The 114,077-nt window shown below is 36.0% G+C and overlaps 5 protein-coding genes, 2 long non-coding RNA genes and 1 other non-coding gene across 8 annotated transcripts; 6 read left to right on the top strand and 2 right to left on the bottom strand.

Annotated features, from left to right (window-relative positions):
• The first annotated feature begins 13,960 nt into the window (after positions 1-13,960).
• Positions 13,961-20,796, top strand: LOC147299542 (ABC transporter G family member 15-like). The gene is made up of 10 exons (XM_086245894.1): positions 13,961-13,977; positions 14,142-14,402; positions 15,820-15,899; positions 16,692-17,153; positions 17,371-17,493; positions 18,006-18,137; positions 18,699-18,983; positions 19,127-19,399; positions 19,508-19,615; positions 20,112-20,796. The coding sequence occupies exons 2-10, from the start codon at positions 14,159-14,161 to the stop codon at positions 20,466-20,468; spliced, it is 2,064 nt and encodes a 687-aa protein (XP_086102020.1). The 5' UTR covers positions 13,961-13,977; positions 14,142-14,158; the 3' UTR covers positions 20,469-20,796.
• TRNAT-AGU (transfer RNA threonine (anticodon AGU)) lies at positions 16,175-16,248 on the bottom strand. Its single transcript has one exon. It is a non-coding gene; the product is annotated as a tRNA-Thr (tRNA).
• Positions 20,797-24,786: 3,990 nt separating the features above from the next.
• LOC147299541 (uncharacterized) lies at positions 24,787-26,713 on the bottom strand. The gene is made up of 3 exons (XR_015120091.1): positions 26,580-26,713; positions 26,375-26,473; positions 24,787-25,099 (listed from the first exon to the last, which is right to left on the bottom strand). It is a non-coding gene; the product is annotated as an uncharacterized LOC147299541 (long non-coding RNA).
• Positions 26,714-39,391: 12,678 nt separating this feature from the next.
• On the top strand, positions 39,392-46,293 carry LOC147299540 (uncharacterized). Its single transcript, XM_086250239.1, has 10 exons — positions 39,392-40,221; positions 40,838-40,968; positions 41,099-41,161; positions 41,303-41,392; positions 41,589-41,754; positions 42,074-42,263; positions 43,397-44,235; positions 44,585-45,187; positions 45,263-45,328; positions 45,885-46,293. The coding sequence occupies exons 1-10, from the start codon at positions 39,682-39,684 to the stop codon at positions 45,990-45,992; spliced, it is 2,796 nt and encodes a 931-aa protein (XP_086106365.1). The 5' UTR covers positions 39,392-39,681; the 3' UTR covers positions 45,993-46,293.
• Positions 46,294-58,495: 12,202 nt separating this feature from the next.
• On the top strand, positions 58,496-60,960 carry LOC147299539 (BRAP2 RING ZnF UBP domain-containing protein 1-like). The gene is made up of 5 exons (XM_086231081.1): positions 58,496-58,633; positions 59,893-59,988; positions 60,273-60,379; positions 60,502-60,754; positions 60,910-60,960. The coding sequence occupies exons 1-5, from the start codon at positions 58,496-58,498 to the stop codon at positions 60,958-60,960; spliced, it is 645 nt and encodes a 214-aa protein (XP_086087207.1).
• A 206-nt stretch (positions 60,961-61,166) lies between these two features.
• Positions 61,167-62,375, top strand: LOC147299538 (uncharacterized). Its single transcript, XR_015120053.1, has 3 exons — positions 61,167-61,260; positions 61,605-61,641; positions 62,101-62,375. It is a non-coding gene; the product is annotated as an uncharacterized LOC147299538 (long non-coding RNA).
• Positions 62,376-87,940: 25,565 nt separating this feature from the next.
• On the top strand, positions 87,941-88,921 carry LOC147299537 (uncharacterized). The gene is made up of 2 exons (XM_086231074.1): positions 87,941-88,136; positions 88,296-88,921. The coding sequence occupies exons 1-2, from the start codon at positions 87,941-87,943 to the stop codon at positions 88,919-88,921; spliced, it is 822 nt and encodes a 273-aa protein (XP_086087200.1).
• A 2,755-nt stretch (positions 88,922-91,676) lies between these two features.
• Positions 91,677-97,643, top strand: Y14 (RNA-binding (RRM/RBD/RNP motifs) family protein). The gene is made up of 4 exons (XM_086254371.1): positions 91,677-92,084; positions 93,971-94,107; positions 96,534-96,685; positions 97,291-97,643. The coding sequence occupies exons 1-4, from the start codon at positions 91,802-91,804 to the stop codon at positions 97,334-97,336; spliced, it is 618 nt and encodes a 205-aa protein (XP_086110497.1). The 5' UTR covers positions 91,677-91,801; the 3' UTR covers positions 97,337-97,643.
• The last annotated feature ends 16,434 nt before the right edge of the window (positions 97,644-114,077 follow it).

Below are 114,077 nucleotides of genomic sequence, written 5' to 3'. Positions count from 1 at the left end.
TCTCCTCTTATCTTTAAAATTAAAATTGTCTTTGGAAGATTTTGCAAGCACCTCTGTCCAACCTCTCAACAATGGAAAATTCTGAGGAAGATTGTTGTTGTATTCCTCTAGACTTTTCCCAGTTGTCTCCACTACGAGCCTTGGGATATGCTCGAGTGCAAAGATCTTCAAAAAAAAAAACACCAAAAATTAGTAATTCAATGTCGGGTTGTAAATTAAATAATCAATATATTAGCACATGAAATTAACGCTTTCCATAAGAGAGTATGTGTGCCCATCCACACAATCAGAATTTTCTTGTACAGCCTTTCTCAAGCAATAATGAAGGTGGGCTAATAATGCTACACCCCATGCATAATTCTTTATTTCATCTATATTTTCTAATAGAGGAAGAAACATAACAGGAACAATATTTCTTGTTTTACAAGGAACTACTACAGAACCTATCAAATACAAAATATAGGCTCTTACATAACATAAAAATATTGGACTCTCTACTCCCAAATCTTGAGGAACCGATTCAAAATGGTTCCTCAGCTGACCAAGATTTATACTAGCATTGCTTTCTATTGTAATATCAGCTCTGCCTAAAAATCTTGTACACATCTCGGCATGATTTTCATCTATACCAGTAACTGGATTGCCATCAATTGGCAATCCCGTTAGGTATAAAACATCCTCTAACCCAAAAATAAATTTGTGACCACCAAAATCAAAAACATATTCTTCTACCTTGTAACATTCTAAAATGGCAGAAAAAAGGGAAAGGTTATGTTTCACCGAATGGGTCAGCGTTAATAGCTGCTAAAATCCCGTTCCTTGAATTCTTGCTTTAACTCTCATCAACCTTCCACTTTTGCAAGTTATTTAGATGAATCTTTGTTGTTCTCTGCAATTAGCAAAACCAACAATTAGAATTAAAAAGCATGAAATAAATGTAAGAATTCCTAATGGATTAATCATTTATGCATTAGGATTCTACAAGACACTATAACTTATAGTCCAAGAAAGAGCTATACTAAGTCAATTCGGTGTTCTTGTCAAATTGTGATTATAATTTGATAAGGATTAAGGACCTGAGTAGTAGGAATATCTAAGTCCTAATTAGACATGAATTAAGAGTTCTTCTACAACTGTGAGTGTTTTGATTAGAGGCTTAAGTAGCGCCTTTATGGAAGGACTCCAATCACAACCTCACTATAAAAAGAACAAGTCCCTGCTCTCACAGACCTCCGATTAGCATAAGGTACTCTACCCCATATTGAGTTGCTGTAAGGTTGTCTGCAGAGAGGAGAAGACTTGCTTGCGATGGCTTCATGTATGTGGTTATGTTTTATGCAGATAACATGTTCAATCCTTAGTTGTGTTTCTTGATGTTTTATGCAAGTCTATTGAGGAATGATTATTTTCTGTTTTGGAGAAATTCTATGTTTCTTGAATTAATAAGTTACTTTTGCTGCACATAAGGTATCTATAAATTGAAAACTTTACCTTGATGATGTTTTTTCGATTTCTCCATGCATATAAAAGATGTCAATAGACTTCAATACTGTTATAACTTGCTGAAAAGGTTTAACCATATATTTCCAAACTGTGAGCATAAATTTTTACGTTTCTGGGAATTCTATTAGACTAGTTTAATGTTTATATGTTTGCATCATTGAATATATTCTGGTGTATGTGATTCTTGTTTATTTTTTACAGGCTTATTTGCACATTTGGCACCTGATTTTAAGGTTTTGTCTCAATTTACGCCCTTACATTTTTTTGTCTCACATAATCCTCTGAACTTTTATGACGTGCCACATTACCCTATTCCGTCAACTCCGTCTACACCACAGTTAAAAATGCTGACGTGGAAGGGTGATTTTGTCATTTCAACCGTTCAATATTTTTAAAACAATATTTAAATTAATTAAATAATAAAACTTTAAATTAAAATAATATTTTAAAAATAAAATCTTTAAAATCAATTAAATTTTAAAATAAAAAAAACCAAACACCTCCCTCCCCTGCGCATGCCAGCCCCTTCTCTTCCCACAATTCCGGCCCTTCCCCCTCCACCGTCGCAGTGTGGCACCTCCCCCCCAACCCAACCCAACCCCGTCACACTCCTCCCAACCCCCCTCCCTCCCCGCCCACCCCCCCAACACAGCCCCGTCCACCCCACCCACCTAGCCCCCTCCCTCCCCGCCTACCTATCCCCGTCCACCACCCCAACCCAGCCCCATCCACCCCACCCACCCAGCTCCCTCCCTCCCCCGCCTACCTATCCCCGTCCACCCCTTCAACCAAGCCCCGCCTCACCCCACCTCCACCCACAAACTGTCAGCCACGCCCCACCTATCATATCTCTCCTTCTCATTCCTCTCTCTCTCTCTCTCTCTCTCTCTCTCTCTCTCTCTCTCTCTCTCTCTCTCTGTGCACATGCCAGCCCCAACTCCTCCCTGCCCAGCCAAGCTTCGTATCAGCCTCACCCTTCCCGATCCTGCCCAGCCCCAGATCGGCCCACCCCCAACCAGCCCCTCCCACACCCCCTCCCCCGCCCCGCCCCTCCCCTCCCAGCCTCACCCTGGCCCGATCCGCCCCACCCCGTCCTTGCTCTGTCCCATCTGCCCCGCCCAGCCCCAGCTCGGCCCACCCCCACCTAACCCCAGCTCGACCCACCCCCACCCAGCCCCTCCCCCGCCCCACCCAAAACCCCTCCCACACCCCCTCCCCCGCCCCCAGCCCCACCTCAAACCCACCCCACACAATCCACATAATTTTTTTTTAATTATAATTTTTTATTTAATTAAAATTTCAGTGTTTATATTTTTAATTAAAAAAATGTGGGAGGGTTGCCAACATGGCATATTGGGTCCCACAAATTACCACATGGCAAAGACTGGTCCTATGTGGCTGAAAAGACGAAATTACCCTGCCACGTAGATGTCACGTCAGCATTTTTAACGGTAGTGTAGACAGAGTTGACGGAATCGGGCAATGTGGAACACGGCATAAAAGTTATGGGGTTATGTGAGACAAAAAAAAAATGTAAGGGGGTAAATTGAGATAAAACCTTAAAGTCAGGTGCCAAATGTGCAAATAAGCCCTTTTTATATCAAATCTTGATAGTTTGGATGCTGGATTACATGTATGTATATGCATGCATATCAGGGATGAAAAAATTTGCAACCCATAAATAAAATAGATAGAAATGTGAAAAAAATAAAAATAAAACCTTATTGTCAAAGAGAGGGGAAGAATTTCATTTTACCTTAAACCGGCCTGCTTTCGTTCTATTAAAAAACAAAATTATATTCCCAAGACCGTCCGTTCCAATGATGAAAAGGAGCAATGAATGCTTTTGAATCTTCATTACTTGGACAAAAATTGAGTGACGTTTCTTTTTTCTCATTTGGAAAGCCCTTTCTTCTTGTAGATAATCAGTGGCACTCTCTTCTCAAAGTCAGAATCTGAGAAAAAAACAATTCAAATGAAAACTAAAGATGAGGCCCATTAATCACAAATCTAAAAATCATCAAAGAAACCCAATTTCAGTTCAAAAATTCAAGTGGAAAGGAACGAACTATTAGAGGATAAATATAAATCTCAAAATTGATAGAAAGTAGTAATATTTATAGGTTAAATATTTTTTTTGGTCAGAATAATAGATTAAATACGAACCTTGTTCAGATCTATTGGATTGATGACACTGACACGGGTAGCAAGCATACCAAAGCCTTCGCCATTGATAAGGAGCTTAACCTCTGGTCTCCAAGGACGCCATTGATAAAATGGGCGAAGTAAAGGAAGATGAGGAAAGTCTAAGAGTCAATAGTCAGCAGTTCATACCATGCCGCATTATCAAAAAAGGATTGCAATTTCCAAAACGATAAGGAAATTGAAAGGGCTGGACATTTTTTACTACTTGGGCCGGGCGAAGACTAAAATTTCAGTTTCTTGATGATAGTTTTTGCTGAAATTTTGATTTCAACAAAATTAGATAAAATGACGAAATTTGTTATAAAAATATAAAAGTTTTGAATGAAACTTGACCGTATGTTTATTTAACATATTGTCTACTACATGTAGGGCTGTAAATTGAATTCGACTAGAGTTTGGTTCGTTTAATTTTGGCTCGTTAAAAAACAAGCTAAGTCGAGACTCACTCGTTTAAGAAACAAGTCAAGCTTGAGTTTTAGTATGTTTGTTTCGGAAAGCTTATGAGCAGCTCGTATTTTCTAATTTATATATTCTGTATCTATTTTTCCATAGCTTATATGAGGACTTGCTATTTTTATTTCTTACTTTATTTTTGTATTGTTTGGTTATAAGACTTCTATTACCTTACGTCTCTATTTTAATAAGAATTTTTGCAAGTGTTATAAGTTATGAATGTTTAGATCGAATTATTTGGTACAGTTATATTTCAAGGAAACCATATTCATCTATATAGTGTTTTAAATAAGTTTTTGGTGTCTATCTAATTTAATTAAAAATATATATTAACTCTAAGTTAAATTAAAATATTATAATGCTTTTGAGAAGACAATTTTCGATATAAATTAATATTTTTTAAAATAGTAGCTAATAAAATATCTTAGATAAAATTATATAAAAAAGCTCGATATAGCTCAAGCTCATATTGTGACGCCCCGAAACTGGGAACACCACAGCGGCACCCGTCTTAAAGATCTTGAGACTATAATACCCCTTACCCCGAGTATTATATTCCCAAGCTCTCTAAAACGAGTTAAGCCATTTTTATTGAAGAACCCGGGTTGGATCAGAGTAGTAAAAATACAACGGAAGAAATTACTGAAAATGCCTCATATTATAAATAACAGTAAAGAGTACCAACCTGTGAGGGTTATGTGTTTCAAATACACTAACCCTAATGCTACATAATAAAACAGTAGATAAACAGATATGTCAGGATAGTCCAACCCACGCCAGAGTGATTCAGTCTTCAACAAAGTGGTGCAACAAATTGGACTCATGGATAGCCATTGGGATATGCCACCTACGAGGATGAAAGAGAAACACCACCACAGATCCAAAGAAAGGATCTAAACCAGATAGCAAGACTGAAACTGACAAGCTGCAAGTGCCACACCCACGACCTTAATCTTGGTCTCCAACAACTGGATTATCTGCACTCACAAGAGTACAGTAGGGGGTAAGCGTCAAATACGTTCATCGCTTCCCCTCGAGGGAAAATCCTGGTTAGGTTTGAAGCAATACTCGAAAATATAGGATTTCAAGGAAAACAGTTTAAAAGCAATGCACACCCAAAAACAAGGTATCAATATCAATAATACTGTAACTAAGGCCAGTAATGATAAAGATAATTATGCCAATAATCAGTGAGTAAAGCCTTTGCATGCTCATACATCTTTTTCAGTGAAAAATCCTTCCTGTCACGTGACATAGTTCAAAAACATACCTGCGACCGATCACATACAGGCCAACCACCAGTATCGGAAATTCAACCACCACCTCGATACTATGGTGAGAGTATCCATTTACCTGGTAATACCACATTAGTTAGCCTCCCCAGAAGGACATTCGACTAACCAGTCCGTACTTACCCCTCCGGAGGTTTAGGGGATCGAAACCCAAGGTCACAACACGTGCCCGTTACTCTCAGGTCGTCCAAGGTATCACACAGAAAATCACACAAATATGTCATACAAAAATCATGCAGATTCTCTGTGAAAGACATTTTCATATACATATAGTACGAAAATAGGCAGGAAATCCAATAACCGGGATATGGTACCTTCCCCCTACCTGCTTTACCAAAGTGTATCCCTTGCCTGATCCCTTTCCTGTGTCTGGGTCCCACTTGTACCTGTTGGGAAACTGGAGATCCGAATCCGACGACAGCTTATTAGGAACGTACTAAACGTACTCTCGGCCTTGTCTGTTAAGACCAGGTAAAATTTAGAGGTTTGGCACTAGCGTAACTTGCTAAGCTTCTCTAAATTCTTGATCCGGCATGACCCTGCTCCCCGAGGCAGACAGTCATGTCAGACCGTGTGGTTTCTAAGTTTATTTTAATTTATTGTCGAGGAGGTTGATCAGATATGAACCTTACAACGTGACCAGGTCAGTGCATGGGGAAACTGAGGGAGCTCTGGCTCAGTACCCAACGCTTGTATGCTCATGGACTGACCTTAGTCATCACGTTATTTGGTTACCACTGATATGGCCTCAATATTTATTAAGTTCATTTAATAACAACAGTTAAACGGTGTTTCGTCTATAACCACCACTTAAACAACAGCAAAATAAATAAGCTGGGTTAAAGGTATACCTGTTGAAGACTTCCCACGAGCAGAGTCTCGGTACTACTAGACTTGCTAAATAATAAGATTAAAATAGCCTAATTAACAAGAGATTTATTTAACAAAATTTTAGCAGAAATTCGACAGGGATCAAGAAATTACCTATGGAGCTCAGAAATGATTTTTTTAAAACTTCATCAAAACATAGCCTTCACACTACTAGAATTGAAGAGCTCGTCGCCACGATCGCGTAGGCGAAATCGGATCGTCAATCGGAGCTCCAGAACTCAAGATAAACTCAAAACAAGATTGAAGAAGAGAGAGAAAGGAGGAGAGAGAAGCTCTCTCTTGGGAAGCGTGCGGCTGAAATGAATGAAGAACCAGCTGAGTTCACGCCACTATTTATAGGGAGGGTGAGTGAGTCAACTCGGTTGACTCATCCGAGTTGACTGGGTTGACTCAAGTTAACCGTCATAACTTTGACCAATGAGAAATTGACATGTGGCGAAGGCCCTGACACTTGGCTGCACATGCAGCCATCAGATCTTGCTGCCATGCATCGTTGGACACTCCAGATCGTGCCACGTGGCGCGATCTGGTGTTTTTCCTATTTTATTTTCTTTTTCCTATTTTTCTCAACTTCAAAAATTAATTAAAAAATAGCTCGGGACTCAGAAAAATACCCCGAAAAATACTACGGACTCGTATCGACTAGTACTAATTAACTATGAGGTCAAATTACCAATTTGCCCTTTAGAAAAATTTCGAAAATTTCAAGCTCCACAAACTAAGATAAAATGCTTTTAAAAATGAAATTTTGGGAAATTCATAAAATAATTTTCCAGACTCGGAATAATACGAGACTTGCTCCGTTGGGTTCGTGAGTAAAAGTACCACCTTCTAAAGGTATAACTTGGGTCAAAACTCTAGTCAAAGTTGGTCAAACAATTAAAGCTTAAGGTGAAAAATATGATTTTCCGCCCAACAATTTCTAGAAAAATTCTAGAAATTAAAGAAAAATTCCAAAATAAATTTGGAAAATTTTGGGTCTCACACATATCGGGTTTGATTTTTTTTTTTTTAACTCGTTTGAGCTCGCCTCATATAAGAAACAAGGCAAGCCAAGTTTGAGCACAATGGCATTCGGCTTGGCTCGACTCGTTTACACCCCTAACTACATAGATAAAAAAAATATTGAAAAAATTAAATTATATAGTAAGTTTCATGTGATATAAGTGAATATAATGCGCACTTGAAGCAAATATTGTTAAAAAAATATATCACTAATTAATAATTATATAAATAACACCTCAAATTTATTTATATTACAATATTAAATCATGAATTATATGAGTACCACATAGAGTTTCTACCAGGTTCAAAATTTTCGTTTGTCTTCAATATCATCATGTCCATATGTTTATTTAACATATTATCTACTACATTGTTAAAAATCATAGAATAAACCAAATTATATAGTAGGATTTATGTGATATAAAATAAATATAATGCGCGTTGGAGACAAATACTATTAAATAAAATTAGTATAATGAATAAATTAAATTATTATATTTTTTATGCTCTATAATCTGTACACTAAATCTTAATATTAAACCCTATATACCCTAATACTCTTTCTACTCTATAATCTATATATTAAACTCTATATACTTTATAATCTATACTTTATATTGTTTAGAATATGATATAGGATATTAGGGTTTAAGCCCTTTAAAGTATTTTTAATTATTTTTTTATATATAATTGTATTAGAATTTACTGGTTTAGAGTTTAAAAACAACTAAACGAAACTCCAAAACGGCCAAACCAAACGTCAAATGGAACTCCAAACCCTTTTTTTTCTTTCCAATTGTCCAAAGGCCCCAAACCTCAATCAACCCTAAATCTTTTATTTTTATCTTTTTATTTTTCTTTCCTTTTTTTTATTTGTTTTATTTTCTTCTTTTTCCCCCATGACTCTCCAGTCTTTTTTTTTCTTCTCATTTCTCTCTCTCTCTCTCTCTCTCTCTCTCTCTGCATCTCCATCTCCATCACCATCCCACCCTCACCCTCATCTCTTTCTCCCTCATCTCCCCCTGCCGCTGAAACCCACTGAAAACCCAGCCCCTACTCTCTTCCTCCTTCACTGCCTCAGCTCTTCCCAAAACCAGTCCCTCTCTTTCTCCCTCGATCTCCCAAAACTTAGCCTCCCCAAAAAACCCAGTCCTTCTCTTCCCAAAAAAATCTCACCCACAGAAAATTTTGCCATAATTTTGACGAAATCATTGAAATTTTGACGAAATCTCATTGGGTTATTGTTAAATTTCCATACCCAATTTCAGCTAAATTTCACCAAAATTTTTGAAATTTAACTCCTTGGGCCGGGCTATATCAAACATATGTACTCAAACTTTTGTTTCAATCATACATGACATATGCGTGGGCCTACCAATGAAAATTCTATTATTTTCGGTGGAATTTCTTAAATTAACATTTGTAAAGTAAATAATTACATCCTAAAGATGATTCTTAAACTACAAAGATCAAATGATCAAAATTGCAACGGATTTCATATATTACTGAAATGCTAATGTGTAAGTCAAAATCAAAAAATTTTAAAATATTGGGACGAAATTTAGTAAAAATTAGCCTAGATTACAAGAATGAAAGTGGAAATTGACTTGCAATTTAACTTTTCTTTATTTTTCTTTTTTTGTACATTGGAACATGCCTACATATGTCGTTCTAATCCTAAACTTTCTTGAACTTATGAAAAAAAAAAAAGTCGCGTTATTGCCAAAGAAGTCACTAGAGAAGGACCAGGTGAAGCAATCCTAGTGTAGCCGTGTATACTAGGGAGGAGGAGTTTTCTCCTTTGTGATTCATCACATGCAAACTATATATCCAATTAGATCGTTTGAATAATTAGATAATTCAACTAATTATCCTAAATGATGATTAAACTTATCTATATATATCATGAAGCATTCTAAAATCAATAAAATACCTAGGTTAATAAAAATGTCAAGTGCATGAAATTTTATTATAAAAGTGTGAAATGGCCATTTAGAAAGGTCTGTTAACTTTAGATATCAAATTTCAATGTTTTTTCATTTTAACTACCAACACTTTTATGTTATTTCACTTTAGATACTAAATTTTAATTTATGTACTAATTTAAAAAAATGTGGTTCTACCGAGAGCTTGACACTATTTACCATGCAAGCACTCGGCACTGTTCACCGAGCATTCAGCACTGTTCACCAAGCACTCGGGAAAACCTTTTTTTTTTTTTTTTCTTACAAACTCAACTGTGACTATAACAATCATAACTTTTTATTGATTTATTTTTTTTTTCAGTGTTTGTAAGGCAAAAGCTTTAATGTTTAATGTTTAGTCTCTAAGTTGTAGGACTTCATACCTCAAGCCTAAATCAAAAGCATTAACCCGTAAAAACTTTGACTTTTTATAAATTTCATATAGTCACAATTGTGACTGCAAGACAATCACAACTATATAGCAAACAAAAAAAAAACCAAAGGAAAACCACCGAGCACTCGACACTTTGGCCGAGCGATCAGTGTCAAAAAATTCACATTTCATACAATTTTGTGACCTAATCCAAAATGTCTTGCTCTAGGTTTGTACCTAAACAAAAAAAAAAAAATTAGTATCTTATTGCTTTACTTGGTAGGTTGTACCGAGTGCTCGGTGATAGTGTCAAGTGCTCATGCAGCTCATTAAAGTGGACCGACAAGTCACTGTGTTTTTGCAGTTGGCTGGTAGATTAGGGTATTTTTCGTTTTGGACTTTAAAACAGAAAAAACCCAAAAAGAAATAATTGAATAAATAAAAAAGAAGAAACATAAAAAAATAAAAAATAAAAAGTCCAGCAATCTGCAGCCCTCAAACCCTTCGCCTTCCCCTCCTCTGTGTTGGCTACCCATCTCTGTTACGAAGCTGTGATCTTAATTATAATCACATTTACCATTTATAGTTACATTTACTATTTTTCTGGTTTATCTTTTAATTGATTGTAAACGCCAGCTGGTAGCCTAGGCTTGAGATATAAGCCCACGACTCTTTCATTGTAAGGCAGTTATGAATTAATCAAGAGAATATCCTCTGGAGCTTTTCTGTCTCCAGCTCTTCCTTTCATCTTCTTCTTTTTCATTTCTTTTGTATATCTGGGTCAAGGTTCAAAGGGGTCTAACATTTGGTATCAGAGCCATCTATTCGATCCTTGTTCCCTTCTTGTGTATGCCCCGCTACCTAGCTCACTTGCGCCAAGAACATGGACGCTCGTCTGACCGCCGTCGAAACTTCCATCGTTGCTTTCACTACCGACCTTAAATCCTTGAAGGATTCACTTCCAGCCACTGTTGATGCCAAACTCAGTGTGTATATATTTTACACCGTGACCTTGCTCTAGGCGGCGGGGGTGGATCGGACGCCGAGGATGTAGTTGAGACCGCCGATGGTGGTTATTATCGTCGCCGTCGTCTCGATGGGAGTGGGGGAGGGGCGCAGCGTCAGCCATGGCCACATCAGATCGATTTTCCTCGTTTTTCCGATGGGGATGATCCATTAGCTTGGATCTACAGAGCAGGGCAATTTTTTTTCTCTCTACAACACGTCGGAGCATCAAAAAGTGGTCACCGTCTCTTTTCATCTCGAGAACGACGCACTGTAGTGGTTTCGTTGGATGGATTGCCTCTGTTGTCTTCGCATCATCATGTATATTTCTTATTTTCTAAAATTCATGTTTGTAATTATTATGAACATCGGTTACTTATCCTTCAGGTTGGTACTTCTTGTGGAGTATTTCTTTACTCTCGTGATGATGTTTAGTGGGGTTAATTTTGTGAACTCAAAACCCAAGGGGTTGGTCTTTCAAATTAAAAGAATGTATGTTTTCATCTATTTTTCTGTTGTTGCTAAAATTCTGATCCAATGGCTTAACTCGTCTTAGGGTGATTATAGCTCTAAATGAGTGTGAACCATAAGATGTTATAAAAGATACGTGACACTCTATAATTAAAAGATTAGAAAGGTTAGGAGATTAAAGTGCTTAGGAGAGGATCCAAATCCAATATAATAGTATCATATATCTTGATAATTATATTTCGGTTTTGAGTTTAATTAGTTTTTGTTTGTTTTTATAATATGGTGTGTACCAACTAGTTATTGGTTTAGTGATATTTTTTTTATGTGAAAAGGGAATCTTGTATTTTTGATCAAGTCTCATGAAGAAAATAAGAGCATCCAACCAAATCAATGGCAATGGGTGAAGAGGCCCAACACTTCATAAACCTCTAAGAAATGCTATATTTTTCCAAAGTGTCCGGGTTATTTCTTTCAACACACACATGTGGTGTCAGTCAAGCACACCTAACATGTGGACCGTTCATATTGGTTGACATGGGACCACATGTGGCTGTTAGACCTAACACGTATGTAACATGAGTCTGATACCATGAAGTAAATTGGAGCATCCAAACCAAAACCAATTAACAATGCATGAGTGGAGAGAAACAACACTTTATAAACCGCTAAGTAAGGCTATACGTTTTCAATGTGAAATACTAGCTTTTCTCAATAGTTTATATGGCAAGGCAGAAATGGTAATGAAAAATCTGACCCCCCCTATCCACTAACATCCTTAATTATGAGCTACAATTTTAAGCATGCTTGATTAGGAAAAAGAAGGAATATAAGTACTTTTTTTATGGGTAGCAATATAAGTATGTGATAGTTTATGAAAGTAACAAATTAATTATAGTATTAATAGAATTTATAAAAGCATTTGATTTATAGAATTTAGAGTCCATTAATTATAAGGTACTAACAAAATAAAATATTAACCAAAACCACTCAATTTATTTTTATTAACTTGCGGACACTATCTACCAGCCCAAAAAATAATATGCGGACACCTTCCAAAAGAAACGCATCACAACAAAATCAACTACACAAACAGCTCAAAACTGATCTTCTTCTTTTCTTTGCCAAATCGATCTCTTTCTTCAACTTTACCAAATCGACAATTGTTCATCTTCACTCACAAGCATCGTTCTGCAACTGCAAGCTTGCAACTCCAAAAAAACTGCAGTTTCAGTTCACAAACTGCTTTCAGTTCACTTTGCAGTTTCAGAAACTGCAGTTTCACTTGTAGTTAGTAATTGCAACTGCAAGCCTGCAGCTCCAATAAACTGCAGTTTCACTTACACTGCAACTGCAAGCTTGCAACTCAAATAAACTGCAGTTTCAGTTCATTTGCAGTTTCTGAAACTGCAGTTGCAACTCAAATAAACTGCAGTTTCTGAAACTGCAACTGCAAGTCCGCAACTCCAATAAACTGCAGTTTCAACTCTAATAAATTGCAGTTTCTGCAGTTTCAGTTCACTTACAGTTCCAGAAACTGCAGAAAACAGTTTCAGTTCACAAACTGCAGAAAGTTCACTTGTAATTTCAGAAACTGCACTTTCAGTTCACTATAAACTGCAGTTTTTTATGCAGTTCCATAAACTGCAGAAAACTGCAGTTTCAGAAATTGAACTAAACAAAAAAATCAAGAACCTAAACATAAATCGACGAAAGGGCTCGTGCAGATCTTGCACTCCTTGCCGTAATCGGTGAAGGGGCTCGTGCAGATCTTGCACTCCTTGTTGTAATCGGCGCGCGTCAAGCCGACGTAGGGGTTGTCGCCGAGGCACGACTCGCTGATCAGGAAGTCTGAGCTCTCGATCTTGCGACGTCGTCCAGATCGAGCTCTTTTCTCTCTCTCTTCGCGACTTCTCAGACTTCTCTTTCTCTCGGATTGGAAAACCAGCTAGCTTATAACCACAGCCGTATGGAAAACCAGATACCTTAAACTTTGCGCTCAATCATCTTCGTCAGAGATCGATGAAGAAGATGGATGAGTTTGGGTGTGGCTGTGGCTGTGGTTGAGTTTGGATGTGAGTGTGGGTGTGTGAATGCAAGTCTGTGTGAGCTATAGTCTGAATAGAGTGTAAATGCGGGTACAATAATGATACCAACTCAAAGTGACCTGATTGTTAATAAAATTAACCTGATTGTTATATATTAACAATAATGGTATTAGAAGTTAAAAATCATAGCAAAGATGTAGTTATGAGTAATTATTTCTAGAAATTATAACTTTGAAATTACTATCCATGAATGAATTATGGAGGATATCATAACTCATCTTAATTTTTTCGAGAGTGTAAATGTTTCCATACATTTTGTCGATTCTGATTAATTGATTGGGAAATTTAATCACCAAATGATGTGTTTGACAAAATAAATGAAATTATTATTGGAATAAAATACATTCGATCAGTGAGTACTGAGTGTAGCAATATTCAACGTTTTATATTTGCAAGTACTAAGTAGTATACATGCAATCAGTGTAACACAAATGTGTGAAATGTGAATAGGTATATATGCACAATATATATGTCTTATAATAGGTAGTTAGTTGGAGGATGAGAGGCACATTCACATAAGTGCCATGACCACTGTTGTGCTAGCTGCACACACTGTCATTATGTTACATTTATTATTTTCTTCACTCGCCACCCACCCGCATGAACTAACCTAATCTCTTCAAAGTTCAAACACACACCATATATGCATTAACTCTCTCTCACTCTCTCTCTCATCATTAATTCCTCATGCACCTCCATATGGATAGCAGGTTAGCAGCTAGCGAGCCAACCCAGCAATTATAGTTAGTTGTTTGGTGTCTGCTGAACCACATAACAGGGACGTACGGCATCATGTTAAATTTTCTTTCTTAACCTACTCGATCTCCTTTTTATTCATTCTATTTTGGGTTATCTTCTTTGTCCGGTCCTTTAGCTGCAGTGAAGACAAATATGGAGATAGAGGGGGCAAGCGGTGGCCATAGTGGCGGCGGTGGCGGTGGTTGTAGCGGTGGAAGTGGAAGGGGTGCATTCTTGGTGTGGGAGGATCTAAGCGTGGTGCTCCCAAACTTCAGTTCAAATGGGCCAACAAAGAGGTTGCTCAATGGACTCAGTGGCTATGCTGAACCTGGTAGAATCATGGCTATCATGGGCCCATCTGGCTCTGGAAAATCAACCCTCCTTGATTCTTTAGCAGGTTCTCTCTCTCTCTCTCTCTCTCTCTCTCTCTCTCTCTCTCTCTCTCTCTCACCACATAGGTATCATTCATTCCATAGGAAACAAAAATCTGTATATATTTGGTTTTACCATCTATTGTCTCTCATACCTATTAAAGGTGGGATAATGCAATCATCTGTAAATAATATATACCAATTAATAAATTTAAATGTTTTTAGTGTCGGTAAAGAGTTAGATTTAAAACATATGAGAGTTTACAAATCGTATACTAATGTGACTAGAGACCGTGATTATAATTTATAAGAAAATTTTCACTTTTGGTGTTGTTTATTAAAGGTACTTTTTGCATCCAAATGCCCCTTGAGCTAATTTTAGGAGAATACATATACCATCCATGTTTTCTAGAATGATTATGGGGTTAGGTACCCTATTAAGCGTGTTAATTAATTAACACACAAGACAAGAGTGAGTATTTTGGCCAAAATTAAGTTTATTTGTCAAATTCAAATGTGAATAACTTTTGGTAATATAATTTCCATGAATTATAAATTTTCCTATTTTTCCATTTCCCCCGTAATCATCTCTTTTGGTCTTTTATTTGGAAAAAACAATAATTGAGGTGCCCAATTTCTGAAGGAAACCTCTTTTACATACTCTTTTTTTTTTTTCTTTTTTTTTTTTGTTCAGAAATACATACACCCATAGGCCATAGCCCATTTGGGTGTTAGAGAAATTGGCAAATCAAAGCAGAAAAGTCACTTAAGAATTAAGATATATCCCATCAAGATCTACTTTTGGTATTTTACAGTTTTTACTATCCTGAGCTTGGACTTACTTTGTCCAATCCAAGGCTGAAAGTCTTGTCCCACATTTATGTTACTGCCATTAAGAGCCCACCTAGCAGTTGTGGCAAATTAGCTAGCTATTGCACTTGAATGCAAACAGTTAAGGCACAGTTTGAATGAAGAGTAAAGGAGCTAGCCTTTACCAACCACCAAACCTGTTCACAACTCACTCTTTTATTCCTTTTAATATGTAAGCAGAAAGACAGAAAAAATGACTTGTTTCATTAGTAGGGAGTAGGGACCATTACTAACTAACATGGGCTGCTTAGGCTTCTCATTCAGGATTTTATTGGGCTTAGTGGGCCTCCTTTCATTCTGGGCTTCGGCCCCAGTCAACAAAAAAATTATCTTATTCTTTTAAATGATGGTTGGTTTTGTTCTAAAAAAAAACCATATTCAAGTGATTACTTTTCCAATGCCCAAAAGAGAAGTATTTACTTTCCCTCTTTCCCTCTTCTTATATTTTTATTGAAAACAAAACAGGACAAGCTAGAAATGTGGCTATCATTGCATGAAGATAATTTACTGAGTTTTTGGGACAAGAATAATATACATATTTATAGTAAAAGTATATCCTTGTTTTTGACACAGGTAGACTCTCAAGAAATGTTGTGATGACTGGAAGTATTCTCTTTAATGGGAAGAAGAAAAGACTAGCCTATGGTGCTGTTGTAAGTGATCATTTTTCTTCTATATCACTGGTTTGCTAGCTCATTTGTTGTGAAATTTTAAAATCTCAAGATTTTCTAGTATGTCAGATTTAACCTCTGAAAACTATAATTGCTTAAATCAAATTTAAACAAAAAAATTCATGTTTCGATTTATTGTTCAATTGATGCTACGGATTTAGAGATATATATCTGGTGAAAAAAGAATATTTTGCCACTAGATTTCTTTGAGAATTATCATACAAAAGAAACGAAAGATTAAATTAAAACATTTGAATTGCTCTCGTTGAGAGTCGAACTCAAGACCTCCCGCTTACTAAACGGGTGCTCTAACCAACTGAGCTACGAGAGCTGGTTGAGACTGCCGCTGTGAAAAAGCATTGTTAACGTGAATACAGAACTGGAAAGGATAATACAAACAGCTAGAATGAAACTGGCCTATGGGTCCTGGGATTGCATCTTTGTTCAGGAATGAAGCAAAGAAGATGCGGTTGTAATTCCCATGTTGATCATATATAGAAAGGCAAAATAATTTTCATCAATTCTTTTTTTTTTTTTTTTATTATCAACAACTGGCGAGATTTGAACTTGAAACCTTCTCCCGAAAAAAGGGAGATTGGGTGCGACCAAATCGATATTGGTTTATTAAACTACTATCTCAAAATAGATAGTCAAAATGGTGTCAAACTGACAAGTAAAAAACTTGCTTAATTAAGAGAATTTTGTAGCCACTTGTTTAAGCATGTATGTTCTTATTAATTTAATTCACTATAAATTATGTACATTTTATTGCAGGCTTATGTCACACAAGAGGATGTATTGTTGGGAACACTGACAGTTAGAGAAACCATAACATATTCAGCTCACTTGAGGCTTCCAGGTAGTTTTTCCAGAGAAGAGGTTAAGAGCATTGTGGAAGGAACAATTATGGAAATGGGGCTCCTGGACTGCGCGGATCGATCAATTGGAAACTGGCACTTAAGAGGTATTAGTGGTGGTGAGAAGAAAAGAGTAAGCATTGCACTTGAAATTCTAACAAGGCCTTGCATATTGTTTCTTGATGAACCTACTAGTGGCCTTGATAGTGCCTCGGCATTCTTCGTTATTCAAACACTTCGAAGCATTGCTCGTGATGGAAGAACGGTTGTTTCATCAGTTCACCAGCCAAGTAGTGAAGTATTTGCACTCTTTGATGACCTCTTCCTACTATCTGGTGGTGAAACTGTTTATTTTGGAGAAGCAAAGACAGCTATAGAGGTATGAAGTCTTATAAGATAGGGAATCTAGCTAGCTTGATTAGACTACATTGAAATTTTATAACACAAGTTTTTTGTTTATTCTTGTGGTGACTTTAGGATATCCTTAATTTAGCTTGGCACCTTGTTTATGAGGATTTCTAGATCATCAATGTATGAATTTTCAGAGAACATCTTGTTGTACGGCAACTAATGCTAATTTTTTTTTTTTTCTGTAGTTTTTTGCTGAAGCGGGTGTCCCATGTCCTAGCAGAAGGAATCCCTCTGATCACTTCTTACGTTGTATAAATTCAGACTTCGACGTTGTGACTGCCACGCTGAAAGGATCTCAAAGAATTCGTGTGAGCACTAATTCTAACTCAATTCTTTATGTGTTATATGTTTAACACCATTTATTCCTTTTCATGTTTCAAATGAAAAATAATGCAGTACATGCTTCTTTGAACCTCATTTGTGTCAAACATACTTCAGAACCAATGTTGAACGTGTCCACAAACACTTAGCTGAATTTTACATACAAGAAACCCACAATTTGTTGCATATCAAGTTACTGCAGAATTTGTTATGTTCTCCTGAAAGTCACTTGCTCATCACATTATCAACATCTTGTAGGAGTTAGTTCCCTTCAAGTGTTTCCCCTTGGGATATTCTTGAGCACATTCTCCCAAAATCCTGAGCATTTTTCCTTTCATTGTAATTTTAGAGACCTAATGCAGTAATGTAATTATATGTAGCTAAAATCACTGTTTCCACATGGTAGCATTGCAAGCAGTTCAATTTGTGGTCATATTGCTGTTTTTTTTTTCTCATTTTCGGTTGCACTAATTATCTTTCTGTGTCTGAATTGTATTAGGATGTCCCAACATCATCAGACCCTCTCATGAATTTGGCAACAGCAGAGATCAAAGCTAGGCTTGTTGAGAAATACAGGCGTTCAAAGTACGCAAATAGGGCGAGAGCTAGGATGCAAGAACTATCAGTAATGGTAGGATTTCAAACTTCAGCTCTGTTTTCACAATCCTTTCTGTGATGTTAGAACACCATAAATATTCACTTGGTTCTGCTTTTTTTTTTTTTTTTAATAACTTTTTCCTTTTTTTCTGTTTTTTGTTACCTATAAGGTATCAAAGCATGATGCTACATTTTGAAAACATAATTTTCCAAATAAACATGTTAAACTTCTTTGATGATGTTTGAACTGTGCTTTGATGATTACTTTGAATTGTCAACCTACAGTTATTTTTACAATTAACTCTCAAATGGGAAGTTTTCTGTGTCATCATATGGAGTATAATAATCCTCCTTGCATCTGCATTTTGCAGAATACAATGTAAATATTGGTTGGTGCAATGAAAAGAAAGAAACTAAAATGATATGCACTAACCGGCTTACATGAAATAACAATTTGGCAGTTTATGGAATTACGTTTAAAATATCTTTAGTGAGATCATTGTCTTACAACAGATGTCAGAACTCAGAAGTTATAATTAAAATAAATATAAGAAGAACCACAGGAAACATATATGAACCAGTTTATGTGTTTCAGGAAGGACAAGAAATTGAGATGAAAACTGGAAGTCAAGCAAGTTGGTGGAAGCAACTTACAACGTTGTTGCGAAGATCATCTTTGAACATGTCTAGAGATGTGGGGTATTACTGGTTGAGGATAATCATCTATATAGTTGTATCTATATGCGTTGGTACTATCTATTATGATGTTGGCACCGGCTATACTGCAATCTTTGCCCGGGCAGCGTGTGGAGCATTTATAACAGGATTTATGACATTTATGTCTATTGGAGGTTTCCCGTCCTTCATAGAAGAAATGAAGGTAAACTGATGCGCGCACAGAAACTAGAATATATGTTATGTATCTTTGTGTGTGTGTGTGTGTGTGTGTACCAAAAATGAGATAGTAAGATATTGCTGTAGTAGCTTTAGGATTTTCACACTTTGTTTTCTTTTTGTAAACAGGTGTTTTATCGGGAAAGGCTCAACGGGTATTATGGAGTTTCGGTGTTCATCATTTCCAACTTCCTCTCTTCATTCCCATTCTTGGCTGCAGTTACTGTTGCTACTGGGACTATTACTTACTATTTGGTGAAATTTAGGACAGAATTCTCTCATTATGTGTACTTCTGTCTCAATATATTTACCTGCATTTCTGTGATAGAGAGCCTCATGATGGTTGTAGCTTCTCTGGTTCCCAATTTCCTTATGGGCATTATAACAGGAGCTGGAATCATGGTAAGAAGATACATACTCAAATGGTTGAAAGGCTTTCCCATTTCTCTTTCTATCATCAAGTTTATGCTTTCTGATTCATCATTTTCAACTAAATCGTCGTGTATGCAGGGCATCCTGATGATGACCTCTGGGTTCTTCCGTTTGCTGCCGGATCTTCCCAAGCCATTCTGGCGCTACCCCGTTTCATTTCTCAGTTATGGCTCATGGGCAATACAGGTAACTCTTTGTGAATCAATCATGCATGTTTTTCACTCTGCTTGTGGAATGGAAAATCCAACCAAAATCAAATAAAAAGTTGACTTGATTGCCAAAAGTTCTTTTTCCCTCAGGCTCATGCAGCCGAAGGTACTTTTGTCTTATAAATGATCATTGCAGATGCAACAAAAAAGAAAGAAGTTTTATTAATGAAAGAAAATAAAGCCCCATTGTTTTTTTTAGATGGAACTCCATCCCAACAGGTTTAGAAACAGAATCATCTTAAGGCAATTCAGGATCTCAACATTTTTTGAGACATGCAACCAATGCAGCCTAACTAACTACCATAAGCACAACTGAATATATGTGATGCATAATCTAATTTCTGAATGCAGAATTAAAAGACCCAAAAAAACAGAAAAACTACTCTATAGCATAATGCACCATACCAGGAAACATGTGGTGTATTAATTCAGCATCCTATGGTATTAAGTTGTTATTGTAATTTGATATGCAGGGTGCCTATAAGAATGATTTGCTTGGCCTTGAGTTCGATCCACTAGTACCTGGTGATCCCAAACTGACTGGCGAGTTCGTCATCTCAAACATGTTTGGTGTTCCAATAGACCATTCCAAGTGGTGGGACTTAGCTGCGATTGTTGCCATTCTTGTACTTTACCGAGTTCTCTTCTTCCTAATTCTCAAGTTCAAAGAGAGTGCATCACCATTGTTTCAGACACTATATGCAAAGAGAACACTACACCATCTTGATAAGAGGCCTTCCTTCAGGAAATTACCTTCTATCTCTTCCAAGAGGCACCAACCTCTCCACCCACTGTCTTCTCAAGAGGGCCTTAACTCCCCACTACAGTAGAAGAAGCATTGCAATGCTGAGGGGTTTATAGGCAACCACTGTTACAGCATAATCTCTGAATGTGGTTTATGTAATTAGTCACTTTTGATCAAGAAAATACCAAGTTTCTGTTGGAGTTTTATATACAGAAACTGTTTGATATTTTTTCAGATATCATAAAAGGAAAAACACAATACATGGGGCATTCGATGGTTTATAGTGATTTCTTTTTTCCTATTTTATAACGATTTAAATGTCATTTCATACTGCATAAATATGTATACATGTTTATGAGACCTATTATAAAGATGCTTTCATTTTAATAAAAGGACAACTTTGTTGGGATCCACCCCTCATTTTTAGATTTGGAAGCAATTGGTAGTGTTCTTAACGAAATTATATATTCTTAACCATCAAAGTGTAACAATTTGTTCTAGGTGACAGACACAAACATCCCCAAAGAAGCTAAGCCAAGTTTTAGATAACATCCAAAACATCACTTAGTCAAATTCTAGAGACGAACTACATCTACTATCATTAACAAAATCTGTCCTATCAGAAAAATGCGCATAGAGTAACACTCAAAAGGATGCCAGTAGCTGATCTTTGAATCCTTTGAGCAAGCTCCTTACCAACTGGAACAGTAATGAAAAACCCTAAACAAACATACAACAAACAATAAAATTAGACAAGCAATAAAAATCAAAGACTCAAAAAGGGTGGGCAACTGGGTAGAATATGAATCACTTTTACAATAGCAGCTGGGCAACCTTGGCCATGTAGAGTGTGCTCTTATGAAGATGCAGTTTAGCAGTTGGCAATTGAAAAAAATAAAAGTCAAGCACCAAGATATATAAAAGGCGCGCAATGAATTTACAAAAACAAGCACAAATCAATATAGTTGGAACACTTAACAAAGAGTTGAGACATCAATTACATATAACAATTCACTTTCTGGTATGCTAAAAAAACAACTAGTAATTCATATCAATTACAAATAGTTGCATTATAATTAACTAGAAGTTACACCCCAACAAAAAAAAAAAAAAAACCTAGGAGGTGCATATTAATATTAGCTGAGTGAATTTCTGGTGGTCAACTGATCGAACATAAATAATCAGTGCAATGCAGGTTTGATGCATGAGTACACTGATCACTTTGGAGTGATTATGTGCCTTGAGTGAAAGGAAAATTTTGTTTGGTGATATTTAAACTAATTGAAGCTATTTTCATAAATGAACATAATCGTTTGTGCCATTTTATTGCACACATTGTTTTCTCATCATTAATTGTTACTTGGCAGATACTTCAGGTATTGCAGTTCTCTTTGGAACTCATGGCAGGCAACAGGATTTGAAGAAGTCTGTGTTCAACTGCAAATTGATGGAAGAGGGATCCAAGGTCTGGCTTGACGAAACGCTAGCTTACAACTATTGACCAAATAATGAAACATTATCTTGTTTTAGTTAATGGCCAAAGCTACTATGTTGCTTCTTGTGAAGTTCTCACATCTAATTCTTTAGTTGACATTAGCATTTCAGTTCACGCAGTGCCATGTACTTTGGTAGTGGATTTTTGGTTATGAATTGTAGGGCCGTTCCTAAGATTTAAGGGGCCTTGTGCGAAATTTAAAAATGGGGCCCTTTTAACTATACAATTTTTCTTTTTCAACATATTAGATGCCTATTTGTAAGATTTAGTTACAATAAAATGCATTAGTATTAAGGTTAATGGAATGAGTCTACAACATTTACGAAGAAAACAAAGAAACTAAGCTTAGTACTAAGTTAGAAAGCAAATGCAAACTTTAAGAAGTAATAAGACATTTGTATATTTCTTTAAAAATATGACAATATCAAATAGAAAATCAATATGTTTGAAGTTAAGAATACAGAACTAAAACATAATTTTAATTTGTTAACCCTAACAATATCAAAGAAAAGCATTGAATTAACATACCAATACATGTAAATTAATAAAGAACAAAGAAACATCCTAATTCAAAATGAAAAGTAAAATTATATTTCTCAGAGCCAAATATAAAACTTAGAAAATGATTTATTTAATCCCAACATTTTTTTTTCTTCTTTATCTTCTATGGCTACTATTATTATTTTTAATTAGTTTGATATTAGATTATTAATATAAGTTGTGTCATACTATTCCTTTTTGTGGAGATTTGGTAACTTTTTAACACGCTAATTGGAGACACAGGCCATAAGACAAATGCTCAATACATTATCGGCTTATTTTAGAGTTTAGTAAACAATAAAGTCTATATAACATTGGTCCAAAATATGAGACCCAGTCGGTGGGCCTGTGTGCAGTCGCACCACTTGCACTGTGTTAGATCTGGTCTTGATTGTACATGAACAAGTAGGGTAGGTTCGGTACGGTAAACACCCATATCGAATTCCGACCGATATGGGTCGGTAACCGATCACTTCGGTATCGGACGGAGAGTGGCGGTATCGGTCAGAGAGTGGCGGTCCGACTACAACACCAAAATAAAAAAAATCACAGAGAAGGGGGAGAGATAAGACAGAGAGAGGGAGAGGGAAAATTCCACAGAATTTCCATTTTTTTGTTTCCATCATCATAATCATAGTAACTATTTTTTTGGCATTTGCATTTGCTAAAACTTGTCCAACGACCATGTCTCTCTGGGCCTTTGATCAGGAATTCTTGAATAAAGAGTCCCCAACTCTTAGATTCTACTGTAAGTGCAATTTCATGCCACTTTTAGAAGTGAGCCACGAGTGTGGAAAAAATATATGGTGCCATCTGTGTGATTTTCTGACAATCTTAGGACCATTTGATCTGTTTTCTCACAACCCTGTGGCCGACGGGTGCCGCCTCTTGGTCCAAGCCAACATGTGGGAGCTCGCGTGTGTTGCATATAGTATAGGGTTTAGGTGGACCTGGTAGTTGGGGCTGTGGTCGCACACAGAAAGAAAAAGAAGGGGAAAAGAAGAAAAGAGAAGAGAAAAGAAAAGATGAAAAGAAAAGAAGAGACACGGGTGGGAGGAGAGAGAAGAAGAAAAAGAAAAGAAAGAAAGAAGAAAAGGGGGGGGGGGGGGGCAAAGGAAAATAAAAAATAATAAAAATAAAGTTTTATTTTGTATATGAATAAATAAGGTATTTTGGGGTTTCGTTTAGGGTTTAAATTTTGGGGTTTCAAATTTCAATTGGGGTTTGGAGTTTTATATTTTTATTACATATGTTTTTTATAATTTATAGTGTATAGTCAATAACTTAATAGTTTACATGTTTTTTAATTTATATCATCTTCTAAACCTTAGGGTATATGGTATAGGTCATATACCTAATAGAACCGTTAGGCTAAATGGCTAATACTATGTACTAATAATAATATACACTACAACAATGAAGTTAATAGACAACGGTGAAAAACCGTTGTCTTTTTGCCCAAAAATTCGTCGTCTAGGCGAGTGACATCTATAGTATATTTAGACAACGGTAAAAAACTGTTGTCTTAAGGTATTAATACAACAGTTATAATTTAAAACTGTTGTCTAGTATCCACCAAAATGCATGATATTCATCTTAAACGGTTGTGTTGAAACCCAATACACAACGTTTACATATACAAAACTATTGTATTAGTAATGATTAGACAATACTTATGTGCTATAAATGTTGTCCAAAGTATTATTAAACATCCGTTTTAAGAAACACCATTGCATAATTAAGTATAAAACTAGCATGACTGTTTGTACATGAGAAACTCAACAACAGTTTTTACTAAAACATGTTATTTTAATTACTTATACATATCATTTTATATCTTAAAACCGTTGGGTAATCATATTTTCCACAACTTCTTTTAACTATATGTGATGTTAAGTTATGCGTATAACAAGTAATTTTTTTTCAAAAATGTTGTATAGATAGACGATACACATCAATTTTTTGGTTAATAAACGTTTTAACTGTTGTTAGTAGGTGTGTTATACAATGGTTATTTAACTAAAACCGTTGTCTAGGATTAATTAACATAATTTTTTTAAATTGAAAACTGTTGTTTGTTTGATTCACATTTTAGTATCCATGTTTACATCCAATTGAATCCCCATTAATTCTCTGCTTGCATATCCAATTGGAATTAAATCCCACTAAATCTCTGCTTGTTGCATCCAAAGTAATCCACAAATATTGGTAACTCAAAAAGATCCATGAATTCATTAAATTGGAATTGGAGTTTACAAAGTCGATCATGATAACAAACCCATTCACACATCCCTTGCCAATTAATGTACATCCCAAAAAATTATAAGTAACTTGATAACTACAAAAAGTACTTGTCGATTACAAAAACTATAAAGCTAGGGATGACATGGTCTAACCTAAGTAATCGTGCAAAGTCAGCCATATAAATACCAAAATATCTGACTTTGCAAGATTAGCTAGTCAATGAACTGCTCCCATCATAATATTGCATGTCTACACAGCCTAGCCAGTTAGCTATACAAAATATTTACCAAAAAATGCTTGTTAAACCCTGCCAACGGACTTAGGGAAGTGAGGAGTACGTATTGGATCTACATATAGCGCACTAGAAAGCCTGCCCATTCAGCGCGTACTTCATCAATCTGGTCCTGTGAGTAGGTGTTGTCCTTTCTCCTTTCCCACTGAAATTAACCATGGAGTAACAAAGGGATTAACATAAGGGAATACACCAATAAGAAATTCAACATTATTGTTTAATTAACTTTTTTTTTTTTTTAGTAATTGAATGAATCAATAAAAAAAAGGAGCAGGGAAACCCCTGAATCAAAGAACAAACATACAAAGCAAGAACAAACCATCAAAATAATGATCTAAGTGACTTAAAAAACAATTAACCTGCCATAACCATCAAGTTAATCATCAACCATCAAATTAATGATCTAATTGACTTAAAAAACAATTAACCTGTCATAACCATCAAGTTAATCCATTATCATCATAATTAACAAGGGTTTTTACACAATTGATCCAAACCACATTTTAAACAAAATGAAACATGTCCTAAGTGTAATGAGGTTGTAGCCAAACCATAATGTTATCATGACACCATGAAACATGCACACTGTAACACATGCAGTATACCAACATTCAACATTCAAACCTGGGCAAAGTTTAGTAGACAGCAGGAAATTGTTCAAAGGTCTATTTTGATTTGGTAAGATTGAAATAATTCTAGCATGCAAGCTTAATTAGATGAAAGAGCTTAATTCCACTTATGACGACTACACAAAAAAAGTGAACCCCAATATCTGTTTAGAAGTTACAAAAATTCAGGAAATTTGCTGGCCAATTAATCAATTTCATCAAAGTGCAAGTTACCAATCAATTGGTCAACATGACAAAACAAACAGGCTAATTAAATCTAAGCATAGGTCCAAGAAAAGAGTTGCATGACCCAAAGAAAGGTGGGATTTTCAAAAATAAACTATCAAAGGTGCACAACAACACAACAAATGATAAGCATATGTAAAATGAGTAACCTAAATACACCAAAGAAAAAAAATCAAAAATAAAAGAGAACAAGCGACTTGGAAACTAGCAGGGCATCAAGTTGCAGAAGCTCAATTAGACCCTCCAACAAAAAGTTAAAACTAAAAGTCATTGAAGAGAAAGAGAGACAACAATTACAAATAATTAACAGATAATATTCTTTTATACCTAAATTAATAACTTCTTTGTTTTCATAATGCTACTATGAACACATGCAAATGTGCGTAAGAATTAAAATCTATCCCAATTAAGTCTAGGCCAAATGCTACCTAGGACTTAAAATCTGCCCCACATGCAATTAACCTTTCAGCTTATTAAATTTCAAACTTCCCATGATATATATATCCTAGTATATATACATTCCAAATAGTATAAAATTAAGTCTAAATTTCAAGTTCAGTTTGTACCTTGGTAGCAAAGCTTAATCCTTCATCTTTAACTATCTCTTTCATAAACCGCATAACAAAATAGCCACACTCCTTGTGGGTTGGTTGTTGAGGAATGCCCTAAATAGTATAAGCAATAGAATTAGGACCGAAATTCATAATCTTAAGTATTATATCTAAATCACTATGAACTTGAGTAGAAATTAGCCAAGAGAAAAGAGCATACATTGATATACATTGATAGATGTCCAATTTCCTGTAAAGTTAAAAGAGCATACATGGCCCATCAATTTTATCATTCTTAACCTCCACTAAAGAAATTTCACACCCAGTCCTCTTAGCCTATATCTCCAGCTAGTCATAGGCAGTTGCTCGAAATGTATCCCCTACTGCCATCAGTACCTGGCACAATTCCAAATCACAAGGCAATTCAAATAACAAAAGCCACTGAGGAATACACATGCTTTTCTTGGATGTATAGATACATATGAATATATATATGGAGGTTTGACCTTTCACTTTAAATTCCAAAGGAGATATGGCTTGCTTCGGCACCTTTCCTGCAGGAAAATAACACAAGCTAGTCTTGTGATTTGCTAAAAGAAAAAAAAATAAAAAAGGGATTGCATCCATCAAGATAAAAGAGGAGTGACTCATTTTCTTTGTGCCTTAAGTCTTGATTTTGGAGTGGCTTGCAGCAAGATGAAAGAGCAGGCTTTCAACAAAGTCATGTGAAAAAAAAAAAAAAAATAGCAAAACAAAAAAGAGGCAGTCGGCACCTGGAGAAATAAATCAAGAAGATGGTCTCTTCTCTTCCCTCCCTGCCGAAACAAAAAAAAAAGCATGTATTAGAGAATGGGGAAAAAAAGACAACAAGAAAAAAAAAATGGATGGAGAAATTATGTCGATTATAAAGAAAAGGAACCTCACTCTTTGAAGTCTCACGTGGAGGACTATGGGGGTATTGAATTCCTTTTGAGTTAGTTGACACCTGCAAATTAATGAAAAGGGTCAGCTGGTATAAGACAAAGGAAAAGTATGGAAATTCAAAGTCAGCAAAAAGAGGACATGTGAAAGGGATTAACTACCAAATAAAAAATTATTTCTCTTGCTCCATGTCCCCACATAGCAATGAATGCTGCAAGTTTTCTTAGGTGCTGCAAAGTCTACACATACGCATGGCAAACAAGTTCAATTCAGCCCAAAAGTAGATACAAGATCAAGTTAACCCAAAAGAGAATAGTCTTGCAGATGAGTAAGTAAGTGGTTGCTTTCACCAAATATTTATTTGCTGAACAAAGAGATAGGAAAGAGAGATCAGAAAGATGAAAAATAGACATGCGTAAAGTGATCTTGCCTATGTGATTGCTTTGTTAGTGTTCTTTCCCTCCTGTCTAAAGGAATTGGCTTGCTTTCAAAATTAGAGGAGAGAGGTTCTTGCTGCTTCCAATTTGCAACCATGTTCTTCTTAACCTTTATTTAACCTATTATTTTATTATAATTTGTTTATCACCATCTAGCTAGTCCTCCATTTTTCAACCCCTGCTTTCAGATTTCAATCATGAAGTCTCCATTTCACCAACTCAAAGAAGTGAGACTAGACTTAATATTTCTTTGTATCATCAAAGACAATTTTTCGGGAATTTATATGCCACTGCAACAACAATTCATGCTTACTTCTTGATGTCATAGGTTATAAATTAACAAATACAAGCAGCAAACTACAATAAAAGCAAACAAACAAATTAGGAGCAGAAAAGAGATAGAGAGAGAAAAACATCTACCATGAGGAGGACAGACGAGTAAGGCCCAAGCAAAAATCATCTCTCCAACCACGACAGACTCTGGAAGTAATGATGACCATCTGATCATCCACAAGTGCAAGGATTGCAGAAGGAGCTCCATGGGAATATCCTTCCAATCAGTGATCACCCTTCCTTCCATTTTCACTTTCCCACCACCAAAACCAATACCAATTCCACCAACCATCATAAGCTTCTCAAAGCACAAGTTCAAGTCCTCAGTCTTGAGGTTTTCTTTTCCAACCATTTCAAACCCTCCTCAGTCCAAAACCCACCACCGCCTTTCACAAAAGAACAAAGAATTCCTCCTCATTTGTGTCACCAGCTAAAGAGAGAGAAATATGGATAAGTCATTGCAAATTCCAATACACCTTCTATTCAGACTAGTAAAACCACAATAAACTAGAATACCAAAGCAAAGCACATGTGTAAAAACCTTAGAAACTTGCAGAGATGTAGCAGAGCACACTCATGAACACACAGATCTCCTAATCTTACATTGCTGAAGAAAAATGCCCAGTAAACAAGCCCAATAAAATGCAATTTACACAAAGGAGAGAAAACGAGATACTCAAATGCTAAGATGGGTTATCTTCTTTGTTATCTGTTCTTCGAATACAAGGAAATCTGATAGCCCAAATGAGCATCTCTAAGCTCAAAAAAATAGATAAAAAAGATGGGCTTGATCTGAGTGCAAGTTTGAGACACAGAGACAGAGATATTCAAAACTCACCAACCAAACACCGTACATCAAAATGCAAACAAGATAGAGATATTCAAAACTCACCGATCAGCTTCCACAATAAGATTAAACACAAGCAGATTAATCAAAACCCAAAAATCGAACTTGTCTGTAGAGTTCGATTTGCCCACACGTCTCTGATCAGCACGATCTTGAACAGATAGTAGTACTCGTGGTCCACTCTATTCGCCATATAGCCTCTCCTCTCCAATTTCAGAAATAAAAAAATCACAACTTAGCCCTAAAAATGAAAATCAAAAGCCCTAGAAAACGAAAATAAAAAAACATCTAAAGAATAAAAGATGCTGAAACTCAAAAAAAAAAATAATAATAACCTAACCTTGAATCAGTAAACGAAATAGAGAGACATAGAGAGAAAGAGATGAAGGAGTATTTAACGACGCTCTTGACCTTGGTTCATCACCGGATCTAAGAGAAACCCAGAAAGAACAGAAGATCCAAGCATAGATCAAAAATGGTGGGCAAACGGACCCAGGTTATGAGACTACAAAACCCTCACTGACCATTTATCACCACAAGTGTAATCAAAGAGAAAAATCAGAATGAGAGAGATTACCTGTAACTGGAATTTGTTTTGCTTATACCCATTAAACTATAGGGCAAGGTGAGAGGCAGCTTTTGGATTTCGATGGTGAGGACGATCGAGACTGAGAAAGAAAAGAAGGCGAGGGCGAGGTCGAGGGCAAGGGTGAGGTCAGAGGGCGAGGGCGAGGGCGAGGTCGATCGAGGGAGAGTGTGAGGAGCAGATTGAGAGGGTTTGAGAGGGAGAGAGAAAGAGCATATCCAGGGGTGAGAGAGTTTGAGAGTGAGTGATAGAGAAGGACACAGATCGAGAGGATTAATTAAAATACTGTAGCACCGATTTTTTTCATTTTCTTTCGCATACACAACGGTCACGACTAATAAGTGTTGTTTAGGCAAGTTCATAAAATCTATCTCACAAAAAATCACTGTATTTCATGCATAAATACAACGGCTTTTTTAAAAACTGTTATGTTTTAAAACTACACAACAGTTTTAAAACAACCGTTGTGTAGATAGTGTCGTCTATTTATATTATTGTAGTAGTGATATTATACCATATTATACATTTATGATTGAGGTAATTACATAAATCATAAATAGTCCATAACTCCATAGTCCATATTGATATTAATATATTATACCATATTATACCATATTTTACTATATTATATCATATTATACAATATACTAAATTACTAATATTATCATATTATACTATACTATACCATATTATATTATTATACTATATACTATATACCAAACTCTAAGTTACCAACTATGAATCTATGAATTATAAGTTTATAGTATTAGACTATTAGGCCAAGGTATAGAAATTAGTAATTTAGTATGAGATATCATATACATATACTATATAGGGTTTATAATTTAGTATAATATTAGGGTTTAGGGCTAAACCTTAGGGCATATGGTATAGGTCATATATCTAATAGGGCCGTTAGGCTAAATGGCTAATACCATATACTAATAATAATATATTATACCATATTATACATTTATGATTGATGTAATTACATAAATCATAAATAGTCCATAACTTCATAGTTCATATTGATATTAATATATTATATCATATTATACCATATTTTACTATATTATATCATATTATACAATATACTAAATTACTAATATTATATATATAAATTATAGAAAATTAGAAATGTATTATATAAAATTATAAATTATATAGAAAGGTAATACTAAGTATTTTATATTTAGGGTATACCAGTATAGTATAGAAATGTATAAAATGAATTATTTTAATTATACTTTTTCAATATACGGTCGATATCGGTATACCGTCGGTACCGGGTTTTGTAAACTAATACCGTTACCGAATTCATCGGTATTTTTGATATCGGTATTTTTTGGTATAAAATCGGTACAGTATCAGTATTTTTTGGTATTTCGGTATTTTTACCCAGCCCTATGAACAAGGTTACTAAAACTATTCAAATTTTTTTATTGCACTCGAGATGATAATTACTTTTAATTTCTACTATTTTCATGTTCAATCCATTGAATGGCAATAGTTCATGTAAAGGTGGTAATGGTTCATAAGACAATAGCCCATATGAATTGAAAGTTTGTAATCATATGGTTTTTTCTAGGCCAGAATCATATGGGCTTAAATATTCACATTGAAGTGGTTGTTTGTTGCAGAATGCAGACCTTATGGACCTCTCATTTCAGGCCTTCAGCTTTGATTAGTCAAATTTGAATAGGCATTATATATTTGAAGCTGATGCGAGATATGATCAAAATTCTGGGCTTTATCTGTAACACCGTACCCTGGGTTTTAATTTGATTAATATGTTAATCTCATTTTGATAGTTTACCAGATTTTCTAATTTCTTTTATTAAGGTTCGGGTTTTCTTTTGAACAATTTATTTTATTAGATTTGTTCTCTTTCTTTAACTCGAGCCATCTAAATAGAGGCTTCGACCCAACGAACCAAATAAGTATTACCATCCAAATTAATTAAGGGCCTATCAGTAATGTTTTTGTTTTTGTTTTTTTCTTTTCAATTAAAGGTAGAGAAAAAAAATAGAAAGATAGAGACAAAGAAATGTAGGGAAAAAAACAAGAAAGAGATCCAGATATGGAAGGGAGAATATACATATGGAATAAAAAACTAAAAGCGGAAAAGTAAACATATTTTTAAGTGTCTTTTTTTCTATGAATTCTTTTTCATTTCTAATTTTTCCAGTCTTATTAGTCTATATATTTGATTAAACAAAACAGTTAAAAAAGTAAAAAGAATAGAATTGCATTTCTTTTTTCAGAGTAAATGTCGCACAAGTGAAAGGTTGAATAGATATGTATAATTTATTTTAAAAAAGCTACGGGGTTAGTTTTAGTGGTGAGAATAAATAAAATAATTAGTTAAAATTAAAATAGGTTGAGTAATCGATTCCCCAGACCAAAAAAAAAAAAAAGAGTAACCTATTCCCTATAATGTAACAAAAACAAAAAGGAGTGAAATGAACAATAAAGAAGTTACTAAAAGTCTAAAAGTGACTTAAAATTGTTAGTGTGTCAACCTCCATAATACTTAGTAATTTTGCACAAAAATTTTAGGTGTACATGTAACACCACCACATAGTATTATTGTTTTATGTGTTATAATAGGTTGGGTGACGGGTTTTGTAAATTTAAAATTTAGGGTTTAAATATTAATAATTATACACGTATTATATTTTTAATGGAGTAGTCATATTATTACATGATGTCACGATTATATAAAAAAATTTGTAATTCTAGGCTGCACATGTTGCATTGTGATTTGTTGAATTTGTTAAAGAGTCGTATGTATCCTAAAAGAAATGAAAACGAAGGCCTGCCTTCTACATTACCCTACATGATACGTACCACTTTGTCCCACTTTGTCAAACTCAAAGTGGATGTCTTTATTAAAGAATCTAGTGGTCTATAGTTCCCCTTCAGTTTTCAATCTATGTGATATTATGCATTATGCGCGCAGCAGGTGTCCCCATCACATAAACTAGGCCCCATTTGGATTCTTAAATTTGGATTTGGATATGCATTTGAAATTTATGTATATGAAATCTCTAGATTTGAAATTCTATTGTTTGGATACAAAATTTTAAAGTGAGGATTTCAATTTAAAAATTTAAACATATGATTAATAATAAAAAATAAAAAATATGAAATATTATTTTAATTTTCATATATTTAGCAATATATGATAAATATATATTGGTTGGAAAAGTTGCCGGAGGGGTGGCCGGAAAAGTCCTCGGAGATCAGCCGAAAAGTCACCGGAAGGTGTTGGAGTTAGTCGCCAACCGTGATCGCTGGCGGTGGTGGTCACTGGAGGTGAGGAAGAGAGAGAATGAGATGGTGAGATTTCAAATACCTAGTTTCATATGGTATTTGAAATTCATGTATTTAGGCCTTTCAAATCCATCTTGGATTTGGCCCAAATTCGAATCCTCTCTTTAATTTAAATCCAAACAAGTGGATTTGGATTTGAGCTTTCCAAATTCAAATCCACCCCATGAAATACATGTTTCCAAATAAACCCTAAGTGGCAAATTAGTCATTTTGATAGGGAAGAATTATACACCAAGGGATCCCCCAACCTCAAAAACCTATATTGTTTGTTGTTCTCAAAGGATAAAATTTGTTTTTAATTTTTTTAAAAAATATTTTTGGTCCTTGAAAAATGTTAGTAATATACATATTTATGAAAATACAAAGCAACTCCACTTGCGGGTGAGGGATTTTTTATAGAGATAATTAGACTTAAGTCTTTTAGAAAAATAGTTTTTAGATGTAGACCAGGGGTGTTTTAAAATTTATAAGAAAATCATTTTAATTCATAATAAAGTCCTTCCCCGATTTAAATGGTATTTCTCTCTATTTGAAGGGTATTTCCCCTCCTAGAGTGTAAAGTGGGCTTTGTAGAGGCTGCATGTTAGGTTTTAACTCCGAAATTTTGGGCGAAGCTCAAAATCTTGGAGTTAAAACCTAACATAAAACCGTCAAAAAAGAAAAAGAAAATGATTTAATTAAAAATCCTAAATCACTATCAGTTTTAGTCTAAGAAAAACTCATAAAATGGACTAAACACTAAGGGCCCGTTTGGTATCCTATTCAAATTTTTTTTTCAAAAATTAAGATTTTTTTTTTTAAATGTGAGTTTTCAAAATCAATTTTTAAAATTTGAAAACGTGTTTGGTATGAAATTTGAAAAATAATTTTTAAATTTTAAAAATGATGACATCTAAGAAAAAAGGAAGTGTAAAAAAAAATTGAGAAAAACGATGTTTTATCATTTTTAAAAAGAGGTATGTTTTTGAATTTTTTTCTAAAAATTGTTTTTAAAAATGGTTTACCAAACACGTTTTCTTGACTAAAACTTGTTTTTTTTGTTTTTAAATAGAATACTAAACAGGCCCTAAGTCTCTCTTTTTTATATTTGAAGTGATATGGCCTCTACTGTCCAACATTCGGAGATTTTTGTTTTTTTATATTTGGGAAAGAAAATTAGAAATTTAGAATTAAGAATCCATCCAACATTATAAAAAAAAATATATTAATAAACTAATAGTTAGTTTGTCAAACGATAAAAGGATTAAATTGTGAACATTTAAATAGGATATCAACTTTAAGTTCTTTTCTTGAAATATGATATCATCCGTACACAGACTTTTGTGTAGAGACAAGCTAAAGAAATGGTGATCATCGAGGTATTGTCTCACGATGAGACCTTGTTGAGCTCGACGACACTGGGATATTCTAGCTCGAGCAGTTCGTTGATAAAGCGAGTAAATACAACGATCTATTAGGTTTTGTATTTTTCTTCATTTGTTTAAGTTATAGACGTAATGACTCATTGTAAAACCCACTTATATTGAGATTAAATATTATTTAGAGTTAATTATATATTTGGTCCACTTATTTTATAGTTAATTCAATTTTAGTCCAAAATCTTTTTTAAGTTCTGTTTTGATTTACTAATTGTTTCACTTGTTCAATAAAGGTCAAGATTTGTTTTTCTAAATTTGTATCGCCTTGTACCCTATCAAATTTTAACCAAATTCAACAAACATATACTTGTTTTAAAACTATACATCTCATAGAGAGAGTGAGTGAGTGAGAACTGGGGGGGGGGGGGGGTCTGTAGGGTTAGCGACGACGAGAGGGACCCGCCGTCGGCCTCTGGTCACCGGGAAATTGGTCGGAGCTGGTACGCCAGAGAGCAGAGAGGGGAGAGAGGGCAGAGAATGAGACCGGGGAAAAAGAGAAAAAGAGAGAGTGTGGATGCGGGGAGAGAGAAATCAGAATTATTTAAAAGAACTAAATGAATTTTTCAAGAACAATCTCAAGAATGCCAAAAGACAAAAATTGTCTCTCACTTTGAACGTCCGTAAAACCCAAATCGTAACTCCAATTTACGAACCGTTCGCGTCTACACGCTCGTGTGTTTGAAACCTTTCCAACAAACCCAAACTCGAAGTCAAAAGCCCATTATATAAAAAGTCAAAATTGGATCAACTAATTTTTTTAAAAAAATTCAAGATTTAACCCAAAACTTTTTATTTCTCAAATAAATTCTAAAAAAAAAAAACTTTCAAAGTAGTTTAGAAATTTTTTTTTTCCGAGGTCACACAACAAAACTTCCTTGAAAGCCTCTCAAGACCAAGGTTAAATAAAAACTCAAATTTCTAGTAAAATTTGGGTCGGGTTATTATAATTAGTTAGTTAGCTTTATTTAGCCATGTGTCAGGTTATGGTTATTTATTGACCTTTTTGTAATTTTAAAAATTAAGAGATACTGCTAACATCATTAACGGGTAAGCAGAGTGGCAAGAAGTGTAAATACACTTATATTTTGAGTCTAATTATTACTGTCCATTATTTCTATTATTTCATTTTAGTCAATGTCTATTATTTGAAAAAAAAAAAAAAAAACATTGACCATTATGTAATTGCAAATTATTTTAGTGATTTTTATGTAATTGACCTTATACAATATCAGAGGCCAAAAAACAAATATGTGCATAAAATATGTATATATATTTTTATATTAAATTGTGTTGCAATGATTTTTTATTTTTTTTTTTTCAGCTGGGAAAAAAGATTAGAAAACAAATCCCTTATTAAATTAAGAGTCTCTTTCCATATATATTAAAAAAGAAAAAAAAAAAAAGGTAGAATCTCTAATCTAATTATCTAATGATTCTTGGTTTTATAGTGGGTGGGTGTGGTAATTATCTAATGATTCAAACCTACGTGGTCAACTTCAAGATTCCATTAGCCAACAAGAATCTGAGGCTACTACATGTCAGCTTTACGTACGCATCTTATTAATTTTTTGAAAGGATCGAATAATAAATTATGTCACTTGAATTAAAATTCATTGAATTATTAATTTCGTAAAATACACATTTAGTCCTTATAATCAAGTTGGAAAATTTCGTTCTGTGGGAAAATTTTATTCAATGCCCATAATATTTTCGGTAATATTTCGATTATTTCGCCGAAATTTTAGGTGAAATTTCGATGCCTCTCAATGTGTGTTTCTGTCATTTTTTCGAGAGAAATTAACGAAATTTCGACGAAATTTTAACGCTGCTTGCATCATCAGTCTTTCACTCTCTTTCCATTTTCAGAACACATTTCCCAGCCCCCCTTGCGACTTCACACAGTGACATTCTTCACCTTCTCTCTCTCGACTTCACCTTCCAAGGTTAATGTTTGGGGTAAGGAATAATAATGGGGTTTCAGGGATGAGGTCCATTCTCTGACTGAAGAAGAAGAAGAAGATGGAGAAGACAAAAGAAGAGAAGGGGCGGTGAGGAGGAGAGAAAAGAAGATAAATGGTTTAGTTTTCAAATAAAACAAAAGGGCAAAAAGGAATTAACAATAAAATAAAAAATTTGAAATTTCTTGGAAATCAAAATCAAGTGTGCTTCTTTATTTTGATTAGTGTGACTTATTACGCAGATGGGTTGGGCATGTTTATTGTTGGAGGGTTGGAGTTTTCTTTCTCTTTTTAGGGGGATTGAATCCTCTATTTATATTTATTGTTTTTTTGTTTTTCTATAATGGTTCACAATAAACTTCCTTCTGACTATTAACATAACAATGTGAGTGATATTGTCAATCTGTTTTTTTTTTTTTTGTTTGTAAAAGATATTGCCCTTCTTTAATTTTAAGTATAAAATAAAAACAAATAATTTGGAAAACAAATGAAAAGGAAAGAAAAAAAAAAAGTTTAGGGTTGATTGAGATTTGGGGACTTTGGGCAATTGGAAAGGAAAAAAAAAGTTTTGGATTTCGTTTGGCCGTTTGGTGTTTCGTTTAGTTGTTTTTAAACCTTAATATATTTATATATATAAAATAATTAAAAAATACCCTAAAGGGCTTAAACACTAATATTCTATATCATATCCTAAATAATATAGAGTATATAGGGTTTAGTCTATAAATTATAAAATATAAAGAGTATTAAGATATATAGAGTATATAAGGTTTAGTATTAGGATTTAGTCTATAGATTATAGAGTATAAAGAATATACTAATTTCATTTATTCATTATACAAATTTTATTTAATAATATTTGCCTAGTGCGTATTATATTTATCTTATATCACATGAAACCTACTATATAATTTGATTTCTTTAATGTTTTTTATAAATGTAATAGATAATATGTTAAATAAACATATGGTCAAATTTCATTCAAAATTTCCGTATTTTGATAGCAATTTACATCGTTTTTATCTAATTTTATCGAAATCGAAATTTTTATCGAAAATTTCCTCGAAACCGAAATTTTACTCCTTGCTTATAATTTAACTTCGTTTTCACTTTTGTTTATGCCATTTTAATTTTGATAATTTTAGTCTTCTATGATAGTAATTAAGTCCAAACTATTAACTCTATTTATTTTTTTATTTTATTTTTATAAAAGGAAACTTTCATTAAGTTAATATTGGATTACATCATCAAGGAAAAGAATCTGCAGCCATGTAGGCTCATCTTCAATCCAGACAATGAAGTCCTCACTGGCATTTTTAGCCATAGCATAAGCAACATTGTTGCTATTTCTTGGCCTCCATTGGCAGCTGGCAATGGGGAATTGCTAGAGAAGCTCACGGGGATCAGCACAAAAGCCTAAATCCCTGGCTAGTTGGAGTCCCACACATGCAGCAACAAACTCTGTTTCAGTTGGGCTAATAAAGCTCTGAACCTGTTTGCAGCAACCTGCCATGAAAGTCCCATCCTCATTTCTTATGACCACTCCCACCCCTCGAGCGCCCGTAGCCCGATGCACTGCCCCGTCGATATTCACTTTAACAAGGCCAGCCGCTGGCGCCAGCCAATGTCCGGTTGCTGGAGGAGGGGACGGTTGCATCTCCTTCTTGTGCATATCTTTGAACTCAGCTGCAAGCTTCACCATTCTTTCATACAAGTCGAGAGTAAATTCACATTATATTAAATGAAGTACTATTACATTATTTGATGAATTTGACAAACAAATTCAGGGCATGTTTACTAACATTGGCAATCATTCTCATTCTCATTTTTTTGTTTACTTAACATTTGAGAATCATTTTTATTTATATGTTTATTGACATATGAAGGAATGAGAATAAATGTGGGAACCACATGAAATTAGGAATGAGATTCATGATTTTGGAGGAATTAGATTCCTTAGGGGGTCCATAATGGGAGAGGGGGAATCAGAATGAAAATTTTATGTCCAAAATACCCTCACATATTTTTTAATAATCCAAAAATACCCTCTACAGAGGAAATCCCAAAACCCTAAGATGACACAATGCTCAATTTTTTATTTTTTTGAGATTTAGGGGGAGGGAGAATTGAACTTGGGTACAAAGAGACAAACTCTACGGCCTTTCCAACTGGACTACCCACCAACTGAAACACAATGCTCAATTTAGATGAGGTTAATATATATTTTTTGTATAATGAGGGACTTTTTCTTTTCTTATTTTATAATAAAGGCCTCTATTAATTATTATACTTTTAATTATTAACATTTTAACAGAGGTTATATCAATTTTTTATTTTTTTTATTACACCACAACAATATTTTCAAAATAGTATAACTTATAATTAAAAGCATAAAGTTAATATTTTTTTCAAAATATTGTGATAGGATTTATTTTTAGTGAAATGATATTTTTTTTCATTTAAAAAATTGTGATTATTTAATAGTTGACATAAATATTATTAATTTTGTATGAGAGCATTTTAGTGATCAAACTGATTTTGATTCCGATTCTTGTCAATTAGTAAACATGTTTATGAGAATCAGTTTTATTTTCAATTTCATTTCTAACAATTGGTAAACACGTTAATGATGTTTACTGATTCTGATTCATATTTATTCTGATTCAAACTCATTCTGATTCTTACTTATTCCAATTCTTTCTTATTATGATTTATGTTTATTCTGATTCATGCTTATTTTGATTTCAGTTTAGTAAATTTGGTGTTAGTGAGTGAGATTACTCCTCTTTCAAATAAAGGTTCAACTTTTTTTTGGCCATAAATAAAGGTTCAACTTTGAAAAAGTAATAAGAGACTTGTCCGAAAATATATTTTCCACGGTGGTGGTGTAATAACACATTAACACATCACAAACAAATAATATGGATTGACAAAAAGTCATCGGAATTAGGTTTGAAAAACGTTACAAGCTTCTGAAAAAAAGTGTAAATTAAATTAAGTCACCTACACCTAGGTAATCTCACATCACCAGCTTTGTACTACTTGTTGTTGGGCTTGACAAATGGGGAGATTCTGCTTTATAGGTAATTGTGTTCCAAGAATCTGTATCTTCCATAACTACCCTCCATATCTGCCATAACTACCCTCCTCTTCCCCCAATAAGGCAATAACTACCCCCACAAGCACAACCTTCTATTTCTCTCTCTTATGATCCTATACTCCTATGGAGTATATGGACTATGAAGGGTTGTCCTTCCAAAATTAGTAGTTAGTCATTTGTTCCAGTTTACTATAAGCCTTTTCAGATGTGGTCCATCCATGCCACCACAAAATTAAGATTCAAACCCACTAAAGCTGTCCCTGGCACCACCTATATATATCTAATATCCTAGTGTTGAAGTCTTTCTGTTTTATATATATATATATATATATATCTGCCTCTCACTCTCTTTCTATCTCCTCTTTCTAAGATTCTCAGCCACCATCATGTCCATATTCCACTTGATATTTTTCATCTGGGTCCTTTTGACAGTGAGGTATGCCTCAGCTTCATGGTGCCAACACCACTTTTTCCCACAAACCAATCGACAGTTTGAGCAGAAAACAGATAGGTTCTGGGAGTTCAGAGAGCAAACCAACAGCTGGGTTGAAGTGGAATTGCCTTATAATCTGGTCTCCTGTGTTAATGATAACTGTACTATAGTAGGTTCAATATATCCAACAAATAACAAAGAAGAGCACCAAGAAAACCAATCTGGTGTTCCAGGACACAGGGAGAATCTGAAAAAGAAAGAGAATTCTGATGTGGTTTTTTTGCCTCTGAGAAAGAGGATTTCTTTGACCAAAATGTCTGATGCAACCATCTGGGTAACTGGTGAAAGTGGGTCCATCTATGAGAGGTTTTGGAATGGGGTGCAGTGGGTGATAGCACCCCATGATTTACCAATATCTGCAGGTCATGCAATCTCTGTTTTTCTTGTCAATCAGAGAATTCTTGCTCTATCTGAAGCAGGAAATCTATATCAGGTACTATAGAACCCACCAGTTGTCACAAATTTTGTATCAGATAAACTCTTATAATATGGATTCATTTTTCTGAAATCTATATAAAAAAAAAAAAAACATGTCTAGTTATTTGTAATCTTCTTCCTGTTTCTTTTCAAATTTTACTTGGGTGGGAATCTATCATCTGACATGAACTAGTAAACCTTTATCAATTCATACCGAATCATACGTGGAAGCAGATTTTTTCCCTTCATTAGTGCCTACAATTGAAAAAGTTCTTTAAAGTCAATCACCAGAAACTATCTGATCTACTAGCTATGTTATATGAAAACTCAAAGATCATTGTCAAGCTTTCTGAGTCAGCCCGGATTTTTGATAATGTTTGTTGTACTAATATTGTAATCTTATATTTCAAACTACGTCCTTTTAAACCAGGAATTTTAAAAATTTCATCATGACAGTCTTAAATCATCTTTCTTTTATATAAACATATCAAATTCTGGCAGTCATATCAAGACCAATATAAAATCCAAGGAATGAAAAGGAATGAAAAGGGACTTAAAATCAAATTCTGGCAGTCTTTTTGTACAGGCTGATTTATCATATATCTTGATATGTTTTATTTCCCCACTTTCAGATACAACTCAGTGAGAGCTCACAGCCTCTTTGGGTAGACTTTACACCTACACTCAGTCAGAGCACAGATAAAGAAGGAGAACAAAGTTCTGTGATCTTAATAAAGTCTGGTCTTGTTTCATATGATGGAGAGTGAGTAGAATTCTACTTTTGGAGTGAAATTTACTTATGAAGAAAGCATACCCTAATTACTTTCACTGCAATAATTTAGAAATTTGAGTATCTCCTATTAACTCCTCAATTTTTCTGCATTGCCTGCCAGGAGAGTTTATTTCTGCACAAAAAATGGGACTCTGTTAGAACTTAGAGAAATTGAACCTCCAAGGTAAAAATCACATATATACAAGTGAAAGCATCACAGTCATTGCTAAGTCTTAAGTTTGAATTGCAGTCTCTATTTATACTGTAGATACAATGGGGGAGACTCTAATTTCACTTGGACGTTTGTGCTATAAACATAGAACAGATGGGTAAATCATGGACAACCCCCAGGTGCAAATGTTGCAGCAATAGCTGATGCTGCTAGTATTAGAACAGATGTAATTTATACCATAAGGTAAGTCCTCTCTCTTGCATTTGCGTGTGCCCGCATATATTCGCTTACTCAAAGTATAATTCAACTCAGTTAAGCTCAAAAAATCCTCCAAACTCACAATCTCTTGGTCATGTCCATGATTACTCAAAAAGCAAGGATCATTATCCTCAATTTAGAGATAATCGAATACAGCATAACATGTAACTGTAAAGTGCAGTTCTACAGGTGAGCTTTATGAATATGATAGGAGCTCAAAACCATCATGGAAGAAGCATATATGGAAAGAAGGAACAGCTTACGATGCTTCTCTAATACCATTGACTGGGAGTACTTTACATGGGTTGAGTGAAGATCATTCTATATCCTTGTTTCTTCTAACTAAGGTACTCAATGTTCCCATGATCATTGAAATGAAAATCATTAGGCAGATTTGAAGAACATGTGTAGTAGGAAAAAAACTAAAGAGAGTATAGTGGCCAGCATTAAATATAACATCTTGCTATAAGGAATACTTTCATAACAATCTGGGAAGAACTCAAGATGTACAAGTATAAAATTTATAATAACTATTAAATTAATATTGAACCTCTGGATGAGTTTGCAGACTTCTTGAATCTTGCAGATCCACATATTTTTGTTCATTATCAGTTATATGTACACATTAAACGATCAAAAATCTCACAAAGTATTGCATATAAGCAGGGTGGTAAACTGGTAGAGAGACGACTACACCAAAGGAAGTGGAAATGGGTGGTTTATGGAAGTCCTAAGGATCAGCACCTGACATCTATCACACCAGTTCTGCAACATGACACAAATGAAAAATTATTCTCATTGTTTTTCACTACATCTGCTGGATCTGTTTTTGAATATCAACTACCAAAGCACTCAGGTGAGTTGAGAAGGAATTATTAACAGATCAATTTTTCAAATTTTCTAAATCATACATCTTGAGGAGAACTTTTCATAATTTGAATCTTACAAGTTTTATTTTTTGGACCTAATAAAGCTAGGATTCTTCTCCATCTCAATTGTCCAATAAAATACCAATGTAATAACTGCACATGCATACTATATTGTCTATCACACACCAAAACATTGACTCCAGTTAATTATACATCATTCCAGATCACATTCACATGGAACTTTAAATAATTCCTTCCACAAAAGGTGATAAACCATTTTCAACACAAAATTATTCAATCTAATTATTGAAATCGTTATTAGCAAACCAGGTGCACTCTGTTGTTTTATAGGAGCTAAGATGGTCCATCAGGGGTTGCAACCTGCAAGGACTATAATGTTTCAAATAAGTTCCACAGCAATTGTGATTTCACATGCCATGATTTGTAGTTGCAAAATATAAAAATAATCATTTGAATAAACTGAAAACAGCCATGACCTCTCAACCCTCCACCCCCACCCCCACCCCAAACAAAATAAACACATAGACCGAAGAAGATAACAACAAAAAGAAAAACCACACAAAGAAGAAAACTAAAACTATTTGCCTATCAAAATTATGTGGCCATCACAATCATTTGATTAAAGACATTGAGAGAGGAAAGGATCTAGACCACATAAACATTATAAGCCCAAGTGATGTTCTGCAGGACCTTATAATAGAAGATAATTAGAAAGGTTAAGAAGTTGCATAGTAAAGTGATCACACAGCACCAACATCAAACTAACAGCCATTAGACTAAATGACAGTATAATTTGTTAAACCTGCACCTAGCCCTCTTATAGATTAATGAACCACTTATTCAATCAGGGATAAAGAGAAAACGAAGAAAAGAAAGCCAGCGCTCTGTGATGCAGAGAAGCCAAAGATTATGCCATTACTACTTATTGAAAAAATTTGGAGCAATGGTTGATAGTGCCTGCCTAAGAAATTGATAATCATGAGATCCATTTCTCATGCAACATGTTATAGGCATTTATGATCAACTGATAGTTTATGAAGATACAGAACTTAATTCTGAATGTACATCCAAGATGTAAGAGTTCTCCATATTAATACAGGTATTTCTCAAGAGAACCAAATTCCAGAAGCATGGATAAGCCATATGCATCCGCTACATGCAAAAGTTGCCAGAGGTATTTCTGGACTACAAATTCAAGTTGGCAGGATTCTGTTCCCACTGGATGATGGAAGACTTGCAGAACTGCATCTATCAGGCTTAGGTGGTGAAAACTCAGGTCCATCTCATCAAGTAATGTTCCGAAGAAAAGCAACAGTCAATTATGTATGGTCGATATTAGATGCCCCAGAGACAGAAGGTTGGAATGCAGAGTACTGCACTGAACAGCGTGGACCCACAAATTGCATCACAGGCATAAAAGATGAGCCAAATGATTTAGGAATTGCAAGAACAATGACAAGAAGGCGAAAAGGAAGCCAGACACAGCAACATTACTTGACTTCAGGGGCATCAGGCAGTCCCCTGATAAAATCAGGAGAAGAGTATAGTTTTCCAGACAACTGGATTAATGCAAATTTCCATTTGAGAGCGATGCATGGAGGCAGATCATTTTTCCTCATAACAGATGGTGGTTTTACTTTTGAATATCTTTATACTGAAGATGTATGGATATGGCTGAGGCATGAGCACTCAACACCTATTAAAGGTGCACTAGGAAACTACAATGGAAGCTTGTATGTCGTTGACATGTATGGGAGTTTGCTTATAAGGGAAAGGAACAGCAATGATCTAGCCTGGATAAATTGCACTGCCTTGAGAAAAGGAAAGCAAGTTGTCGGAGGCCCTCCATGGGATGGAATTCCGGGTAGAGCTATGAAAGTGACAGCAGAAGATGCACTCTTCTTTGTGAGCAGAAATGGCAGATTACTACAGTTCACTGTAAGTTCAAAACAGGGAAAAAAAAGTCAGTTTAGCTGAAGACAAGAACATAAATTGACTATGGCAGATCAGATATCTAGAGAATTAAGCATATATGACTACACAACCATTAAACTAAAGCAAGAGCTTTCACCATATTCAACGACATGACTAGCATACATTACAGTTATATCTCCATTATCATCACCATAGTTGCATTTGAAACAAAATTAATGTCATAATGGATTTAAGACCACCATTGTAGATGAGCTTTGTAACTTCGAAAGTGCAACCAAGAGTTATATTTTTTCCTTTCTCAGTTATGTTACTACAGTTGGTGACAGACTGACAACTTATATTTCTTCTGTAGGTTTCCCTGAGGAAGTTCAGATGGAAAGATTGCCGAAACCCTCCAGATACCAAAATTGCATCTATAGTAGATCAGGAACTTTTCAGGGAAAACATAGTGTTTGTGGTTGGAAGGAATGGTCGGTTATATCAGTATAATAAAGTGACTCAACTGTGGCATGAGCATTACCAGTCTCAGCATTTGATTTTATCAAGACTGCCTGGAACTGCTATGAGGCCATCATCGCTTTCACTGACAGGTTCACTTTTCATGCTTTCAGTAGATGGGGGACTAGTTGAATATCATTGGAACACATTAGATGGATGGAATTGGGTGGAGCATGGAACTCCACATAAAGTCGTTACATTGGTTGGTTCACCTGGTCCTTCTTTTGAAGGTAATCAACTGTTTCTTGTTGGCTCAAATGGACACGTTTATCTGAGGTATATGGATCAAATGACATGGAGGTGGAAAAACTGTGGCTTCCCATTTCTGGGAAATTTGGTTGTTGAAGATAAAAGCCAAGAGGAGGGAAATGGCAAGGAAGACTTTTGTACCGATGGAGATAGTTTAAAGAAGTATTCTGAAAGTGTTAAAGACCTAAGCAGTGACTGTGATCCAGAGGTTAGTAACAAGCTGCACTAATGGTTAATGTATTGCTGATGTGAAATTAATGATCATTGGTTTAATTTTATGCAGGTGGCACCAATACGACCAATTCCTTTTTCTGAAGATTTAGTAATCTTTGAGCTAAGAGATGGCAGAGTAAGAAACCACTATCATAATCCATTTGTGTTAATTATTTTTCTAACAGAGAATCAAAGCAACAGTACTGAATATAATAATTAAACAGATGACATCAAATTTTGGCACAACCATATGAATATATACTGTAGGGGAAAGAATTATACTTAGAATTGCAGAAGAATCTTCTAGATAAGGGAAATTTTGACAAATATAAACTAGGCTCTACATTAGAGGAATGCCTTTGCCCTTTCATAATTAACTTATTTTAGTCTCCAATTTCTCATATATGATCAAAACCAGTTTTAAAGATTGTCACTTTTACATATCATTTTTACGTTATCTGCATTTCTTCTAAATTTAATTGCCATCTTCGTTAAATATTTATACTCTTTATTTACTTTTGTTGTTGTCTTTAATTATTCATTGCAAGCTTCTTGTTCAAGAGTTATCAAACTACTAATACAGAAAAGCTTCCTTGGAAAATGTCAATAAAAAAAAAACAGCAAAGAACCACAATGTAAAATAATACATGAAAATTAATAAGGATTTTGCTCAGTTTGATATTTCATGGCAGTTGGCAGAAATGCAACGAATAGAAGGCAGACATTGGATATGGTCCCGTATCATAGGCACTCCAACAAGCTTATGTACGTCAAATTACTGGACTGCCTTGGCATCTTGAAATAACAACACTTTCATGTACAAATCACACATCAATGTACAAATCATACATCAATGTACAGACTACTCGTCTACACTACTGTTCTTTTAGCATGGACAAGGCACTAGCCAATGTAAAGAAATCTACACCTTACCAAGAGAACAATCCATTTGCTAAATTTCTTGTACAAAGCTAGTAAGTCAATGAACAAGTAGCAATATACTATTATATTCAATAATTCAGGCATTTCCATTGTATATAATAGGAAAGAATTTAGCAATTTGAACTTTTCCCTGTGTCCCACTTTGATCCATAAATTTCATTTTCATCAACATCGCCTCCTGAATTTCATGTTGTGTTTAAATGGTTCATGTTGTCAAAAATCTATTTCATTCTTGCATCCTCCTGAATTGAAATCTGAAGCACCCAAACGGGTTCGTCAAATCTGAAGCATCAGAAAGGGATTATTTTGGGGTTAAATATTTTTCTCATTTAGCCAATATCCTTTATCTGTTTTGAAGATTTATGTGCTGCAAATTAATGCAGCTATTGGTTCCTTGTATGGACTATTCCAGTAACATGAATATCAAGATTTGATAACTAAAGCAATTCGAATGCAAGCAAAGTTGCTTCGCAGGGTTACCACTTTAAAAATTTAGATTGATTTGAAGATAATATTCACAAATATATTGTCAAAAGATACAACCTTACATTATACAAGATTAACAAACAATCTTAAAGTAGGTGGCAAGATCATCAATCTCTTCACCTGCTGAAGGTATAATTAAGGACTTACAGGTATTACAGAGACCATAAGTTAAAAAAAAAAAAAAAAAACCTGAGACAATATTTTTGCACCTCAGAAGCTCTTAATCAAACACCTGCTCCTCTCCCACCTCTTGTCCTCTGCCTGTTCTGGAGCTCTGTATGCTCCCAGTCTCGCAATCGCGTAAACTGGGTTCAGAAACCAGCACATTGGAAGATTTCGCATTCCCATTGTTTGAGCCCAATTTTATTTTGGGCCTAAGGCCCAATTCCCAGAGTTTGAATGAAGAGAAGACCCATAGATAAATTGGACCAAAGGTGTGTGCATGCCCCAACTTATCATCAGATTCGGATGAATCCAAAGGTGAAGAGTCAATCCGAACTCATAAATTCACCCTCATTAAGACGTGATTCTTGAGAAAAGATATGACTCTTGGGTTGCAAGTAAGTAAATAGGGTTTTTACCACCATAAATAAAGGCACTCAGAATGTTCAAAGAGACCTCACCCTACAAAGAACCTCGTCTTTTTTTTTTTTTTTTTTTTGAGAAAACTTTCATAAATTAAAAAAAGTTAACATTAGAGGCTACAACATCCGCCAACCACGTAGGACACTCCCCCAACATGAAGTGGTCCGAAGATGATAGTGCAAACCTAGCTAGCAAGCGCATGCGCCGCACAGGTTATGTATATGAGGATTATAAAAGAAATTCAAAGAAACAAAATTACTAGAAACTTGCTTGATGTCTTTGATCAGCAACTCTTCCGAAGAAAAAGACACTATCTCACTCTAAACTGCCCTAATAGCTGCCTGCACATCAGAAGCCAGCAGAACATCATGAAAGTGTGCAGCTCCCTCGCCACCTACAGTCCAAGCCGGATTGCATAGAGCTTAGCCACGTGAGCCTCAAAAGTACCCGCTAATGGCTTACCGCACGCCGAAAACACTACCCCATGTTCATTCTGTAGAATAACACCCACACCACAAACACCATCCAGACGCTGCGTAGCTGCATCAACGTCAACTCACACCACCCCTGGGCTTGGCTTAGTCCTACCCTCCAACGAGGAAGCTCCCTCCCGAACCGGTTTGCACGCTGTGTTGGCCAGCCAAAACTCCTCATCAAGCTCAAAATTGCAGTTATCTTCACCAAGTACACTTCCAAGATCAAAATTTAAAATGCAAGGAGGAGCATGCTTGGAGTATCCCAAATGTGCATTAAGGATGAGTGTTAAAAAAAAGTAATACAAATTTGTGGAATTATCTACACTATTCCACACCAACTAGAAATTTCTAGAAAATTATTTTAAAGCCCATGACAAATTATGCTAGAGTAGTCTATATAATTCTACATAAAAGAAGAGTCTAGAATAAGCTTATATCAGAATGTACTAGAATATAATTAAAAGTGTAGTATACTCTAGAACCTACTAGTAGCATGTGGCTAATAGATGTTCTAGAGAAGTCAAAGTTGGTTCATGTACTCTATATATATATAGCATGTACTCATATCTAAATGTAAGGTAGAGGCAATACTAAAAGCCACTACTCCTAAATCCTATTGTTCTAGACATCTACTAAAGTCTTGTATTCCTTCTCTACTTCTAAATAAAATTGTCATATTTCTAACTAAGGTCTCCACTCCACTCTAATACTTTTCATCCAAGTTTCTCATATCAAGCATAGGTAACTAATAGAAGCTTACACAAGCCATTAGTATTAGCTATGAGTGTCCTAAACACCCTCTAAATATCTAACAGCGTCCAAACAGAGCCCCAAACAGAGCCCAAACATCATCATTTATAGACCTGAAACTTCCTACCCAGCCAGTCACTTGGTGTTTTATTGAACAGGCAAGTCGATAACCACTCCGCACAGTATACTGCTCATGCTTCTCATAATGCCACTGCAAAATATCTGGATGCCCCACAAACGGAGATATTGGGATACTGTTAGTTTTTAGGATTTTGAATTGGCTTTTCCTTGCCAAAATCAACTTTGAATGATCTCTCCAGCCTTCCTACAACTTAACCATAGGCCACGAGTTTTATGCTAATTTTTCAGGTAGAATAGCTCGAAATGGTTTCAATGTGTATGTTAGGAACTATGATGTGTATTTTCGCCTTAGTGAAATATGTAAAGTCCTTGGCTTGCAACATTTCACCAAATCCGACTATGAACGATATCTGGAGACCCCTAGAAAGTATTTCGCTGACCATTTCAAGACCCTTACTTATGTTAATCTGTCTGCCCCCTTGAAAGATGGCATCTTACTTGAGAAATCTGAGTTCAAACCTTTTTATAGGTTTTTGTGGGATTTTGTGCGTCACAACGTTCTTCTCACCTCCCACAACTCTCATCCCTTTGAGGAGCAAATCCAGGTCATGACGTCCATACTGAATCAAGAACTCGTCCCCTTAGGTTTTCTCATTTATGAACACATTCAGACTAAGACCATTGGTCGGGGTCACGACCACAAATGTGCACTTATTTTTCCTCTCCTCATCCACCTTCTATATGCCCGCAATGGTGTCCCATTTGTGCAAGGTTTGAATATATTTGAACAGCCCATGACTGATTATACCAAAACTGTGATGAAAGTAAGTGAGATCTTTACCTACAAAAAGAAGGGAAATCAGGCTCCTTCCTTGGAGAAAGAAAATGCAGCTCTTATAGCCAAGGTTCAGGGTCAATAAGCCATTATTCAAGGTCTCTTGGCACAATTGGCAGTGCACACTACTTATTTTGCTGTTACTGCATTTGTTCCCCATTTTGATGGGTTGCAGACTGAGGATGGCGATCCCAATCCCACTAATGAAGTCACAGATCATGCAGATGAGGAACCCGAGATGGTCAACAATGTTGCTTCTTCTGTGGCAGCAAGTGCAAGTGGTGTTCAGTCTGCTGATGATTTTGAACTAGCCATGCAAACCCGATATTGCAATGATGCCGCTGCTATGTATTATCTTTTTTAGGGGGAGTCGGTGTTTAAGGGGGAGTTATAGCATTTACTTTAGGTTGTTTTTGAACATGTTGCCATTGACTTTCTTTTCTTATTTTTTGCACATTTTCCAACTCTATGTACTATTGAACTCCACTCTTATTTCTTTTGTGCCCTTTTGTCTTTCCATGAAAAAAAGGGGGAGAATTTGTTGTGGTTGAAACTGCATTGGCTGATGTGCTGTCCCTTTTTGTGTTGTGCTAGTACTTCTTTTTGCATGTATTCTTTTTGGAAGCTTAGACCGAAGTGTTGAGAGTCTTGTGAGGTGAATGTGTAGTTTTATCAAGGAAAGCCAAATTGGGAGATTGTTAGTTTTTAGGATTTTGAATTGGCTTTTCCTTGCCAAAATCAATGTATTTATTTTTAATTATTCACTCATAAACTCTAGGCTAAAATTAAGGTTAAGAACACTTGGGATGAAAAAATCAAGATTGAAGTTGCAATGCAAAAGACTTTAAGGTATAATACATTTCATGCATTTCACGAAATCAGTTTTGTGTTTGTTTACTAGAACACAAAAGGTCTTTTATAGCACTCAAAAAATGCTATAAAAGCCCTTTTATAGCGTTATTAAAAACGCTATGACAGCCGACGTTATAATAGACCCAAGGTTTATTATAGCGTTTTTGGAACGCTATAAAAAAATTTCTTTCTATAGCATTTCTAAAACGCTATAAAAAATCTATATAGTAGCGTTTTGGAAATGCTATAAAAAGATATATATTAGCATTTTAAAAATGCTATTATTGTGGCGTTTAATAGCGTTTTAAAAATACTTCAATATGTAATGTTTTTTCATAACATTTTAAAGAAGCTATAATAATTATTACTATAGCATTTTAAAATGTTATCATTAATTTTTACAAACATATAATAGTTATTGATTACATATTTTGGTGTCTTTTTTAGGCTTTTTAGATTGCTACTGTCTAGAAACTTTTTATGTATAGTATTTCGTATGAAAATTATGTGCTATCAAGTATATATATAAATTAAAAGAAACAATCGGAACTAAAAGAGATCATTAAATATATTGGTCTTGAAATACAATATATAGAAGTTACATCAAATACCAATGTTAAGACTGCATAAGCATAATAGTTTCATAAGTGTCAATAGTTTCAAATTGGCCTTTAAAAAATACTAATATGTAGGTCCTATAGTAACAAAAAAAAAGCCTAACTTGTTAACTCTCTTCAAAATAAAACATCCAATAGCCAAGAGACTCCAAACTGTCAAAACGCAAACATCCAATTATATCCCAAGTGCCTCCAAACTGCCAAAAAGAATAGTCAACAATAGGTTTCATTAGTACCCTCAATCTACTAAAGGTTGTAGTACTAACAAGGGATGACTACCTCTATAATGTACCAAATAAAACCATGCATATATGTGACCCTCTTAAATACACGAATTTGTGAGGTATCAAATGGTATAAGAAAAGAAGAAAACTGAAAACAAATCATATCCGTGCCAATAAATGTCCAATCACTCAGAAGTTTATATATTCACATTAATATACTACTACCATGAAAATACAGCAATCAAAAAGTTTAGATTAATATTAATTAACCAAAGTTAGGTACATTAGTATACTAATAAGAATCATGAACCAAATAAGAAATGAGATCGAGGCACACCCACTTATTTGAATGTATAGTAACTGTCTGCTAGCTACTTGGCTGCTGCAGCTTATGTCCATCCAAAGGCAGAAATAACTAGCTAACTAGCTAATTGAAGTTTTCAAATTTCTTCAAAGGCAGGTAAAGGCACCAAAAAGTAGAGAAGGACAATCACAACAATTAAATGGTGTCATTCTTTATAGTTAGTACTCACCTTATTTATAATTGAGCACCTTGGATCTTCAATGATCTCCTTCATGTACCTCATCACATATAACCACATTCCACACCTCCATCTTGACAAGGGCACTGCACCAAAGAAACTTGACAAGGGCACTGCACTACAGCAAATTTTTTATTTGTGTTACTTTTTTTTTATTTGTTCACCTTTAATTTATCTTTATGGCAATGCAAAATTTTCAAACGGACTCCAGTAGTCCATTATGAAAGCCAAAGTCAGTGTCACAAGATAAGTTGCTAAAAGACTAAAAAATAAGAAAAATTGCAGTGCCACAATATGAGCAAGGTAGATTGAATTGATATGCAAGAATGAAAGGAACTCACCAAAAGTCATGAGTGTGCCTGCACTTATTTCCACCTTTTGTGTACACACAAATAAATAGAAAATCAAATATTGCATCCCGCCAAAATAATTGATATTACTAATTATCCCCAAGCCATTCATACTACCTTCCATGTTGCCTTTTTCAAGGGCTAGTTCAATGAAAAGAAAGCATGTTCCAAACGGTAGCTAGCTCAATAACAAGATAGCAATGCTACAACAAAAAGTTTGGAACTCCCACTACCTAAAACATTCTGTAAATGATAATGAAAATCCACCATTATAAAACATCAGAATGTAGGTGAATCCCTCTAAAATTTGGGACAAAATAAATTTCAGCATAACAGATGATGACCAATGCATTACATACTCTTAGCTAGTAAAAAGCAAGCTTTATTCAAATCCAAATCTTGGCAGTTCATTTGATCTTCTGCACTCAAATTCGAGGAATTGCAAACTGCACCACTTACAGGTCAGAAATATTGCACCAACCATGATCATGATCGATGATCATGTTGATCACCACTCAACTATCATATATGGCTTCTAATTATCATAGCAGTCCAAAGTACAATTAAATGGTATAATTTAAGTGACTCATAATAAAACAATAATGTACCACAAACAAAACTACCATAAAAATTGAAGACATAAGCAATTCTGGTATCATTGACAGTATAAATTCAATGAATCAGCATTCACAAGAGCTATTACACAGAGAACACATAAGACATATTAAATTGAAAAACTATTACGTACATTCAGAGAAGGGGTTTTCTAGTAAATGCAACTGCTGCCACAGACAATGTTATAACCACCCTTTTGATAAATGAAACCTTAGCACACAATCTAAGTATATTAAGTGTTCCCTTTAAAGCATGGTCAATTAATTATGCCTGACAGAGCAAAACAAATAATTTAATTATTAATTACAGAAAAGTATCTACTAGAAGACCTCTTTTTTAAATTTACTCAAAGTGATACCAAACAAAGACTTGCAAATTTATTTGGAAAAAATTTGTAAGTAGCAACAAGAAATTAGTAAGCATCATGTGAACATTGTTGAGCATAACAAAATGAATTTTAAAGGTGATAATTTTGTTCATCTTGCAGATAAAAAAGAATCGAAATATTAACTCTATAAAAGTGTCTAACAGAAAACCATTGCAATTGAATCGAAATATTAACTCTATAAAACTAAAAAGGAATGCACATGTGGATCACTGACACAGGGATTAAATGGATATGCTGTATGAAAAATACCTTCACATCCATCAATTACGAAATCAAAAGACCCTTCTTCCAGTAGATCTACTGTGAACAATTGGAGCATTTCCTTAGTTCCATCTAGTACAAGTAAGTGTTCTGTTTTCTTCTTATCATCTGTGGCATATACAATAAGAAAAAAAAAATGTCTCATCTCCATCAATAATACAAATATTTGATATAACTTGCAATAACAGTAGCAAAAGAATTTAGCAATAAACACAATCACACAGAAGTATAGAGCCAAAAGAAAAAAGAAAAGGGAATATTGACCTCTTGGGTCTCATATTACCTGCTTCTGTGAGACTGGAAAGAACACTCACCATGGTCATGACATCAACCTCAGCTCCCTCCAATCTCATTTTTTCAAAAAAAAAAAAAAAAGAATGCACTCAAAAGCCTACCTAGCTAGATTGTTTAATTTTAAGTGTTCAATTAGATTGTAAGGTAATTGTTACCTGTTAAGATGCACACATTCTTTATCTATCATCTTAAATTCACATAAGATCTACATAAACAGTTCTAAGTTATCAGAGAACCGATTCCATATCAATCACTCAATTGCCCAAAACTAAAATTAACAAATTTAAATACATTATAAGCTATAAAGAACTGATTCCATATCATCAGGGCAAGTATCTTACTAGAGCTTAAAGCTTTATTCTAGGCTCTCGGTGTTTTGACAAACTAAAAGAATGCAGATTCAATGCAAGCATAGGTGCAAGTCACAAAGTAGAACTTAAATAGAGGGAAATATCAATGTTCTGAAATTCCAATAACACTGGTTTAAATTAGACAGAGGGTCAATTAAAGGCAGCGGCCAGCTTCTCCAATTTTGGTTTCAAATATATACACTTTCTGCACCAGCTTGCTAACCTACAGATACATGCACCCCCACCTCAGTAACCCATTTCAATACAAATTTCATGTTAAAAGAAGGGAAATATTCTATCAATTCCTAATAGTCGTTTATCCTTTCCAAACCTTGATCATGATAAGTTTGCCCCATATAGTTTATCATATATAAACCTAGAACAATAATATTAACTAGCTTTGTAGCAAAGACCAGCCCCCTCTAGACTCCATGTATTATATTCCAATGATCATCACAAGACATAGATTTCACAGACCACATTCATTGGTTGGTCTCCAATAAAAACTTAAGAATAATATCATACGACAAAGATTAAAGTTGGATTGTATGGACACGTGAAGCTAGCATATGATTATTAGAGGATACTTGCTATATCTACATATCTATGACACAATAGAGATAAGAGTAGACGAAGCAAAGTCAAGCTTTGCAGACTGCCAAACTTATTTTAATATTTTAACAAGGAAAAGATACTAATTGAATGAATGGAAGCTTGTAGAAAACTTAAATTATGACTTACAACATAGCTAAACTAGAATTGATATTAAGTCTGAGAAGAGCCAAGCATAGCTAACACTAAGAATTGAAATGACTGAATACAAAGAAAATAGAATACTTCTAGAACTACTACTTGATGAATAACAAGAATTGTAACTCAAATATGCATATATAGCAGCAATATGTCACTATTCAGTGACTAAACCTTGAGAAAAATTAGGTAATTTTAGTCCTATGTATCAAAATGCTTAACTTGGCAAACCAACCAACCAAAATAATGTGAGTTTTAAAGTATAAGAAGGAAAAATCAGAATAATGAATATATACCAAATAATGTTTGTCACTAATTAACTGCTATATATCAAAATGCTTAACTTGGCAAAATAATGTGGGTTTTTATGTATAAGCTAGAAGGAAAAATCAGAATACCAATCGACCAAAATAAGTAGGAGCCTTATTTTTTTCCACAAAGATTCGACCCAAAACTCAACTTTCCCAAAGAACCCAACCTAGCTGAAGCAGGAGAATAGGCACATGAAAATTTTCTAAAGAAAAAAAATTATGAATAAAGAGAATCAATTTTCCCCAAAACCCACTAACCCTAAAATCATATAGGTAGATAATCAAGAGAATAGGTTTAATTACCAGGCACTGGATCGAACCACAGAGAGAGAGCTGGATAGAGAGAGCGTTAGTCCAACCAAGTACTGGATTGGTCGCTCTCGGCGGCAGATTGGTCGGCGGTGGAAGGAGAGAGACAGAGACAGAGACAAAAACAGAGAGAAAGAGGGAGGGGGGAGGGAGGGAGGGAGGGAGGAAGAATGAGCGTTCTCTCTTGGAGAATGCGCGTTCTATGGAAGGACAATAACTCGAGTAAGGAAATTTTGGGTTTACCTCGATCTCGCGCGTAAGGACCTCGTGGGCCAGATAAAGGTTTATAGCGTTTCTCTTTTAATGGGCTATAATTAAACTACTTTTAATAGCAGTTCAAAAAAAATGCTATAAGTAAATGCTATAATAGGGGTTATTTCTACTAGTGTAATTAATTAATTTGACTAGCCACTCACTGATCATAATGACAGTTTTCTTTACATATACACTGCATATGCATTTTCATCACTTAAATGACTGTTGATACTTCAAAGCCCATTTCGTGAATTGGCTTTTAAAGCCCATTTCATGCTTTCAAACAAGCACGTGCATGACACATGAACTGGACTTTCATTAATTCATTTTTTAAAGAACATGTGCTGTTAGGTCTTTAGCCTTCAGCTTGTTTTCACGCGCACACACACAGCACCAGTGCACTATTCATCATCACTCTCACTCCACATCTCACACGTATAGGTGGCTGTGTATTTTTCTTGGCTGAAATTTCTTCTTACTCATTTCTCAATTCTTAGACACATCATCATTCTTATCTCTTCTTGGCAATATTTTTGGATATGCCTTTTTGTTATTTTTGTCCTCTTGCTCAAACGATTGAGAAGCCTCCAAGTGTCTAAATTAGATGAGAATGATTTTGAAAAAATGTAGGGTACAACTCACACTTCTCTTCACCTCTTTCATTTATGAATTTACGCCTTGGGCATTTTTAGAGAGAGTGTGTTTTTGTTATACCAGTGAGGAAAATTGTTTATGAAAATTGTTTTCTAAATCTTGGTTTTAGTTTCTAAAATCTGAGTGGGTCTTGAGTATTCTTTATCTTCATCAAATACTCATATAAATTTTAGATATGGATTCTCCATCGACTTCTTTAAGTTTTGTAACTTAAGGAAGCTGATTTCTATAGAATCCAAATCTGCATTTCATGTTCATACATTGAAGAATCCGTTGTACTTGGTGTGAATTGGTGCTATGGGTTGATGAGCTTGGAAATTGAGCTACCTACTTCATGATTGACTGATTGCCTAGCTTATGAAAGTTGCACAAAGGAGTAAGAAGCTGCTACTTAGTTTCAGACTTAGTGATTGAGCTTGTGTGTTGTATGCTGCCTTTGTATTGAACCTCCTACATAGTGGATTGTCCGGTCAGCTGAAAAAACCCCCAGTTTTTACCCTTTGTGGTTTTTTTAGGTAAACATCTTGTGTGCTTTCTTCTTCATTCTGTGTCATGATGTTTATTGACATACTTAACATTTAAACACGAATCTGCCTTGAACATTTATGCTTAATGTTGTTATATGTCATATTGAACTATCTAGTTAATCACACACCACTATAGTTGTGGATGACACTGGGATGCCTACTGTGATGGGTCCTTTGAGTATATAGGTTGTCACTTAATCCTTGGGTGTGTTTGATTTCTGTTGGCTACAAAATTTGTATTTTGTTTTTCAAGTGTCAATCTGTAGCTCTAAATTTAAGTTTGTTTGATTAGTCTACGATTACTGACTGTGGTTTTAATCAAATTGATTAGGTAGTTAAATCACCTAATACCAACTTTCAATTAATATCAGAGTGCTACTCTAAAAGCAAATAGAGAGATCCTATGGTGTCGTTTGGTTTTAGGTGAGTCTAGATGGAAAGAGATCGAGTTGCAGGGTCTTGTAACTCCCATCTCTTCTTTGATGACATCAACTATATTGCTTGGAGAGAGAAATTTGAAATTTTTTTAGATGCATATGATGAATTGGCTTATGATTATCTCACTGTTGAGTGGATTCCTGTCACTCGAACTATTGATGAGATTAAAACACTTAAGCCTAAGTCTGAATGGTCTGTAGCCGAAGTCACGGCCTCTAGCTCCAACAAGAAGGCTAGAAATGCTATGTCATTGCACAATTATCCTCACAATTTGCTCACATACAACATTGTGTCACGGCTAGACAAGCTTGGAATAAGCTTAAGATTGTTCATGAAGGGAACAAACAAGTTAGGTAGTGATTAAGCTTTAAATGGTTTATGCCAAATTTGAAGAAATTAGGATGAAAGAGTCCGAGTTTTTTTCCGAGTTCTATAAGAGGTTGGAAGTCCTTACAAATGAAGCTATGTCCTTAGAAAAACCCTATGAGAAGTCTACCATTGTCCAAAAGGTCCTTAGATCTCTACCTATAAGGTTCCAATCTAAGAAACATGCAATTCAAGAAGTCCAAAACTTGGATGAACTTAAAATTGGTAAATTGGTAAGAAAGCTTAAAACTTTTGAGATAAAACTTGAAATGGATGAAAGGGACATCAAGAAATCAAAGAATATTGCTTTGCGAAGTGTCAAAGAAGTGAGCGAAAGCTTGAGTGAAAAATCTTCAATGTCCGATGATGAGGTTGCCCTTTTTGTTAGAACGGAAGGAAGCCTAACTTTAGACAAGAAAGGAAGCCTATCTTTAGAGAAGGTAGAACTTCCAAGAGAGATGTGCAATGTTACACTCACTACAACAAAATTGTCAATAGATATCACCAATTTTATATCAGATTTGAAATCGACTGATATTATAAAAATTATAATATCAGATAATTTTTTAGCTGATTTCTAAAGTCTATTAGAAATCACTAGATTTTTTTACCTGATATATAATGTTTTCTCTTTTTATAAGAATTTTGTAAAGATATCAATATAAACTGCCAACTGATATCTTAACACACCGCTTATAAATTTTGTATCCTACCACCCAAACATACCTGATATGTAATATTTTTTCCCCATTTTAATTTGTTTTTTGTCCACTCCCAACACTTACAAATTAATTCATTAACCCTCACAAAGCTCGATCAGACAAACCCAGACCCAAAACACACACACTCTCTCTCTCTCTCTCTCTCTCCTCTTCTCCTTCGCTCTCACTCCTGAGAACTCGATCTATCATCGAGTTCTCGCTGTCCGGCAAGTGTGGCCGGCAAGATGACCACCAGTCTATTCCTTTCCTTCTCCTCTCTCTTTCCTTGTACTTCACTCGCCCTAAAACCAAGCCAAAAACCTGAATAGAGCCACACAGATCCGATGGTCTTCTCCGACGATCTCCTAATCTTGGCAGCGTCGCGGCCCAAATCTGGCCACAATGGGTTCCTCTCGTTGATCTGGGTCTATCCATGGCCTTTACTTGCCTTGACAGCGATGCACGACAATGGTTCAAATCAGGTTAGGGCTTTGATTAGGTCCCTCTCACTTTCACTTATTAGCTTAGGTCGCCTATGAAATCTCCTCATTAGTCATCCCAGAAAGCCACTAAGCCAGACAAGAATACTCAGCTCCCTCGAATCAGGTTAGGGTTTCAATTTTTTATAAGTTTAGGGCTTCGATTTGTTTAGGTTTTGATGTTATATATGGTTTTGATTTCAAAGATTTTGTTTGGGTTTTGTTTTTGTTGTTTTTATTGTTTTTATGTTCACTCTAGAATAGAACCAGTTGTCTGTGCTTAATGATAAAGATCCCAAATGCGTGGAATTAGATCTTCTAGCTATGGTTTGGTGCTAATTCATACTCCTATTTCTTGTGTTTATATAGTTAAATTAAACATCATTTAACGTTTAGTGTTTGGCCTTAATATCAAAATAAAGGCATGTTGTCTTTGTGTAACTAATGCCAATAGCACAAATATCTATTGATCAGTGGCTATCTACAAATTCAATTTCTGGTTCCTTAGTCCCTAGCTTTGACTTTGATATTTCCTCCTAGGATTGCCTATAATTTGAATGTGGATGGTAGTAGTAGAAGAGCTAGGTGGATAATTAGGGATTAAGTGATGTGAATATATCTTGCCAAGAGGAGTTAACGATGTCATTTGCTCATCATGCAGCTTTATCGATCTTGGTATATTTGTTCTACATCTTATTTCATTAACATTTTTCTATCTATGCGTTTGCAATTAAACTTCTTTTCTTAATTTCTATCAATATATGCAGGTAGCAGAGCACATGGTCCATCTCTCTCTCTCTCTATCTTTCTCTCATCTATCATCTCTTAACCTTCTTCTATTTCTGGATAAATATATACTCTGGCTAGATAATGGTTAGGTGATGTGAATATTCATGGTAAACAACTAAACAAGAAATGTTGTTTAATATGGATTTCCATGTAGTATCATCACCCCTCTTCCCAATTTGATAATTCATAGTGGACATAGACATGTAGTGAATGTACACTTGGATATGATGTCTGATTGAATTGTTTAATTCTATTTAGTTTGTGTTTTGCAATAGTCAGCCAAAAAGAGAATAGATAAATATCAATTTTAATGCTAGGTCAGACAAGACTGCAATCTTAAAGTCAATTTTAATGCTAGGTCATTTTCTTTAATAAATAGCGTTGATGATATATATATATTTTGTTTCTTTACTGTTGTGCAGAATGATAATACTCTTGTGCCTGATATATACTTTTAATTATCCTACTTAGAGAGGTTGGACGCAGACACTAGTGGAATCACAAGTACACTTTGTGACCATTCATTTCAATGTCCCTGCATTTCAAAGTGGACGTATTTATCATGCCAGGTGAGCTGGTTCTCTATTCCAAAGTTTCCTTGTATGTGTATAAGTTTATTAGATATCTTGGTTGAGAGGATTGATGACTGCACAAGTAATATTTCCATTATTACTTGCATGTAGCTATATTTTTTATTAGTTAATTTTCTAGACCTTGCAGATTGTTGTACACTGTTTTGTGTTTGAGGCTTTTCCACCATTTCAGCCTTTTCGTATGGATTAGGCCTCAAGTAAAATTGGAGAATGCAACTATGTTGAAGAAAGTCGCTGATTTAATATTTGTATGTCACCAGGTTTGCCGATTATGTCAGCAGCAGGATGAAAAACCAGCTTGCTCTGTCTGTGGAATATTGGAGAATCCTTGGGTTTGTGTAATATGTGGTTTTGTAGGATGTGGAAGGTAAAGATGCTGTAGTCTTTTTTCTTCTTACTTTGATAACTTCTGTCTCCAAAGAACTATGACTTTATCTTAATTTGTCCGGTACAGATAATTATTGATATTTTATTTTTCCTTCAAAAAAGATATAAAGAAGGCCATGCTGTTAGGCACTGGAAGGATACACAACATTGCTATTCTCTTGAGTTGAACAGGCAGCAGATCTGGGATTATGTCGGTGATGCTTATGTTCACCGCCTGAACCAATCGAAAGCTGATGGCAAGCTAGCAACTGATATGGATTCTCGCTTTATGTCACTTGAAGGAGATTGTGACAGTTGTGAATGTAGTGACGATTCTGGAATTAGTGGAGCCCTCTATAGCAGCAAAGTTGAAACTGTATGTATTTCCTTTTTAAAAAAATTCTTCTGAACTTATGGATATCTAAATCTTCATTTTCAAATTTGCTAGTATGGATTGGGTTTGAACCTACACTTCTATGTCTGGTTCAGTTTAATTGGTTAACCCGTTCTGTGTTCTTATTTCAACTTTAGCTAGCACTATCCATAATTTTGGTTTGCTTATGCACACTAACTGATCTTTAGCTCTTGTACTTGACATGGAAAGTAAGTAATTGAGAAATCCATTACATAGGTCACTGATGAATCAAGCAGCTTTTCTTTTTCTGGTTGGTTTTGGAGAATTCTACAGAAGTTAACATGATAAAGAGAACATTTTTCATGTAATGCTGAAGAAATTTCTTATTAATCTTTGTAAAGTCTGACGATAAATCATCTGTCATGGATAACCAGGTGGATTTGGCAGTTGGAGCATTGGGGAATTTAAGTCTTATGGGCAAGTCAACTACAAGAATTGCCATTCTTGGAGTAGCCTTATTTTTCAAGGTAAATTGCTGCTTTTACCTTTCATTATCATTTGTTTGCAGACTTGGTAATATATGTGAGAAGATAGCTAATTTTTTCTGTTTAGAATGTGCCAAATGTAACCATGTCACCCTCCAATAAAAGGGGCAGGGGACTTTCTTCTGGCAGTGGGTTCTCCTTTTGGTGTCTTGTCACCTTTGCACTTCTTTAACAAGTAGATAATATTCTCTTTGTAAATATATGTTATGTTTACGGTACTTATTGATTGATATTTATCTATTCTTTTTCTTTAACTGTTTTGATATTATCATCAATCACAATGCAGTCTGACTTTATACAATATTTTTCTCTTTGTAATTATGCAGGTGGTAGAGTTAGGATCATGATAACATGACATATGAGGTTTGTTTTATATACCTTATCTTGCTATCATTCATTGTTAATCTGGCTTCTTCAATATTCAATCAAATTCTTTATTCCTTGGCGTGAAAGACATTACAATTAATTATTTTTTCAATAGAAGCTTAATGTACTATATGATCTTGTCTTTCTTTTATGACAATCTAGTTGTACAGGTTCTTTATGACAATCTTGTCTTCCTTTTATGACAATCTGGTTGTATTAAATAAAATAGCCTAAAGTTGTAAATTTTCATTATAATAGAAAGTATAGCACCACCTTTACGTACATGTTCCAACCACAAATTAAAGGCCGTCTCCTCTCCTCCTCTACATGTAGAAGTTAAAGCAAACTATATTTTCTTTCCTTGTGTGTATTGTTGTGATTTTGTTTTAAATCTTGGACCATTTGTTCAGTATATTAGCCAATAATATTAAAGACCATTGCATTATGCTTTTGCAGGTCTAGTGTTCATGAGAAGAGCTTATGTATATTTAGTCTCAATCAACACAACTTTAAGATGTGAATGATTCTACTCCACTAGCTAGATGAAGTTGTCAGCTTTTGTATCTTCAAATTAGTACCATCAGTAATACCTTAGTAATTCTTTATGTATTTCCTTAACTATAGAACTACTTGTTGGATATTATATTGTAATCCCTTTTTGGGTACTTTGAATGTTATTGGTGCTTAAAATATGAAATATATGGGAATGAAAGATTTTATACTTGCACAAATTTCAGGCCATTTCAAAATACAGGCACAATTGTATTTAATTCATTGATATCCTTTTTAGGTGAAAAAAAAAACTAATATATATCATACATTCCAAATCATTTTTAGTCTAAAAACTAAAATGTTATGTCATTTTGATATCAAATTCTCTCTCAGACTTGATATATAAACAATATTTAGATATCAGAGTATGTTTCATACCTGATATTGATATCGAGATTACATATCAGATTTTATCATATACCTGATATTGATACCAAGATTTTAAATCATATTCTACCTCAAACCTGATATTGATATCATGGTTTTATATCAATTCTACCTCAAATACGATATGTATTGATCAGAACTATTGATATTCGGATTTTATAGATATCAGTAATAATATCAAAAATGATATATAAACAATGTTTACATATCAGTTTAAAACTGATATCTAAAATGTGAACATTAGATATCACGACGCGCTATATCAGGCGGCTACCCAAATAGATATCAGTCCACGACTGATATCTATCGACATTTTTGTTGTAGTGACTTGTGGTGGGATAGGTCACATAGCTGTTGAATGTTCTAATAATAGAAAGAATTACTACTCAGACAAAAATAAAGCTATGAAGATCACTTGGAGTGATAGCAAGAGTGAACACTCAAAAGATTGTGAGTCTTCATCCGATAATGAGGGTGATGAAGTTGCATTTGTTGCATCAATCAAGGAGATTGATCAAGTTGATGGTTGGTCTGATTCAGAATCTATTATAGATGACGAGTCTTACACTGCACTTTATGAAAAGTATGACTTGCTTTTCACCGAAACCTTTAGCATAAAAGAAGAAAATCTAAAACTTAAGAATACTAAATTGAAATTGAGTGAGAAGATTGAGTCATTAAAGAGTAAATTAGAGGGTTTGGCTATCTTGAAACAAAATCTTAAAAGTCAAGTCAAAGTGCTCAAGGAGAGCAACATTTTCTTCAAATCTTCGAATGAGAAACTTCAAAAAGAAGTTAATGCTGCAAATGTGAGCATTGTTGAGCTCACTATTGGGGCTGAAAAAGTTGATAGGATGCTTAGGATAGGGAAGCATCATGGGGACATGACCGGTTTGGGTTTTAGTGAAAATAGTCATAGTGTGTCCAACACAAAGACCAATTTATTAAGTCAAAATCTGATCATGGTGACAAGAAGGGTCTAGGTTTCATTGATATCGGTCTAGATGCATGATATGTTCATAAATTCACATCTTTTTATATTTCTCTTACTAAGGTTTTGTAAGTTTATTTGATTAAAAGTTTTAAATTTCATTTAGTTTTGTGTTTTTGGCTTCCGAACAATAAAATAATAAATTTCACCATTTATTCTCCTTAATAGATTTTGATATGAATCCAATTGGAGATAGAAGCTAACACCTTGAAGTTATTTCAGGTTAAATTTCGTGACATTTGAAAACTTCTAAGGTGTTCATTTTGAATTTCAAAGTCAGCCCAAAACTTCACCCGAGGAGAACTGAGTCAGCTGCATTGTGTAGGGCATAACTTTTTGGTTCGAGCTTGAATTGATACATACAATATATGGTTGAAAAGAAGACATTCAGGGCTTTCTATTGATATATAAAAGGTAAATATATTTCTGAGTTGGTTAAGGTCTCCAAATTGCTCTCCAAAGATAGCTCAAAAATCATGTCAACAAAAGGATAAAGTGGTGCCAAGGCATCTTTCCATTTTGGGTAATTGTCTATCACATGCTCTCTTTCCTTCTCCTTTGTTCGCTCATTCTAAGCAAAATTCAGAAATCACAATGCGGAGGCTCTAAATGAGGCAAAGAGAACATCTAGCTATCTCAACATTCTTCAAGGATCATCCATTGAGGGATAAGATGAAATGCTCTCATTTTTTAATTAACAAAACTTTATCCCTTCATTTCCTGTTAATCCTAGCCATATATTCTAGACATAACAACTCACCCAAATCATAAAACACTCGCTCAATTTCGAGCTCCCCCCTCTATCCCCTCTAATTTCACTCATTTCATCAATCATTCCATTATCTCATCTCAAAAACACACATCTCATCTTCCATCTTCCAAAACCCTAGTATTTTCTCATCTCTCTTCATCATTTTTTTTTTCCATCTTCGCTTCATCAACTCTTCCTCTCCAAAAAGCCAAACACCATCACAACACTCATCTACCATATTCACCACCATTATTGTAAGAGGAGCTTGGAGACACTTGAGACAAGAAGCTATTTTGGGCATCCTTGGAGGAGTGACACCCCTTGGGAGCTTGGCTTCAACATCTAGAGTTTTCTCTTTTTCTTCTTATTTCCATTTATGTTTCAATTTGTGATGTTGTGTGTAACTTTTATGGCTAGTGAGTAGTTTCTTGATTTGGGGCTAGAGATGTAGTCCTAGCCCAACCATGTAATGACTTTGTGATTTGTGATATAAATGCCCTTTTGGATATATATGCTCTTATGCTAGTTTAAAGATCATGACTTGTATGTGTGAATTTACCACTTGTACATATGAGAAATGTTGTCATGTAGAAATTGGAAATTGGTAACCTTTAGTTTTTAAAGCTTGTTACATAAGAGCATGATAATTTAAAAGCACCTTAGTTGGAATGTTTTAATTGCTTGGATTCCTCATCCTTAGAACTTCATACACCTAGGGTTTGCTATGACATTAATTTTAGGTAGTTACCTATCATCTTGGTTGGGATAGTTGATAACATGAAAGAGGATGTGCCCTAATTTACCTTGATTGAAGATTAGGAGGAAATCTAATCTATTTAATTGGGCATAGTCACTAATAATCTAATCTGTTTGTTACATGGGAGGGTTAGTGTGAACCCCTAATAATCTCAAATTCTTCATCATCATTGAATTTAATTTGTAATTGAATTTTCTTGAATTTTCATTTGTTAGTTTCAAATTCTAGTGTTACTTATCATCAATCAACCAAACAACAACTCAACATTACACATTTGCACATACCATTATGTTTAGTCTTGGCTTTGCATAGTACATAGTAGGTTATTTGTTAGTTTTATAACCTTAAAATTAATCTAGCTTGTAGTTGAAATCTCAATCCAATCTCTTGGGTAAGACAACCCTCTACTTTAATTTCCACACTAAACTTGACAACCTTGCACTTGAGGTAGGATAACAACAATGCATCTCACTCTAAGTCAAGTCAAGCCACAACAAGTATCACACCAATTGATAGCCTTACTTCACATAGAAAAACATGATTTGTCTCGGTTTGTCATCATTGTAATATCAAGGGTCACATTAGACCAAATTATAACAAACTTAGAGGGAAAAAATCAAATCGAGTAAAGAAAAGCATTCAACTCCAAGAGCAAGTGAACAACATACTCAAAGAGGTAACCAAAATTGTCTTGCTTGTCACCCCACTTTCCAAAACTAAGTCGAGTCCACATCAAAAATGAGTTGTGAAGAGCTCCACCAAATGTCTTGTAACCTTGACCGCATTTTCAACCACTAAAATGAATGTTTGGTACCTAGATAGTGGGTGTTCCAAACATATGACGAGAGATAATTAATGAGGTTTTTACCTCACTAGCCCCTTATGATGGTGGTAGTGTGACTTTTGGGGGAGGAGAGAAGTCTCATGTGAGTGAAAAAGGGGTTGTTCACATTCCCGGTATACCCGAATAAAAAAATGTAAGATTTGTTGACGGGTTGAATTCTAATTTGCTTAGTATTAGCCAACTATGTGATGAATGAGGTGGTGAAGTGTATATGTCTAAAAATAGATGTAGAATTGTTGATGCCCAAAAAAGGGAGATCTTGAATGCCCCTAGGTCTAGGGATGATTGCTATGTAATTGATGGCAATGTTGGCAAACATGAGAATACTTGCAATAGAGCTATAGATGACACTAGCTCTCTTTGGCATCAAAGATTTGGACACATTAATGTTCATGATCTTTACAAGTTGTCTAAGCATGAGGTTGTTAGAGGTCTGTCCGAGATTAGAAAACTCAAAACTTTTGTTTGTGGTCCATGCTAATTAGGGAAACAAACTAAAGAACCACACAAAAGAGTCAAAGACATAGGCACTTCTAGGACACTTGAACTTGTTCACATGGATTTGGTTAGTCCAGTCCAAACACTGTCAATAAGTGGAAAGAAATACATTTTAGTCATGATAGATGATTTTTCTAGGTACATTTGGGTGTCATTTCTTACGGATAAGTCGGAGACTTTCCAACATTTTTGTCAAGATTGTAAAACTGCTAAAAAATGAAGGTATGACAAGTCTATCAACCCTGTCCAGAATTAGATCAAACCATTGAACTAAGTTTGAAATTAAACTTTCAATTCGATGAGTTTTGTTTTCAAATGAGGATTAAACATGAATTCTTTCCTCCAATAACACCTCAACAAAATTGAATTGTTGAGAGGAAGAATAGGGTATTAATTGAGATGGTTAGAGTGATGCTAAATAGCAAAAATCTTGCTAAACACTTTTGGGCTGAGGCAGTTAACACGGCTTACCACGCCATAAATAGAGTGTACATTAGGCCGGGAACCAAAAAGACTCTCTATGAAATGTGGAAGGGTAGGAAACTCAAGATTAAACACTTTAGAGTGTGTGGGAGTGCATGTTACATCCTTAGGGATAGAGAAAACTTGGGGAAATTTGATTCTAAAAGTGATGAAGGTTTGTTTTTAGGCTACTCATCAAACAATAGAGCTTTTAGAGTGTTCAATTTGACAACAAATTCTATGATGAAATCTATAAATGTGAAAATAGATGATCATGATGCATCTATTGAAATGGCTAAAGATAAGGATGAATTGTTTCCTAAATGCGCTTTCTTCTCCATTATGTGTCATGATGTTTATTGATATACTTAACATTTAAACATGAATCTGCCTTGAACATTTATGCTTAATGTTGTTATATGTCATATTGAACTATCCAGTTAATCACACACCACTGTAGTTGTGGATAACACTGGGATGCTTACTGTGATGGATTCTATGAGTGTATAGGTTGTCACTTAATCCTTGGCTGTGTTTGATTTGTGTTGGCTAAAAAATTTGTATTTTGTTTTTCAAGTGTCAGTCTGTAGCTTCATATTTAAGTATGTTTGATTAGTCTCTGAATCATCACGTAAACAAAAATTGGGGTCCGATTATTGACTGTGGTTTTAATCAAGTTGATTAGGTAGTTAAATCACCTAATACCAACTTTCAAATACTCAAGATAGCATCTGCTTCATACACCCAAAAACTTGCATAGATCAACTCTTTATTCTAACCCCTTATCAGCAAGAAAAAATAAAAAAACAATCGCATCCAATGGAAGTCGAGGAAGGGTAGTGACCTTAAATAAACGCAAAAAAGGGAGCCACCTATCCTGATAAATAAAAATAGCCACACCGCTCCCCATACCCCACCACAAACCCTCATGCAACAACTCTTTTCCCCACATTAAAGAACGCCAAATGAAAGAACAGCTGACCGCCACCTTAGCCTCCAAAACCAGCTCGTGAGGATAGTATCGTGCACACAAAATGCGAGCAATCAGAGAGTCAGGGAAAGCAAGAAGACGCCAGACTAGCTTGCTTAGCTAGTATAGCTTGGTTAAAAGTGCAAAATTCCTAAAACCAAGCCCACCCAATTTCTTTGGTTTCCACAGAAAATCTCATCGCTTCCAACGAATCCCTCTACGTCTAACACCTTTACCACACCAAACCGAGCATACAACGAATGCAGTTCATCAACTATGGCCTGAGGCATCCGAAAAACACTCATAACATAAATTGGCATCGCTTGTAAGACGACTTTCACCAAAATTTCCATCCCGACATTTCAAAGCCATTTTTACTTCCACCCTTTTATTTTGTTAGTAACTGTCCTTCACTTTCACAAATAAAGTATGACGTTCTCGCCCCACCGTAGTCAGTAGCCCAAGATATCGCTCATGATAAGCAGCCACTAGAATCTGTAGGACTTGGACAACTTAGGCAATCTTATCAGCAGTAGCATTTGGAGTAAAAGACATCACCGAGTTCTTAAAATTAATCTTTTGACCTAATACTTCATCATAAACAAAAAAGATTGACTTAGCTTCCTCACAAGCCTTCACCATAGGATCCAAAGAAAGCATATTATCATCTGCGAAGAAAATATGAGAAATAATTAATTGGTGTCTGGGGCGCCACCCCCATCTCGTTGAACCTCCTAGCCAGTTCGTTTGGTGAAGAAAACTAGAGAAGCCTTCAGCACAAATCAAAAACAGATAGGGCGATAAAGGATACCTTTGTCGTAATCCTTGTTGCGGAGTAAGAAAGCCCAGAGGACAACCCTGCCACACCACTGGAAAAGAAATAGTAGTCAAACAATCCATTATCTGAGATACCCATCCAGAAACAAACCCCAATTTAAGCATCATTGCCTCCAAAAAAACATCATTCAACTCTGTCATATGCCTTTTCCATATCCAATTTTAAAGCCATTTTTGGGGAACCACAAATCTGTATGTTTTCCATAACATGAACCTTCTCAAAAACTGCCATCACATTGTCAAGGATAAATCTTGTAGGCACAAAGGCAGTTTGAGTTTCTGAAATAACCTAGGACAACACTAGCTTAATTCAAATGATTAGCAAAAGTTTTGGCAAATAACTAGAGAACCATGCACAAACTAATGGGTCGAAACTCCGTAACTCGGGTGGGCTGATGAGTGTGCATTTTGCATCACTTTATGATACTAATTCCTTAACCTAGAGTGTTAGAACTCGATATTTTGTGTTTTTTGTCTTGTTTTTGTGTTTTCAGGTCAAATGAAGCAGAAATAGGAAAAGGAAGCAAATGAAGCAATTTTGGGACATTTCCTGGTCAAACTAGGAAAACGAGTGAAATCCTGGTCAAACGAGGAAAAGTGCAGAAATCCTAGTCAAATGAGGATTCCTAGTCACACTAGGAAACATCAAGTCCAGAACCATCATTGCGTAGCCAGAAACGAGAAATCTTAGTTGAACTAGGAAACCTAACCCTACTAGGGAAATGAGTCCTAATGACACTAGGAGACCCCAGAGGCAATATGGTCATTACGAGAAGTCGAAATGGATAAGGAATCCTTCATTTACAAGAAATCCTAGTTGCACTTGGAAATGTTGGTCAAAGTCAACTCTACAAAGTCAAGATTCCAGAAGCTTCTATAAGGTGGTGGACATCCATGGAAATGAATGGAAGGAAGAAATGAATTCAAATTCAAATGGAAATGAGGGGCAAAATGGGAAGTCAAAGTCAATGGTCAAGGGTCAAAGATGACAAGTCAAATGGGACATGGGCTTATGGGATGTCGAAGTCAGATGGGCCATGCATACATGCATGCGCCTAACCCTAGCAGCCCAAGCCCAATGCACATGGTCCAAGGTGGCAGCGCATGCATGCACATGCATGCCATGCAAACCCTATCAGCCATGAAGCCCAATGCACAAGCCTAAGGTGGCAGCCCATGAAGTGAAACCCTAACCCACCTTGTGCAAGTCACTTCAGCCCAACATGGAAGCCCAATGCGCTAAGACCAACAGCCATGCGCAAGGACAAGAGGAACCCTAGCTGGCCCTTGCGTGAGTCACTTAGGCCCAAAAGGCCAAGCCTTGCCGCAAGCTCATGTGCCTCCTAACCCTAACTGCTGCCGCAAGTAACCCTAGCCGCTGCCGCAAGTAACCCTAACCTTGCCTCAAAAGGATTTCTCCTGTATAATTATATCTTATACCTTCAGAACTGAAGACCTTCTCCTAGTTTAATTTTCAGTTTTCATTATTTTTAATTTTCAAAAAATTAGAGAGAGAGAGAGAGAGCCGAACCCTAGAGAGAGGAAGGGAGTGGCGTGGCAGCAAGGAATGACCCTTTTGCCGCAAGCCCTAGCTCACCCTAGCCGTGAGTCACTTGCTTGTGTGAGGTTCCCTTCTCTTCCTTGCCTTGCCGCAGCCCCTCTCCATTTTCTTCTTTAATTTTCTTCTAGAATTCTGATTTTATGTTCAGTTTGTGCTTATGTTTTTAATATTAGTTTGTGTTTCTAAATTTTACATTAATATGAATTGGGATTTTGTTATTTGTTTTTGTTTTCTTTTATTTAATTTAATTATGTAGGTTTATTTATTCTATCTTGCATGTTAGTTGTAGGTTGATTATTGGATTTGCATGCTTTAACAAATCGTTTATCCGTCTCTTGATCGATTAGTTTGATGTTTGCATGTATTAAATTTACATTATCTATTTGAATCCATCACTAGTTGTTTGCATCCTTTGACTGGCCACCTTAGGGTAATTGCATCTAGTTTATTTGTTAGGTTTAGCTGTGAAATAGTCAAAGACACTAAATCACAAGTAACAAGGGAATAAGGGATTATTCTTGGTAATGGGGTTGGGAGACCTCTATAAGGAAATAGTCAAAGCTTATATGTTGTGCATGTTTGACGTTCTCACGGATCTTAATGACTCTTACATGGGTAACAACTGCCTTAGCTTAGCACTAGGAAACATGTAAGTTAACTGATTAAGGAAGGCCCAAGAAGCTCTTAGTTTATGCCTTAGGAGAACAATTGCGAGAAAGTAACTAGCCAAACCTTTTTAGCAGTCAAACTTTAATACATTGTGTTTGAATTCATTGTCATTAGCCTTAGATGGTTATCGCATGCTTATCTGATTTGAAACAGAAAACTAAATATTGCAAGATAGAATAAAAGATGTGTGCATGTGGTGAAGTGTGTGTGTGTTTTCATCTCTTTAAACCCCCCATTTAGTTACTCTTTTGATTAATTGAATTGATTTGTTGTTTATTAACTATTCTCTGTGGGATCGACCTCGTGCTTGTACGCTTTGCTACTGATGCAATTCGTGCACTTGCGAGTATACTTGGAATGAAATAGATGTTTATTTTGTTCTAAGAAAACATTCAACATGGGCTGCTTCACCTTTGGTATCAGTGCAAGAAGCATATGATTAAATTGCTGAACACTTGCATGACCATTCAATATACCCAAATACACCTCACTAACCTCATTACCCACTTTCTGCCAATATTTATGATAAAATAAAGCAGACATCCCATCAACACCCAGCGCTTTGGTAGGGTACATTTGCTTGAGAGCTCATTCCAACTTCGTACGTGTAAAAGGTGCAAGCAGTAAATCGTTCATACCCTTAGTCACCTTTGGAGTTATAGCATCCAAGACACAGCTCATATCTATTCCCCTAGATTTGGAGAATAAATTAATAAGTTACAAAATAAAGAACCTATGACCGCACTATCCATATGCCACACATTGTTATCATCAAATAAACCTCGAATAGTGTTGCACCACCCTCTGGATTTAGCTCTCTCATGAAAGAATTTAGTGTTTTTATCTTCCTCTTAAAGCCAATTTACTCTTGAACATTGCTGCCACATAACCTCTTCTTTGGCCTGCAAATCCTCAATACGGGCTTCAACAACCTTTTTCTTATCACACAAGTCCCCAACAAGCTATCCCTGCAGCAAAGACAGCTCAATATGAGCCTTACTTAACTCAATTTGAACATTTCCAAAATGACGTTTATCCCATTCTCTCAACGAAGCACCACACCGCTTAACACTTTCACCCACAGAGAAATTATCCAGCATGTGCTACTCCCAAACATTCTTAATGACCTTTTCACAACTGGGATTATTTACCCACATTCGCCCGAATTGGAAACTTCTTTGATTGCGAATACCCAACTCCAGCTCCTTCTAAATATTCAATAAAATAGGCTTACGATCAGAGCCCACAGTATCAATATGCTCAACCACCAATCTTGGAAAAGCTTGAAGCAACTCACCATTTGCCAAACCTTTATCCAATCTCACCTCAGTAAAGTCATATATCCACATCTCGTTTATTCGTCCAAGTGAACGAATATCCTTTGAATGACAAAGATTCTAATGAACAGTCATACAAAACATCGACGAAGAGCTCAATTTGAGTGGGCGATCGCTCTCAGCGTCTCCGCTGTTCTTCCGTAAAAAGTGCAATGACCCAACCCAAATTTCACTAGAAATTTAAATTTAAATTTAACTGTGGATTTAAGAGGTTTTTTTAAAAGAAGTTTAATTATGGTAGCTCAAGAAATTTTTCTTCTAATTTACTGTGGGAAACTCAAATTTTATTTTCAAACCTATTTTGTTTTCACAAAAATAAAATTGTTGGAATTTTAATTATTGTTGTTTTATTTTAAACATTTTTGGGAAACTTTACGTAATTAATTGTGTTATAAATAAATTTTTATTTTATAAATATTTTATTTTAAAGTTGACCCAATTTTGACCAAATTGAAATATTTGGATTTTAACTTTAATTTTGGCATGCTTGGGTAGTGCTCGGCTCTACGAACACATAGGCGTGAACAATTTGTTAATCGAAGCTACGTTTTGACTTTTACGGACGAATTAAGCTGTGGGGGCATTTTAGTCTTTTCATAGCCTTGTGTTATTTTTAAACAAAACCAAATCGGAAACTTTTGGACTCTCTCCCCTGAGTTACGTCCCCCTGAATTCTCTCTTTCTCTTTGTTCACTGTCGTTGTCAACTTTCTGCCATCCTATGAGCATTGCCGACAACACCACCACAGAGATGCTCGCCTCCCCCTCCTCTCTCTTCCCATAGCTGTAGTTTGCCCAACCGACTACCGATGAAGACGCAACGACGCGGAACCAGTTCTACTGCCGCACCGGCGATCTCACATTTTCGACAACGACGCGGCGCTGGACCACCTGGGTTCTTTTCCTCTTGTTACAGCGAGTCTTCTCATGCCTTCCCTTTACTCTGATGACCTCTCACAATATTGAATCAAACTACTCAAAGGTCGTGGCTCCTCTGACGAGTTTTCAGCAACTTCGGCGGCTATTTTCTGTGATTTAGATATCAATCTTGATTTCCTTGCCGTATTCTTCATTTTTATGTGCTTGGATCAGCCCAAATCTTGACAAAAATGGAAAACCCAATTTGGGTCTCACGACCACCGCGAGCTTTGTCGCAGGTGGGGGCGCGTGAGACATGTTTAATGTGTTGTTTTGAACCTTTCAGCCTCTTTGATGAATTTGGTGGACTCCTTGAATTAGAAACCTTAAAAAAAATTGTTAAAGCCCTGTGAAATCGAATTTGGGTGTTGAGAACTCTGGAATTGTAATTGTGACGCGTTGTGATTGTGAGCAGGTTGCGATGGCTCGGAAACGCTCACTCGAGACCTGTTCGGATGTCGGATTCCAAAATTAATACAAAATTTAGATTGTAATGATCGCTGAACAATTCCCAATTGAGGTATACGCTGATTCTTGATGTTGGTTTGAGTTGTGTTGACCAGATTGGATTTGTTATGGAAAACAAAAACTTTGACCCCCGTTCGATTAGGAGGGCATTTCGATCATTTTAACTCTTTACTGGAAATTCGTATAATTAATTTCCTAAATTATTAAAGTGGGCAGTGCTTTTATACTAGGTCGATGGAGCTTCGTCTCTTGGCTACATTTAGTGGTGGAAGAGTGTTGAATCGTGAGATGGGAACAAATTTCCGAAAAGAGTTGAGCATAGCTCAATTAAAACAGTGATTTGGACTTTTATTTTTTATTTGAACGTGTTTTAATGAATTTCATGATTTAATTCCTATTTGTTGTCTTGAGTTTTATTGAGAATTGTTGAATCATGAGTTGGATTTTGATATTAAAAGGTTTATCGTTTTCAAATGATTATTTTCTCATTTAATCCATTGACAATTGAATTTGAGATTTATTCTTGCTTTAAAAAGTTATACAGTAATATTTCATATTGGGTTTTGAGTTATCTAACTTGAGATTTATATTTATGCGAAGGATAATACTTTAAATTTGATTTTAGCGTAAACCATTGGAAGTTTTGATTTGGATTCATGAGTTGAACATATGGATTTATAATGATTTAACTTGGCATTTGAATTCATGGATTTAGGAGTTATTTATGGGAAAATCATCTTTATAACTTTCGTGCTTTATTTACAAATTACTTTAGAGAGCTATATTACTTTGAGATGATTTATAAAATGCATGATTTGAGGATTTCTGAAAAGTTTAGGAAATTGTGATTTGCATACTCTATCTATTTATAATAATGGTTTTGAGAAGATGCAAAATAGTTTTCAAACTGTCACATGAGTACCCTCCTACTAACAGTGATAGAGATAGGTCTTTGGGACCCATCTTGACATACATATAGGCTTTGGGGAGTGTGTCGGGATGCCTCGCCCTATGGAGGCAGCTCTGCGTACACGTATGACCAATTTTGCCTGCATGAGCATCAAAATCACTCTGCACATGTGTATGGCCAGCTTATTTGCCTGCCTAGTATGATGCAGTATTTTGTACAAGTGTATGGCCAGGATATTCTGCTTGCCTGTGCGCTGCATGATTCCGCATAGGTATATGGCCAGCAGTTTCACAGGTACTAGTATGGTGTGTGTTTTTTAGTTTGCTGAGTATTTTAAGATATGAGTTTACAGCAAGGTTGTAAGTATAACAGTTTCAGTTGAGCAATTCTTATTAATTTCAATATATATATCGAGAATTCTTTGTGATGAAATTTTTCAGCTTAAAATATTTATATACAGTTTGACAATATCGATTCCAGCTTGAGAACTTTGTTATTTTCAGAGATTGATTTTCCTCTTCTGATTTTATTACCTATTCTTATTTTCAAAAAATGATTATCAGTTGTGGTTTATGCTATAAGAATGATATTTTTCAGAGTGGTTTTCCGATTGAATGATTATTTACATATTGCATATGAAGATTGATTTATTCGTGATGCCTTCCATCCTTTAGAGAGTTCTAATTTTTCATGCATATGAGTTTTCTTTTGCATCATGAAGATTCACAGATTTTTTGATGATATTCGAAAAGAGATTGAGAAATGAGTTTGAAAACCAGGGGCTTTCAAAGAAAATAATCTTAAGGAAAATGAGCTGTTTTTATAAATTTACTTTAAAGGAAATGTTTTAAAGTTATTTTTGTTCACTCATTGAGATTATTCTTACATTTTGGTTTTAACGTTTCCCCCAGGTGTTAGAAATCGCTGAGGTCGAATCTCACCACGTCGAGGCATACGAGTTTCCCATCCACAACTTATTGGTATCATGGAATCAAGGTTCTCCTTGCAATTGTCATAGTGAAATGTGATTGTAAATGTTATTACATATGTTATGATTAGATTTGATAATACTTAATATGAGTTTGAGACCCTTATTGGATTGTGGTTGAGGTTGGTTGCTGAATTAAAAGTGGTTATTTGTTTTATGAACAGGTGGGATTGTTCAATTTACAGGGGAGGTGCTGCCGAATTTTTGGTAGAATTGTGTATGTAGATGGACTTTCCAATAATGATCATAGGGGTAATTAAGGTTAGTGGGCCCGACACTCTATTGGTGTTGGACTTCACAATATCACTTCGGGTTTCAGGGTGGAATCTGAGGACGGTCTTAACAAAAAAACCTCATTGAAATCACCCAAAATACACCATGGCCCAGCCTTGGAGGAATGGATTATATGCAAAAGCTCCCAAGAATGTCGATGCTATTGAGTATCCGGATGCCCATAGAAACCTGTAAGATGAAAAACTTCAATACTAAGTGATTGAACGTACAATAACATTAATATGACCTTGGGGAAAATACCTGAGTTGCAAATGCCACCATGATTACACGTCAACATCAACCTACTTCCCATACCAACTCGTTTCACTACTAACGCCATATTCCACCACAACCTACGACAAACCCTCTCCATATGTGAATTCGTCATATGTGTCTTCGGCCATGAGAAAGACCACGTTGGACCGCTTAACCGTTAACAAATTCTTGAGGGAATTGAACGTTCGCGGGTTGCCAAGCCCACAAACGTTCTAACGTAACACAATCATGGCACTGTGTTGATCTCATTTTATAACACTTAATTTACCTCTAGATCATATATTTTCGGCTTTACTTTTTAGCCTTTTTAGTGATTTATTGCTATTTTAATTATTTAGTCAATTTTTGGGTTTTATTAGTTTTTGTTTTAATTCCTAGGTTTTATTTATTTTTCTATTTCTCTAGATGAGATTTATTTTATATCAATTAGTTTATTTTAATTTTCTAATTTTTTCTAGAGCAAATTACACGTAGATACCTCAAGTTTACCCTATATTTCAACTTAATACCTCAAGTTTAAAAAGTTGCAAGTTCGTACCTCAACTTTCATTTCGTGACAACCACATACATCCATTAGCTTTTCCGTCTGAGAACTCATTAACCGCCTACGTGGCACGCTGACGTGGCTTTAAAAAATGCCACGTACATAAAAAAAAAATAAAAAAATCAATAAACTTTTAAAAATGAAAAAACAAGACAAAAAAAGATTAAAAAATAAAAAAAACAAACAAAAATCCAACACAGCCCTCCTTCCCCACCAAGTAGCCCGTTGCCCCCCCAACCCGAGCAATCCTTCCCTCCCTACCCAGCAGCCTCACAGCTCCCCCTCATCATCGTCTGATCCTTTCGAATAAGTCGTCGGAGAAGCTCCGACTTCCGCAGCCACCCTAACCCACAACCTTCCACTCCCTCCCAGCCACCCACCCCTCTGCCGAGATCCAATCTCACAGCGACCCCAACGACCCAGTCCATTATATTCTCCTCCTTCCTCATCGACTCCAACACCTTCGTCAAGATTGCGACAACTCCATCACCTCCTCCTAATTCCCCATTGTGCAGCGCTGAGAGATCCGATGCCATTGGAGATGAGAAAATGAGGTTGAGGAAGGGAAGATGGGCGGCTGGGGGGCGCAAGGGGGATGGGCTTAGACTGGGTCCGGGAGTGTATGTGATGTTGGGGTTGATCTCAGTCTGGGTAGGTCTCGAGTGGTGACTGGTGGTTTTGGGGTATGGTTCGACGACAGAGTGGTGGTTTACTGTTGATTTGTGTTGATTTTTTTTTTTTTTTATATTTTTGATATTTTTGTTTTTTGAAGATTGGTGGTGGGTTTGGAGGCGGGGTGGGTGGCTGGGAGGGAGTGGAAGGTTGTGGGTTGGGGTGGCTGCGGAAGTCGGAGCTTCTTTGACGACTTCTTCGAGAGGATCAGACGACGATGAAGGGGAGCTGTGAGGCTGCTGGGTGGGGAGGGAGGGGTTGGGAGGGTTGGGAGGGTTGCGGGCTGCTGGGTGGGGAAGGAGGGCTGTGTTGGATTTTTGTTTGTTTTTTATTTTTTAATCTTTTTTGTTTTGTTTTTTCATTTTTAAAAGTTTATTGATTTTTTTATTATTTTTTATTTACGTGGCATTTTTTAAAGCCACGTCAGCGTACCACGTAGGCGGTTAACGAGCTTTCAGACGGAAAAGCTAATAGAGGTATGTGGTTGTCACGAAATGAAAGTTGAGGTACCAACTTGCAACTTTTTAAACTTGAGGTATTAAGTTGAAATATAGGGTAAACTTGAGGTACCTACGTGTAATTTGCTCTTTTTTCTAAATTAGAAGCTCAACCCAAATTTGCAAAGAAAGATAGAGGTATGTGGTTGTCACGAAATGAAAGTTGAGGTACCAACTTGCAACTTTTTAAACTTGAGGTATTAAGTTGAAATATAGGGTAAACTTGAGGTACCTACGTGTAATTTGCTCTTTTTTCTAAATTAGAAGCTCAACCCAAATTTGCAAAGAAAGAAAGAAAAGAAATAAGAAAATCCCAAAAAGAATGAAAAAGAAAAAAAGAGACCTAGCCCAGCGCAAATAAAAAAAAGGAGAGGAAGTCGACCCATTTATGCCAATCCAGAACGCAGCAGCCCAGCTCGCCTCTGGGGGTGCTGAATGGTCACAAGGCTGGAGGAAGCTTCCCCGCAGCTTCCTCCGCCTCTCTCCATTTCTTTCTGACGCGACACGCGTCCCAGTACTAGCCGAGTCGCGCCCTCTATTTCCATGTCTTTCTTTGCATCTCTTTTTTTGCCTGCGAGCCAAGTCGAGCCATTCCCAAAAACTGCCACCTTTTTGTTGCTGCTCAATGCGCGCCCGCCACCTGTCGAAGCACAGCTGCCTCCAACTGCCTTTTTGTGTGCTGTTTTCTCTCTCTCAGCCACTCATTGTGCGTCAAGTGTCCTTCTCACCTCAGATATTTTAGCTGATGCTTCCTAGCAATTTCCTCACCCTCTCTCATAGTTTTGCCTATAAAAAGCTCACCTAGCCCATTATTGGGAAGCTTTTAATTCCTAGTTCTATTTTCTGATATTTAGTGAGGGAATTTCCAGCCTTTTGGGGTTGGAATTTAAGAGAGAATGTGAGTTTTTATTATTTTTTGTTTTGTAAATATTGTTCTTCTTTATTTAATATTTTGAGTGATTAGTTTATTATTTACTTTCTCTTGTCTTGCACCTTTTATTTAATGTTATGAATTTCTAGTTTAATCTTTCTCTTATCTTATTCTATTTTATTTCATTTTCTTTAGTTCATGTATTTTATTATTATTAAGAAATCCACCATGGTGGGCTTCTAATCCTTCTCATTAAGGTTGAGGAGGAAACACCACCATGATAATATGCTAGAAATTTATTTCAACAAATTTCATACTAGTTCTTAAATTTTCACATAGATCTTAGTTTATTAATTTGGAAAAACATCACCTTTCATCTTTGATGCTAAGTATCATTGGTAGTTATGCCTATTTTTTCACATCTTGCATAGTATTTAATCTCATAAATACAAAGCTCTTTGATTTCTAGTGGTGCCTTAGAATTGATGTACTTGAAATGCTTAAGTTTGTAATGTCTAAGCAAAGCAAGATCTAACCAAGAAAAAAGTCACCTTTTGTGCTGAACATATAAAAATCCTTGGAGAGAGTATCAAATTAATTTTTGGTACTTTTTTTTTTTTTTGGAAATTTTTACATATTTTCTAGGGTTAATTTATAGTGGTGTACGTGGAATCTAAAACCTTTGTATTTTATACCATTGTTTTAATTCCAAAACCTTTAAAGTGCTAAATTTCTAGTTTTTTCCTTTTATTTCTCTAGATCTAGTTATTTTTCCAAGTATCTTGCAATTTATTTTATCTTATTTTGTAATCTTGCAATTTTATTTTATTTATCAATCATCCAAACTTTATAAACTAGGTTAGCTTAAAGTTAATTAAAGTTTAACCTAGTAAAATCATCTTTTGAAAGCAATCCTTGTGGATCGACCTCGTTAAGTGTCATCTATACTATAGATTCATTCACTTGCAAGTAATGAATTAAAACACAATATGCTGGATGGGCCAGTTGAGCTGCGCCCACCAAGTTAAGAGCAAAAGTGACAACACCGCCTCCTTCACCATTTCCTTTCTTATTCCCTCTCAATTCTTCAATAATAACACCACTGCGCCGTTTCCCACCCAAGAGAGGCTCTCCCTCAGTCACCACCAAAGATGGGCGAGCATACTTAGAGAGAGCTCGATTCTTCCAGCCCCTCACAACCTACCCATGCATTGAACCCCTGCCAAGCGCCTAACGCAAATGGTCTGCCACTATCTTAACATTAACTTTTGAAGGAACCACCATATGCCCAATAGAAATAGCCGACCTTTTCCCAGCCGAGAACACTAACTCACGCACAGGCACTGAGGTGCCCTCATTTGTGTCGCTCCCCACTTCATTATTCTATCTCGCAACAGCAAAATAGAGCCTATGCCATAGTATCATATCATCCACAACAACACGGACACCACCATTTGCCCCGAGGACACCTCTCCCACCCCTACACTAAGATAAGTAGGAGGGACAATCTCCAAAAGAGGTTTCCTACCCCCACCACATGCAAGACGTTGCATTTCATAATCCGCCACCAGACGCAACCACACTTGATTCAGCCGCGCTTGCTCAGCCATAGTGATCTCTTGGGGAGGATCTTTCCATTGCATAGCCATCACCGCCCCGCGCGACGGCACACGTCCCCAACCAAAATGCAAATCCATAAATTGATACTCAGCCCCAAAGAAAAGTTGGGCTCGCACCAACTATCCCCAACTGCTTCCTTTTACCCTCCACCACTATTGGACCTTTTCGAAGCTAACTTTCATCCCCTAAAGTCCTCCTCCACCAACAAATTAGCATACTTCATCCTTCCACCTACCTCCTCATAATTACAATCCTTCACCAGGTGACCTAGCCGCCCACACCCTTTACAAAAAATAGGAAGATGCTCATAGGCAAATTTCACCCACTGTCGCCCAACCCTAGCTAAAATTACATTCATACCCTACAGCAACAAATCACGAATATCAACACAAACCCTTATCCGAAGGAACTTTCCCAAACAATCCCCAATCTCATCCTTATCAACACCCAAAAAACTTCCTAGGTAATTACCAATTACCCTAGGCGCTGCCTCTATCATACTATCAATAGGGATGGTATGAACCTAAACCCGAAACAGGCCATGGTTCAAAGGCACTTGGAAATCTGAACTGCGCTCTGAATCTCCGCAAGAAGAATCAGAGAATCATCAACATGTCATGGCTCCATACGAAGCACTCTCCTTATGTCACGCACACAGGAAAACCAGAAAAGAAAACGATTCCTCGCTATCTCCCGAATATAGACGATGTCCACTCCCTTCCACAAATTCTCAAGCAACGCCTTGAAAGCCGGGCGATTAAAAGGTTTATTTTTAAGCACCTGACACACCAGACAGTGTATAAAGCCTCCAATCAAATCTGCCATCTCTGTTTTACCCAGAACCACACCTCCTCTTCACGCTCAATTATGGTAAAACCCCTCACAAAACGACCCGCCAAGTCTTCCATGGAAACCTCACTAAACCCCCAATGAATCTCAAAACACTCACAATCCTACCTCTTGAGCCACAGAAAACTGGAGAGACCAACCAGGGAAACCCTAATGAAAAACCCTAGACCTAACCTTAGTCGCAAGTTGCCAACCCATACAAAGAACCTAGTCAAGAAGTTTCAAGGTGCAATATTTGTGTGTTTATGCTTTGTTTTTTATCTTGTTTTTATTTATGTTTTGTTTTAGGATATCCTTGGGGTAATCGATCTTATGGTGTTCTTCCTTTTTAGAGATTCAGAGATTTCATTTTGAATTTCATGGTGTTTCAAATTCAAATATTTCATTTTGAATTTCCAGTTTTAATATGAGTGGTGTTCTTCCTTTTCATTGATCAATAGTTTTTCTGTAATTATTAATTTCGTGCCCCTTTAATTCATTTTCATCACTTGCACTAAATACTGAATTAGTGCAAGTGAGATTTATTAATGATTACTTAAATACACTTGGAACTTGATGACAATCATATTTAATAAATAGGTTAAGACATGGGGTCTATTTCATAAATAAAAGAAAGTATGAGAAAAGTGGATAAAGGTAAAAATATATTTCACTACAAGACAAAATGGTAGTGAAGATTGATATATAGTGAATATTGAATATGCTATTTAATCTTATGGTTGAGGTTAAAAGTACATTTCGAGATTGAATCTAGGTCTAGGATTGAAAGAATCTAAGGGTCATGGTCTAGATTTGAATAAGAGGAGGAGAAAAAGCATGAGGAGCTATAATGGGGACCACAAATGGTTGGTCGGCTATAGGGGTTTAATCCCTTCTCTCCTCACTCAGTCATATGTTCATGAACTTTTTCTTCCATTCACTTTAGAACTTACAAGCTCCAACCTTCTCACCTTTCCTATCTCTTGCTTACATATGAATGAGTGAGGAGAGAAGGGATTAAACCCTTATGGCTGACCAACCATTTGTGGTCCCCACTATAGCTCCTCATGCTTTTTCTCCTCCTCTTATTCAAATCTAGACCATGACCCTTGGATTCTTTCAATCCTAAACCTAGATTCAAACTTGAAATGTACTTTTAATCTTAACCATAAGATTAAATAGCATATTCAATATCCATTATATATCAATCTTCACCTACCATTTTGTCTTGTAGTGAAATATATTTTTACCTTTATCCACTTTTCCCATACTTTTTTTTATTTATGAAATAGACCTCATGTCTTAACCTATTTATTAAAGATGATTGTCATCAAGTGCCAAGTGTATTTAAGTAATCGTTAATAAATCTCACTTGCACTAATTAAGTATTTAGTGCAAGTGATGAAAATGAATTAAAGGGGCACGAAATTAATAAATTACGGCAAAACTATTGATGAAAAGGAAGAACACCACTCATATTAAAACTGGAAATTCAAAATGAAATATTTGAATTTGAAACACCATGAAATTCAAAATGAAATCTCTGAATTTCTGAAAAGGAAGAACACAATAAGATCAATTACCCCAAGGATATCCTAAAACAAAACATAAATAAAAAAAAAGATAAAAAAAGAAAGCATAAACGCACAAATATCGCACCTTGAAACTTCTTGACTAGGTTCTTTGTATGGGGTGGCAACTTGCGACTAGGGTTAGGTCTAGGGTTTTTCATTAGGGTTTCCTTGGTTGGTCTCCAGTTTTATGTGGCTCAAGAGGCAGGAGTGTGGGTGTTTTGAGATTCATTGGAGGTCTAGTGGGTTTGCCATTTAAAAAATCGGCACTGCTACAGTAACGGCATTACTATAGCGCGCAATGTTTTTAAAAATGCCTCCGTCTTTTTTTTTTCTTCATTTCAGTGTCAATTGGTACAAAAACTAAAAAAAAAAGTTCATAATTTAGGTATTTTTCATTCCATAAACATGTTAAATAATAACCAACATAAAACACAAAAAATCAAGATGAGGCATCCATAATCTTTTGCGTTTTAATAGTAAATATAATTGTTATTATCGAATAGTAACAATCACCTATTGCTACTTCATGATAGTAACATCACATATTGTCACTGTCTAATAGTAACCATCACCTATTGCTATTAGGTATTGTTATTGTTTGATAATAACAATCACCTATTGCTACTGTCTGACAATAACAATCACGTACTTATTGCTATTGTCTGGCAGTGGCAATCAGGGATTGCTTCTACCTGCCAGTGGCAATCAAGTATTGCTAACAATCACCTATTACTACTGTCTGGAAGTAACAATCAGGTATTGTCTAATGTTACCTGCAATTCATCCACTCAAAATTATATCTGCAAACACCACTTTTTAACATAGCAACTAAGCATCAACAAACATTTATAAGGTACCAGTGGTGCCATATTAACAAGAAGCTAAACACAAAAACAAACCAAGAATAAACTAAATCCAAATGAAAAATATTGTTGATTATCTAAACCCAAGAATCCAAATCAAGACAATTGCTAAACTTTATGTCCCTTTCTCCAATTTTTGCTGTCATTTTGTGCACAAATTCATCAAAGTCAATGGCACCATTGCCATCTTTGTCAACATTTGCAATCATTTGAGTAATTTGCTGGAATGAAACAATAGAGCAATATGTTAGCCATTCAGTTAATGGCTATAGGAAATGAAAACTTCATTCATTTGTTTCGTTTACTCATGCTTATTACTACGCTAAGCAAGTTGCAAGCACCAAGCAATTAGCTTGGTTTTCAACTCCTAGCATTGTGAGGACGAGCTTGATGATTAGGAGTGATTAATTGATGTAAACACTATAAGTGCAACTTCACTTTGCTAGTTAACATTATAAGGTTGAATAACTAAACATTTCAAGCAGAAAATGCAAACAAAAATTTCACTCTGTTCAAAAATTATGAAAGGACACTTGGCATATGCAGAAATTAAATGAATTTGCACACACCATAAACTAAGGCAAGCAAGTATACTAAATTCACAACAACCATAAGTCACAACTTGAAGGGATGAAGTTCAAGAATCAACTCAGCAATGTTTTACATCACTTCCATATCATAACAAAAAATTTAGGAATCTAAAACTACATCATGCAACTACAGAGTAAAAGCATAATGACATATCTAACTATCTAAGAGTTCTAACAGAAGAGTAAAGGCCTTGATACATACATACCACCAAATGAAAATCTCTTCTTAGTCAAAGAGGCTGAAACCCATATCCTGCAGAAACATGATTTCAGAAGTCAAGAAACACAAACACTCAAAACAACAACAATCTAGCAAAAAACATGTAAACTTAAAATAAAGAAGCAATCTAGGAACAAATTATGACTGCATTTATAATCAACATAAATGGTGCATAATATTTGCAATAAAATCGAACTATCACGTTTCCCTAAAACAGCTTGCAATGTAACATTTGCAAAATTAAATTACAAATATATTATCCTCAAGAACAGGGATAATATTTTCAGATTGTGCCTCAAATTTTCCTAAACCATTAGAACCAATTTCTATAAACTATCATCCAATATCCCTAACGAATTAACCTCAAATTTCATCAACGAAATACCCATCAATTCATCATCAACCTCCTGCCTACAAAAATTTCAAAACAAAAAATAAAAAATAAAAAACAGCAACACATCAATAATCATAACGACCCAGAGAGATGAACTACTTGGTTCGCCGAGATACGAGAGAGAAGAATGAGACTTGATACGTCGAGAAAGAGAAGAGGAGTGGTGTAGACCTGGAAGCGATCTCCTGGTTCGTCAAGAACAATCTCGCGCCTATATCCAATAGTGGCTGGATCTTGAAGCTCGTTGATCCAATCCAGCGGAGAAGCTGTCGGGCTGTACTCTATGGCAAAGATGAGAGAGTGAGGAAAACAGAGATAGACGGAGAAGACAAGACGAAGAAGAAGAGGAATGTTAGAATGTGGACCGGGTTAGGCCTTCCACAGTGGTGAGTTTGAGCTTGAGAGTGAGAGTGTGAGGAAACTCTAATTTTGTCTACAGTGGGCCGGAGTAATGAGAGTGAGGGTGAGTGAGGGTGAGAGTTGAGAGCTGGGAGAGGGTCCGGCTGAGAGTGAGAATGTGTGAGTTTTTTATTTAAGTGGGCCCCACCGAATTTGAAAAGACCATGAAGGGCTTCAGCACAAATCAAAAAGCTTCAGCACAGTGCGGAATAAACAAAGAAGGCAGGGGCAATTCGGCACTTGCGGAGGGAGAGAATAAAGTGGCCGACAAGCCACTGTTCACCGCAGCAGCTGTTTGCCACTCGCCGGGACGCGCGCCTGCTTCACACGATCGGCCAAGATCTTCCGCCCGTTGCTGATCAACGGTCACCATTAAAGCCGGTTTCAATTTTTTTTTTTAAATAAAATGTAAGCCAGCAACACGTGGCAGCGTCTGGAGGCTCCGATTAATGTAGCCGTTGGAGATCAACGGCTACAATTAATTGACCATTATAATGCAATTAAAAATTCAAAAAAATTACAAAAAAAATTCGAAAAAATATTTAAAAATTCTGAAAAATTTATAACGGCTATTTCATCACTTTTCCTATAAATTGAGCATTCACACTTCATTTTTTCACACATCTATCTATCCAATTCAATCATTTTATCAATCTATTCAAATCACCTCACTTTTCCTAGAAAATTCTTTTTTTCCAATCATGGAAAATGCAAAGAGAAAGAATTGGTCCAATGAAGAAGAGGTAGCGCTTGTTGAAGCTTGGATGGAAAATTCGGAAGATTGTGAAATCGGATTCAATCAAAGAAACATGGAATTTTGGAATAAAGTGTACGATCAATTTATTCGGAAATATCCTCTCGCCGTGAGGAATGGGCAACAAATTGGGGCGGTCATGGCCCACTTCAAGAAAATAGGGCAAGCCACCTCGAAATATTATAAATGTATCTTGGCGGCTGAACGATCACGCACTAGCGGGCAAAATCAAATTGATATATACGGTGAGTTTTGCTAGTTAAACTCAAAATATTTTTGTTAATTAAATTCACATATTTATGTTTGATCAATATGTGTGTACTATATTTCAAATTGTGTATACTATATTTTAAATTGTGTATACTTTATTTTTGCTAGTTAAACTCAAATATTTTTGTTAATTAAATTCACATATTTATGTTTGATCAATATGTGTGTACGTACTATATTTCAGATTGTGTATACTTTATTTTTGCTAGTTAAACTCAAATATTTTTGTTAATTAAATTCACATATTTATGTTTGATCAATATGTGTGTACTATATTTCAGATTGTGTATACTTTATTTTTGCTAGTTAAACTCAAATATTTGTGATAATTAAATTCAAATATTTGAGTACCATTTATAATTCATTAATTTGTTTTCATATTACTAGGTGAGCTTTGCCAACGCACGATACCAAGCAACAAACTCGAGAAACCGTCCTTTTGCTTGGCACCATTGTTTTGCTAAGATGCAACACTTTGTGAAGTGGAAACATGCACAAACCGACACCCCCACTGATGCCGATACCGAAGCTGAAGCGGTTCAATTGAGCGCGGATGAGGATGCCCCGGCCTTTCAACCATTTAGCGGTAGTCGCCCGAGGCCACCTGGCAGAAACAACTCCAAGAGGGCCAAACAAGTTGATACTAATGATGATGACCTTGCTGATAGTATCAAGTTTCTTTGCCAAGGGCAGAAGGACATAGTTGCTTCAAGCGACCGATTGATCAAAGAGCACACCGATTTCAAACAAAAGCAGCAAGATTATGAGGTCATGGGTAAGGACCTCACCAACATGCACGGAGAACAACGAGCGTTTTGGGAGGCACGACAGCGTGAACTTTTGGCGAGGTGGAATGCAAGTGCTGCTAACGAGGCCAATCAGGGCATGTCAAGCTCGGGAGGGTACTTCCCCAACACTGACTTTTCACAATATGACTGATGTGTCATTGTTTTTCCAACTATTTCTGTCGTGTACTTTATGTATGCATTTTATTATGAATTAAAATAAAATACCCTATTATTAAATATGTCTCGGATTCCTTTACTTTTCCAAGATGATAAGATAGCCTGTTATGACTGATGATAAGATTTTGATTCGTTTAACTTTCCAAGATGATAAGATTCTGATTCGTTTAACTTTCCAAGATGATAAGATAGCCTATTATGACTGATGATAAGATTCTGATTCGTTTGACTTTCCAAGATGATAAGATTCTGATTCGTTTAATTTTCCAAGATGATAAGATTTTGATTCGTTTACATTATCACACCTAGTCTATAAATTTCACCATGTCGTGCCTTCACCAATTCACCCTGCTTAGTAATTGCAGAAAATTCGTTTACACTCTGCTTCAGGATATCTACCCTCCGCGATTATGATTCAGATGAAGAGATGTTTCAGGCACAACTAGACATGTACGATGACCAGCTCGCAAATATCACGGCATGTGACATGGCTGCTTACCGATGACATACACAACGAAGTGAAAGAAGGCCAATACGTGGAGGCACATCCTAACCACGACGATATATCCCTCGAGACCGACAACTAGGCCATGGTCTTATTATGAGCAACTACTTCGACCCTGGAGCAAGATATACTGAAGAGATGTTCCGACGACGCTATCGGATGAAGAAATCACTGTTCTTAAAGATGATGCAAGATGTGTGCAACAAAGATGTCTACTTCCAACAAAGACAAGACGCTGCTGGAAGATGAGGCTGCACGCCAGAGCAAAAGCTGACTTCGGTCATGAGAATGCTCTCCGCTGGGTGCTCGGCTGATGCCCCAGACGAGGGCTTCCAAATTGCCCAAACCACAATGCTGGAGTCATTCAAGAAGTTCATAAGAGTTATTCCGGAGGTGTACGGAGCGGAATACCTCCGCACACCAACGGTGGCTGATCTCCAACGGCTATTGCGTAAGGCTAAAAAAAGAGGATTCCCAGGTATGCTAGGGAGTCTAGATTGCATGCATTGGGAATGGAAAAATTGCTCAGTAGGACAACAAGAGGCATATCAAGGCCATTATCACACCCCAACTGTGATATTAGAGGCCGTTGCCGGGTACGACACGTGGATTTAGCATGCCAATTTTGGTTTTCTAGGGAGCAACAATGACATCAACGTATTGGATGGCTCACACCTTTTTGATGATGAGAAGCAGATGCGAAACCATCAAATCAAGTATAAGGTTAATGGCAATGACTACACAATGGGGTATTATCTAGTGGACCGGATCTATCACAAATGGGCCACGCTTATACAAACAATAACGAATCCGGTAGGAGAGGCAAGTCAGCTATTTGAAAGATATCAAGAGTCCTATCGGAAAGATGTCGAGAGGGCGTTCGGGATTCTGAGGGCTAGATGGGAGATTCTAAAAAAGCCCGCCAGAGGATGGAAAGCCAATGATCTGGGCTATATTATGAAGACATGCATAATTTTGCACAACATGATCATTGAGGACGAGCGTCCAGAGAACGAGGACGATGAATCAGACGATGACATTGACCACGTTCAGGAAAGAATCTCCCGAGTTGTGGCACGGTATGACACTGAACCATATGATGGAGGCCAAAGTTATCAGCCAATTCTTTTAGAGCAACGGCTTTCTCGGGTTAGGTTGATACGGTCAACAACACTCCACCAGCAACTAAAGAATGATTTGGTCCAGCACCTTTGGACGCGAGAAGGAAGTCGTGGCCAAGCACGACGCCGACGCCGGCGATGAACGCCGAAATGTTGAAAATGTCTCCAATACCATTGTGTGTTTGTTTGTGTTTGTGGCTGTCGTTTTGTGTTTGTTTGTGTTTGTTTTTTGTTTTATTTGTTTATGTTTATTTGTGTTTATCTTAAATTTTCTTATTTTATGTTGGTGAAATGAAATAAAGGTATTGTTTTCTTGTTTTATGTTGGTGAAATGAAATAAAGGTATTGGTGGAGACAAAATATAGAATTTATATTTTAGGTAATAAAATTATAAATCCAAATATAGTCAATGTTGACTTTATATTAAAGATCTCTTTAAAATAAAACTAATGGTCTAATTTTTATAAATATTTAAGCTATAAATTATAACTTAATTATAACTTAATCTAACTTAGGCTTAATTTAATTATATACAATTACATTACTCTCAGCTCTTACTCTCAGCACCACTGTAGCTTCAGCACATATTACTCTCACTCTCAGGACAAAAAATCATTTTTCAGGCCAAAAAATCACTTTTCAGGCTATGTCTTACTCTCACTCTCACTCTCACCACTGTGGATGGCCTTAGGTGTTATTGGACCTTCTTCAAAAAAAAAAAAAAAAAGCACATGGGTCTTAAAGGTATGGAGATTCCAAATCTGGGTTTAATAATCATTTACTTAAAAATTAAAGTCTATGATATAATTAAAAATAAGATTTTCCGCCAAATAAATTTCAATAAAAATTCTAGAAATTTAGGAAAAGTCCCAAAATAAATTTGGAAAATTTCCGAGTCTCACAACATGGATCTCCAAGATTATTAGATGCCCACAACGGCAACCAAGGAATAAAATTTCGGGTTTCGAGGAAATTTCGACGGAAATTTCGAAGATTTTTAGATTTCGAAAAAAATTAGATGCAAATTATTATCAAAATACGGAAATTTTGAATGAAACTTTATCATATGTTTATTTAACATATTATCTACTAAATTGATAAAAAAAATTGAAGAAACTAATTATATATATAGTAGGCTTCATGTGATATAAGATGAATATAATGTGCGCTGGAGACAAATACTGTTAAATAAAATTAGTATAATGAATAAATGAAATTAGTATATTATTTATACTCTATAATCTATACATTAAACCCTATATATTTTATAATCTATACTCTATATTGTTTACGATATGATATATGATATTAGGATTTAGGCCCTTTATGGTATTTTTAATTATTTTTTATATAAAAATATATTAAAGTTTATTGATTTAGGGTTTAAAAATAACTAAACGAAACTCCAAAACAGTCAAAAAAAATTCAAAACTATTTTTTTTCTTTACAATTGCCCAAATGCCCCAAACCCCAATCAACCCTAAACCTTTTAATTTTTTTCTCTTTTTTATTATTTCTTTCCCTTTTTTTTTTTTTCCTTTTTTCTTTTCTTTTTTTTTCCTTCTTTTTTTTTTTCCTTTTTTCTTTGCTTTTTTTTCCTTTTTTTTTTTTTTCCTTTTTTCTTTTCTTTTTTTCCTTCTTTTTTTTCTCCTTTTTTCTTTTCCTTTTTTTTTCCTTCCTTTTCCTTTCCCCCGTGAGTCTCCATCTCTAGTTTTTTTTTCTTATCTCTTCGTCATCCTCTCCCTCTCTCTCTCTCTCTCTCTCTCTCTCTCTCTCTCTCTCTCTCTCTCTCTCTCTCTCTCTCCCCCCATCTCTCTCTCTCATCTATCCCTCAACCCACCATGTCGCCCCTCTGCCACCGCCGGCCCCATCTTTCTCCTCCCTGCCGCCGCCCCCTTTTTCTTCGTCGATCTCTGCTCTGCTGCCCCCTGCGGCACCCTCAACCCACCCTCACCTCTTTCTCCCTCATCTCCCCCATGCCGCCCCTCTGCCACCGCCGGCCCATCTTTCTGCCCCCTGCCGCCGCCCCCTTTTTCTCCGTCGATCTCCACGATTCTCCTCTAAACAGCCATGTAAGTGTCTGTTTTTTTTAATGTTTGAGGCGTTGAGCGTTTACATGTTTTTTGGGCGAAGAGACAGAGTTCTAAGGCAATCGGGGGTTGGGTTTGTCTCACCGTCAAAAATTTCGCCGAAATTTCGAGGATTTCGGCGAAATTTCGATAATTTCGGCAAAATTATCACGAAAACTTAACAAATGTTCGTTTCGATTTCGACGTCCCAAAAAATCAAAATTTAATACCTTGACGGCAACAAATATTGTCAAATATTATCTTCAATATTTTATAAAATTAATTCATATTAATTTGCTTAAACTTAGGAGATCGATTTAGATCTTAGCAAACATTGAAAATAAAATGTCAAGCTTTAGTTGCGGTATTGCATAATTATTATCATTTTAAAACAAAATCATTAATTGCTAATGTGTCAAAATTTTTGGACTTTAAGAAAAAAAATGGGATTTCAATCAAAATCCAAAAAGACATGGCTTTAGTCCAGATGGTAGTCAAAATATGGACTAGATGCTAATTATCTCTAAAGCTAAGTACATATACAGCATCACATTATTGAATCTATTTAGTTATTGCAGTTGTTTGGTAATCGAGTTGAAAGGGCTGTAGAATTACCCACAATACAGCTAAGTTCAATCTCTCTTCTCCCCAACTCAAAAAAAAAATAAAAAAAAATCCATTCAATTATTCAAACATGAAAAACATGAAATTAACCTAAAGAAAAAATAAGTCAAAAAAAGTTGGGAACCCAAACCCTTTTTTTGGTCGAACCCAAACCCATATTAAAAACCCCAAGTTAACCGTCCATACATCAAAGGCCCAAAAGTAAACCCATAAATCTCAATCCTCCCTCCCAAACCCTTGTGCCTTTACCCCCATCTTGAGAGAAAAAGAAAACGCAAATCTTATTTGAGAGGGAGAAGCGTCGACAGCTCTCAGTCTCAGAATCAGGTATGGCGGGTGCAGACGTAGAAGCGGTGGACTTTGAGCCCGAGGATGACGACCTCATGGACGAGGACGGAGCCGCCGACGCCGAGCCCTCGGCCTCCCCGCGGGCCCCACTCCCCAAACTCAAGTCCGCAATCACCGGCGTAGGCGCGTCGGCCTCACTCTCCGCCCCTAAGAAGACCAAAGGTCGTGGCTTCCGTGAAGATCTCAATGCCGACCGTAACAACCGTCTTGCTACCTCCGACTTCGATTCCCTCAACTCCTCCGACGGCCTCGACCCCCAACGATGTAAGCAAGCCTCTCTCTCTCTCTCTCTCTCTCTCTCCGTGAATATATATATATATTTGGTTTTTCTGTGTTAGGGTTTTGGGGAAAGTTTCATTTTTTTTTTTTTGAATTGATTGGTTGCTAGGGTTTTAGGATTCTTGGAATTTATCTGATAGAAAGAGGTTCTTGAATGGGTTGGTATTTAGGGTTTTAGGATTCTGTGTATGCTATAAGAATAGGGTTTAGGGTTCTGTGTAGCATACACAGGATTAATCTCGCTCTGTTTGCTGTTTTCACCATCCACATTACTTGTGTTAGTGTAGGCAGCATCTGGGTATTTGTGTTGTTGTGATACGGCTATTTTGCCGAAAGGATAGGATCTTGGAAGTTCTTGTCCTTGAGTTTGGACTTTGGATTTCTGTTCTTTAGTTTGGACTTTGGATATCTTGAAGGGAGCATTTGTGAGAGTGTACTTAGGTTATTCGCATATGTATGTATATTGGGTCAAGCATAGTTTCATGCAACAGTTTAATGACTGCTAGTCCAGCAAATGTGTGAGATTGCAGTTTTAATAGGCCATGAATTTTGCAGGATGCATGTCATATTTAGTTTGCAATAACAATCAATGACAGTTCTTGAACCAAATTAATCATGATTGAAGACATTAATCATTGGCAGAAAGGTGAAAATCTGGAGCACAATGACAGTCAAAATGTGAGTAAAAATGCTTTAAACTTTGAGCAAGTATACAATCTTTGGGTATGACTAGAAAGGAACAGTGACCAAATGCATATGATGTGTAGAAAAGATAGGTTTATGACTTTAACTTCTGGATTTCCTGGATCTTGTAAGAAAGTGTGCTTTTTCATATTGAAGCTTTGGCAGGAATGAGAAGAGTCTGAGATTATTTCCCGTTTGTTTCTGTGTGGGCTAAATCAGAACAGTATAAAAAAATATGGGAAACTCGTTGTCCAGGAAGTTGGAAATGGTTCACTTGCAAAGCATCAATGTGGCTTACTAATTGTTTTGTAGACTTCAGGTGTTTCCGTGTTTCCATGTTTCCACATTTTGTACTATTACCTCCTTCTTGGGAAAAGAAAATCTCATTTTGTTTCAATGATGTGTCAAATCTTATCTTTCCTATAATGGCAGGCTTGAAATGCTTGTCTAGACACTTAATAGAAACTTCCATGGGCTAGCCTTCTTTTGTTAAGCAGAGGCTACCATATGTGCATTCTAGCACTGCAATGCCCCTCTGCATTCTGTGCGAATAAAAGGGTCCTAGTTCTTTGGAAGGCATGATTTTCCTTCTTCGCCAATTTTTTTTATAGCTTCTTTCTTTGTTCATTATCTCACCTACCTTTTTGCATTTTCTGTTAGGACTAGTTCAAGTTTTAAACATTCAACTTCAAATATAATGCATTTCATTTCAACCTCGAGTGGGTAATGTGTCATCTCATAAATTTGGGGTTGGTCCCCTGTAATTCCACCTATTTGAAGAAGAGGTATGAATGGGGAATACTTGTGTTTCATAAATCAAGAATTTGAAACTTTATCTCCATTATTGGTCAAAATTTTATTGAAGCAATTTTATGCCTAATCTGGGTTGTCATTGTTTGCTAGACTTCCTGAAGGAATACTAAGACCTCTATAATTCGATTTAATATAATATATGACTAGATTTACCTCCTGCGGTGCCTTAGCATCCATCTTGATTGTTTGGTTCTGATAAATCAAGAATGATAATTTGTTTTCTGTTTTACATAGAACCTTGTAAATTTTAATTATTGTAGAATTACATATGTTCTTTAACCGTACAGTAATGAGAATATATTTTCGAGTTATATGTAGTTGGGCCTTGCATCCCCTGACATTTTCATTTTTTTTTTTTTTTTAAATGTCTGCAGCTATCGAGGGATGGATTATTCTGGTCACTGGAATACATGAGGAGGCTCAAGAGGAGGATCTACAAAATGCATTTGGAGATTTTGGGGAGATAAAAAATTTGCATTTAAATCTTGATCGCCGCACTGGGTTTGTCAAGGTATGATAACACTCTCCTTATGTCTACATTTGGGATTTTAATGTTCAGGACTTTTGTTTTTCAATTTTTAATTTTACATTTTTGTATCTTATTGGTTCAAATTTATAAAATCGTGGTAATAAGTCATTCATCAGTCAATAGAATGAAGAACACCAGCAATAAATATAAAATATAAAAGATAAAGTTACCGGTGAGATTCTATAACCTTGTCTAGACCAAGGATGAAAATGTTGATGTTGGTGGAAGCATTGGCAGCTTTGCTTTTTGAAAATATCAATGGAAATATGGGTATAAATTCCAGAAGCAACTGGAATTTGCATAAAAGCATGGAAATTTTGAATAGAACTTTTGAAAATGTTAAACCAATCTAGTTAACTTGATAAAATAGTATATGATATGTATGGTAACAGTGCACACTACTAAGTACTAATAACAAATTATGTAAATCTTAGGCATTATTTAAAATTTTCTGCTGGTCTACTACTGCAAAAAATAGCTTCCCTTCAATTTTACAGTGCCTTTTTCTTTTTCCTGCATATGTGGTAGGCAGCGTATCTCCTTGGGGTAAATAATAGAATTCCTGTATATTTGACCCAAATTCCCAATTGAGTCTATTGTTCATTAGCAAGCTTCTAACAGAATTTGTAAAATAAAAAAAGAAAAAGAAAAAAAGACAAGTAAATAAATCCAAATATAATTTCTTGCTTGATCGTTTGATAGAGAAGGATAAGAAGTGGGTGGTTCTCTCTTATATTCATATACATATATGCTCATATGCTCATAAGGATGTGCATATGTATATGAGCTGTTGGATTCCCTGTATTTTAAATTAAAAGATTGGCGATTCTCCTATCCAACGGTACATATACATATGTGCATCCTTATGAGCATGTATATATAAATATATATGCATATAAGAGATTAACTCTAACCAGCGAAGCCAAATAGGCCCATAACCTATTGGGACTGTTAAAAGAGGAGTAAAAAAAGAAATCGGAAACATGCATATTCTTTTTGAATAAAAAAGTTAAAAAGGGATATCAGAAATTTGCCTTTTCTTTTGAATAAAAGTAGTGCACGTGCTGACGTCTCTCTTTACCCAATTCCCTTTATCACCTTTGACTGGTTTCTAGAACATACTCAAGAATCCACATCGCCTAGCTTAGATCAATGATTAATCTGAAAGTTGATCACAAATTGCTTTTCGCCTTATGAGATGAAGTGACTGGTGTTCTATACTGACAATCTTTATAACTTCATATGATAAGATTTTGTTTTCTTAAGAATGGTTGGTCTGTCATGCACTGTTTTTTGGGATTCGATTTTTTTTTTTTTTTTTTTTTTTTTTTTTTTTTTTTCTGGTGGGACCTCCTGAAAAAGCAGCTGCTTGAAAAATTGTATAAATAAATGTCCCACTGAAATTTTGGTGGAAATTTGAGAAATGCAGCTTTTAGCCTTAATTTCCGCCGAAACTGTTGCTAATAGGGTGGAAGGATATACCTCCTTGCCCTGTTCTCAGTTTTGGCACATGGTATACCGGCCAATATTTTTGGCCTTGGTCTAGGCCACATGCTCTTTTCAGGTCATAAAGTGGTTATTGGAAGGTTTGTATGCCCTGCCGATTTATATACCTAAGACAAGTTTTAAAATGGAAATACAGAACACCAGAAATCGTTTTTTGCTAGAATGTCTCCTTTGTGAAACCTCAAATGACATGAAATAGACTCTTAAAACTGGGGTATCGTTTCCCTGTAAGATGAGTGCTATTTGGTACATTAATAAGGTACTTTGGCGGTAAAAGTTGAAGTAGGGTGAGGTCGTAGGTTCAAGCCTCACCAACACACTAAAATTAGGATAGAAATCTGTTGGTATGAATCATCCATTTATTTTGGTTGAGCAACTCAATTGGGAGTTATTACATCCTAATGGGCTCCAATTATGAAAATGGTCAATGGTGGAATGAAAATATTAGACTGAATTTTCTTGCCAGGATGTTGTTACATGCGTATGTACATCTATTATAATTTTTTTATTTTTTTTTCTGTATCAAAAGATTCACATTGTTAATCAGGCATCTTTCTTGAACCAAATTATTTTTTGCATCTCGTAATAAGCATTTAAACATTCTAATGAAGTTTAAATTATTTTATTCTTTATTTCTTTATGAAGTGTAATTTTTCCTGTTTTATTTTTGAAATTCAGTAGTTGTTTCCTTATGATAATTTGGAATGTCTTGAAAGCTCTTTGACAATCTAATGGAAGTTGCAGTTGTTTCTTGCTTTTGTTTTGATGATGCATTTAGGTGTGTAGTTGTATTTGTATATGGGATGACTAGAAAGCTAATTGACAGTGTCGTTAATTGTTTGCCTGTCAAAAATTTGTAATAATTCCTCTTAGTGAGTAATGTGGATTGCTTTTTCTCCTAGGGGTATGCGCTGATAGAATATGAGAGTTTTGAGGAGGCACAAGCTGCGATATCCGGAATGAACGGAGCTGCATTACTTACACAGATTCTTACTGTTGATTGGGCCTTCAGCAATGGATCCTTCCTTGATGGATCCAAGAAGAAGAACTCAAGGTTTGTTTTACACGAAATGTTGTGAATTATTAAAGGATGATTGTTGTCACATGAAAAGAGTTGTAATTGCATATTTAAATAGATGAATGTGATTGCCAATGATTAATTCACATCTAGGAGTTGAGAAGACATCCGGGCCATTTTGGAATTTTAGGTTATCCATAGACATTCACAAATTTAAGGGGGAAACCTCTTTGTTTTTTTCTTTGGTCAAAGCGGAAAAATTATAGGTAGTGCTCTCTTGGTGTGAAGCAGTTATTAATAAAATGGTTTGACAGTATAAAATGTTTTCATCCCTTGCTACCCTTCTTCAAACTACGCATTGGGGCATATTGGGAAATTGATTGGTATATTTTGAATCTTTCTTAGTGATTGTCCCACTAGGGAGGGCTTTCTTTGAACCTAGATTCCAATGCTTGAGTCCTTTAATGTTGACTACCAGTAGAATATTTAACTTTCTTTTATTATAGGGAAGTAGGGGACTGCTTAAGACCTGTATAACATCTTGGATTTTGTTATTGAACTGTTTACTTCTGTCAACTGTACTGTTTATCATATATAAGGTGGTTTTCTTTAGATATGGTGTTAACATTTTAATTTTGCAGACCCCTAAGAGAACGTCGCTCAAGGAGTCCTAGGAGGAGATACTAATGTAGCGTGTGCATAGTTCTGTTGTGAGGGGTGTTTGGTTTTTGAACAATGGGTTTGATGTTTTATCGACAGAATCGGGGTGATGTGTGCAATTCACCTGTTTTTATGGATTCATCTCAATTTGCCAATGAGCCCTCACTTCTTACCCGTACTGTATGGTTTCTAAGTAATGGTTTCCTCACTCAGTGATATGCCCCTATTAACATGAGGATGTTATCTATTGTGATTTACTTTCTCTGACTTTGAAGATTCTGCTAAGACTAATTTTGTAATTTTAATGTAGATCAACTTTCCTTTGTCTTTTAAAGGTGGTTTGTGTTTCTTTTCTTCTTCACCTCAATCAATTGTTGTTGTATGTTGGCCGAACGCAACTTCAAGTGTCATGCTGATAATGCAGGGAATTAGACTAGAGGCTTTAGTCGTTTAAGAGTAATATGTTTTCTTGAGGAAACCATGTGGCTTTTGTTTTTGAACATTAGAATATGATTATGAACTGTTTATGGGGGACTACCTCAGGCAAAGCCCAAAGGTAGATGCCATGATGAATATATATAATAGCATCATGCAACACATACCATATTCACAAACAAATAAGAGGGTGAAGGAGCTGTTGAATCTCAGGAAGCTTGGGACGTCAACCACCGGGATTTGTAATTTTCAGTTTAATGGAAATTCTTAAAGAAAAATGATTAATAACCCCTTGTTTTTTACCAGATATTAATAAAATCTAACAGAGAACAAATTGATTTTCTTTAACATATTTGTAAAAACAATCTGACAAAAATTTTCCAATTGTGAATCTCATTATCACTCCTATCTTTAATTCGTTCTCCCTCTCTTTAAATCAACTCCCAATTGTAAGCAAACTCTATACTATCCATTGTGTATCTAACTCAGCAAATATTTTCTATATTTAAAGGGTCCACCAAAAATTTTAAAAATGATAAAAAAAGCCCACGTTATAAAAGTGGAGGTGTTGATTCAACAACATTGACCACTCGGCGTGCTTTTGTTTTTGTTTGTTTATTTGTTTATTTGTTTATTTTTAAATCATTGACATTATCAAACCATAACAATAGTTGTCATTGTGATTATAGCAAACCACTGATTAAGGCGAATGTGATTTAATAACCTTGAATTTTGTATTTTATTATGTGGGTTTATTAATTTTTGAAATGTTTATGTAAGAAAAAATAAAAGGTTTATTGATAATTCTTTTGTTCATTGTTGCACAGTGTCACACTCCGAACTCCGGGTATGTACCAGAGACACATTCCTTGAATATCCCAAGGAATTAATACCAATTAGCCGGCATTAATTCTCCAAGACAATCAAGAAAAGGTGGAGCCTTTTGTTTTAAATGGATCGGGTTGGATCAAAGTACTCGTTACACAACAGGATCTTTTAAGGAAATAATAAGATCAAAGTAAATACGTAGATATAAATTAACCAATCCGTTAAGGTGGAATAGTTAAATCAACACCCCAGAAAAGGGAATTACTAAAGTATAAGTAAAACTCACATAAGTTTACAAAATGATTGAAACCAAAATGTATCATTGTTTAAAATGGATTCCCAATGGAAAACACTCAAGGAAAAACAAGAACCGCTACAAAGCAAAATACATGAATATAGAGACCTTGAGACACCAAACAAGGGAATCCAAACTGTGCACCCTTCAATCGAGATCTCCTCCAAGAAGCAAATCTGCATAAGCAAGAAAAAAAGGAAACAAAACAAATAAAGTAGGGGATACGCATCACATACGATTATGGCTTCCCTCAGGGGATCCTGCTAAGTTTGAAAACCTTTAAACACATTTCCCTGTGAAAGATTGTTTTCCAAAATCCCAAAACATTTTCACAAAATTAATTTAACACCTCATATGCAGCAGTATATGGTAAATATGCATAAAAACCCATAAATAATAATAACTCAGATGATTGATACACATTAGGTACAATTATGGCCAGCTATTAAAAGAAATAGCATCCATAGCGAGAGTGCCATGGTAAATAGAAATAAGAACTCGTAATTGAGAAACCTTATCACTGCCACCTTATTCATAATGTACAGATCAATTCTTCTAGAAGGTTTAGGGACTTGAACCCAAGGTCACTGATGAGGCTACCTTAACTCTCAGACCAAACACAATAATCATAATAGCATGTTATCACAGTTTAAAAACTACTCATACACACACAAAGTCCATAGTCAGGAATGTAAGATAAATCCTCATACCTAGAATCCAATGCTCTTCAAGTATTCTCTTTCACAAGCCTTCCATATTCGCGCAGTCCTATCTTGGCAAATCCTCTGTAACTAGGCAATACGGTAACCTTAACTTTTTAACAACTCGGCAACTGGGTAACTGGGTACTCCAATAGAGACCAAAATCGACAAAAGAGCACAAATTCTAAGTTAGGGACGATTAATAATAAGGGAAGACGGTATGACCTTTCCTTTAGTCACACGTCACTAATCACTAGTCCTAGGTGGACTAAAATCTACTCTTTAAGAGTTACGTAAGGGTTTACAAGTATCAAGTTTTATCTTGAAGTCAAATAATTTCACTATTTGCTTATACTCAAAACAAATCCTCAAAATAATTTAGATTAATCTAATTTAATCTCTATAATTGAAACTTGCTAATCCTATCATGCTAATAACATTTAGGGTTTATTTCATATTTAGTACCTAAACTTTGACTCTTGTCTTAATGTGGTACCTAAACTTTTATTTGTCCCAATTGAGTACCTAAACTTTTATTTTGTGTCTAATAGGTACCAAAATGAATTTTTGTTAAAATTGTCAATAAAAATTAGGGGCAATATAGTCAAAGTATATTTTAATTATTTTCTTTATATGTTTAAAATTATTAAAAAAAAAAAACACACAACAAACAAAAAAAATTAAAAATTAAAATTAAAAAATAAATTTTTTGAAGTGACTATATTGCCCCTAACTTTTGTTGATAATTTTAACAGAAATTCATTTTGGTACCTATTAGACACAAAATAAAAGTTTAGGTACTCAATTGGGACAAATAAAAGTTTAGGTACCACATTAAGACAATGGTCAAAGTTCAGGTACTAAATATGAAAAAAACCCTAACATTTAATTAAACAATTAAATCTCCAAAAATAAAGCTAGGTATGCTTAATAAATAAATAAATTATACTTAAAAAATCTAAGCATGCATCCTAAAATTAAAACCTAAAAATAATTAAATAAAGCAGAAATATTAAAATACTTACCCGGTTGTGAACCTCTAAACTTAGACTCCACTCCTAGGGACTCCTCCTTGTACTCCCAAAAGTTTAAACTATGAGAATTTTCTTCCCTTTTGGTATGTCTTTTCTTAGAGAGACTCTCAAAGAACCAAGAAATGAGTAACTCTAACTTCACTTGGTGCTGCAAGTGAAAATGAGGGACAAAGGTTTCTATTTATAGGCTTATAGGCACTAGAGGGTTGAAAAAAGTTGTAAATCTCCATTGTGGGACAAATTGCACTAAAAATGCACAAAGGAAAGCTGAAACTCGAATTGGATTGAGAGAAAACTCACGGATCGCAAGTTCTCTAAGACAAAATGGACGAGCCAACCCGAATGGAAAACACGCGGGTCAAATTGACCTTACTTGGTTGACCAGTTCTCCTTCACAAATCAACGGCTCATATCTCTTAGTTTTAAAGATCTTAGACGGTCGAGATTATAACGCCAGAGATGTTTGGGTGTGCAACGTCCTATCGCAGGCTTGTGAGCTTCACCTCGTCAGCGCCTGGGTGGCGTCGCGTCAGCGTTTCTGACCAATGACAGCGCGTCACGCATCGCTATTAGTCCCTGTCAGCTTCCATTTTTAAAATCTTTCTTTTTCTTATTTTTCTATTTTTTTCAAGCTTCGTAAATTCACCAAAATTAGCTCGGGACTCCAAATAATTCCCCAAAAATTCCTACGAACTCGTAGTAATTAATCCTGATTTCCTGTAACCTCAAAACAACAAATTGTTCTCCAAAAAAATTAAGAAGAATTCAACTCCAATGAATTTAATTCTAAAAAATTAATTTCAACTTGATAATTACCAAATTCACACTCAAGGGTACTAAAGCTCAACTCTAAACCTCTAATGGTACAGGTTAGTTACTCGAAAGACAAGGAAACTCTATTTCTTTTAAGAAAACTTAAGCTTCTAAGTACAAAAGAAATTTAAAAAACACATGCCATTTTGGAAAATCTAGGGTGTTACATTCTACCCTCCTTAAAAGAAATCTCGTCCTCTAGATTAATTCATTTCTTTATCAAAAAGGTGAGGAGAGTTCTTCCTCATTTCGGATTCTAGTTCCCACGTTGCTTCTTCTATTCTATGATGTTGTCATCAAACCTTTACTAATGGTACAATCTTCTTTCTTAACTGCTTTGTCTCAAATGCCAAGATCTCTACGAGACCTTTTTCATAAGTAACGCTTTGCTCTAACGGCATGTTGATCCAAGGCTTTATTTGTGGAAGTTCAGGTGCACTTTTCCTTAATTGTGACATATGGAACACATTGTGTATATGTGATAGTTCAAATGGTAATTGTAGTCAATAAGCAACAGGTCCAACTCATCCAACGATCTCGAATGGTCCCACGTATCGAGGGGCTAACTTGCCTCGTCCTCGCAAACGTACCATTCCTTTATGCAGACTCACTTTGAAGAAAACAAAGTCCCCAACAACGATCTCAAGTGGCTTACGTCGTCGATCCGCGTAAGACTTGCTTCTATCCTGACCAACCTTCAGTCGCTCTTGCACTAGCTTGACTTTATCAGTCGTCTCTTGAATCATTTCAGGATCTAAAGAAATCCTTTCTTCAGTTTCTGCCAAACAAATAGACGATTTGCAAGATTTGCCCTACAAGGCTTCAAATGGTGCCATGCCAATACTCCTTTGGTAGCTATTGTTATAAACAAACTCGATTAGCTGTATATACTCGCTCCACTTGCAACCAAAATCCAAAATGCATGCTCTCAGCATGTCCTCAAGTATTTGTATCACTCTCTTAGACTGTCCATCTGTCTGAGGATGATAAGCAGTACTCAGATTGATTCGAGTTCCTAATTTATCTTGTAATCTTTTCCAAAGTGTATAAGTAAAACGAGAATCTCGATCTGAAACAATCGTCTTTGGTATTCCATGTAAATGAACGATTTCTTTGACATACAACTTTGCAAACGTATTCACTGGTGAATCCATCCTTACTGCAAGGAAATGTACGGACTTGGTCAGTCTATCCACTATTACTCAAATGCGATTGTTACCCTTTGTCGTCCTTGGCAAATTGGTAACAAAATCCTTGGTAGTATTTTTCCATTTCTACTCTGGAATGGGTAATGGTTGAAGTAATCCAGCAGGCTTTAAATGATTAGCTTTTACTTGTAATTAAACAAGTCAAGCATTAACTCATGAACTCAGCTACTTCTCTTTTCAATCCTTTCCACCAATACACTCTTTTCAAATCTCTATACATCTTGTCACTTCCAGGATGAATAGCAAACTTAGATTAGTGTGCTTCTTGAAGAATCTTTCTTCGAAGTTCTTTATCCTTTGACATAGCTAACCTTAGCTTATACCTCAATCCACAGTTCACATGAAGTGTCCATCCATAAAATGCTTCTCCTGACATAATTTCTTTCATGATGCTTAAAAGTTCAGGGTCATCATCTTGTCATTGAATGACCTCCTCATTCAAAGTTGATCCTAACTTCAAACCTGTAAGCATACCATTTGATAGCATATGGATGTTGTAATCTTCTAGAGTTTGAAACAACTCTCTCTCAGCCAAAAGTAACTGGGCTACCTTCTCATTAGTCATTCTACTCAAAGCGTCAGCTACTTTGTTTGCTTTTCCAAGATGATACTGTAGTTCAAAATCATAGTCCTTTAAGTACTTCATCCATCTCCTTTGTCTCAAAATCAAGTCACGTGGTGTAAATATGTACTTGAGACTCTTATGATCCGAAAATACGGTAAACTTGCTTCCATAGAGATAATATCTTCATATCCTTAAAGCATGCACGACTGTGGCTAACTCCAAGTCGTGAGTCAGATAATTTGCTTCATGAATCTTAAGTTGTCTTGATGCGTAGGCAACTACCTTTCCATTTTGCAACATAACACATCCAAGTCCTTGTTTACATGCGTCAGTGTAAACATCATATGGATCCTTGTCATTTGGTAATACCAATATTGGTGATGAAGTCAATCTTTTCTTAAGTTCTTGAAATGAAGCTTCACACTTCTTGTTCCACTCGAACTTAACTCTTTCCTTGTCAATGTTTTCATCGGATTTGCAAGCTTAGAGAAATCCAGAACAAATCTTCGATAATAACCTGCCAATCCAAGAAACTTCGTATCTCAGTGACGTTCTTTGGTTGTTTCCAATTCATCATAGCTTCAACCTTACTAGGGTCAACTTTTATTCCCCCCTCAAAAATAATGTGCCCAAGAAACTATACTTCAGTTAACCAAAACTCACACTTTGACTTCTTGGCGTACAACTGCTTCTCCAATAATACTTCTAAAACAATTCTCAAGTGATTCTCATGCTACTCATGGGATTTCGAGTAGATTAGGATATCGTCAATGAAAACTATCACAAACTTATCGAGATAAGGTCGAAACACTCTATTTATTAAGTCCATCAACGCGGTTGGTGCGTCAGTCAATCCAAAAGGCATAAATGTAAACTCATAATGTCTATACCAAGTATGAAAGGCGGTCTTAGGTACATCCTCCTCTCTTACTCGCAACTAATGATATCCAGATCTTAAGTCTATCTTTGAAAAATACTTTGCTCCAACAAGCTGGTCAAACAACTCATCAATCCTTGGTATATATAGGATACTTGTTCTTGATTGTTCTTTGATTTAATCTTCGATAGTGTATGCATAAACGTAACAAGCTATCGTGCTTCTTTACAAACAAGACAGGTGCTCCCCACGGCAATGTGCTTTCTCGAATGAATCCTTTCACTCGTAGCTCCTTTAACTGCGTCTTGAGTTCTACCATCTTGGTTGGTGCCATCTGTGAAGTCCGGGAATTCCCAAAAGTATTTGAGAATTTTATTAAGACTTTACAGAAATTCTAGAACTTTTTAAAAATTTATTTGTGAAGGAAATTTTTTTTTTTTCCTTCAAGACTAAGAGGTTTTTCGAGTAACACGCCTTCACGGGACATGTTTTGTTTGTGTCTAGAAGACCAACGGTGCAAACCTCGTATTTTTCAGAATTTGAGAAATTATCTTATGAATTTCCAAAGAGTCTTTAATATTTTAATTTTATAGATTTTAATTTGGAGTTCCCAAATTTTTTGAAAAATATTAAAGGAAAAAATTGATGTTTTGACCCCTTAGATAATTAGTACTCACTTAGACGAGTCCGTAGGGTTTTTTTGTGAATTTTTCTGAGTCCCGATCTATTTCTGGCAAATTTTTGAAGAAATGATAAAAAGTGGGAAACTTGGTGCCACGTGGCGTACTATGATTGGATAACACGCTTTGACCCTAAGCCCAGCCCATGTCTCTCTCTTTTGGGCTGCGCCTTTTCACTAAGTTTTAAAGCCCATCCCACAAAGCCTAAAGAGCCCAAAGCCCATTTTCTACGATGTTGTAGAATTCTCTAAAATTCTTATTTTTTATTTTATTTTCTATTTATTTAATTCTTATTTTTGGATTTAGATCCTTCCACTTAATCCTAGCCACAGATTCCTTTTTAATCCTAGCCACTTATTCACTCACCACCCACCTATAAATACCCCACCTCTTCCATTATTTTCATTCACACCATTTTTATGCGTACTAGAGCTTCTCTCTCTAGAATTCCTTCTCTCTCTAGAAGCTCTTTCATTCTCTAGGGATGAAATAGAAATTTTTCTATTTTGATCATAACTAGAGTTTTAGGGTATTCTGTTTCTCACTCAGTGACATACCATATAGTAGGGTATTCTGTATTTTGAAACTCATGACCCTCACGGGTTGATTTTATATTTCTGTTTAACAATAATATTTCGAGGTATTATTTAGAAATACATTACGCTATAATTTCTATATTCTGATCCAACTCAAACGAAATTTTAAAACAGACTTATCTCGTTTTATGAAGCTTAAGGGTATAATACTTGGTGGTAGAAGTATTATATTTTCGAGATTTCTAGAATGGGTGCCGCTTTGACGTGGCCAGTTTCGAGGTGTTACACCATCCTATACGGCGGTATAGTAATGGGTTGTGTTCCAGAAACTAGTTCAATTTCAAATTCAATTTCTCTTATTGGCGATAAACCATGTAACTCTTCAGGAAATACTTCAGGGTAATCGTCTACGACAGGTACAATCTCGTTCTTTTCTTTCTTCCTCTTCGTTGATGAAATTATCGAATAACATTGTGAAGTTCTTCTACTTCCAAGGCTTACCTTCCATAGTGGGTTTTGAAAAATTACTTCCTCGTCCAATCCAAACACTACCTCTTCTCCACTAGGTGTTGTGATACAAACTCGTCTCTTCTCGCAATTGATTAGTACTTCATTCCTTCTTAACCAATTCATTCCTAGGATTAGGTCGTAGTCCACCATCTTTAGTGGATACAAATTCACATATAGCGTAAATCCTTGTATCACTAACTGACAGTCTTTAAAAATTCTATTGATCTCCTCTTTGTCTCCCAAAGGTATGCTCAAGTCCAACGGAACTATCAATGGTTCGGATCGTAATTCTAACTTTCTAGCGAGGCAAATAGATACAAAAGAATGCGTTGCACCAGTATGAAAAAAATATATTGGCAAGTGTATTAGACAGAAGTAACTTAACGTCTAATGCTGCCTCATCTTTGCTCTATGGAGTGCATACGCTCTTGCTCCTTGTTGAGGCCGAGGTCCAGGTTCTCTTCCTTGTCCTTGCGCTCTATTCTGCAGGTTTGTTGATATCCTTACTGCTGAAAAGGTGTGCATGCTTGTGTGTTGGTATGTGGAGTCTAGGCTTGTTGCGGAGTGCTGTGTACTCCAGTCCTCTGTGGCGCGCATTGGTTCGTGAACTGTCCTATGGCCCCACATTGGTAACAAGTCTTTGGTTTTGGTGTACCACCACTTACTCCACTAGACTATACTTTGCCTTTACCTTTTCCTTGTTCAGCTCTCTTTCTCTTCCTTTCATTCTTCTTAGTCTTCTTGCTTAGTGAATGCAAATAGTCCTGCTCCTGTGCATAAGCTGCATTCACCAGCTCAATGAAGTTGGCATGATTGTTGCTCACAATATGCTTACTAATTCCATCCCTTAATCCGATGAGAAATCGAGCCACCTTCATTTCATTATCTTGCATAACTGATTGGGCGAACCTTCTCAAATTAGTGAACTTAGCAATGTATTCAGCTATAGTCATGTTCCCTTGCTCCAACTCCATAAATTTATTGGCTTGGCTCAAGCGAATTGGCTTGGGAAAATATCGATTATCAAAGTAGGTTTTGAATGTTGTCCACTGCATGAGTTCCATGTTCTCGCGTTAAGCGATCAAATTCCACCATGCATCAGCTTCTCCTTCCAAGAATTGAGTAGCTAGCCACACTTGGTACTCTTGCAGTGCCTTAATAGCGTTCAGCTTCTTCAGGATACGCTGACGCCAAACTTCAGCATATGCTGTGAAACACCTCAAACCTCGAGCCGTGAAAATACTGAACATCAAACTGTTAAATCTGCTTTCTCTTACTTTTGAGCCATACACAACAACATAAGTAAATAAAATTTTGTCAAAAAACATTTTAAATAAATCTCTCTGGGTCCCACTGCCTCGTCTTCTTCCCACTGCTTCCTCAGTCTGCTTAACCTGCAAAACACAAATCCTACACCGCATCCATGGTGTACCGAGTTATACAACAAACCCGGTAAGCTCACTAAAGCTCGTATGAGTGAAATTTCATAATAATAATTGTCCTCAATAATTTCTTCAATTCCATACTCAATAAATAATCCACAATAAAATCCATAATTATTCAATTTCATAATAGTTCCATCACCAATCATCCAAGCAACAAGATGAACCAAATTCCTCAAATTCACATCAAAATCCCACCAATAATATTAATAATCATTACAACCAATCAATTGCCTAATCAATCAACCATTAACCTCAACCTCAAATCATTCACAATCTAATTAATGTCCTCAACGCATAGACACTATCATTTCCGTCCTCACGATTCAAGCCTAGACTTTACTAAGTCCTAGCAAACAAATGCAATACAAGCAACCAAACAACCATCTATCTAAGTTCACACACTTCGTTTCATGGAAATCCTCCAGCTTTATAACTACTTTCAAAAATCTCTTCTTTCAAAACCATTTTCACATCCCCTCAACCGTAAATCAAACTCTGAACTGAATTTATCCTTGAAATCTGATATCTCAAAACACTTATTCTTAAAACTCACATCATTCTCGTACCTGTACTGTAGAAAATGTCCTGGCCACAATCTCGCACAGAGGTCATTCTGTAAGAGCAGACTCGTATCCTGGCCACAATCTCGTACGGAGGGGTCTCTCCGAACGAGCAGGCTCGTATCCTGGCCACAATCTCGTACGGAGGGTCTCTCCGAACGAGCAGGCTCATATCCTGGCCACAATCTCGTACGGAGGGGTCTCTCCATACGAGCAGGCTCGTATCCTGGCCACAATCTCGTACGGAGGGGTCTCTCCGAACGAGCAGGCTCGTATCCTGGCCACAATCTCGTACGGAGGGGTCTCTCCGAACGAGCAGGCTCGTATCCTGGCCACAATCTCGTACGGAGAGGTCTCTCCGAACGAGCAGGCTCGTATCCTGGCCACAATCTCGTACGGAGGGGTCTCTCCATACGAGCAGGCTCGTATCCTGGCCACAATCTCGTACGGAGGGGTCTCTCCGTACGAGCAGGCTCGTATCCTGGCCACAATCTCGTACGGAGGGGTCTCTCCGTACGAGCAGGCTCGTATCCTGGCCACAATCTCGTACGGAGGGGTCTCTCCGAACGAGCAGGCTCGTATCCTGGCCACAATCTCGTACGGAGGGGTCTCTCCATACGAGCAGGCTCGTATCCTGGCCACAATCTCGTACGGAAGGGTCTCTCCGAACGAGCAGGCTCGTATCCTGGCCACAATCTCGTACGGAGGGGTCTCTCCATACGAGCAGGCTCGTATCCTGGCCACAATCTCGTACGGAGGGGTCTCTCCATACGAGCAGGCTCGTATCCTGGCCACAATCTCGTACGGAGGGGTCTCTCCGTACGAGCAGGCTCGACCGGTCAACACGTGCATTTACACAACAGTCTTTAAATATTCTTCTCCATATTATCCTTATCAGACCCACTCATCAAAAGGAGGTGTCTCTCCTCAAATCACAACGTCTTAATCATCATTGGATAAATAATCAATCATAAACAAAATTCACTCACTGTTTACTCCGATCTACACCGAAACCTTTCCGAGATTGAATTCTACTCACGACCCTTCCCTTGTTTGTCACTCAAATCATTCCAATACTTCCTCAGGACAAACTCTAACATTCCAAATAAATTCCTAAACCTCAGATCCTTATCAATTTATTCTCATGATCCAAATCCTACTCTTCACAGTGCCATTGCTCGGATACCAAATCCGGCAGCATAACGGCATCGGGAATGATATTTCCTAAATCCGTATACTTGTCATGACCAGACAACCAATATTTAAATATTCAGGTTTCACAATTTGGCCGTTCAACAGCCGAAATAGGCGGTAACCACCACGCACGGTGGCTGCCCAGCCCCTAACAACACACAAACACTCACCAATACGCAAACAAACCCTAGAATTGGCCTCTAGATGTCCTGGGGAGGCTGATTGACAAGGAAAATCACCCGACCCGCCGCCACAAGTGGCGGAGCCGACGGTGGCAGCGGCGGCACAAACTTAAAAATGCCCAACTTCAACTCCAAACAATCCTAATCATATAATAGAACCTTTAATTGCACAAAAACAACACGAATTTGAGTCCAATTCCAAGATATTTGAAAATAACATAAACCCTAAAATCGAATTTCTAAATTCACAAAATTGAACATCGACACCTTAGGGGAAAGATTACCCGTACCTAGAGGATCGATTTTGTCAACTGGATCGACGGCCAAATCTCGCCGGAAATGGCCTAAATCGGCGGCGGAAGCCGGCGGCTGGCTTGGCTTCCCGAGCTCATTGCTCCGCCGTGGGGCATCGTCAAGGCAGGAGGACACCACGGCTGAACTCGCCGTGATGAGAGGAATGAAACCCAGTGGGTCCGGTGTCGAGTCCAGGCCGGAAAAACGAGATCGCCGGCGGAGCCATCGATCTGTCTCGCGTCGATTTTCCGTCTACAGTGGTCGGCCGGCGAAGGGGAGGGCTGCTGGGGGTTGGCGACGGCAGGAGGGAGTCGCCGGTACCCGTCGTTGGTCGTTGGGTGGTCGGACGGCAAATCTTCCGAGAGAGAGAAGCGGCGGAGACAGAGAAAGGAAAGACTCGGGGGGAGAGAGAGAGAGAGAGAGAGAGAGAGAGAGAGAGAGAGAGAGAGAGAGAGAGAGAGACCGGGGAAGGTGGTCCACATCTGGGGTGTTTGCCGGAGGTCGAGGTCGGCCGGGGGGGGGTGGCCGGTGACAGCTGGGATGAGGGGTGTGCACGCGGAGGGAGATGCCCCAGAGAGTGTGCGGGAGAGAGAAATTAAAGGGAGAGAGAGAGTGTTGTAGAAATTTCTAGAGAGAGAGAGTGAGTGAATAAAAAAAATCTGACTTTTTGGGTTTTTAAAACCCCCTTTCATAAAAATTACAAGTTTGCCACTCGCTTCAAAAGCTCGTATCTTTCAAACCGTAGCTCCGATTGACGCGTGCCGCGCGTCTACGATCTCGTGGACTCGAGACCTTTCCAACGTGCCCAAAGTCAAAGATGAAAGTCCATTATTTTTAAAAGTCAACTTTGGGTCGGGTCGTTACATGCTGACTCCAAACTTCAGCATTTCCAATCTCGGCACTTTCTTGAAACTTCGTAGGTTTTGATCTTTGAAGATCGTTCAAGAACTCTCTCATTCTTTTCTCTTCCCTCTTAGCTAGAGGTACTGGCGGCTGGGCATTGAGGAATTCCTGCATAAATTGTGCCATCTGCTGAGGGTTAAATTGTGGATCATAACGAGGTGACATCTTATCGAGGTTTTGAAAGAAAACTCAGGTCTCAACTAAGTGTTCAAGTAGAAACAAATACTCGAATGAGATAATCAATGAAGACTCGACAAGTAAAAGATTTTGGTTTTCAAAATCCCCTTTAAAAATTTTCTAAATCCAAAACGTTTCATAAATACTTGCGGAAAAACATTTCAAAACGTGTTTGAAAATTTATAAATTTTGTTTCTAAAAGAGTTTTAGAAAAACACCCAATGAGCTTTGAATCGCTTTGATACCACTTTAACTATCATACTTCGAATCTCGGGTATGCGATAGAGACACATTCCTTGAATAACTCGAGGTATTAATACAAATTAGCCAACATTAATCTCCAAAGGCACTCAAAAAAAGTTGAGCCTTTTGTTTTAAATGGACCAGGTTGGATCAGAGTACTTGTTACACAATAAGATCTTTTAAGGAAATAATAAGATCAAAGTAAATACGTAGATATAATTAACCAACCCGCTAAGGTGGAATAGTTAAATCAACACCCTAGAAAAGGGAATTACTAAAGTATAAGTAAAACCCACATAAGTTTACAAAATGATTTAAACCAAAATATATAATTGTTCAAAATGGGTTCCCAATGGAAAACACCCAAGGGAAAGTAAGAACCGATGCAAAGCAAAATACATGAATACAGAGACCTTGAGACACTCGACAAGAGAATCCAAGCTGCGCACCCCCTCAATCGAGATCTCTTCCAAGAGGCAAATCTGCATAAACAAGAAGAAAGAAAACAAAACAAAGAAAGTAGAGGGTAAGCATCACATACGATCATGACTTCCCTCAAGGGACCCTGCTAAGTTTGAAAATCTGTAAAAACATTTCTCTGTGAAAGATTGATTTCCAAAATCCCAAAACATTTCCATAAAATCGATTTAGCACCTCAACTGCAAAATTATATGGTAAACATTAACTCAGATTGTCGATACACATTAGGTACGATATGGCCAGCTATTAAAAGAAATAACATGCATAGTGAGAGTTCCATGGTAAACATAAATAAGAACTCGCAATGGAGAAACTCTATCACTGCCACCTGATCAATCATAGGTCCCCGCTTCGCAAAAGCACACGTAGCCACGTGTTATCCTAGTTAAACTTACCATAATGTACAGAACAATTCTTCTAGAAGGTTTAGGGACTTGAACCCAAGCTCACCGATAAGGCTACTTCAACTCTCAGACCAAACACAATAATCATAATAGCATGTTATCACATTTTAAAAACTATACATACACACACAAAGTCCATAGTCAGGAATATAGGATAAATCCCCTACCTATAATCCAATACTCTTCCATAAGCCTTCCATGTTCGCGCACGGTCCTATCTTGGCAAATCTTCTGTAACTAGGCAATACGACAACCTTAACCTTTTAACAACTTGACAACTTGGTAATCCAATAGAGACAAAATTGACAAAAGAGTACAAATTCTAAGTTAGGGATAATTAACAATAAGGGAAGACGGTATGACCTTTCCTTTCGTCACACATCACTAATCACTAGTCCTAGGTGGACTAAACTCTACTCTTTAAAAGTTACTTAAGGGTTTACAAGTTTTAAGTTTTATCTTGAAGTCAAACCATTAGACTATTTTCTTATACTTAAAGCAAATCCTCAAAATAATTTAGATTAATTCAATTTAATCTCTACAATTAAAACTTGCTAATCGTAGCATACTAATAACGTTTAATTAAACAATTAAATCTCCAAACATAAAGATAGGCATTCTTAATTAATAAATAAATCATACTTAATTAATTTAAGCATGCATCCTAAAATTAAAGTCTAAAAATAATTAAATAAAATAGAAATATTAAATTACTTACTCGGTTGTAGACCTCCAAAGCAAGACTCCACTCCTAAGGACTCCTCCTTGCACTCCCAAAACTTTAAACTATGAGAATTTTCTTCCCTTTTGGTATGTCTTTTCTTAGGGAGACTCCCAAAGAACCAAGGAGTAAGTAACTCTAACTTCACTTATTGTTGCATGTGAAAATGAAGGACAAAGGTCTCTATTTATAGACACTAAAGGATTGGAATAAATTGTAAATCTTATTGTTGTTTTCTTAGAACGAATTAAATAACTCAATTCTAAGTATACTCGCAAGTGCATGAATCGTATTAATAACAAAGGATGTAAGCTAGTACGAGGTTGGTCTCACTAGGAATGGTTAAATATACACCAAATCAATTTAATTTATCCACCAACACATGCACACGATAAGGGGGTTTTGATTAGGTTGAAACACTTACTTACACACCCACACACCCAATTGCCTTGCAATGTTAAGAAATTAGAATCCATCACATATTGTAAGATTACAACTATTATGGTGACATGTAATTCAATGTAAACACACACAATAAAGTTTGCTAGCCGAAAGACTTTGATTATCGGACATTCTCTAACTATTGTTTTCCTTATTCATAATTTAAGAGCTTGATTATCGTCACTTAACCTAGTTAACTCACATGTTCTTAGATAACTTGATTATCGTCAACCTAATTGTTAACCATGTAAAAGTCATTAAAATTGTATGAAATCGACAAACACATAGAACATGAAAGTATCTTGATTATCGATCTATATTACATTTATGAAACCTATTTATCAAATATATGTTCTTAGGATACCTTCTTATTATCTACTGAATTGATTAGCTTGATTATCACCTCTCAATTTCATAACAATTACTAGATGCAAACAACCCTAAAGTGGCCAGCCAAAGAATGCACACAAATAATATCAATTAAACTAGACAATATGAATTTATTGCATGCAAACATCACATTAAATCACACAGTTTTATTTCATTAACCATAAGTCAACATTGATCGAATAATAAGAACTTCATCATCATCTTAACATGCAAGAACAATTAAACTAACTCATAAAGAAATTCAGAAACTAAGGAAATATATGATAAATAAAATCCCAATCCATTGTCAAATAACACACTAAATTAAACTAACAACTAAAACAAAATAAAACAAAGAGAAATCACAAAGGAAGGTGCGGCACAAGAGGGAGCAAGAGAGAGACCACACAAGCAATTCCTCACGGCTAGGGTTAGCTAGTGCTTGCGGCAAAGAGGCTCTCTCCTTCTCACTATTGATGTCGACTTCTCTCTTTCTCTTTCTTTGAAATTCTGAAAATCTGAAAAATAACAAGTGTCTTGAGAGATGAGAAAATGAGGTCTTTATATAGGAGTGAGGAGGTGAGGCTTTCCTTGTCCCTTAAGCAATAGGAATTGTGGCAACCTTAGGAACTTAGGACTAGGGTTTTGCGATAAGCCTTGGGCTTGCGGCATCACTTAAGCCCAAGTCTCCATGCTCCACCTCTAGGTTTCCACTTCAGCCCATGCACATACTCCATAATGCCCACTCCCCAATGCTTGCTGCTTGTATGGAAGCCCAATATCTTGTGGAAGCTTCTAGTACCTTTGACCTTGCGAATTGACTTTGACCAACTTCTCCTAGCCCACCTAGGATTCCTTGTAAAGGTAGGATTC

Source organism: Dryas octopetala, chromosome 1 (genome assembly GCF_963921425.1).
Source record: "Dryas octopetala chromosome 1, drDryOcto1.1, whole genome shotgun sequence".
Taxonomy (NCBI): domain Eukaryota; kingdom Viridiplantae; phylum Streptophyta; class Magnoliopsida; order Rosales; family Rosaceae; genus Dryas; species Dryas octopetala.
This window is presented reverse-complemented; position numbering and strand designations above follow the sequence as displayed.

What these genes read in the sequence shown, in the direction of transcription:
- Y14 (XM_086254371.1), top strand. Translation starts at nt 91,802, where the DNA reads ATGGCGGGTGCAGACGTAGAAGCGGTGGACTTTGAGCCCGAGGATGAC. An exon ending in CGGCCTCGACCCCCAACGAT is followed by an intron (nt 92,085 to 93,970) that starts GTAAGCAAGCCT and finishes AAATGTCTGCAG; the next exon opens with CTATCGAGGGATGGATTATT. An exon ending in GCCGCACTGGGTTTGTCAAG is followed by an intron (nt 94,108 to 96,533) that starts GTATGATAACAC and finishes TTTTTCTCCTAG; the next exon opens with GGGTATGCGCTGATAGAATA.
- LOC147299542 (XM_086245894.1), top strand. Translation starts at nt 14,159, where the DNA reads ATGGAGATAGAGGGGGCAAGCGGTGGCCATAGTGGCGGCGGTGGCGGT. An exon ending in CCTCCTTGATTCTTTAGCAG is followed by an intron (nt 14,403 to 15,819) that starts GTTCTCTCTCTC and finishes TTTTTGACACAG; the next exon opens with GTAGACTCTCAAGAAATGTT. An exon ending in AAGCAAAGACAGCTATAGAG is followed by an intron (nt 17,154 to 17,370) that starts GTATGAAGTCTT and finishes TTTTTTCTGTAG; the next exon opens with TTTTTTGCTGAAGCGGGTGT.
- LOC147299539 (XM_086231081.1), top strand. Translation starts at nt 58,496, where the DNA reads ATGGTCTTCTCCGACGATCTCCTAATCTTGGCAGCGTCGCGGCCCAAA. An exon ending in ACGACAATGGTTCAAATCAG is followed by an intron (nt 58,634 to 59,892) that starts GTTAGGGCTTTG and finishes TCCTACTTAGAG; the next exon opens with AGGTTGGACGCAGACACTAG. An exon ending in ATAGCAGCAAAGTTGAAACT is followed by an intron (nt 60,755 to 60,909) that starts GTATGTATTTCC and finishes TTTCAACTTTAG; the next exon opens with CTAGCACTATCCATAATTTT.
- LOC147299540 (XM_086250239.1), top strand. Translation starts at nt 39,682, where the DNA reads ATGTCCATATTCCACTTGATATTTTTCATCTGGGTCCTTTTGACAGTG. An exon ending in CTTGTTTCATATGATGGAGA is followed by an intron (nt 40,969 to 41,098) that starts GTGAGTAGAATT and finishes ATTGCCTGCCAG; the next exon opens with GAGAGTTTATTTCTGCACAA. An exon ending in TTGAGCTAAGAGATGGCAGA is followed by an intron (nt 45,329 to 45,884) that starts GTAAGAAACCAC and finishes ATTTCATGGCAG; the next exon opens with TTGGCAGAAATGCAACGAAT.
- LOC147299537 (XM_086231074.1), top strand. Translation starts at nt 87,941, where the DNA reads ATGAGAATGCTCTCCGCTGGGTGCTCGGCTGATGCCCCAGACGAGGGC. An exon ending in TAAAAAAAGAGGATTCCCAG is followed by an intron (nt 88,137 to 88,295) that starts GTATGCTAGGGA and finishes TTGGTTTTCTAG; the next exon opens with GGAGCAACAATGACATCAAC.